The following is a 144179-nucleotide window of genomic DNA, read 5'->3' as shown; positions in this document are numbered from 1 at the left end:
CTCTTTTTCTCTCGTTCAGATCCTTAGACACATAGTTATAGGTGTATGCTCCTGTAAAATATTCATGTCTGAACATTTGCTGTGTATACATATTTCCCTATTCATATGCACATTTCCTTAGCCGGATTCGACATGTTTTAGGTTAATCATTTCCATCAGAGCAGCCCTGACAACATCAAACATTTGGAGTACCCTATGCTAGCTAGGTTTTACACAAATTGTTTATCACTTTCACCACCTTGATACTACACCATTGAATTAACCACTTTAATATCACAAACAACACAGACACAGAGAATACTGGTCCAGCACTACTGGTCCATTTATGGGTGACTGTCATTAGGTGCTACCATTATGTGGGAAGGTTTCTGTTTTTGAGAAAGTGTGCTTATCCTTTGTTGTTATTGTTAATGGAGTATAATGATGATTAGAAACCTACATATAGGTGTGTATATTGTCTGGGTAACAGGTGATATTTTGATTTCTGTCTAAAAGTTGACCTGTGTTTTAGGTGAAACTTCAGACCACCCTGGACTAGTAAAGTGGTATGGTCCTGGGAGTGGAGGCTTGATTGAAGCCTGTATTTAACCAGTCTGTGCTCAGCCATGGCAGAGAGAGGTTGTGGGCACAATGCTGAACGCTCTGTCCCAACTACCAGTTTGTTGTTTTGAGCAAACCTAAAGCTGTCGGATTGATATATCGAGCTTGACTTGACAAAGTCTGATTAGATGTTTTTCTTTTCATTTTTGTATTGCATTATTCATTTTTGTACGCCCTCTTAGCATTTTCCATTTTTTGATTTTCCTCCTAAATAAACCGGTAAAGACTGATCATTCTGGTTTGTCATCGTTCCTGTTGCCTAGGCCAGTGGTTCTCAAACTTTTTTGCGTCAAGGACCCCTAAACTGACACAAATTACCCCCCATCTGATAAGATCTTTGCTTTTAGATGATTTATTACAGAAAGTGTATGAAACCCATGACCAAAATAGTCATACATTCTGTCATTGTGTTACTTATGGATGGAATTATAGTGAAAATAAATGATTCCCCTTTTTGCTGGGGACCCCCTGGAACCCCCTCAAGGACCCCTGGGGGTCCTCGGACCCCACTTTGAGAACCGCTGGCCTAGGCTCTCATCAAAGCCACCCATTTACACTCCCTGTGTGTCATATGGACTAATATATACAAGTCTTAGGCACCCTAGATTTTTTATAAAAATTTCTTAGGAGTCTTAGATGTTTATTTGTTTTCTGCATTAGTGTGTGAGTAGACTGCTGTTTATTGTAAATTTTTGATATTCAGAAACTCGTTTTGAAAGCATCTTCGCTTTATGGATTTCTTTGACATATGCCTAAGACTTTTGCGGGCGAGGGTAGAGTAGATGATGACAGAATTTCAGAATTTTCATTTTTGGGTGAACCGTTCCTTTAACGTCCGCGTCGCAAACTCTCAGATATCTGCCGCACGGTAAATATGAATATGTAGGTGTTTTTTTTTTTCCATAACCGGCGATGTCGTGCCGCGGCTTCACTTTCTCACCGTGATGTCAAAGCGATTATGCTGATTGGCTCTTTTCCGCCCGCTTTCAAGTCCGGCGAAAGGCCCTGAAAAGTTCACGTTTCTAATCTCCGTCACGAAGGAAGATCAAAGATAGTCGCACTTGACCCCCCCCCCCCCCCCCTCCCCCCTTCCCCCCCCGATCACGCAATTACATTTTGCTGCATTGCAATTTAGGAAGATCATTATCAGCACATTTAAAACAATTAATGTATGCATTCATCTCTGGGGCTTGTGCTGGAGGTTGGGTAATTACCATCTCTTCCACTCTTTGGTTGCTTTATGGGGAAGGAAAAAAAAAAGAAAAAAAAAAAAGCTATGACTCATAATTTCAAATGGCCAAAGAGTACTAACACTGCATTCTTCACCATTTGAGCTATTATGAACACTGTAGCTGGGGTGCTTCATGATATCATACTGATTATTGTTTTAAATATTCATTTTCATAAATATTTATTTGCTTATTCATCAAGAGGTAATATATTCGCTTGAAGATGCAGAGAAGCAAGAGCAGCACAAGAATTATTCTCAAATTTCATAACATAACAAAGACATTGCAACTACTGAATCCTATTGAAACACTGATTCCCCACTTCTGGGCTTTGCTCACATAGTGATTTATTGATTGAAGAATTTTTTTTTCCCAGTCAGTCAAAAATGAGTTTCCAGCGTACTGAAGCTGTAAAAAGTTTTGTCTTTTTTTTTTTTTTTTGGGTGAACGCTGGTGTTAAAAAGACCTCAAACTCTTCCACAAAACATGCGGGAACGGCTGAATAAAAAAAAAAAAAAATCCCGATTGCATCTCGACAAAATAAAAGCCACGGAATTGTCTCAGGGTTACAAAGCGATGACTGTGTGTTGATTCAGTCTATCGGCCCCGCTGACTGACAGCCGGAATGATAAACAACACATTACAACAGTGTTGCGAAATCTCCGAATCTCAAACACAAACGATACTTGACAGGCCTTCCTCAATTGTGACGGGAAACCTTGGCGTTTCGGGCGCCCCGGCGGTGTGAAATGCACAATAAGTCGACGCGCAGATTGCGGTTCAAAGGTTCAAAAGTTGCCTGCTCCTTTTGTTCGGTCGCCACGGCAACAGGCGCCGTTTCCTGCGAGCCATTTAACATGATTTGTGTCAAAGAGACGTCTCTCTGTAGCCAGACGTTAAGGATTGCGTTTTGAAGTATAATGTAACCCGGAATTTTGAAGTGTGGCCTCATCTTCCCTCCTCTTCCCAATATGGGGACAGTGTTTACTGGATGATCAAGACTGCAGCACAGAATGCCCCTGGGCTATTACCATTTCTAGGCCGTTTCCAATGGTATGAGTGTGCACACAGTCCCATCTTACTGCAGTAAAACATTATTTAATGATGCTATGATTAATATATTAAAGTGGTAATCTGCAAGGTCTTCTTTTTTTAAAATTTTGTCTCCTTCTTTGGTGCTAAAAGCTCATTGCTGTGGTGTTTGTTTTATTTCGTCCCTATCTTTGGTGCTAAGCGCTTGTTTCTGCACTGCACTTCCCGGAGATCACCTGTCAATCAAGCGGTGTGGGCGGAGCTTGGATTTTCTGTTGAAGTTTCTGTAGGTGGCGCTCTTTTCTTTGTCTGTTCAGCCATGGTGGCTATCACTGCTCATGCTCACTACCCAGTTCTTCTTCTTCGGTTTATTCCAAACAAACTGGAAAAGTGAAACGCATCACTTCCTGTTCGCCAGAGGATTTTTTTTTCAGGAAAGAGCTACCAGACACTGACTGTTTAAAACAGCAAATGGAAAAGCTTTCATGAACTGGATAAAGGTCGAATCACTGTTGTGTTATATCACTGTTGTGTTCAATCAGCGATAGAGAGTGGCAAAAAAACCCATTTATTTATATGAAAATGTCACAGATTGGTGAAAAATACACAAATTAAATTATGGTATTTCAATGCTTGGGAACATTTAGTCCTTGATGCATAACTCTAAAGTTTTTGTTGAAAGAGTTGGTGCTCCCAGCATGACATTTACATAAAAATGTCAAGGATTATTACTTGATAATACCATCACCATAATAATCACCATCACAGAAAGCGAATTCAATAGAAAGCGATTCAGTTTGAGCGCAGCTTTCATTTAGATACTGTAATCGAGTTCGAAGAAAAGCCTTGTGTTCTTTTCAAACGGGTTGCTGCAAGCCATCTCTCTAGCCACTTCAAAAACCGATGCTATAGCTGTGATAATACGTAATGTTACGGATTATTATCTAAGAAAACGAGAGATGTTTGTTTGTTTAGGCTAAAATGACTTTGTTAACTAATTAAGAGATGTGCCTATAGCGCACTATAGGGAGTGGGGTTAATGTGGGTGCATGCTTGGCACAGAGCAACCCCATGCAGTCTGGTTTGTCAGCTCGGATGAAGACATCACACTCACATGAAGCGGCTTTAAGATGCGCGCTCCCTTGCAAATTCAGCATCCACCCCCCCACCACCCCACCCCCCCCGCTCTGCCTCCCCCGCTGCCTCATAATTATACAGGCCCACACACTGTCAGCGGATATATAAGGGAGAGAGGGGAAAAAAAAGAGAAGATGATCAATCTGTGCATCTAATCCGGCTTTATACAGTGGCATTATATCCATAATTAAAAAGAAGATTAATGGCATCTTTAAAATATGACCTACACAGGGTACAGAATCCGGAGCTGTTTTGTAAACACAGGGCTGCCTGAAAGTTACAGTGTATTTAGCGCATGATAATGCAGAGGCCTTGTAATTAATGGGGAGCATTCCACTTACAGCTGACCTTGCCGTGGCATGATGTTAACTGGGGACATGCTTTCTCGGCGAGGGGTAAAATAACGCGCCGAGAGTCAGACACAGCCTCGTCTCTGTATTCACCGTCACACCTGCATGAATAATACACGTTGCAGATGAATATGCATCAGATGCGACATTGGCGCCGAGAGCTATGTGCGTATTGTGCATGCACACACAACAGTGCTGTCGTGATGTGCGCGCTACAGTAGATAGATAGATAGATAGATAGATAGATAGATAGATAGATAGATAGATAGAGTACTTTATTTATCCCCGAAGGGAAATTACAGTGTTGCAGCAGCAATTCACATAAATGACGAAAAATACACACAATGAAGTAGGTAAAAAGTCAGAACATGGAATTACAAAATATATACAGTACTGTGCAAAAGTCTTAGGCATATGTCAAAGATATCCATAAAGCGAAGTTGCTTTCAAAACTAATGAAATGAAACGTTTCTGAATATCAAAAATGTACAATAAACAACAGTCTACTGACACACTAATGCAGAAAACAAATAAACATCTAAGACTTCTAAGAAATTTATATGAAAAATCTTGGGTGCCTAAGACTTTTGCATAGTACTGTATATATATACACACAAAAACTACACTACAACTACTATAAACTACATCTACTATATACTATACAACTACTATGCTACACTACACTACAACTATACTAGATAAAAATAAATAGAATAGAATAAAGTAGAATTTTTAACTGTAAGGCAAGATATTGCTATTATGTGCAAATTAAATGTAAAAAGTGCATTGTGCATTGCCACTCAGAGGAGGAGTAGATGGCTATTGTCATTGTAGATGGCTATTGCGGTGGGCAGTATGTATACGTAGATACATATTTAGATGGACATTTTTAATGGCTTCCTTCATAATCATAACAAATATTAGCTCACTCACGACAGACATTTAAACTGACTGATTTGCTAACCTGGCATGGCATAAATCACGGCCTGATAGGGGATGGTGATTCACCCCCGCAGGTCAGCCATCCCGCTTCTGACCTCTGTCTGCCGATCGCTGTGATGGCTGACGCTTGCTTACAAATAAGATGGCACCCGCGGACAGCTGGAGCTCATCCACCATCACGCCGCCCTGTAGACAGCAGGCTGTGGCTGCTCTCGCCTCCACAGGCAGCGGGAGCCGGGCTTGAAATAGCGATCTCGCCTCACACGCGGCCATCTTTACATTAATCCGGGGTGTAAATCTATCAGTAAAATGCTGAGCCATTGGCTCAGAGGAAAAGAGAGACCTCACACTTAATATTCCGGCTCGTAAATAATCTCCCCGTTGCCACTTTTATGTGAGCTCAAGAGGCCAAGCTGGAGATGTGGCCCTGATGCAAGAAGGGGAGGAAATGATGGATCCGTGACTTTGGTTAAAACTAAGACACTCAACTCTAGTGTATCATGAATATATTTATTAGGCAGAGCTATTTTGGTCAAATATAGTCAACATGTCCAGGCAGAATAGACCACAGTGTGGCAGTTTTATATTTGCTGCATATACTATAATAGAATAAAGTATGCTGCATAGAAATTTGATATGAGAACAGTATGTTTCATTGCCATGATACTAATACATTTGTTACTTAACTTGTAGGCTTCTAGACTCATCTTGCTTAATGCTAGGTGTCTGACTTTCAAGAAACAAACCATACTTAGAATGCGTCCTTAGAATTGGTTAGAAGACTATTGATTGGTTAATTGATTGATTTAACTTAATTAGGCCTTATGTATTTATTTGTTAGTTTATTCATTTATCTATCCCCAATGTATCTTCCAGGAAAGAAGGCTACCATGACACAGTAAACTGTCTTGTCTTTAGCCCTAGTCTCTACTTCAAAACACTGAGTTTTTAGCTTGAGGAGAGTCAGCTCAGTTAACCTGAACACACTGTTAGCTAGCTAACTAGCCAGTAGGCTCCTTTAGCAAAGCAACCAATGTTAATGTTAACATGCAACTACTAGCCACTGCTAACGTTAGCTTCTACTAGATATGTTAGCTTATGTGCAAATTAGATGTGTTTACAACAAGACAGTGATGGTTAGCTGACCAGATACTACAGAACATAACTTAACAATGTCCATTTAATTCTGTTGAGACTAACAAGTCGTACATTTTCAAACACAACCAGCTGCTTGCAGCTACTGTTGCCCAAAAGCTGAGGGCCTCCAAAATGGCCACCAGGGTGTTACGTCCACTGAAAGATCTCTATAGTTATACTAAGGTTACCAGATTCTTTGGACATCCAAGTTATTTGTGGTTCAGCAGTCATTAATACGTAAGTTTTGGACGCGAGATTGTAAGATTGTGCAGTGCACAAGAGAAGCAATTTGAAATTTGATTGGTTTTGATTTGATTGGTATGTGACAGCAACTTAGCTACGTAAAGTGGTTCTTGAGTGGTTTCAAAACCCCTTTGAAGTAGAACAGTGGTTCTCAACGAGGGGTCCGAGGACCACCAGGGGTCCTTGAGGGGGTTCCAGGGGGTCCCCAGAAAATGTATCAATTGTTAAACTTCAGCATTATTTAACTTACAAGAAGTTTACAGAATTAGAGAATGTAGAAGAATGATTATTTTTATCAATATGGCATGGACTTCTGGACAAAATCATATCCAACAATAAAAATATTCTCAGATTTGGGTCTGAGAAACAAAATCTCATCAAATTGGGGTCTGTGGCTCTAATGTAGACTAAATTAGGGTCCTTGATATGAAAAAGGTTGAGAACTAGAAGGAGAAGTAGAATATACAGTATAAGCTTGAAACTGTTCTATTTAAAAAAAGAGGGCATAGAGGGAAATTAAGTGGGGACATTCGGGGACATCTGGTCACCCTAAGTTATACACTTCACTGGTTGGTCAAATTTAAGCAAGTACAAGTAGTTGGGCTTCCGATGGCCATAAGCCAGCACAAGCCATTACTGCACCTGTTCTGGCAGTCAGTGCTTGCTGCTCAAAACACCCAACTACGGCCAAACAACAACAGGCATGCCAAAGCTCTAATGGGCTCATGGTAAGGTTGCAATCATTGCTATCAGCCACAATACTCATCTGTAACATCCGCCTTGACTACACTGCACTATTACCTGGAGGTGATGCTGGAAGGAGCTAGAGCTGATTTGCCTATATGTGGGAGTGAGTGAGTTAGAAAGACAATTATATTTTGAGTAACTTGAGTCACCAATATGTACAATTATCTGACAGCAAACAAGTCATAATAACTCCATTTCCTGTCCCTCTCTCAACGCAACGTGACTACAATCTCCATGATGAGTTAATTTCCGTAATGAAATACTTTATGGTTCTGCAGGGAAAATGACAGCAGGCATTGTGGCCTTTGTCTTTGCACCAGAAAAACACGTCCTCTCATCCAAGTATTCTCCAGCTCCATTTTACTGTGAAGGCAATAAAAGCATGATTAACTTTGTAGGCTGAGATGGGTTAAGGACACACGGCAGGCAGTGCATTGGAGGACACCCGCTTCCCACATAGAGAAGGTAAAATGGTAACCTGACGTCACTCAGTTCAAACAGGAATTATATATAGTATACGCTTGGCATCCAACCATCAAGGTTATGCCTTTGAGGATGTTTGGTTCAGATGGAGCTGTCACACAAGTCCCACTTTTTCCTGCTGCACAGTTGCTCCACCCCTGAAAAGAATTATTTGTAAGTCAAATTTTGTTCACTTTTCAGTCAGGCTATGATGCAAGGAATTGCATCCAGTGTCAAAAAAAGCTGTTTTGCTTTAGAGTACACTGATTTCACTGTATAACATTCAAGAGAGAAATGTCTACAGCTGCCACTGAAGCACTAATGCACGACTATTGCAGGACTGGGGCAATCTTCCTAGGCTATACCATCGCAGATGAGTTTTCCATCCATTGCAGCACTTTTATTGCTTGGCAGATTGCAGATAGTGGAGAGAGAAGATGCAAAATCAAAACAACAGTAAGCATGACTGAGATATTTTGCTGCAAATTGTATGGTAATGCTATTTCCCCACAGGTTTACTTCAAGAACCAGTAAAGCGGGCCAACTCGACTCCATCTTAAACTAGCAGTTTGCAGACAAAAAAAAAAATGCAATAGCAAAATGCAGTTGTGCAGGCAATGAGAATAAATGCCAGCAGCTTTGCAGTTAACAGTGAATACTTAGTCCCTCTGCTCCTCATCTATCTCGCAAAATGTGCTGACCCTCCGCTTCTTAAATACAGGGTACAGGCTTTCTTCTGCAAAGAGAACCCTCCACTCCTCCATCCCTCCACTCCTCCATCCCTCCATCCTCGGGGAAATAAACTGGCGATAAAAAAGCAGGTTGAGCCAGGAAAGTGGCCAGGCCCGTCCAAACACTCATAAATAAATGACGGGCCCCGGTAAACAGTCACCGGTTTGACTGCCCAGCGCCGGGTCAGCGGGCTTGTTTGCGGTCTCCGGACAGTTATCCCAATCTGCATAGGAAATTCCGCTTCTCATTGCCTACTGCTCTCGCAAGTATCAGTGTTCTTGCCTCTTGTGTCGAGCCGCTTCGCTATGTTTGAAGTATCATGCGCTCCCCTGGGGATTACTCAGTTGTTTCTCCACAGAAATCTGCTCTAATGAGTCAGCGGAGCCACATGACCAGAGGTAAATGGCCGTGAAATAGAGCCATTAGCTGGAGGTAAAAGCGAGGAGAGGATGGTGTCGTCATGCCAGCCAGACATTTTGGCTACAACACATGCACCATGAGATGTTTTCAAAGATCTTGTCAAGCTTATTTATATTACGAGGGTAGAATCTGCCACACGGTCAGTTTTGTACAAATGGATGTCTTTCTTTTGTAGTTATTCCCCTTAAGGGATTCCATCGTTTTTTGATTATGTTTTTGTAACTTTTAGGTAGGGAATGATTTGATATTGTATTTGCTTCTTTTTGTGGATTCTTCATATTGACCTATATTGAACTGGTTTGTATCTTGTCTAAAGTCTAGTTAAAGCTGCACTAGGAAAGATTTCTATGCAAAAAGTTGGGCTGCAACAGAGAAGAGCGTCCAATCCCCACTTACTTGTCCTCTCAAGCGTGACATCATTTTTCCGCCCAAATAAGGGATTCCGGATAGGGGTGTTAATATGATTGCATTTTAACTATATCCAACACAGATAATGACTATTTTTGCTTTTTTAATGGCTCCTCTATTATGCATTTCTTTACTTGTTAAGGTGACTCTAATAGGTGTCAACGCAGCAATGAAAAAAGTAAAAAATTGCTAGCCATACTTACCTTAGCATTCCATGATGCTTGTTGGCAAAATATATATTTTTTTTAAGTTCAGTAACACATTCAAATATGTAATAACTTTGTCATTTGTCATTTCTACTTCCATTATTTCACTCTTTTTAAGAACAGAATGATTGGAGATGAGGATTCAAATCCCATTCATTTTTGCTATATGTGGGGGAAAAAAAGGATCCAGATAGAATCCGAAAGCAACGACAACATTTGAGAGGACGATTGAGAAGTGAGGACTCACAGCTTAAAGCATATGTTCGGTGATTTTGGAGGCACAGTATATAATTAGTCTCTTACATATCTGTAGTACTTGGACCTACAGAGAATATTGACTCCAGAGTCTGCTGTTGGTTGAAACGGCGAGCTCCATTGCTGCTAACAATGAGTCCAAATGGGCTCCACAGGGGAGTTGAGAGTAAACAGGACATAGTTCAAGATGATCCACAGAGTGGAAATGGTGCGGTGCTGCTGCTTTCCAGGCTGTGGATAGAAATACATATCGATTTTACAGACTAGTTTATTTTAGATATTTTGACAAACCCCTGTGGACTAATTGTTAGCAGCAAGAGGCAACGGAGCTCACTGTTTCAACCGAAAGCTGACTCTGGAGTCAGTATTCTCTGTGGGTCCAAGTACTACAGGTATGTAAGAGACAAATTATATATAGGTCCAAAATGGCCAAAGTTATCCTTTAAGAGTGAAATACAATAGTGTCTCCTAAACAGCAAGAAGCAAGCACTGATTGACCCAGTTACAGCTCAAAACAAGGTGACATATTTGTTACTGATTGGCCGAGACAGGGACTTCATCATTCCTGGGGGATGACATGTTTACTGCTGCCATGTTGCTCTGTGTAGTTGTCTACCTATGGACAGCAGTCCTCAGCCAAAGAACTCTAAATAACTATACTCAAGTAAGCTCTAGGCAGTTATCCTCTATCTATTTGAAGAAGTGCTGTACAGCTTGTAACCAGAACACTGATGACAGGCTGACAGGCTGAAATGTTTGCTTTAACTTTCTTCGTCTTTACTTTTCATTTTTTGCCCCATGTCAAATTAAAATAATCTTTTTTGTTTTACTATCTCAGCTGCTTAAAGTCGTTTTTTGGGGCTTGATGGCCTAGCTGGCTGATGTTCGTGCTCCTTTTCCCTTCTGGTTGTGTTTTTGTCCTGTGATATTCATAACACCCTCTCTTGCTTCTCTCCATCTAGGCCAGTGATTCTCAACCTTTTTCATATCACAGACCCTTAATTTAGTCCACATTAGGGCCACGGACCCCCATATGATGAGATTTTGTCTCTCTGAGAATATTTTTATTGTCAGATATGATTTTGTCCAGAATTCCATGACTATCTGTATTGTAGGTAGAGAGATAACAGTGAAACTATGATCAAAACAGTCATTCTTCTACATTCTCTAATTGTGTTAACTTCTTGTAAATTAAATAATGGTGAAGTTCAACAATTTATCAATTTGCTGGGGACCCCCTTGAGCCCTCTCAAGGACCCCTGGTGGTCCCTGGACCCCACGTTGAGAACCACTGGTCTAGGCCAGTAGCAGCTGATCTGTTACACTTGAGCCATTTGGTATTGCTGTCATCAGCCCATGAGATCTACTGACCATCCCTCAAATGGACCTGGTGACCTCTGACCTCCCTTTGGAGGGGGCACCAGTAAGTTCTAGGAGTTTTGAAAGACACTATCTGGGACCGAAAATGCTTCAAAATATGAAATTCAGCAAATGTTCATGACTCTCCACAGTCTAATTAGAAGTTGATTGCATTTAATTAGTTATGCTATAAATGTACAAATCTTTGTTTGTCTGATTTGATAAATGTAGCCTGTTGTATAATCAAAATTAGACTCAATCAGCGCCCTGCTGCATCTGAGGAATACAGATCTGAGGGATTCATACACACTTACAAACTTTAAAGGACTTTGTTTTAGAAATATTTTAGCTAAGTCACTAAGCTGAAGTGGATTCCACAGCGTTCCAGTGACTGTACACATTCACATGTAAAAACATGAAGTGCTCATTATGAGATCTTCACAGTGTTGCCATTGGTGGTGTAAGTCAGTGATTCTCAACCTTTTTATATCAAGGACCCCTAGTTTAGTCCACATTAGGGCCACAGACCCCCATTGGATCTTGTCTCTTGGACCTAAATCTGAGAATATTTGTTTTGTTAGATATGATTTTGTCCAGAATCCCATGACTTCCCGTTAACTTCTTGTAAATGAAATAATGGTGAAGTTTAACAATTCATCAATTTGCTGGGGACCCCCTGGAACCCCCTCAAGGACCCCTGGTGGTCCCCGGACCCCACGTTGAGAACCACTGGTGTAAGTAAAGCAGTGTTGTCAAAAAATAAGGTATTAACTGAGAGTCTTTTCTACTTGTTTACCTGCCTACTACGTGTTTTCTACTTACCAAGTGAAGTTACCAAAACGTCAGACATTTCTGAAAATGCAGAATGCTTTGATAGTATGTCTTTAGATAAATGAAACTTCCCCGGTTGAGATTGCTGGCCTTCAAAACTCACTTTCTGACCCCAAGACTCACCACCCATTGGAGTTTCGAGCCCCCTCCCCCCCCGCCACCTACTGGCATTTCCAACCGCTCGGCGATGGGGGACGTTCCGAGCGTCACGACACATTTCAGCCGCGGAGATTAAAAAGCCTCGCTCTCAAAAATCAATAATTCGTGATAAGCTGCGGGCGGCACGGCGCTTTGAGAAGGACCCGGACCGGCCAGGACGTTTGGAGGGGGGAATCCAGATAATAGGCGACAAAACGGTAGCGCTAAATTGACTCACTCGGGACTAGAACCTGTGATCTCTAGCAAACCTATGCTTTACAAACTGAACTAAACTCAAAGCGATGCAGTAATTAGGCCCATAGAGTGTTTATAGCTGTGTCCCACAATGGCATATGCGCAGTAAAGTTTTACATTTTTTGAAGCGGACCGACTGATAGAGTGACTTCACTACGCATCCCCCTTTAAGTTTCGAAAGTCGTGCCTCATCGGAACTGAAACCCGTTTTCAAACCAGTTTCCAGAATCAGATCCTAGGTGGTTTTGCGAGCCCTGGAAGCGTGGATGAGGTTCTAAGGACCTGCAATGCTTTTAAAGTGTATTTATGTGCAGGGGGGCCTAAGAGATCTAAGCAGGATTAAGGGTCAAAGGGTCACATCACAACTTCCAATGAATTCTTTTGTCTTTTCAAGCCAACGCGCTGATTGACAGATCCATCCTCTGGTCCTGATGGTGTTGCTCCTCTTTCAGCCCGCCGTCCGTTTGATGGGCTCGATTCAGTGAACTCTCCAGGCAAACAATGCTGCTTATAGTGGCTGCAGGCTGAATGATGTAGCCATTCAGGTGATTGCATCAATAGGTGGCAGGCCACAATTTTCAATCCTCGCTCCCGCAGCACAAAATGAAACCATTATTGCCACTGTTCGCCCTTTGTCCGGGGCTGAAATCAAAAGGACAGAATGTGCTGGTAATAATGGTCGCTTCTACAGCATTTTTCATGTGACCTAACCTCATTTAAGACTCAATAACTTAGATTATAATGAAAGGGGTTTTCATTATGGAGTGTCATAGTCTGTCATGTCTTCTCTAAGAGTGAACCAGTGGTGATTTTGGTGGTAACTCTTAACATCAAATTATCCTGGATGCCCTTCATTTATATGCATTTGAATCTATATAAAACATAGTAATTTTTTTAATCAAAGTACACAAGCATTACTAATATTTGATTTGTAGTGCTCCACATCTTCTTCTGCAGAAAAGACATGTGCTTAAACTAAAAATACAAAGAATAAAAGAGGGCCAAGAACTCATTTGTAAAGTGTTACACACTTGTGCCAAATCCAAATCCTACTCTTCCTTCATCTGGTGGGCCTTGCTGTCCTAACGTGACCCCCCCCCCCCCCCCCCTCCTCTCTGTGATATAATCAAGATCGATGGCAAGCTTCCAGGGGTCGGTCACTACACCACACACCAGAAGCCTGAAGAGACAAGTTGGATGGTCTAAATTTATCTTCAGGGTCGCGCAGTTGTCTTAATTTTTTGCCTTTGTGGCGGAGATGGACTGGAGACAGTTCAAGGTTTACAATAAATCACACAAGGTTTTTACATTTCTGTGGTTCGCTTGCCTGATTCAACGCAACATTGCATTTACTTTGACTTTCAATGGAGAGTTTTAGTGTCCCATGATGGTCTGAATGCTGTTTCAGAGGCTTTTCCACCCTGACAAGTATAAAACTCTGGGGGAAATATATATAACACTGAATATTTGTCATTTTTGGCATAAAAATGGTTAAAATTAAAGATGTTAGTCCTGAATATCGGTACAAAATATCGGCTAACAGCAGCTTCATTCCATAAAATATCGGTATCAGCCTTCAAAAATCCATATCGGTCGAACCCCTCTTCCTCAGCTGCATCCCTGCTTGTTCTTCACACATCACTCCATTCCCTGGGGCCATTACTTTAGAAATGAACACTTTATCCTTATAGCTGTATTTCAATGCGTCTATGAGCATTTTCAGCTTCATTTGGGCAGCTGCATAGAAAGTCTTGTAAAAGTTTATGGGAATAGATCGCCGTGTGTGTGTGTGAGTGTGTGTGTGTGTGTGTGTGTGTGTGTGTGTGTGTGTGTGTGGCAGCCCCTGCGGAGCCGACGGCATTTGAATTGTACAACATGATGAAATCTCGGTAGCGCAGGGTCAGGGCAGACAATTTCAAAAAGGTGAAGATGTGTCTGGCGGGTTTAGATAATGTGCCCTTGGTATGTTCCTCCACCTGATACCCATGTCTGGGAGGAGGATCCGTGTATTTGCTGAGAGGAGAGTCCAGGCTGAGCCGATGTTAAACAACACATAACCCAGGACCCCATTACCGCCGTCCGTCGGCCCGCACTATCTCTGACCAATGATCCGCGGCCGTCTTTTGTTCACAACACATTTACGGCGAATTGCTTGGTACGGGGCAATATACCCCCCCACCCACACACACACACGCTCTGCCTCCAGCTGTGTGCCTCTGTGTCGTCTTCCCCTCTCTCTGGTTGGCTTGCTTTCTTTTTGCTCTCCCCCACAGGCGTATATGCAGAGTTTCATTTCAAAATGAGATGTCCAGCACTGTCCCCTACACCAGTGATTCTCGACCTTTTTCATATCAAGGACCCTAATTTAGTCCACATTAGGGCCACTAGGGACCCCCATTTGATGAGATTTTGTCTCTCAGACCCAAATCTGAGAATATTTGTATTGTTCAATATGATTTTGTCCAGAATTCCATGACTATCTGTATTGTAGGTAGAGAGATAACAGTGAAACTATGATCAAAACGGTAACACTTTACAATAAGGGTCACTAAGTTAAGGGTTAGTTAATGCTTAATAAGGGTTAGTTTATGCTTAATAAGCATTAACTAACCCTTAATTAACGCTGAATGCTGAATGCTTAAGTTTAACAATTCATCGATTTGCTGGGGACCCCCTGGAACCCCCTCGAGGACCCCTGGTGGTCCCCGGACCCCACGTTGAGAACCACCGACCTACACTGACAGTTATTGCTGGCATGAAAGTAAAACAAACCGTTGGATATTACTGACATGAGCCACCCTTTGCTTACAAAATAGTAAAGAGGATGTAATTATCTGTTTTTCAAAACTGACCAATCAACTCAACAGCTAATTTCCCCCCATCAATATGGATATGTATTTTGCCTTTTATAATGAAACTGCAGACAGACACATTAGCTGTTTTTCCATCCAAGTGTTTTTATGCAAATTATGATGTGTCGAATCAGGAAAGCTTAATGGAAATGGAAAAATTGTATCCAATTTTGCCTCAGTTGTATGAATATAATGTGTATTTGTGTATGTATTTTTGTGTATGTATTTTTGTGTATGTATTGTGGATGTATTTTATGTCCTTTTTTTCTCTTCTTCTGTTTCTTATCTTTTCTTTTCTTTTTTCTATTTCAACTTATAAAAAAAAAAAGCCTCCTCCGGACAAGTGTTGTAAATTAGCGTTTCGCTACAAACACTAAACACAGTGCATCTGGTCCTTGTGCACAAATGTATGTTACAATTCTAATGCTACTGTGATGTCCATGTCAAATAAAATAAACTTAACTTAATATTATGAAGCCTAATACTCTTGCTACTAACTGTTAAATGCATTCTAGCCATACTAAGTTAGTTAGTTATTAGCAAGTTAGCCAAGCAGACCTTCCAAATTCAAACTAGCCATACTAGCTTAGCTATTTAGGTAAGCTAGTTAGCTAGCTTCTGACCTTCCAACATCATGAATGCCATGGTCATGAATGAAAAAGAAGTCATTCCCATTTGTATTTTTGTATTTATATTTTTCTATTCATAGTTTGGCCAGAGTTCCTTCTTTGCCATTCATTTTTGCCAGTTAGCTAACTCAAATTTGTTTGCTTCATCCCACCTGATGGAAGCACGCCTAATTCGCATTTTATTTTTCGAGACATTTCAAAGATTTGCGTGAAATTTGCTTGACAGTTGGGTGGAAACACAGCTATTGCGCCTAACCTTCTAAACGTAATGTAGCAGTTAAGGTTCACTGCCAAAAACAGTCAATATCAGCATGTGAAGTGTTCAGCTGACATCCTTTTAATCCTGTCCAGATCGCTGTTATAATTACCACAGACGCTGCGGAGTGCTTTCTCTCCTCTGAAGTGGACCGCTGTGACTGTTCCCCTGACGGCTGACAGACGATGTGTCACCGCAGATGAGTGGCAGGGTGTGTGAAAACGAAGCCCCGCCGCCGTGACAGTCGGCCATTACTGCCCTCCGTGTCACGTCGCGGCGGCGTGCCTTTCCTCCTTCGCTCAGAGCGGCCCGGTCTAAACGTCGAATCGTTTTCTCCTGCGGTGTGATGCGGAATGTGTTTAAAAACCAAGAACATGGTTATTGATTTTAGGAAGTCAGCACCCATCCCCAAACTCACAGTTATTGAGGGGAACTGAGATTGATTTGGTGGAGAACTACAAATATTCGGGTACTGTGTTTGATAGTAGGTTATGCTTTCAGGCTAATGCAGATGCCATTTCTAAGAAGGTACAACAACGTCTTTACTTCTTGAGAAAAATGAATTCTTACCTTACCTTACTCCTAGGAGGATGCACCTCATGAAAATTGTAGCTGATCCACCTTTTTCCACATGTTTTGGGAATGTCCGCCTGTAGCTCACTTTTGGGGGGAAGTAGCCACCCATCTATCTGATATGTTCTCTATGACCGTGCCTGTATCTGTACCCACTTTGATCTTGAATGACATTTCACAATTTGTGAATATCAGAAGCAAATTGTTTTTGCAGGCTTAACAGCGGCTAAAAAACTCATTGCAATGCGTTGGAAACAACACAAACAAACTTTCTGTTACTCACTGGATTCTCACATTTCTCGATGTTATCCACATGGAACAATCAACTGCCCGTATAAAAGGGGTTAAGGAAGACAACCTGAATCAATGAGATCTAGCTGCTGAGAAATTGAAGACTCTGGTATAGTCATTATTTTACAAATGAATCTCTAGGTCTTTCCATCATGATCCTGTAGGTCCAGAACTTTCCATCATGATCCTGTAGGTCCAGAACTTTTATTGAGTCGATGCTGTCTTTTTGTATTGTGCTGTGGTTTGGGAACCTGAATCTGGCCAATAAGAATAGGCTTGGTCGGCTTGTCAGAGTGGCCAGTAAAGTTATCGGGGTGAACCAAGCACAGCTCTCTGACCTTTACGATCGGCAGGTCGTAAGGAAGGCCCGTGCCATATTGGACTGTACTGACCCCCCCCTGCAGAGGGAGTTTGAGCTTCTACCTTCAGGTAGAAGATATAGAGTTCCAACTCAGAGGACTAAAAAATTCAAAGACTCTTTTGTTTGCACTGCAATTAGAAGGCTGAATTTGCACAAATGACTATACTAAGCACTTTCTGCACTCAGCAATTTGTTCGTCTTTTGTCTTCACATGAAGTGATCTTGCACTGTACTGTATTGTATTGTTGTCTCTGTGTTCTGTCTGGTATGTTGTCTTTCATGTTGTATTTTATGATGGATTGAATGTGTTTTTAATACCTGGCTACAACTAAATTTCCCTTAGTGGGATAATAATATATATATATTTTTTTTTTGTTCAAGGTCTTTTTATTGGTGTTTAAAGTCATACAAAATGCAATAAATCACAGATACAGTTGGACAAACGCAATATACCCCCCCTCCATGTTTCTGCTCCAACAGAGCCCCATCCCTATTGTACCATTTAGTAATCAAATGGAACAGATTTCACAATTACATACATAAATAAAGTCAATGTGACAAGAATCGTAGGTGAAATACAAAATATAAAATAAATAAAATTAAAAGATACAATAAACGATAAAATAAATTAATTAATTAATAATAATAAATAATGAGTGGTAAGAAAAGCATACAAAAAATAAAATAAAATGTAAAAGTTACAAATAATAAACAAGTAAGCTATATATAATATGGGGTCAGTATTACAAAACTACAATATCAGTGGCATCCATTTTTTCTATATAGGTCAAAAATGGTTGCCATATAGCATAAAACGTCTGAGCACACCCTCTTGTAGAAGAGCGAATTTTCTCCAACATCAAATGATGGGGATAATAAAATTTATAGACAGCCCTCAAGCCCTGCCAGGACCCCCCATGCTACAATAGCGGACACTTCTAAATATCAATTACAAACCATTTATTTATTTATTTATTCATTTACTTTTCATTCTTCCCTTGTTATTACCTATTTATTATTCATTCTTCAATATATGTATTATTATTATTATTTTATTTTTTTTCTCTTCTCTCCCATACACACACAATCATACACATAAACACGCATTCTATAATAGATCCTTCCCTAAATCACTAATTTAAATCGCAGTAACTGCATGATGTTACTATCATCATAATTATTATGACTATTTCATCTTTGCTTGTTTTGTTTTATTTTGTTTTGTTTTGTTTTATATATGTACCATGTCAAGTGCTGTATGTCACCCTGTTGTTGTTTATTCATTGTCTGCCCTTGCGTATTTTATCCCCGTTTCAATCATTGTTGTATCTGTAAAGTCACTACTGTTTTGTTTTCGCACCAATAAAAAAAAAGGGTTTGCCTGGGGAAACTGAAAGAGAAGATGAGAAAGAGATGAAACAGCATCATTACTTCCTTGATTTGATGTATTTCCTGTTGAAACAGGATGTTGGGGCGGGACATAAACGCAGGGAGGGATCATTCAAAAGTCTAAACCAATGGAATATCAGTTAGGGAGAGAAAGGCAGTTTGATTGGATGGGAGGAGCTGGGAGGCGGGACTATTAAAAAAATCTGTGAAGTTTTATTGGTTGGAATTTTTATTTACGCCTCCTGGTACACGGTGATGTCACCATGAGAGATACTCTGTTTACCGGGAAGTAAAAGTAATGGGAGTTCATTTCATGGGGACTTGAAGAAAGGGAAAAAAATAAATAAATAAAAATTTGACTTGACTTGATCTGCAGTGAAGTTCCAGTGGTTCTGTCTCAGCATCTGGGCATCAGCGGGGCGAGACTGATAAATCGTTTGTTCTCATTACAAACTGACAAGCTTATAAGGCGCCGGGTAGGTTTTCTATTTCGGTTCTCTATTACAACTTTGTAAGTGTGGAATGTCAATGAGGCCGCCTGCTTTGTGTAGGTGCGCCCCCCCCCCCATCCCCCCCCTTATCACAGCCCATGGAGGACCTGCAACCTTGAACAACCTTGTTGCCGGGACGCTCCCCCCTCCATTGATGAGGGTAAACAAGCCTACGCCGACAGAATCCAAACGCGTCGCCGCCGTAGCGATCTGTGAGCATCTCGCGCCGATAACGATGTTTACATAATTAATCATGTTGCAGGGTTAATCTCCCCCAGGTAACGGTGGAACACACTATCTCCGAACTTAATAAAGGAGAGATCCGCAAAACGGCCCGGTTTCGGTACGTTCGGACGCTCCGGATCTCTTCGCCTTTTCTCGCGGGCTCCCGTGTTTCCATCTTGATTTCGGGCTCCGCTGGGTCAGGCGATCATTAATCTTCATTTCGGCGCGCGCTTTGGGATTTGTTGTGACGGTCCCTGCTGATTTTTTTTTTTTTCCGCTCCCCTCATCCTCCTTTTTTTTTTTTTTTTCTAAAACGCAGCCCCGCAACACAAGCCAGCTGTAAACTTAATGGCAAATCAAAAAAAAAAGAAAAAAAAAAAAAAAAAAAAACCCTGGGCAAAGAGCGTGTAAAGGCATGGGAGATGAGAGGTGGGAATTCCAAAGGGGCTCCGACTCTTTGAATTAGAAAATGGATGAGACAAATATTCGCAACACTTAGACACTCATACTGCATGGAGGGTGTTTTCCCCGTGGATTCATGGATAATTACATGCCCACTGGAGATGTAAAAGCTTATATGAGAGGGAAAGTAATGAAGGAAGACATAAAGGAAGCCATCAAAAGGAATACTTAAAATCAGACCTGCAGGAATCAAAAGATTTGCTGGTTAAAATCAGCACAAGTCAGGCAGCTACTGTATCGTCCCTCAGGTTGCGGTCTAAGTCTTGCATGTTAAACTCCCACTGTATTATATATTTGGTGTGTGTGTGTGTGCTTGCTTGCTAATCAGCACAAAGTTTTCAGAATCTGTCTTATTGGCCAATAAGTTTGCGAATGCAAGACTTGTTAGGTTGCTGCCACATGAAAAAAACAAACAAACCCAGCAAACAAACAAAAACAGAAAATTAGAAAATCAATATCATTTCCTTACAATATACGCTTCGTCTCTGTTAGAGCCTGACTGACTGCACTAATAGGCAGCATCCAGATGTTAGTAATAGAAAAAAATCAACAGAAATATATATGTGCTTGTGTAGTGATTCTCAACCTTTTTCATATCAAAGACCCCTAATTTAATCCACATTAAGGACACAGACCCCCATCTGATGAGATTTTGCCTCTTAGACCAAAATCTAAGAATATTTTTATTGTTAGATATGATTTTGTCCAGAATCCTATGACTATCTGTATTGTAGGTAGAGAGATAACAGTGAAACTATTATCAGAATAGTCATTCTTCTACATTCTGTAATTGTGTTAACTTCTTGTAAATGAAATAATGGTGCAGTTTAATAATTCATCAATTTGCTGGGGACCCCCTGGAACCCCCTCAAGGACCCCTGGTCTACAGTATATGTGTGTGTGTGCATGGGCTTGCGTGCTCTCTATGCACATGACGTTCGGGACTGTCTCTGGTATTGACGTATCGAGCTGTGTGCCTTGACCTGGGCTGGGCCACCAAATTGAGTCATCATCAGTTTAAAGTATCTCTGAGGCCTCTCAAACGAGGGTGATCCTTTGAGACATCAATAATTTACGTGGCCGGCACAATGATTTTTGGGAACAAGCGGCGTATTGATAAACATGTCTCGTGAGTCGCGGTAAATGCCAAATGCATCGTCCTTGGAGCAGGAGCTGTCTCTGCTGGTGTTTTGGGAGATGAGGGAAAACAAGGAAGCCATCAGCGTGCTTCCCTATTAGACTTCTGTGTTCGCAGTGTGACAGTCTGACAGATCATTTGAAATTGTCTATCAATGAGAATGGCTGTGAGTACATGCACACTAACACTTTCATTGAAATATTCTAATTATGAGATGTCATGTCCATGCCGTGCGGCGTGTGCCCAGTGGTGGAAGAAGTACTGAGATCTTTTACTTCAGTAAAAGTAGCAATACAACAATGTAAAGATACTCCATTACAAGTAAATTCAAAATCTTACTTAAGTAAAAGTACATAAGTATTGGCAGTAAAATGTACTTAGAGTATCAAGTAAACGTACTCATTATGCAAACTGTCCCCATTTAGAGAGTTATATTTTTCATAAATTATTGGAATATTAATACTGATTTATTGACATACATGTACATGTAAGCAGCATTTTAAAGTTGTCAACGTGAAGCTAATCTTAACAATTTAGCTATAATTTTGGGTAGTCTAATCTATAACAATGCTATTTTATAGTTATTTTGTAAAGATGATGTTTTAAATATAAAATATCTAAAAGATCTGAAAAGTATCTAGTAACTATAGCTGTGAAGTACCTCAAAATTGTACTTAAGTACAGTACTTGAGTAAATGTACTTAGTTACTTTCCACCACTGCGTGTGCCACTTATGATCATCAGTGAATCCCTTACTGTAGATAGGAATTCTGAAAAACAAGACTGATATAAGCAATCTGTCAATACTGTGGAGGTACTTTCATTTTTGATTTGATTTGTTTGAAGGAAAGACGCAACATATAAAAAGTTGCAAACTAGATGACACTCAGAAGAGCGTATACCTCCGCCGACGCTATGCAATTGTCAAGATATGCCAGTTCCACATGTCGGATTTTCACCAAAAGTTACTTTCTTCCATGCTCCATTACCAACTTGGTTCACATTAGGAGATGCACACATTTTCATGACTGGACCTGAAATGGGAAATGAGATATGCCACACCACATGGCCAATCAGCTCTATATCTGTTCAGTGGCCATTAGTGCTGCCCTTCTACCACTGGACCAAGTTTTGGAACAAATAACAGGGTGGTTATATCTAAACTGTAAATGAGCTCTCCAGTTTCCCCATGGTGTTTGATTGGGCCAATAATCTGCTGACAGGCCACAACGTTTGATGGTGTTGCGTGAATTCGTTCATACGTTATAAGCCTTTTAGTGAGAAGCCACGACCACTGCCACGTCCCCCTTTGGCCAATTGGCCTGACAAATTCATCAGTTCTTCCTTGCCCCATGACCAACCATTCCACAAAGTTTTGTGCAAATCCATTCATAACTTTTTCAGATATGCTGCTTACAGTCAAGCAAACAGATGAAATGAAGCTTGGGTAAATAGATACACATTTTAATACATTTTAGACTGACACATTTATCAAGAACCATGTATGTATATATTCATGACATGACATGAATGCAGTATGACTGCAAGCATGATTAGCAAATAAGTATGGAGATTATGCAAACCTGAGGAAAGCCTTTTTAAAGCTGCACTAGGCAACTTTGCACGTTGGCGGCCCAAGATGGCAGCGAGAGGTAACTGTTTGAATTTGGAGGACTTCATTACCCAGAAATCCTGTAAGTTGAAGTGAGTAAACTAGATCTCATCTTAGTTTGTGGTGGGGGTCAGCCATTGTTGGTGCATCCAGCTTTCTCTGGACGGAGTGCTCGCTCAGGATGAATGAATGAATGAATGAATTAATTTATTTGATGATTAAAGAACACATACAACATTGAATATTTACGACACTGATTGACTTGATTGAAACCTATTCTTGAAACAACTAGAACCCGAAGCTTTCGACATGTAATTCCGCACATACGCATTGAATAAAATTGAATATGCTACATGGTATTTTTTAACCATTTCTTTAAGGCCACTTTAAACATGCTCTGTGAAACACTCAATTTCAGATTTGTAGGCAGATTATTCCACTGTACTGCTGCAGTGTAGAGCCACTTCAGAGTCACTTTGTACTTTGGATTGGTCACTTTCTGTGTGGAGAAGATTTCCCACCAGTGACCATACTGACAGCAGAATTTAATTTGGGCAAATAGAGCGAATCTACAGTGTCTCAATTAGTGGGGTCGGGACACTCTTCTCTGTTGCAGCACCACTTCATGATTTAGGCTGATGAGACGGGTGTATCCTTATATAAAAATCTCGCCTAGTGCAGCTTTAAGAGTATGAGGAAAAATGGACGTGCATGTGAGCAAATGGCAGGATGTAGAGGCTTTGTAAGGACAAAACCTCTCTCCGTAGATCTTCTCCTGCTCTTTCTATCCACTCACGGTCACTGTCTCAAAACATCTCCCTGCTGTACGTTCAACACCCCAGAGATCCCAGTGCAAACCCACTGCAGCAAGAGTCTATAGACAATCACAGCGGCATTTTAATTTGTCCCCCTCGATATCTTATTTGCCAAGGAGGGACCCTGGAGGGGGGCCTCGACCCAAAAGAGCCCATGGCGTTATTGAACCAGCCAAGGATCACATAAAGGGCTTAGTATCGATGCAGACAGGGCGAAAGGGGGTGACGGAGACGTAAAAAGGCTGGGGGAAGACGAGGAGGCGAAGGAGGGAGGGGAGGGGAGGGGGAAAGCGGGTTGTCGGAGGATCTGAAGTACAAGATGCGCTAAGGGGAAGGATGAGAGCGAGAGAGCCTCTGCGGGGAAACGAGGTTAGAGGCACGCAGCAGAAGGACAAGATGGAAAAGAACAATAGCCGCCTGGGTAAAAATACACTCAAAGAGTTAAAGCAATCAGAAAAAGTCTGGGAAAGAGCGGCGGCGTTACATTTAATGCACAATCCTTTGACTTCCCAATGTACAGACTTTGGTTCACATTCAATTGATACCTTTTAACGAATTTACCGTATCAGATGAATCATATACCTTTTGTACGCTGTTCATCTCCAGCAAAGTGAGCTGCCATATGTAGGCAGGATAAGCTAGTGTGACTTGCCCATGCAGAGGATTTTATCATCATTGAAATTCATTAAAAAGCCGCTGAGTGAATTGAGGAGGGAGGTTAGAAGTTATAATGCAATAGCCTTTCAGCTAAATGCCACAGAGACGTCTTTGAGGCGGATGCAGTGGGATGTGATCATCTCCCCGCAATAACTGCATACATTTAAGCGCTAGACATTTAAAACGCATTAATGCTAAAACTAGGAACTGAAACCTGACAATTCTTTGCGATATCAACCCCCTTCCTCTGCCACTGTGCCAGTCATCTTATTGAAAATTACCATAAAAACTCGATTGGACTTGCTAATTTGAAGACGGGGGTGGGGGGGGGGGGGTAAAGTCAGGGTCTAATCCCTTAGTTTAGCCATACACCATAGCTGAGAGCCATTAGGATGGACAGGTTGCTGACTCAATGCCCGCCTAAATCACCATACGTAAAGCCTTGGCCGTCTGTTTCATTTTATAGGACAGATACATCAGTTTAAGGAGGTAGGGGCAGATCAAATTACTGACAGGGGAGCCCAAGCAGCTAAAGCACTGACGGGAGTTTGACAGGAGGAGATACGTGATCATGAGCTGGCACGTCACCCCGAGATTTAATATTCCAGTCTCTCATATCGGCCTTGTAATATTTATCCTCCAACTTTTATCAGCAAAACTTGTTTATACAGATCAGTGGGCACAGTTTGGCAAGCATATAATAGCGCAATTTACTGTAGGATGATTCATCTCTTTGAAACATTGTTTTTTTTTTCATGTTAATTACCTCTTATTCACAGCGTACACAATAACATTGTGCCGCAACGGAGAATGAGGAACAGAAATATCACCTTTCAGATCCTGCAGTAACAAAAAATGTCGTGCATCAGCTTTTACAAATACAATTCTGAGCAATTTAATAATTCTAACTGCGCTTACTGTAGAATGGGATTTCACTTAATGATTTCAAGGGGTATTAAAATAAAAAGCCACCCTAAAACCCACTTGGGTTGTTTAGTTGTTTAGCGGTGTATTTCTCTTATTCCCATGGATAACATAGACAACGTGATGTCACATTGAGATATTTCCAGCACAGCTACAATGGAGGTTGATAGATATAATTTTCAGCAATCTAAAACATCAGCGGTAAAAGTCAGGTTCTGGCGCAAGGACTCCTTTCAAGAAGATTTTGCACCAATGTTCAACAATCATACAGGGAGAAATCCATCATAGAAGAGGCAGAGAGACCAATTTCCCCACTGTCTCAGCACGCCCCTTACTCAAAACACCATTTGTTGGCGTGACTTCTTGCTCTTACTATTGTTATTGCTGTCATTAGCACTCTTTCCACCATGTAAAAGCCAGAGGGAGAGTTCTCTGGGGGTCGTCGAAAGGCATTCTGGGAAATGCAGGAAGTCAATCACTGAAGTAGAACTGGACAAGGCAGAATGGGGCAAAGTGGGTATAACAAAAAGGTAAATTACAACACTTCACAAAATAACTCATAGAATGCATTGAACATCACAGATTGATGATCTGGATGATCTGGGCATTGGGAGTGTCTTGAAACTCCAAACCAGAGATCTCAGCACCTGGCCAAGTAATCCTTGAGTCGTTGGTATTCATCAACAACCCTATCAACTGTCACATTGGTATTATGATAATTCTGTTACGGGGCTGTAAAAATCGTACTCATTTCCCCTTTAATAACTTGGAAAATCACAAAGCACACAAGTAGTTTTGAAGGTAGTTGGGGCCGCAATTCATCTGGTCTGTACCAGAAACACTTCTAAGACTTCTAAGATTGTCCAGTCCAAGGTAAAATCGTACTCATTTCCCCTTTGATAACTTGGAAAATCACGAAGTACACAAGTAGTTTTGAAGGTAGTTGGGGCCGCAATTCATCTGGTCTGTACCAGAAACACTTCTAAGACTTCTAAGATTGTCCAGTCCAAGGCAAAATTGTACTCATTTCCCCTTTAATAACTTGGAAAATCACAAAGTACACAAGTAGTTTTGAAGGTAGTTGGGGCCGCAATTCATCTGGTCTGTACCAGAAACACTTCTAAGACTTCTAAGATTGTCCAGTCCAAGGCTTCGTATCTGTCAACCCTTTTCCAAGCAGACGTGTTCATCTCTAAAGTCCTCGCTGCACTTTCAAGATGAACAACTCTTGTACCAGTAAATCAGTCTGGACCTGTCTCTCCCTGAAAACACAGCTCGGAGACTTGCACGAAAAATCCCAAAGAGTAAAAACGGCCAGTTCCATCAGAAACTCTTCGGTCAGGGGGACGCCAGGGACCTAAGTGAGATGTAGCAACGTTACCCTCTGCAGAGACAAACCTCATTACTTTCTGCAGCTGCTGTTTATCATCTGAGCATGTGTGTGTTTTCTCTGGTGAAGCTATAGCAAAAAAGAAAGGCCCAGAGAACAATTTGGCCACGACTGGTCCGCTGGTCACAAGTGGTTCCAGGGATGTGCGATGAAACTGCTAAGCGAGGCCAAGTGCTACATAAAGATCGGCCGCTATTCACACACTGCAAAGCGCTCAAAGTAATTAGAAAGTGCTCTTTTCATACTTGGTCGACCTTGCACTGTGAGTGCACAATGCGGTTTCTTATGTCATCTCTCATACGGATGTGGAACATGGAAGAAAATTATCTCTTTTCCACCTGAGCGGTCGCTGTACTTTCCTCAACCGTATGGCACAGTGATTGACACTGATTGACTTGATTGAAACCTATTCTTGAAACAACTAGAACCCGAAGCTTTCGACATGTAATTCCGCAAGCATATAATTATTTTGCTTGTCTACTGAAGAAAGCAGTGGACATTTCTTAAAGCTTAACGCATTAAGAGGTAAAGGAATGTCACAAGGACACTTAAACTATTACTACGCTGCAACAAAATTACCAGTTGCTCTTTCTTTCCATTAGAGATCTGTAATTATTCACTCGGCGCCGGAGCAATCTCACACCTGTATGAAGATATTACATTTTAGTCTTAACAAGATGCATTCAGACTTCTATGCATTCCCTTCTCTCTAGGAGGAGGACACTAGTTTGAAATACTCATTGACAAAAGCGAATCAATATCTAATTACAAGCCGCACATTATGGCGCTTCAGCTGGGGGAATGGGGAGAGGCCTTCCTTTCCTCTTTAAACCAAGGGCTCAATAACACCTTGTAGATTATTTCTTCACCCGTCATTTGCATGCTGCCCCAGTAATGGCCCCCTCACTTTGAGAATCTATTACCATTTTTTGCCTTAAAGTCAGCACTTTTCAGAGGACGGAGATTTGTCTTGCTCCGGTCCATCACTCAGCCTAAGCTGCATTCGATTTACACCACAAAAAGGTAATAACGCCGCTACTGGAGGTATGTTTGTCTTGCAGAAATTTAAGTGCCATTCTCTGGCTCCAATTGTTTAAGAGAGGCCGGATTTGTAAGTATGAAGTGAATTGCACTCACCTATCTAACCCTCCACTCAAGTTATTTAATTCATACATAATATTCAAGTAACAGTGTTACTTCAAAACCAATAGGATGCTTCACTTCTACATTTAAAGTTCTAAAGAATAGAAACCGAAGAGGCATGGAGCACAAACTATTTCACATAGCTTCTGTAATTAGCGTATTTTATACAGTGAATGATTTCTAATGCCATGTCAGCCTATCTCCTAGTTAGCTTTTAATACGTGTGAAAAATCATTCGCTGAAGAAAGCCGGCTTCCTAAAACAAACTGTGCCTGAGGAGAGGAGCTCACGCCAAAGCCAGGAGAAATCAAACCTCCTCTAGATGGGCTTGACCAGACGGCGTTCAGCGTACTCCCATTGGGCAATAGCTGTCAGTCCATGGGGGATCACTATCACATCTGCTGTTCTAATTAAACAGTTGGGAAGGCAGTGACACCGGATTTAGCAGAGTTCACTAAGCACTTCTTAGCACTTGGACCAGCTGTGCAGAGTATTTTTTTTTTTTGTTGCCGACACCAGCCTGAGCACAGGACTGCTGCTACTCGGGTAAAGGGCAGACTTTCCTTGGAATGATGGACCTGTCTCCTCCAAATGATCCCCATGACATCTCTGAAAAAAGGAAAATCAGATCAGTGAAAATCTCTGTAAAGCTCAGTCTCTTTATGACCATCCTCTTGATCCACATAAATTGCATTAGGTTCTGTATTATATTGTCATATTGAGTCTCCCGTAAGTATTTTGACACTCCTGTTTCCCCGTTTTTAACATGACATGAGCTTGAAAGAGTTTAAAGCTGCGCTAACCAAGATATTTATGTAAAAATACACCCATCTTATCAGCATAAATCACAAATTGGGGCTGCAGCAGAGAAGAGCGTCCCACCTCCTTTAACTGAGAAGCTGTAGATTTGCCCTACTTGCCCAAATGAAATTCTGGTGTCGGTATGGTCGCTGGTGGGAAACTGTTTCCAAAAAAAAAGAAAAGAGTGAGCGCTCTGTCCAGAGAAAGCTGGACTCACCAGTAATGGCTGAACCTCTTCACCTCCTCCTGTACCACACACTAAGAAGAAGACATTTTCTTCCAATTATCTTTATTTGAGCAGTGTGACAAAAATGCATATATAATGATATAATGCTCTGTCATAATAGATAAACATAAAGGGTAACACTTTTCAATAAGGGTGCATTAATTAAGGGTTAGTTAATGCTTAATAAGCATTAACTAACCTTTAATTAACAGTTAACTAATGGGTCTGGTAATCATTTACTAATGGTGTTCATGTTCACAAAGGTATTAATTTATACATTATTTAATAGTCATCTTTATCAACTATTAAATAATGTATAAATGTATACCTTAGTTAACATGAACACCATTAGTAAATTACACATTAGTTAACTGTTAATTAAGGGTTAGTTAATGCTTATTAAGCATTAACTAACACTTAAGTTAGTGTACCCTTATTGTAAAGTGTTACCCCATAAAGGTACATTGGAAATACATTTTAAAGATATGTATGTATATATGAAAATAGAAATAAACATAAGTAAAAACAAACAAACAAGACAAACAAACAATAAATAAATAACTAAAACACATAGAACAATGGCATAAGAAGACATTTTCTGACCTGACCTTGCAGGTTTTCTGGGTAATGAAGTCCTTCAAACTCTCAAAAACTTCAAACAGTTATCTCTTGCAGCTGCTTGGAACAGCCAAAGTGCGAAGCCTCCTAGCTTTAATGGCTTGTACAATGTTCTAGAAAGCATCACCATAGCATAGCGCTGAAGTACGGAGCCCGGGAGTGGCCATCGGGAGAAAAATGATTTATGTTGTGGCCACGATTTACTGTAACGTGCGCACGATATGCAATTCGAGCTCTCGTTTTCTCTTTTTCGTGCCCTCGAAATAGTGATATGGTGCTCTCGATATATAATACATGCACTCTTCACGAGCTTATAAAGAGTCAGTGCACATATTGGTGATTATGTTTAAATGTGGCGCTGTCCTGGGTGTGTTGCAGCCACCCGATTGTGTTTACATGGCCTGAAGGTTAAGTGGCTAAATATGTTGCAATATTTGGGTGATTTGCCTATTCAGTGTAAACAGACAATGGATATTAACATGCCAAATCCTTACTAGGCCTATCTGCATACCTAAAAGGTTCCTTTTAAGTTGAAATTTTTCCTAAAATACACAGTTTAACGAAATCGAGGGAACGAATTGTATCTCATGCGCACGAGTGGACTAAAACATGCGCACGTTACAGTAAATCGTGGACTCAATATAACTTTTTTTCTCCCACAATGGCCACTCCCGGGCTCCGTACCGAAGCGTGACCGGGTTGTAAAATTCTCCCCCAGCTTTTTAGTTCATAAGTGTAGCGAGTGACAGGCTCACGCTCCGTACGCATCATGAAACGTGACTGACTGAGTGATGTCTGACACTGGAATAGGTCTGCAGACATATTGGCAAATCAATATTGTTTTACTGTGTGATCTTTAGACATGATCCAAGTTATCTTCCCAATGAATTTAATACATGCTTCATGCTAACATGCTTTCAAGAACACATAAAAAACAAATGATACAAATGCATTATGTATAAATCTTGAGAAAGCAAGTGACGTCCCAGGATCGTAAATCCTTTTGCGCCCGATTGAGGAACGGCCAAACGTCACTGCGAGCCCCTCCTGTGCAGCGTGAAGGTGTAGGAGACGGGGACAAAGACGTTCCCGACATTTCCAATAAGTCACCGCTGTCAATAGCGAAGGTATATAAAGTTTACACAGTCTTTGCCGAGGATTAAGCTGGGTACAGTCATGTTTGGACGGCTCCATCTATCAAGCACTAAAAGTGAACCAGATATGCATTGGGTCATCCCTCTCCTTGTCACACCATAAGAGTAGGCGAGCGTGTACATAAATCTTCACCCTGTTTGCCACAGAGAATTAGCTTGACACTTTGCAATGATCCCCGCGGCAACAGACGCGCCTCTTGATATTTATAAATCGATGATTATACATGCTACATCATCTGATTATGCATGTCAACTATTCCTCCGCACACATTGGCACAGCCCAAGCAAGAAAACAGTGTTTCGCTGTGGGAAAATGTCAAATTCCACGCATATGTATGCGATGTATTAGAAAGATCACACACTCCACATCGCTGAACTAGCTATTAGATAAGTGTCCTGCGACATAAGCCCACTTATGATTCTGTAATGATGACTGCAGTGCTGTAATATGGTGGCGGTGGCACTTTTGTATTAGTGCATCCCGGCATTTATCCTGAGAGGTAAATCTGGTGGAATAAACAATTTGGAGAGGTATTTCACTGCATGACCAAGATACTGCTAGTGTCCCTGGTTATATAGCCCACTGGTGACACTTAATACCACTAAATAATAACATCACCGGGTAAAAAAGTGGCACCGTCAACCAATCCCAGGTCGCTTTGACGTGATTTAGCTGTATTGAGTGTAACAAACACAATATTAGGGCCCTTTCACAGTGCGCTGCCCCCGGCGCGATGATTGACCTTGTTATCGCCGGCTCTCCTTGATTTCCCCCAGCAAGACCAAAGTATCCCCCTCCGGTCAACACTTCTCCCTCCTTCACCATCCATGCATATCTCCCTATAAGTAGGGGGGAAAAGGGACGGAAGTCGACTCGAGAGCGCTTTGAAATGTTTTTCTATTCTAATACCGCCCCCCCCCCCCCCTCCCCCCATCCCATCCCATCCCAACTCGCTTTCTTCAGCGGTTTGACTTTAAAGTGGAGAAACTGTTGATGATGCACCTCGCAACGCTGCTAAAGAGAAAAGAGAGAAAAAGAGAGAGAGAGAGAGAGAGAGAGCGAGAGAGACTCCGATTTCAGAATCCACAATAATCACAAAGCCTGGGGTGTGAATTTGCTAATTTGCAGCAATTAAGTCCAAATCTTTTAAACATGTCCAGATCTTCATGGTTTAATTCCCAAGCAGAGAATGTAATAATCTTTAAAGGGCCATTGGAAGGCTTGTGTGCTAAGATTAGGCTTTACAAATGATTGTTAAAACACTTAATTATGCTTAATGTGGAGTTGCTAAAATACTAATTTTCGGTGCGAGCCTCCCGCTTTGTTGTTTACCGAGGCTGTGCTCCACGCCTAAACAACTTTTTTAAAAAACATTGCGTCTGCGATTGAATTATTCATAGCTTTTGAAATGTCATTTAGGTGCAGCAGACGCTGAAGGAGAAATTCTAGCGACTGCGATGGGGGGCTCCTCTGTCGTTTTGGACGCGGTGACGCTCGGGAGTGAATGATGTGGAAATGATTAATGTGCATCAGTAGAAGGTGTAACAGTACCACCATGGGCGTTGATCACAGGGAGTGGGATGATTAACATGATAGAGACGCATCCGGGAGATTGTTCGCCGCAACAGCTCCTCCGACCCAAATTGGAAGTCTTCCGTGATGGATACTGTTAATTGACGCCCTACTTAAGGCAAACTGACAAACAGTTCTATCACCGTGACACCCTCTAAAAGGTCTCGCCGACTTCATGGGAAAATAAGCCGGGGCTGGCATTATCCAAATCGAGGCACGGTCAGGTAAATACTTGTCTGAGACTCTTTGGTATGCTCTCGGAATTCGCCGCTTTTGAAAAAGCTTTTGTTGCCGGCATAAAGCGGGACGCCGCCGCCGCCGCCGCTGCTGGAGGCGTCCGCACTCCATATGCAGAGGGGTCAGTCACAATCCGGGGAAAAAAAAAAAAAAAAGCTCTGTTCAATCTCTCCCACTAAATTACCTTGGCAGATATCAAACAGAGTCCTTCACTCCTGCTGAATGATAATTGTAGCTGGCTGCCAGGACCAATACTCTGGGGGTCATCTGTGGCAGAGAGGCTGGATGCCCGTGAAGGAATTACCATTCTCTCTCTCTCTCTCTCTCTCTCTCTCTTCTCTTTCTCTCTTTCGCTCCCGTTTTCTTCCCGCTCTCCGGTCCTAACAGAAATGCCTCTTGATGGTTTTGACAAAGGACATCTGAGCCATAAACGGTCCCGGGAACCCGGGCGAGAGGCGTCGGCCCGAGGCTTCTCCCGCAAGAATAACACGGCATCGCCCACTTTCCGTCCTTGTAATCCGTCTTGATTTGTATTCTGCTTGCGCGCAATCAGTTTTTAGATTTCACTTTCGCCCATATTTAGCCAACTTTAAGCCGAGCTGACAGAATGAAAAGGCACTCTCATTTCAACTATATAATAGGAAGAGACCCGGGCTAAATGGCAAAATGAATCCGCGATCGACCGGCCCCACATTAGTGCTCGCAAATTCAGTCCCGTAACCAAGCCTGAAACCAAACGTCCATACCTGTTACAGATGCAATTTATACACATCAGTTGTTCGCCCCAGTCGGTCAGTAGAGAGCTCAGGATCACCTTGTGACATGTAAATGAGGGTCCTTCGGTGCCAGAAGACAGGCCGGGCTATATGAGGCTTATGATTTTCCATCACTACCCACCTGAGTCTCATTGGGCCTCTGTAAACATCATGGGGCTCGGCTTGGTGAAAACTCATTATGCTCCCACTTATAGACCAGTCGTATTGACTTAAGATCTATAGGGTCGCGTCTGACTTATCTGTTTGTCAATGATGCAGTGTTGAACTCACCCTTTTTTCTGTTTGACAATGAGCTCCGCATGTGATTAATGTTATTGTCTATTGTCTGCCCCGGGACATGATATGGAAATAAGCAGAGCGTAGGAGGGGCACATCCCGATATGTGTAGGAAGACACTCACTGACAACTTTATTAGGAACACCATACTAATACTGGGTAGGTATCAGCTTTCAGCTCAGTGTCAACCAGCTACCAAAGTGACATCCGCCTCAAGGTTTGACGTGTTCATTCTAAGATGCTTTTCTGCTCACCACAGTTGTAAAGAGGTTATAGGGTTAGGGTTAGGGGAATAAGGATAATAACCACGATCAGTTCGTTGAGGATCAGTTATTCTTGAATAACTTTTTTTCTGAAGGTTGAACCAAGCTCCACCTGGGGGTTTTCGGGGACGCCCGATCCAACGGTGGTCTCCAACCACCCCCGACTCCCTACGACCACCGGAAGTGGTAGCTGCCATAGACTCCCATTGTAAAAACGTACCAAAATTTCACTAAGTGCCAAGTCCAAAATCGTTCCCAGTGTCTAGGAGCACGTTTCAGGCCATTTGGAGTCGATTGGACCCTATTTGTAGTGACTTTTTTTCAGAACTTTACTTCACCAATTTTGAAAATTTGACTTAGTGTAGTGACTTCAGGCACCAGTAAGGGAGTGGTTGAGGTTAGGGTTAGGGTCTGGGTCATGTATGGAGTTAGTTAGTCAGAAAACTGTAGGGTTAGGGTTTAGGGTTAATAGGAAAATAGGGAAAATAGAAGTACTATAGGAAAATATAAGAAAACACTAAGTATTATAGGAAAATCATAGAAAACTATAGAGTATTATAGAAAATCATAGGAAACTATAGGTGGGTTAGGGTTAGTTGCTGTCGCCTTTCTGTCACCTGCATGAATAAGCAGGTGTACAGGTGTTCCTAATAAAGTGCTCAGTGAGTGTATATCTTCATGGTTGCTCCAACAGTTTGAGGTTATCTAAGAATGAGGTATGTAATGAAAAAAACAACAGTCATTTCTTTTTTTTTAATATGGGGAAGATATTGGGACCGTCTCACCGCATAGGTGTAGTTCAACCTTTTCAACCTGGACTCTATTTTCTCATTATTTTCCATCATACCAATCGATTCTGACCAAAATGATTCAAAAATTCACTATAGAGCTACTTGCTTGCCTGGAAGCACGACTCTCCAATACATTCCTATAGGGCCAATGGCCACTAAAAATCAACCCGAAAAAAAGCACCCAAAGCATGTCTTTTTTCAACACATTCGCTCCGTAATGAGACATGTATATATTTAATTTTCAGTTCATCCCTGACCTGACAATTTTCACAATTTATTTTGCACTACCTGACACAGCAGCACATGTAGATGCACATGTTAGTGCTAAAGCAATGGCCAAAGTAGCGTCAAAACTGCAGGAGGAAGGCCTGACTTTCGCTCGTTTTCATTCACACCTTTTCACCAACATGTCTCATTACACAGCGAGCAATCGATGTTTTTTTAAGATGTTCTTTTGGGTGCTTTTGAGTGTCCCATTAGGCCTGCGTTGGAGAGCTGTTGCCAGGGAAGCAAGATGTAAGTAGCTCTATAGTGAAGCAGTTGACAAGATTACAGTTTGATATGGTGAAAAAAGATGGGAAAATAGGGTCCAGGTGAAAAATGGCTGGACTTATGCTTTAAAATTGACTCTAATAAAGCAGTAGTGACGGACAAAAAAGGAGTCCTGCTGCTAGTTTGTAAAAGGGCACAAATGGAGGGGCACTGTACCTATGCTTACAGAATTATATCCTTCTATCCTTCCTTCTACTGGAACTTCTATTTGAAATGAAAGCGTCCCAAAATGCAAAACACCCCCTGGAATGATGACAACTATCATGCACGACAAAGATTCTCCACCCGCAGCATTACAGAGTGAGAGATAGTTGTCATTATGTTGATGTTATGCAAGATGGGCTTGGAAAGCCTGGTTAAAAGCACTTGAAAACTCATCTCTTTTTTTTTTTTATTTCTCCAATGCATAGAATGGATGATACCCATGCAGATGATACTGTACATCTGTTTGGTGTTTGATGATAATGGGGTGATATGTAGAAACTAAGGCTGCAGAAATGTACAGTATATTATAGGAGTGATTCTCAACCTTTTTCATATCAAGGACCCCTAATTTAGTCCAAATTAGAGCCACAGACCCCAATTTGATGTGATTTTGTCTCTCGGACCCAAATCTGAGAATATTTTTATTATCAGATATGATTTTGTCCAGAATTCCACGACTATCTATATTGTAGGTAAAGAGATAACAGTGAAACTATGATCAAAATAGTCATTCTTCTACATTCTCTAATTGTGTTGTATAGTGATGGTGAAGTTTAACACTTCATCAATTTGCTGGGGACCCCTGGAACCCCCTCGAGGACCCCTGGTGGTCCCCGGACCCCACGTTGAGAATCACTGTATTATAGAATATGCAGAACTGTTGACATTGTTGACATTGTACAACGCAATTATCACACAAAGAGGTCCCATTAGCAGAAAACATACAGTATATATCTATATCTTTCTATATCTATATGTATAATGTGGTCACCTTTAGGGTGATCTTAGGTAAATCAATTTGTATGTGCTGTAAATATGTCTTGAGCATCATAATTAGGTTTAAGTGAGGTAAATAATGACCACACTAAATGGTACTGGTGTGTGTGTGGATCAATAAGCGGCTCAACAGTATGCTGACAAAATCATCACACCCGCTCTGCCACCAAAGTAATAATCCCCCCCAAAAATAAACATCCACTCGGAAAAAAAAGCAGATTTTTGATTTTTTTTTTTACACATGAAATGAAAAGGGAAGTGGATTAAGGCTTTCTGCGATTGGAGAGTGCCGAACAAACACCCGGTCAAACACTGTGTCCGTTCAGATTACACCAACCCGACGAGCACATCTGCTCCCGATCCAATCGATTTTGATTTCTAATTAAGTCTGAGAGGTGAAGATCTGGTGCGGGTAAACCCTCCCGACACCCGGCCAATATCGGGCGTCGCGAAACCCGAGACCAATCCAAACAAGGCGAGGAGATGCTTCGCCCCTCAGCGTTCCGTTTACAGTAGCGGTAGGATGTTCGGCATCACGGGTTCCCTTTGAGAAGACCGTATACTTCATCGTCAATAATACATATAGGCCATAATTTCGTCTTGACTAGGAGAACTGGGTTGGATGCGCCTCAATCCATACTCTTTTCTTGAATTGTGAATGATACACTTGCCTTAAAGACACAAAGGACACTCGAAGATCTTTTATTCAAAGGCGAAACACCCCCGAATCTCTTCAACAAGAATACTTTCTAAGGTGCCCTAGCATTCCCCTTGAAACCGCCTATTTGCCTTTCATCCATACTCCCCCCCCCCCCCCCTCCGCACTATTTCCCCTGGGCCCCCTCGCTCTCTTTCACACCTATAAAATATTGATCTTTAAATATTTATCCGGCAAACATATCCACAAGACCTGACCCGTATCCCCCCCGCCCCCCCACCTCTCGCATGTGTGAAATATTCACCTCGCGCTAAATAATTGATGGCGGGCATCCTTGTTTTTCGGCACCTACGCGAAACTCTCGGCGCGGTTCCCTTGCGGGTTTCCCCCGAGGCCGGATTGTGCATGTTTTATCGGGAGGATCGAGCGTCGGCGGGTCCCTCTCGGGCCGGGGACAAAGCGGAGGCTGGGTTTTAATTGGGGGCTCTCGGCTGGTGAGAAGGGGGGGGGCGGGGGTTGGGGGTTGAGATACTCGGCGATTTGAGTCGTACTCATCGACAGAGGTTAGCGCGTTGACCTCCGTGTTGCTGATGGGGTTCTTTTTTTTTTTTCCTTCGGTAGGTTAAGGCGGCTCGGTAATGACCACGAAAGGGGAGGGGGAAGGGAAGGGTCGGGGGGCTTACGGGACGCCTTGTGACACCCGTATCCTCTCCCCCCGACCCCCCCACCCTGGTGACGTCGCATCGATCCACCAAAGATATGCTAGTCAAGACGTTGGAAACCCCACCACCCTCCCCGCCTTCCTTCCAGCTTCCACAGTCACAGCAAATCCTGCACCCGTACACCGGTGAGCTGGAAGACCCGCAGGCTCCCCGGTGTCATTTCACTTCCTCACTTAACGGAGTGCAACAACAGCATTGTATTCCGTGAATTATTCACGCGATACCCAGCGCGCCCAGGGGCTGCAAAGAGGACTAGAATATCCTGCTCAAGTAGAAGCACTGCTAACGTTGCTGAGAGTTTACCTATAGGGGTGATACCTTCATTTACCTCTATCTTTGGTGCTCAGCGCTCATTGCTGTGGTGTTTCTGCACTGCGCCTCCCAGAGATCACCTGTCAATCAGACAGTGTGGGCGGGACGTCTTCTACCTTGGATTCTCTGTTGATGCAGTTCTCTTTTCTTTGCCTGTTCAGCCATGGTGGCTGTCACTGCTCATGCTAACCACCCAGTTCTTTAGTGATGTGTCTTTAAGTGAACGATGGCTCCCGTCTGAGAGCCGATTTCTTTCTTTGTTGATGTGTATGTGCGTGCGACCAATCATGCGTGATGACAGACAGAACAGCAGAAAACGAGATGAGTGACAGTCGCAAACAAAGTAGCATTTGGATGCATTATAATAACATAGACAACCTAAAGGCAGAATGTAGTGTTTGATGTTTTTACATTATTTAAGGTTTTTATACCAAACATAATGTAAAATTATGGTATTCTGGAAATTATAAGGTTTAGTATAATTACATTGAATAATTTAAGTGATATATGTGGGCACATACCAATAGGTCAAAACATTGCTAAATTTGGCTGAGTTCTAAAAGCCAGAAGTGGTACTAAATGAAGAGCCGTTTGGGAGCCGAAAGAGCCGGCTCTGACTGCTGAGCTGAGCCAAATGATCTGGCTCACTAAAAAGAGCCGGAATTCCCATCACTACAGTTCTTCTTCTTCTGTTTATTCCAAACAAACCAGAAAGGTAAAACGCATCACTTCCTGTGCGGCAGAGGATTTTTCCCAAGAAAGAGCAATCAGACTCCAGGTGATTAGAACAGACAGTGGAAAAGCTTTCATGAACTGGATATAGTTTGAATTACAACAACCGGTGATAGAGTAGCGAAACAGACATTTATTTATATGAAAATGTGGCAGTTAATTTGTTACTTTAAGAAGGTGTTCATTTAATATGCTCAAGAGTAAAGTTACTTTATGAGGAAAGAGAACATTGCTACACATAATCGTTCCCATGCAATGTAAAAACGATGAGCTACGTCATTACAGTAATGAGAGAAAATGGAGTTCCTTCCTCCCTTGCCAGCGCTAATCTAAGGTTGTTTGGATTCAAAATGGCAAGTTCAGTTTAGTATATTATTATTTGGCAGACAGCACATGAGCACTATCTGCATGGTGTCAACATCATGCGCACTTAATGACAATGTGTAATTTAGAGTAGAGTCAATTTTATTGTCCCAGAGGGGAAATTTGTCTTGGGCACAGTGCTACGATCCATTACTTCACATAAAAAAACATCACAAAACATGAGAAGCGTTTGACACGATGCTGGACAGTTGCTTCACATAAAAACATCTTAAAGACATAAAAAAGACATTTGACTATACATTTGACGTTGACAACACAACGGCTTAAAAAGAAACTGTACGAATTAAAGTGCAAAAGTGCTAAGTGCTAAAGTGCTTGTGTATTTATGGCACGTTGCTCTACTGCACTTTGATTTAGCATTAGAGTTCAGCAGCTTGATGGAGGCTGGAACAAACGATAGCTTGAAGTGGTTTGATTTGCACTTTGGCACACGGAGTCTTCTTCCTTTTGGACAATTTGGACAATGCTTCCATTGCTGTCGTCAGTACAATAATCAGATATGAGTGACAGTAAACATCTGCGCTTTCTATGCTGGCGAAAAGGGAAATCAGCTCAATTCAACTCATCAAACTCTCCATTAAAATAACTCATTGTCACTCTCAGGGGACATATGTATGTACCTGTATGTATGTGTGTGTGTTGAAATGGGTGTGTGGGGGGGGTTTACAGCAATGTTCTGTTACATATGCATGGATGGATTCATGGCAACTTTATGAACAGGTAAAATGAAATTGACTAACCTGAAGCAATTGCTGCAACATAACGGATCATCAGCCAATTTATGGCTGTAGAGGGGAGGCCAGGAGAGTGGGAACATGCATCATGTACAGTTTATTTTTACAATGGCAGATACAACCGCAAAGTTATATTGCAAATAATTGCTTGTTGTGTTGTGTCACAGTATATGCCGTCGCTAAAGGCAACTAGTTTTCAGTACTTTCAACATTTGGGCTTATACATGGAGGTTAGTTATTCCAGGAACACTTCAATCAACTTGAATCAACAATATTAGTTTTTTGAAAAAGCTGAATTGGAATACAAATTTTACCAAATGAGGGGTATCAAACGTAATCCAACTGACAACTCTAAAATGTCAAGAACATATTAACTAGAAATGTTTTAATTAAAATGTGAAGCGATATGAAAGACAGCATTATGAGGGTGTGCAATGTAACAGCAGCAGAACATAATGAGACAAAGGAAAAATGGATGAAAATTATGAAAATATAACAACAAATCAAGTATGACATAAGTGAAAAATTATTAAAAGAAATATCAAGAGAGATGCAATATGTACAAATGAGAGAGAATATGGCAATATGAAGAAATCAAATATGTAAATTCACAGCTCATATAGTACAGAATGTGCAAAAAAAAAGGGCAGATGTCGTTTGCTTGATTTATTTCCACTTTCCTGTGGTTACTTTGACTTTGAGGTGGTTCTTTCAAGTTCACAGGGCTTGAAAGTGAAGTCTTATCTGTGTACTGACTACCTCCCCAACTTACCGTACATGTATATTACTGCTTATTTATAGCCCCTCTTAAAGTCACTCGAGTGTGGACAAGGAATATATTCCATTATAAGGGCCTGTGCTTGGCCTCATACCACTTCTCTGTCATGTATACCCTCTCGTGTACTTCGCTTTGTTAATGTAAAAACCAGGGTAATAGGTAATGGAGGCGTAAGGTAAAATGGGATCAGATAAAACCTTGAACCTGCGGGCAAATTGGGTCGTTGCAGCAGCAAGTAGAAATAGGACACAGCAAAGGAAACAGAATAACAATAATGGGGGGAATTTAAACCCAATGCAACCGACAATTGCAACACTAGAATGTTAGGTAAAAATGTATGAAAGTGTGAAAAAATTATGATAAGTGGGTGTGCAAAACCGCAGCAGTAGAACTTACTGAAGCAAAGAAAAAAGCAAATGAAAAGTGTGTACGATATGAAAATAGTCAGTGAAAAATCATAAAAATGGCAATATATGTGCAATAATGAGAACAAAATGAGAATATGAAGAAAAGCGATATGTGAAATGAAATTATAGCATATATACAGGATGTGCAATATGTGCGTGTATTGATATTAGGTGTACAGAAGGCCATACATGCATGTAGATGTGGACTGAAAAAATAAGATTCCCCATATCAAATGATAATGTGGACAGAACATGCAGATTTGTATGTGTGCATTACTAGCTGTTCACCTTACCATACACATTGATATATAACATTATTAGAGGTGGGGACTCGAGTCACATGACTTGGACTTAAGTCAGACTCAAGTCACCATTGTAACTGCTTGAGACTTGATTTGATGCATGAGGAGAATACTTGAGACTTGACAAAAGATCTTATGGTTGTGTAAATGACTCAGATTGAAAGTGATGAGATTTGTTCCAGCAGATGACTGCATTTAAATTCTGTTTTATGAATTTGTATGGAATGATTGAATTTATTGAAGTCGAAACTGATTATAGAAATCAAACTCATGATGCTCTTACCAAGTTTTTATCCTATTGAAACCATATTGAATTGAAAAGTCCTAGATATTTAGTTTTCTTTAAGATATTAAATTGATACTGGACTCTTGATTTGTTCTGACTTGACTTGCTGTTCTACATTTAGACTTGAGACTTGACATGGACTTGACTTGAGACTTGTGCCTGAAGACTTGAGACTGACTTGGGACTTGAGTAAAGTTGACTTGGTCACACTTCTGAATATTATGGAAAGTATAAAGGGCCGTAAGGTGATGTGACACCGTCTGGCGGCCATATTGGAGGTCCTCAGCTATTGGTCAACAGAAGCTGATGGCATTTCTAAACATATGATTTGGACGTCTCAACAGAATTGCATAGACAGTGTCGTTTTTTGACAGGGAACTGATCATTTCATCACTGAAACATCTGATCCTTTTTGTCTTTATAATGTCAACTTGTTAGCTAACAGCTAACCATCACTGTCTTGTTGTAAACACATCTGGTTTGCTTAATAGCTAATGTATGTAATACAAGCTAGCATTAGCAGTGGCTAGTAGTTGCATGTTAATATCAGTTGTTGTGCTAAATTAGCCTGCTGACTAGTTAGCTAGCTAACAGTTTGCTCAGGTTAACTGAGCTGACTCCTCTCAAGACAAGACAGTTTACTGTGTCACAGTAACCTACATTTGGAAACAAATCCACCTTATCAGACCGTTCAATTTTACTCATAGCATTACTGAATAGATGTACGCACACACCACAACAATCGTTTTCGTCTTCGTTAAAAATTCTCTGATGGACCTACATGATGAAGCCAGACATGGTTGCTGGGAGATTTGTGACACAACTGCAAGCCTCTATTAAGCATTCAGACTGCTGGTTTTTAACGTTTATTTAACCTTACATGACAATGATGCAATGTAGCTTAACGACATTTATTTATTTATGGTTTATTTGATAGGGACAGATACAATATACATAGACAAACTGAGAACAGCTATCCGATGCAAGTAGCATAGTGTTTATAGCGGATGCTAATTTGCAACACCGTCCCTAGCTTTTGTGAGAATAAGAGATTAAAACAGTGAGGTAAAAAGAAGGTAAACCGAGTACAGCAAGATACAATAGAGCACAAGGTAAAAGAAAAAAAAAGGTAACTTGAGTACAACAACATACCACAAAACACATATGAGAAAAAAAAAGGTAAACTGAGTACAACAAGATACCATAAAAGACACATTTAGTAGTAACATAACTGCAGAAAACTAGACATGAGTACAATTTGTTGCTGAATGAACCAGGATTCGGTAACTCTCTTAAAAGTGGTGAAGTTTGCAGCAGATTTCAAGTGATCAGGTAGCGAGTTCCAGGACTTTGCTCCTTTCACAGAAAATGCTGTCTGAGCAAAAGATGTTTTGCAGAATGAGACTTTACAATTGCCACTTGAAGCTGCTCTGGCGGATCTGCTGCAGCTCTGTAGTCTCTTGATGTATTTACAGAAAGGCTGAAGTCCATTTAAACACAAGCTTTACATAATGATATGATATGATACGTATCTTGACATATGATACGGCAAGAACGTGCTGTCTTACCATCAAACACATCCTCTGTTCAGTTTTCATTTCCGAGTTGTACTACAAGGAACTGTCTGTGTAAGCAAGTTTACACTGCGGTGTTGTTTACACAAAGTTATGAGCTCAGTTTTCAATGCTGTGGTTATGCTCTACAGGGCTCAAACAAAATGAAGGTATGAGCCTAAAACCACAAGTCATTCTGGGTAGACAATACAGGTAGCGTCAGGTTTTAGCACATACATGCTATTTACTAACTGGACACACAAGCCCATATGAGGAATACATTCACCACACCCAGAGGTTTGATATTGAAGTTAGCATCAGTGTGACATTACCTGACACCAAAGATCAGCCAATAGAAGATGGCAATTTCAATAGCATGTTTTTTACCATTAGATGTCAGGCTTTACACAGATTTGGGCTTGGGGGTTTAGTTACTCTTTCATATTGAATATACGCAACCAATAAGCCCAAATCATTCATTAGAAGTCTGTATGGGGAAAAGTCCTGCTATAAGAAGTAATTATATAGCTTGTACATGCATATACTCTTATGTTCCCTTATGTGAGCAGAGCGCCTTCACTTAGCGGAAAACTGGAATTAGATAAAAGTCGCTTTCGGTGCATGAAAATATTGTGTACCGAGTGTCTGCGCTTAATGAGGAAAGCAGCACTCTGCACCTGATATCATTATTAAACATTGCATATTGGCCAATAAGTGTCATCCACCATATTTACTGTAGAACTGATCAATACACGTGTTGTCTATGGGAAGCCCTTAACCTAAATTGATTCTAATGCAACATTTTAATTGGATTCCACACAAGTGTTCATGAATGTCACATTATTAATAATAGTTTCAATGGAGTTTTAGTATCCAACGGAAGGCTGTTTCAGAGGCTTTGACCTTTTTTTGGCACATATTTAAAGCTATTGAATATCGGCACCACATACAATATAATATGTCAGTATTGCCCTTCAAACACCCATATCAGTCAAACCCCGACTATAAACCCATTTGATTTTGCACTTCAGGAAAGCTCAAACAACTGAAAGTGTTTTAACCGATAATGGGCCCATGCACTAACAGGCACATTATTGACAATTACACATTTTGAGCCCAAGTGGATGTTAGACCAACTCTCCCAAGTGAGTATGGCCCGCTACTTCTGTAAGCCTCCTTTTTACATCACACTGCATGTGTACCCTTTGGGTGCAATTTACCCAATGACAGTAGTGAGAGGCTGTTATATGCGATCCTTTGCATGCTCCTCTAAGCTTTTGGCATTGATTCGTCGCCTTTTTACCACCTTCCCCCAGGAGAAATATCTGATTTTTCATTCCCTTGGTTCTATTTCTGTTCAGACTTCCTCCTCTCTCTCTCTCTTTGTTTGATGAATCATTCATCTTTTCTTTTCTTTTTAAAGAGGACTTATGGGTTTATCCTGCGAAGCAACCCACAGTCTCATTTAGGTATCGGAATTAATCAACTTTTTTTTTTTGCTGTAAATTAAGAGGTGCGGCGTAATCACTAGGCATATTTTAATCTACGCAATCCCATTTATGCTGTACCAATATAGAGCACGCGTCACTGTGGGAGTTTAATTTCATGCAGATCTATATGGTATATGAATTTTTCAATGTCTACCTTCAGGTGGCAATCATCTCTGCGGCCCAACATTGGAATTAGACTTTCAAGGCAGAAGTAGGCACCAGTCCTCAGTCCTATTGTTTCAAATAATCAATGGAAAAATTCCTGTCTAAAATGGCACCAAAAATGCTTCAATGAAACGCGACAAAGAGGTATCTCTCTCTCTCTCTTACTGACCAGGACACTGTGTGACCACTGAGCCTTCAGGACGGGGGGGGGATTACCCTGTATACGAATTTCCCTTCAAATATTGCTACTTCACAGCATCCCTCCAAGGAATTCATTTATAGCCCCTTACAACAAATGGATATTCCGAGGGACCTAACAAGTGATTACTGTACATCGGCCAGGTTCATGAATAATTTCCCCGAAATGAGCTCTCAGAAGAATAGAGGAGGGAGAGAGAGAGAGAGAGAGAGGGGAGGTAGGTAGGAGAAAAGAGAACGCGTCTCTTTCCCATGGTCCTCCGCATGCCCGAGGGGCGGGTGGGGGGGGGGTGACGGCCGAGACAGAAATGGCATCCTCATGGAGAGCCAAAGGCGGGCGGCGGCATCCTTTGCATGGTAATTTGAGTGGAAACAAGGGCCCTGTCATTAGAGCATGTCATTTCACCCACTCAGGAGGAAGGGAGCCCGGACTGTCTGATGAGATCACATGGTGAGGTGCTTGCCGGATGAGAGACAAGGACCGCCCCCAAGGTAGCGGGGGTGGGGTGGGGGGTGGGGGGGGTGTTGGAGGACCCACCCAATTAAAGAGCGCACATGTGGAAGGACGGGCGGTGGGGGCAGAACCCGAGAACCGTCCCCAACGCAAAAAACTCCAATCGCGCACCGGCCGCTATTTTTTACCCCGAGGATTCCCGTTTTTCGTCCGATCGGTCCCATCATCCACTACCGCTAGCCGCCGCTGCCGGTAGCGTTACAGTAATGGCGACACAGATGTCGCGCCCGCCGGGAAGTCAAGGACGGGATCCCGAATCACCGGGAGCCATTCGAATTAATGAGCGGGTGAGTCGAGGAGAGCTGCTCGGTCTGACAGTTACCACATCTGACACTTCTGGGGTGAAGGGAGGACGGTGTGGGGTGGGGTTGGGGAGGGGGGGGGTACTGGGACTTGATGGCGAGGTGAAGTCGGGGTGGCTGCGGTTTTTTTTGGGGGGTGGCGGGGGGGGAGAACGAGGCGACTCGGTGCCGAGGGGGAGGCCATCCCGCGGAAAGGTCAAGGGAGATGATGAAAAAGACGGGCGATGAAATGAGGAAGGGCTCCTTGCCAGCGAGTGACAAGAGATAAAGACGAGGAGGAGTAGGAGGTCGAACTCCCCGGCGCCGCCACCCCGCCCTTTCATCCATCCTTCCATCACGCACACACACACACACACACACACACACACACTCAACACGCTCGCTGCTCCCCCCTTCGACAATTGCCAATTATCAGATATGCTGACTTGGTGCCGTTCACTTAAAGCTGTCAGTCACAGCAGATAGATGGTTAACGGGCCGATTTATCCGCCGTTGTCAGTCCTGTGGGTGAGAGAGAACACCCTATGGGGCTGTCTTTATCGCCGAGCCATCTCTCTCCATCACTTCCACGGGCCTTCAAGGTGTGGCACTCTCCATACCTTAACCTAAGTGAGTCTTAAGTTTTATCTTGTAGCTTTTATCATCGTAATGGAGAGCAAAGATCACGTAAAAATGGCTGCAAGTCTATTTGGAAGCCATATCTAAAAACATCACATCAGGGGGTGCATTCAGGATCAATGTTCCCTCTAAGCTACGTCTAATGCCTATGTCTAATAATTTATCACACTGACCAAATAATAATATCTTGTCAGTCATCAGTTCTTGCACCACTTGTTCCCAGAAATTAGTCAATATAAGTGGGAGTTTGGGTGGTAAATGATGTTAAACGCAGGTACTTTGCCATACTGTTGGTTTTAGCTCCACTGAAGTCCACTTCAATGCAAAATATAGACAACTGGCATCATGCTGTATCTATATTACAACACTCCAAAAAAGTAAGGTTTGCAGAAATTGCATTTTTTCCATTTTCTGGCCCACCTACATGGTTCTGCACCCAAATAGAATGATAATTTGTGCTCTCCATCATATTACTCTTTCCCAACGTAACCTATGACACATAGGTGACACATAGAAGAGAGCAGACTAACTCTGTCTGCATTACTGGAGTACAAGCAGATGAGTGCAAGCAGAGGAGAAATACTGTGCAGATGGATTCGTGCCCGAATCTCTGTTGCAACAAATAGGTCAGTAAACAACATGGGAATCGGGAAAATATCAACGGCCCACAGAGATGGACCTGGCCTAGAAGCTCCCCGGTAAAATACCTGTGCAAGTAGATAAGTCATGGAATGTTTGAGAAATGAGCACAATGTCTTAAAATGCAAATGCACGCTCCTCGCATGAAAAGCGAGAGAAATATGTTTTCCCCATGCAGGAAGGGATTATGTGAAGGAGGCACGACTAGAAACAGGACATTGAAATAGCGCGGTGGAAAGAAACAGGACATTGAAATAGTGCAGTGGAAAGTAAGTCGTGTGGTGGGTTTAGGGTTAGGGTTAGCCCTAACCTAACCCTACCTAACCTAATCCTAACCCTAACCCTAGGGTGGGGGAATGGGCGGATACATTTACCTTAAACTCGCTTAACCCAAACTTTAACCAAAGTTTTAGTTGCCTAACTTTAACCTTTACCTTAACCAAAGTTGTTATACTTGCCTAAAATTCATGTTATTGTCACATAATCCGATTCATCTCGGAGGAATGTAATCGTCACATAATTCCTGGCCACAACACGTAATTTGCATTTCAGAGTTTGTGACCATTTCACAAAATTTTGACACCCATTTGCTACACAAATGGCACTCAAATGCATCTCTGCCATTGCTAGTTCAGTGTCTTGAGACATATATTTAAGAGTCCATTTACAATCTTCTTCTCATAGAATCCTGTTTGGTTTGAAACTCCATCAAATATCCCCCCTGACAGACGTCTTCAAACCCATAATCCATCATTTGCTGGTGTCTAGAAAAATAGCGTCCTTGTTATTTTCAGGCAATCACTGTGGTAACTTACAGCGAGTTCCGGGTCAAGCAGTGTTTGGATTGCAAATTGCACAGAGGCGACAATATAGTTTGTGCTGAGATTGTTAGATGTAAACTTTTCTACGCTTAATCGTTTCTCCTCGTGGTTCCTGACGTCCAGCCCGCGACACTGCTGCTGCCCTCGCCCCGAAGCATCACAACAAATGCAAATCATCCAAAAACTGGAATACACAAGTACTTCCCTTTGACTCCTTTAAGTCAGTGCAATCCAAGTTCTATCAATGAGTGTCAGTGTTTATGATAAATGGGTATTACATTTAAAGGAAAAATCCACACTCAGATACTCTTACACTGTTAGGTATCATCAACCCGAAATGTTAAGTGCAGGCCAGCAGTTATTTTATGAAGTGTTGTACACAAATTACACCATAGCCATTCCTATTTCACATCAGTGGTATTGCTAATGCTAGTGTTTCTCAAAATTAACATCATTTCCCATGAACCCTGTCTCTTCCTACCCTCACACCTGAAAGCTTTAGCTCTGTTTGCACTGGAGGAACAGCACTCTCTTCCTGTTTTGTGCCGTAAAGCAATCTCCCTTTGTGCCTTAAAGCAATACATCAGATTTCCTGCCAAATCTGACTTGGTGGCACATAATGTAAAATGCAGTGTAGAGGCTGGTGGAAGCTGCCAATCCTCTTGACGATGGTCTGGTTAGCTCAAGGTAATTATACTAATGTTTCAAAATTAATGTGGTAATGGTTTATTGATGTTAAAATGCTACATGTAGCACCTTCAATGAGAGGCAGTTAGAGTTAGGCGGAGAGTTACAAAGAGATGTGCTGAGAAAAAGGAGGTAACAAGAGTGTAAAAAGCTGTTGTGACAGCTGAGATATTCTAGGGCTACAGCCTGGTGCGTGATCAGAAATAGCATAGTGAAGGAATACAATACACTGCAGTGTAGCTGAGAAAGATGCATGCTATTTTGCAGAATTAGTTTTAATATAAAGGTAGTTATTTATATTGTAAGTGCTCACTCGCAATACAACTGTTTGCCGATCCTTTAACACAATGGTTCTCAACGCGGGGTCCAGGGACCACCAGGGGTCCTTGAGGGAGTTCCAGGGGGTCCCCCAGCAAATTGATGAAGTTAAACTAAACCATTATTTCATTTACAAGAAGTTAACACAATTAGAGAATGTACAAGAATGACTGTTTTGATCATAGTCTCTCTGTTATCTCTCTACCTACTCTACAGATAGCCATGGAATTCTGGACAAAATCATATCTGACAATAAAAATACTCGCAGATTTGGATTCAAGAGACAAAATTTTATGGTCCAAATGTGGACTCAATCATGAAAAAGGTTGAGAATCGCTGCTTTAACATACTGTTAACAGATATACAGTAGACACCCCCCTTTACAGATGTGGGGTGACAGGTTTGATTAAGAGCTTTGTAAATGTCATATCTCATTTTGGCTTATTGGCAACACTAAAGACGACACTGCTAAAGACAAATATAGCCAATATTTCATTTGAAGAAGTCCCCTTCTCTCAATGTCAGTCATGTTTCATCACTCTGCGCCTGCCAACAAATGACAAATTATCACTGAACGCATTTGTTAGCGAACGCCTATATATAGAAGAAATAATATCATCACAGATCATCTGCCATGTCGCAGACTCAAGTGCGGCGCTGTTGTCAGGGGCAACACACTAAGTGAGAATTTGCATACAAAATACTTCATACACTTGTTTATGTATGTAGACAGAGGCACCGAGGCAGAAAGGCATGGGTGGCCTCTCGACGCAGCATCCACACTATGTTCCAGCATGCAATAACAGACGCAAACACACAAGCACATGCACTCCTCAAATATTGTTTGCTGTCGAGTAGATTATATTAGCCACCTGTTGTACTCTGGCATTTTGACAGTCTCTGACAATGAAATTGCTTCTCGTATAAAGCATCCAGTCAGGTACACGTGTCGGCGGCACCTGGCGCAGTGCGAGAAATGCGAATTAAGAAGATTATTTCAAGAGATCAATCACACGCAGTCTGTCGCTGTTTTCTCACAACTCCCCCCCCCTTCCTTTTAAACACTTTTTAACGTCACTCTTGAGCTTCTTCATACAACAGCGTCTTGATCGCAGTTCAAACAGCCTATGCTTGGGAACATTAATTGCGGCTGGTGTATTGACAGTGACACCGAGCCGCGATGACGATCACCTCTAAAAAACAGAGACGGATATTCCACGCGCCTTGAACGCCTTGCGCCGGAATAGATGACGCCGCCACCCCGAACACGGTCGTTATTTATTTGCTCTCGCCCCAGACCTCGTAATTATGTACTCTAACATCTACACACACATTAAATATTCATATTCTGCATACGTGGCAAAGGCTATTAGACACACAAGTCTTTCAGGGGGGATGACAGGCGGAGTAATTGCGGCGACTGCGCTTCAGATGGGTTCCTGGCAGTGCCGAGGGACGGCCGCATTAGGAGTCTTGACTGTAGGCTTATTATTCCTGCTGGGCAAATGCGCAACCCACTCCGAGGGCCTCCCAGTGGGACTAATTTACCACTGCGTCATTTACAAGCTCGGCTCCCCCGGATGGCCCTAACCAGCGCGGCGGCGGCGGCGGAGGCGGCGGCGGCGGCGGCGTCTACGCGCTCCGCCGCCGAGTCGAGCCGGGGCGGCGGCGTAGATCGATGATTGATTGGCGGGTTGATTGATTATGATTCATGCGTTTGCCCGCCGCGTTCAGGCAGAGTGTCTCTTCCGTGGCTGGCAGCTCATTTGTTAGCATTAGAGCCGGCGTCAGGGTAAAGTAAGTTTGCATCTTAAGCGGACAGCAGTCGCCGGCTCATATCAACTGTGGCTGAGACACTGGAGTTGGTACTTGGGTGTTATGTCACCGCGTTTTCAGGTCGCTGCCTCGCTATTGTAGGACTGTTAAGGGGGGAGTGGGTGCTCAAATTTTGCACAGATTGTCAACATCTAAACGTATTTGTTTCTGTTCTTTAAGCTAATCGGGTTTATGATTTACTATATTGTGTAGCTATACAGTACTGTGCAAAAGTCTTAGGCATATGTCAAAGAAATCCATAAAGCGAAGATGCTTTCAAAACTAATGAAATGAAAAGTTTCTGAATATCAAAAATTTACAATAAACAGCAGTCTATTGACACACTAACGCAGAAAACAAATAAACATCTAAGACTTCTAAGAAATTTCTATAAAAAATCTAAGGTGCCTAAGACTTTTGCACAGTACTGTACATCAATTAAAGTAATAATCTACTACATTGTCATATAAATAAATACCAGTCAGATTGCTATAACACAATAGTGATTCAACCTATATTCAGTTCATGAAAGCTTCTACATTTACTGTTCTAAACACCCGGTGGTAACACTACAATAAGGGTCACTAAGTTAAGGGTTAGTTAATGCTTAATAAGCATTAACTAACCCTTAATTAACAGTTAACTAATGTGTCTGGTAATCATTTACTAATGGTGTTCATGTTAACTAAGGCAGTGGTTCTCAAAGTGGGGTCTGGGGACCCCCAGGGGTCCTTGAGGGGGTTCCAGGGAGTCCCCAGCAAAAAGGGGAATAATTTATTTGGGTTAATTTGGGTTTCATACACTTTCTGTTATAAAACATCTAAAAGCAAAAATCTTATCAGATAGGGGACCCTGGGACAAAATCTTATCAAATGGGGGTCTGTGGTCTAATTTGTGTCAGTTTAGGGGTCCTTGACGTGAAAAAGTTTGAGAACCACTGAACTAAGGTATTCATTTATACATTATTAATAGTCATCTTTATAAACTATTAAATGATGTATAAATTAATACCTTAGTTAACCTGAACACCATTAGTAAATTACACATTAGTTAACTGTTAATGCTTATTAAGCATTAACTAACCCTTAACTTAGTGACCCTTTATTGTAAAGTGTTACCCACCCGCTGTCTGGTAGCTCTTTCCTGGGAAAAAATCCTCTGGCGCACAGGAAGTGATGCGTCTTCTGCTTTGTTTTGGAATCAATAGAAGAAGAACCGGGTCGTTAGCATGAGCAGTGATAACGGACAAAGAAAAGAGAAACTCAAACTGCATCGACAGAAAATCCGAGGAAAAAAGACGTCACAGTCCCCGCCCACACTGTTTGATTGACAGGTGGGGCAAAATAAAGGAAAAACCAGGATCTCGAGGATTACCAGTTTAAGCTAAATCTTAAATGAGGTTGTGTACTCATCGCGTGGTACATGATAACAGTACAGGTGGCCAAGACTTGTATTGGGGCTGGTAGTTGCACAGTCTTATTAGGCTACAGCTATGGAAACAGGGTGAATTAACCAGGTTGAGAAGCTGCTAGAGGAAAAAGCCGTACACTCGTTTCCCTTCATAGGGTTGTTGCAGGCGGGGATAATGTCAGGCCTCCACGTCTCTCCGGGCCATCGACTCTGACAGCCCCGGTGCCCTGATATCTGACCTTTCATGTCCTCTGCATCACCTCCTCTTTAATTGTCGGTGTGAACTTTGTCTGAACAGATTCATTATTCCGCCGCCTCGCCCCGTTGCTGCAACATATCCTCTCTCGGATGATGTATTACCCTGTTTCTTTTTTAAGCCGTTTCCCCCCAGAAGGGCCCCGGCAAACATTTTGTAGACTATTAGCTGCGTATAAGATGTCTGACCTGGATGTTAAAACATTGGCCCAAACAGCTGTTTAAATGAAATATTTTCTGACGTTTTTGTGTTTTCGACAATATTCTTCAGTTATATACTTCAGTTGCAGGGCAATAGTTGCTGCTGCTGTTGAAATGTTTTTTTTTTGTGCTGTTGGCTTTTTGCTTGAAACGAAAAAACCTCCTGATCCCAAACACTTATCACAAAGCTCCAACAGTAATATATGTATTTCTCTCAATTTGCCTCTGTGTTGGTCAGGCTACGGCAAGTTATGAACACAAAACTGACTTCAGAGGTTATGAAAGAGTCAGAAATTATTATTTTTTTTATTCTATTTTATTGAACAGCAGGAATTCCACCTAATTCCAGTGCTGCAGCTTTACTGCCAGCACAAGATCAAAGGGTATGTCTGCGATGACGAGACATCCAACTGAGAAACATTAAGAATTGTGGTTAAAGTATGTTTAGCGTCAATGGAGATTAGCGAACATTAGTGGCTGACTGTGATTTAATAATGCCTTGGGAGAAACATGCATGCATATAAACTTCAGAATATGTTTACAGTTATGTTTCAAAATGAAAAAAAAAAAAATGAAAAAAATGGATTTGTAGATGACATTCCTTAAGACTGTGATTCTCAACCTTTTTCACATCAAGGACCCCTAGTTTAGTCCACTTCAGGGCCACAAACCCCCATTTGATGAGATTTTGTCTCTCGGACCCAAATCTGAGAATATTTTTATTGTTAGATATGATTTTATCCAGAATTCCATGACTATCTGTATTGTAGGTAGAGAACTAGTCATTCTTCTACATTCTCTAATTGTGTTCACTTCTTGTAAATAAAATAATGGTGAAATCTAACAATTAATCAATTTGCTGGGGACCCCCTGGAACCCCCTCAAGGACCCCTGGTGGTCCCCAGACCCCAAATTGAGAACCACTGCCTTAAGATACAACATTACATATGAAGAATGTATTTCTGTCATTTTTGTAGATTTAAAAATTATATCTCTATGCATATTCTGAAGTTTATATGAAAATACAGTATATGTACTGTAGGTGAAATCACACAAACATACAAAAGCACCAGCCTGCACACTTACAGTACCCATAAACATTGAATTTTCAATCATGCCCATGCCTATAAATACATTTCACAATACCTAGGGGAGGGGAGGGGTGTGTGTATTTACTCCATACTGGGATCAACAATTCCATTCACCCTGACTCTTTCACTTCCCATTGGGGTTTTCCAACAGCCTGCTGATAGATGCTAAGTTGACACGGTGCATAAGATGCCATTTCTATTGATTTTAGCCCCCTGTTCTTTTCAACATTTATGTCCTCTGTCTTTGGTTTCCCGTGTTTTTCCCTGCCTCTTTACATTGCCCCTGTGGACATTTTGTAAGCGCTGAGCACAGGTCCCCCCCCCCCACCCCGACACACACACACACACACCGTAAACGGAGCATCAAGGTCATTGTTAGCTCTGGGAAACGTGTACTAATAAACCTCCTCCGACTGAACTAGCATGATGCATGAGCGTTTTCGCAGTGTTCCTCCGCTTGTAAAAGCCAAGCGCCAGAAGGAAACTGCTGCCTTTTTTCTTTTTTCTTTTTTTTCTTTTTTTTTGGTCAATAACGCGAGCATGAGCAACATTTCATTGGGCGAATGAGAAATCACTCTCCGTTTTTCCGAGTCTTGACCTGGACCTGTTTGGAATGGACAGCGCTCCAGATTTGTAGTATAATTAACTATAATGATCCAGATGTAAATAATGAACTAGCATAAACTGAATCTGTGAAGAAAAAATGTTTAAAAAAACTTTTAAAATGCAATTCTTTAAAATTTTATTGCATTTAATCTAAAGGTAAATAACATCACATCCATGTTTTCACTGGAAGAAAACAGATCAAAATTTGCCTGTTTTCTACAGATTTGTGTTTATTCCTGATGGATGCTAGATGCTCAAAAGCCCGTAAAGAAAGAACAACTTAAATGGAGGGGATGAGTGCCTTGTTCAAGGATCCAACAACCTGTTGTCCCTGAGAACTCAAGCTGACAACCTTGCATGCTGACCTCAAGGATGCTGCAGCACTCGTACCGAATAAACTATGAACCATCGTGTATTATGATTTCATCGTGCCTAGAGGTTTAAAACAATCACCTCCCACTCTTTTGATCAGCTATAATATCCAGCAGAGGAACGAGCTCAGTCAATAGACATATCAAAAAGGGCAACTGTATTGCCATAGGCTTTTAGTTTTTATTAACAATGAACCACGTGAAATCGGTGAAAAGAATCATTATTTCAACCCTTTATGAAGAAATAACTGTGACCTCAAATCAATCCAATTCGACTCCTAATGAAAGAAAACAGTCCTCAATTGAATTGAGGGTAGTAGTTCAGTCCCTTTGAATAACAAACTAGAATAAACAAAGTCAGAGTTCTCTCAATTATCCGGGGTCCTGAAATTGTTTAGTCTCATAGCTTCAGTCTCATTTTCAAATTTACTTGCTGTTGTGGTTCCATGTTGCATAACCTCTAAAAAAAAAAACTAAAAAAAAACAAAACACAGAAACCGTAGAGGGAGAATACATAATGAATGAAGCTCCGCTTTTCTGTTGCCACGGAGGGGTTTAATGTCCGGCAACCTACACAGGGCAGCGCCAGAACCCCCCCCCCCCTCACACACACACACACACACACACACACACACCTCACCCACCTCTGCTACATCGAACATCAGTGAGAATAACTAAAGGCTATAGCAACAAAAAAAAGACAAAAACAACCTAAAGGCTGATCAAGTGTAAAGCAATTTTTTTTTTTCCATCTTGCTTTCCCACCGCCCAACCCACATCTCCCTGTTTAAAGGGATGTTTCTGTTCCAGTGACCAATCAATTCAGAATCAAACAAAGCAGATTCAACCATGCATAGGTCATTACTGATAATAATAATACAGAGCATACTAATGAGTGGAATCTGATCAAAATGTCACATTCAATCAATCAATCAATCAATCAATTCAGCTTAGAGCCTTCCCATAGACAATGTAGTATTGATCAATTCTACAATAAATATGTAATCAATCAACCTGTATCATATCCACCATATCAGAGGTGAATGGCACTGACTGGCTGCTATCGCATTTTTAATAAAAGGCCAATATCGGATTAATATGATTGACAAACCAATATATAATTCTAACCCTATTCAAGACTAAGCAACTCAGAAATGTCAGTCAAAGGTTACAAGCATTCAAGCATTAAAGGTTGGAAATACATGATGCAGGCCACTAGTTCTTAGACTAATGCTAATGAAAATAGCTAGCTAATTTGTACCTCAGTAAATGTTGCAAACGCACACTAAAATCCACCTTGTTTCAAAATGGACACAATAAATGCCAGCATACAGTGGGGTAAAGATGTATTTCTCTACTCTACTCAATCTGGCGATTCAAATGATTCATTGTTATCAAACGACATCTTTTTCAATGTGGATAAATTAGAGCAGATCCATCGATTTATGCTGCGTAAATAATGTGTAAATCATTTGAGGTGATTCTTCTCCTTTAAGTATGGCACCCTCTCACCCCGGTGTCATCCTGGAGTCTGAAGTGATTTCCCTTTGAGCTAAAGTGGGATTAGATTCGTCAGGGAGCATTTGCATTTTCCTTGAGAGACCCAGATGTCATGCTCTTCTAGACTTGCCTCGGGTCTGCGATAACAACAGAGATGGGTCTTCATGGAGGACATATTAAGACCAGCTAGAGGTTGGGGACACGTTAGTTGTCTGTTCCTTCTTGGCGGTGAGAGAGAGATGCCATCCCAGGGGGGCCCTTTACTCACTTTGAGTTCCATGGGCTTGAATGACTCCAGCAGCTCCAGCTGAACCCAGGGAGATGCCCAAGATAGTTTTCTCAAGGATCCTTGTTGGAATGTAATCGTGCCTGTGCAAGCATACTTTTTCATGAGGCATGTTATCATGTACTGGGATGTCAGTTAAACTCACACCTTTAATAGAAACACTATCCTTTGCCTTATTTATACAGTTTTTCTGCCCAAGTAACATTAGACTGAAGCCCAGTGAAAAATGCCAGAGGTAAGATAGGAGGAAGCTAATATTATGAAGCCTGGAGGTACTAACTGAAAAAATACAATCTAATCCAAGTTATCTAGGTTAGCTAGTTAGCCTAGCTGACCCTCCAAGTTCAAATTAGCCATAGCCTATAGCTATCTAGATAAGCTAGTTAGCTAGCCTGCTGACCTTCTGTGGTGATGAATGAATGAAAAGGAAGTCATCGCCATTCATATTTTTTATTCATAATTTGACCAGAGTTCCTTGTGTGCCATTCAATTTTGCCAGTTAGCTAATTTGCACTTGAAAAACACTGTGGGTCTTTGGCTCATTGACATTTCTCTCTCCAGAGCCGCTCTGCCACTGAGAAATGTTTGTATAGCCTAATCAAAACCCCAACTTCTCTAATATATGGCTGTGCTTTGGAATTCTTTTGTCAACATGCACAAAATACAGGTGTTGTCAATATAACAATAGGTAGGTAGGTAGATACTTTATTAATCCCCAAGGGGAAATTAGCTTGTCTCACAGCAACACACAGTAGACATGAAGGACAGACTTAAGTAAATAAAGAACATATCACTGCATTGATTAAAGAATTACATAAAAATTAGAGATTAGAGAAAAAGCGACTGTTTACCTGACATTACCTTCTGTGTTAGTAAGGCCCTTCTACCTTACGAGAGAATTCCACCAAATATTCATAACTGTGGTTTACATTCATCCCAAAGCTGACGTTAAGTCTTTTGCTGATGCGTCACAGAGACTTCAGACTATCTCCCCTGATGCCCCTGAGTTTTATTTTAACCACTGCAACTGTAAGAAAATACTGAATCAGTTTTTAGCAATATATTTCTCGTCCTCCTCGTGGTGAAAGGACCTTGGATCTCTGCTATGGCTCCGTTAACGGAGCTTACAGATCCATGGCAGGTCCTCTGCTTGGATTCACGCCCCACAACACAACACAGTGCACCTGCTTCCTGTATACAGGACTGTGCTGAAGAGGGGGAATAAGGCACCGAAGCGTCAAGTCGGTGTTTGGACCGATGACAGTTCTCTTGCTCTGCAGGGGGGCTTCGACTGTGCAGATTGGTCATTTCAGGACTCTTCAGGCTGTATTGTCGAACTAACTGACGTGGTCTGCAGTTCCTCCTAAAGATGTGAAACCATGGGTCTCTAGACAACTGAAAATTGGTGATGCAAATGCTTTTAAGGAAGGTAGAAGAGAGGTCAGAGCAGAGATCAGCAAAGCCGAACTTGGGTATGAGAATAAGATTAAGTCTAAACTGGGAAGCAATAATATGAAGGTTGAATTCTATGACAGGCTAATATGATAGGGGATATAGCAAAATCTCTCTTGATGGTTTTACATCTAATAAACAGATGGCTGATAATCTGAATAGTTTTTACCTGAGATTGAGTTACTTGAGATACCTGAGATGCTTGAGATACCTGAGATACTTGGTCGAGTTCTTAGGACCTGTGCTGAACAGCTCAGTGGCATTTTCTAATTTATTTTCATGCAATCCCTCCAATTGCAAATAGTGCCAAAGGTCTAGAAGCATGCCTCTATTATAAAAAAAAAAGAAAAATACAAAAGCTCTTGATGATTTCGGACCAGTAGCTCTAACTTCATTAGTGATGAAAGCTTTTAGACAACTGGTCACAAGAGACGTCTTGAGGCAGGTGGAAGGTCAACTGGATCCTTTACAGTCTGCTGGAGTTCTGGAGGCCAGAGGGAGTCACGCAATGCTCTTATTCGTTGACTTTGTTCCGCGTTTAACACATCCAAGCACATGTACTTGCTGAGAAACTCCTCTCTAATTTTAAATTAGACCTAACCGTCATTGGTCGGATAATGAATTTCCTGACAAACAGGACACAGTGTGCAAGGGTTAACGGTGTCCTTTCCACCAAGCGTTATTCCTCCATTGGATCTCTTCAGGGGCGCGTTCTCTCTGGTCCCTTCCCTACATTTTATATACAAACGATTGCCAGAGTAATTATGTTAACAGGCATATTATTAAATTGGCAGATGATTCTGTCATTGTTAGCCTCCTACATGAAGATGAGTCAGAACACAGACCTGTGGTAGACGACTTTGTGTCTCAGTGTAAGGTATCTAAGGACAAATGTTTGCAGAACCAAAGTCATGGTTACAGATTTTAGGTTCAGCAACGCATGGTCTTTTTAAGAAAATGAAATCTTAATCTTAAATTTTAATGACTCTCAATTTTAGTCTTTTAAAAAACACTGCGTACCAGAGATTCTTTTGTGCCAGTGGTCATTAACTAAATCTTCTAATGAAATGAGTAGCTGTACTATCAAGGTATTGCATTTCGATGGTGTTGTACATTGTTTTGGACGTTTGTTCTGCCTGTTTGCACATTAATGCTCACTTGCGCTGTAGCATTTTATTATGGTAGGTGTGTAATCCTAAATCTTTGTGGCTTCATTTATTGGTTCTTACTATTGTTCGTATTATATGTGGTCGTTATGTATTTTTCTGTCTGCGAACCAAATTTCCCTCAGGACAATAAAGTTGAAGTTGAATAAATATAATAAATAAATACATAATAAGTATATAATAAAAACAAAAGAAAATAATTGTTAGTTTGTCTGTATGTCTGTCAGCAGGATAGCTCAAAAACATATGAACGGATTTCCATGAAATTTGATGGACCGATATGCATTGGGCCTAGGAACAATTGATTAGATTTTGGTGGTGATCTCGGATTTCCCCAATTAGACAATGCAACTAGAGACTAGAGAGACTTGATTCCAAATCCTAAGGGTATGTCTGCAGGGTCAAGAAATAAATTTAACTACTGTACATTTAAGTGATAGGAATGATGTGTTTGGATGTAACAGCAAGCTGTAGGATTGTTCAGCATTGGCAGCGGTTTGCCTTCTAGTTCACAATAGGACATTCAAAAAGTAAGTGCAAAGTTGTCTCTGTTGGCAAGGCAAAAGACAGAGATATTGCTTAGCCTATATCTTTACATGTAGAAATAGTAGAATTCAATGGGTATAAATTGTGTAAGATCTTCCAGTGTACAGTAATGTCTCTTATTTGGAATGCATCTTAGATTTCTTCCAGTTGAACTCAAAAGATCAGGACATTCCAATGAATCCCCAAGGGAAGCACATAATCTTTCCTTGCATGAATGACATCTAAATTGTGCGTCTGTATGGGTGATAAAACAAATACTAGCTCCCGTTTCGACACAATAACGGAAACACTACGGAAAGACTGTGCTTGACTGCCACATTAATACCACCCCATCTGCCTGTGAGGAGAAAGATGTGAGACAGTAATGTTGATTGATGGCCACTGTCATTGTCAGACAGACCTTAAAGAAACAAATATACAATACTGGCTTCTGCCTGATACATTCAGGGGGCTGCATTACACTGGTTGCTAACACACTGCTAGTGTGAACGCCCGAGCCAGTCAGCTTACAGTGTGGGCGTTAAAGTGGTAATCCAAAATGTCCTTGTTTTCGTTTTTATTTTGTGGCCACCTTTGTTGCTACGCGCTCACTGCTGTGGTTTTTTCTTATTTTGTCTCCATCTTTGGTGCTCAGCGCTCATTGCTGTGGTGTTTTTTGCACTGCACTTCCCAGAGATCACCTGTCAATCAAACAGTGTGGGCGGAGCTTGGATTTTCTGTTGATGCATGCAAGTTCAGACATGGTGATTATCACTCCTCATGCTAACTACCCAGTTCTTCTTCTGTTTATTCCAAACAAATCGGAAACATAAAACGCATCACTTCCTGTGCGGCAGAGGATTTTTCCCAGGAAAGAGCTACCAGACACCAGGTGTTTAGAACAGCAAATGGAAAAGCTTTCATGAACTGGTTATAGGTTGAATCACTATTGCTATCACACTCAGTTGGCAATAGAGAGTAGCAAAACATACAACTTATTTTTACTGAAAGAGTATCTAAACCATAATTGTAAAAACTTTGGATGGTTTGTAAAATGCAATCTAATCCTCGAAAAATGTATTTACTTGGTAACACTTTACAATAAGGGTCACTAAGTTAAGGGTTAGTTAAAGCTTAATAAGGGTTAGTTAATGCCTAATAAGCATTAACTAACCCTTAATTAACAGTTAACTAATGTGTAATTTACTAATGGTGTTCATGTTAACTAAGGTATTCATTTATACGTTGTTTAATAGTTTATAAAGATGACTATTAAATAATGTATAAATTAATACCTTAGTTAACATGAACACCATTAGTAAATGATTACCAGACACATTAGTTAACTGTTAATTAGTGACTCTTATTGTAAAGTGTTACCATTTATTTTTATATATATATTTATTTAATAAGTTCTGACAACTGTACCAATTCTGACTTAATTTACAGTAGGCCCACCTGCAAGTTATACTAAGCACTTTACCAAACAGTAGCTAACCTACAGGTTCATTCATTGCAGGTCAGGGAATGCAGGGCTGCAGGAAGTACAAGTCCGGTTTTCCACCAATAGCCACAGGAGCAGGGTTTAGTTGTGAAATGAAACAGACAAGGTGACCAGAAGGACTCGTCTTGCTGCGTTCGCTGTCAGTGTGTTTGCTTCATGGAAACTGCTGGCTGCGATTTACTTTTTTGCGCCGTTCTGCTGCACATTAGGAACCGTTGCGACTGCCTAGACATGACAAATAGAAAAGCGCGGGTGTGTTGGCTCGGTCACTCTGACAGGCGAGGCGTTGATTAGGACACACATTGTGCCACTGTGTAGCAATTAGCACGTGCTCCAAATTGTTAATTAGTCTGCTTTGGACCCCTTCTGAGCTACATTCCACTGTCTCTGTTAATTGTCCAAGGTATGCGGGGTACTGAGCGTTTTCACTGAAAGGCTGAATTCCCAGTTGTCGACAAAAGGCAAAGCCTGCCTGTGAGTTGAGAAGGAAAAAAAAGGGGCAATCAATAAACTCCCAATACATTCAGTGCACCGGTCCCGCTGCAGAGGCAGACATGTATTGTTAGATGCCCTTCATGCACTCTGTAAAGCAGTGCAGTCAGAATGGAAACTTAGCAATGATATACAGTTTGGAAACTATTGAGCAAATATTCGAGGCGGTGGTGGTGGAGCATCATAAATTGATGTACTGTATCACATCTCATTCTTTATACAGTAGCTTCATCTTGCTTTCAATTGATTTGAATACAATACAGGTGCTGCATCTAAAACATGTCCTTGGATGACAGAATATGGGAGATTACAGTGTTACAATAGAATAATGTATCCATGTGCACAGCTGCTGCAAGTCTAACTCCTGTGTTAAGAAGGGAAGAGAGTAAAACTCACTGAAAGGCTCTTTACCCATGTTGTATGGTTCCAATAAAAGCCTTAATTTGTTGGAGCGCTGTGGAAATGCCATTGGAAATTACTTAAAAAACTGCCCTTTTTTTATTGAATGGCAAATGGGCATTTATTAAACCATTTATTGATTTATTTCAGACCAGCTTACCCTGATGAAAACCTCCCCAAGTGAGCAAATGGAAGTCAACATTTAAGTATTCTTCAGCTTTTCATAGCTTGTTTTTGCGGCATTAAAGTCGCTGCTAGACTTTGAAATTGGATTACCATGGTATTTGCATGACTATAACTAGAGCCAGCATAATAGTGGCAGAAAGGAAGTCGTCTTATAGGATCAACAACTTAGTGAATTTCACAGCAAATGAAAAAAAATACCACCAGTGCGGCTTTTTGTGCGATAAGGCGGCCTCTTTTACATTCTTTGGGGCTCCGGCAAAAACTGACAGAAACATAAGAGCTTGGTTTACTGCAGGGTCTTTAATGAAGTCAAATACCATGTAGGCAGTCACTGAAATCAGTAATATCTGAATATGTTTCCCAAGGGCTCCGTCTTTGATATTTACTCAAAAATCAATACTCGCCAAAATCCACCTTAGTAATTAAGAAGTTTGAGGGAGGTGGACTTGGATGAGGTTCAGCATGTGAATGGATCAGGTATAATGGCTGAGAAGTGTTATGCATGCCAAGGGTGAGTACCAAGGCAACTTTACAAAACTCAATCCATAGACTGAAGTAGTATGGGAAGAAAAATAGAAACCGGGCTTATTTCCATTCCACGGGTATTTTCCACAATTGATTTCTACAACTCATGAGGGTATATCCAAAGGTTCCAAAGTAAAGGTAAACACAATACTGGGATTGAATCAATATGGGTTTTTGAAGGCCGATACTGATACTTTTGGACTGAAGCAGAAAACAGCGGGATATTTTGTGCCAATATTTCTTTTTCATATACCATTTTCATGCCAATGACTCAGTGTTTCCACACAGTATTTTATTCTTGTCAGGATGGAAAAGCCTCTGAAACAGCATTTAGACCATCATGAGATGAAAGCCATACTAATGAAAATCTTTTAGGTGGGTTAGCAAGCAGGGTTAGTATGGCCCGTTGGTCACCTTACCCAATATTTGAGGATTGGCACCAAAATCATCTCTGTGCCTCAGGTAGATGAGTGAGTGAGCATGCTAACGCTTTAGCATATAGTATGCTCAGTAACTGTAGGCGATTAGCATTGTCCTAAAAGTGAGAAAATGAGAACTTGTAGCAGCTCTAAGACTGTATGGCTAGTTAATTTTAATGTAAACCTGTCAGGTTTAGAGGATTGCTAAAATAGACATAAAATTCAACAAAAAGAATGTCCTTCCAATGGCAGAAGATCTCTCTTCCTGCGAGACTCTGAGCGTAACTGTTGTTTACATAGGAAGTGAGTGAAGTTAGCCAGATAGCTAAAGTTTTTTGCGCTGTATAAAAAGGTTTATCCTTATACTTGGTTAATGCTAACACACTGTATGCTAAAGCGTTAGCATGCGCACTCGACAGAGTGTATCTCTACCAGTGACAGAGATGATTTTGTTGCCAAGGTGCAGAGGTTTCATTGCAGGTTTTACAGACTAACACCTCAGAAACTGTTGAGTGAAAAAAAGAGAGCAACCTCCATTATATCTGTGGTGGACAACATTGACCATATATCTGTCTACTTCACCACACGCTATACTGTACGCTCTTTCCTCGACTGAGTTAGCTTAAAATCAACTTACTGGTGCTTTCAACACACACTATCTCTTAAGGACACATTGGGCCTCATGCAGCAACATTCTCTTAAATTTCTCTCATATTTTATCTTAATTTTCTGTTAAGAGAAAAAATAAGAGAAGTCAACTCCAGTCAACTCTTTTTTTGTGTTCCTCCAATTTAAAACGTATGTCCTTGCGTTGGACAAACAATTTGTGGACTGTGAAAACGAGATGGTTTTTTCTTATCTTGGTAAGAGTGCTCTCGACCACTCGTAAAATTGTCTCTTACCTAAGAGAAGAGCAAAAATAAGAAAACATTGGTGAATCCCAGAAATCAATGGGTACTAACAAAATAAGAACAAATCATGGATACGAACAAAAACAAGAGAAAATTTGTTCGTATATCGCCTCCTGCATGAGGCCCATTGTTCAGGTAAGTAAATTCAAATGATTCATAAATAGCTGTAATACAGTTTTGAACGGAACTCTTCATATGTTGTCGGCCTTATTAAGTTACTTTTTCTAAGCCTAGTACTGATAAATTAAAACATGTTTCTATGATCGTGGAGGGGGAGGAGAGATGAGTGACTTCTGTTAAGCCATCTGTTTTGCTTCATACTAAACTACCTGTTTGCCACAGCAAAGGCGTAATATTCAACAGACTTTTGGCAGCATTTTGAATGTATTAGAGTATTTTTATTACCCTAATGCTAATATGAGTCTCAATTATACAGCCATAGTGGAAAAGAAGTGCATTTCACTTTGCTTGCATTTATAGTACAGTATGAATGTAGCCTACACTTGACTATGATTGCACTATTACTATTGTAATATTATTCACACCTAGCATGAGCAATAAATGCATCCCACTGTGACAATTTGGAGACGCTAGACATACTCATGGAACCCCTATAGAGAGAGCGAGGCATCTTAAGCGACGCATGGCATTTTGGAGATAAGTAGAGGGAAGTCACAGATTGCGGATGATTGCTCTGTGTCAAAGCATGTGATTTTCCAAAAACGCATTTAATCACACAGCGTTTTGATTCCTGTTGGGTAAGCACTTTTGCTCGGTGGATACGCCTAAGGAAAGGCCACGCGCCATCATTGCTGCCATTTTCCTCCCTGATGCATAATACAGCGCCTTTGTGTACATTAACGGCGTTGTGGAGGTGGCGAGCCCGAAAAAAATCAATGCAATCTCTTCCCGGTGTCGCGGCGAAGCATCTTCTTCCTGCTTGACAGATGAGCAACGCTCTCATCCTCGGTCTTTACGCGCCGCTGATTAGATCCCATGGCGTCCTGTGGGATCAAGCGCCTGCATGATGATGCCGTCTATTTTAAGTCAAGTTGAGGGAAGAAGGAGTACTCGGTTTTGTCCTCGTTTTAAAGGTGAATCTCGCTCTCTTTTTCCCTTTTTAGAGATGCGCAGAAGGGCAGAATGTGGCATCGTTACCTCGGTAATTACAGGTAACCCCATTAACACCATCCTGGCTTCTCACCCATTATGCAGTTTTGCGAGCAGTTCAAGATGATGATGTCCTTTCATATTTTCTTTTTATATACCCATAAACCTTTCAGGCTCAAAGTGTCGTTAGTGAGGGAAGAAGCAGAAAAATCCATGCTAATGCTTGTTTTTGAAAAAGCACTGTATCTTTTTTCCCTCCCTATTTTCTCACAGGTCAACTCTAATGATTGTGATCAGATTCTTTAAAAGTATATACAGTACTGTGCAAAAGTCTTAGGCACATGTAAAAGAAAAAAAGTAAAGCGAAGATGCTTTCAAAAATAATTAAATGAAAAGTTTCTAAATATCAAAACATGTAGTATAAAAAGCAGTCTACTGACACACTAATGCAGAAAAAAATTAATAAACATCTAAGACACAATTTATATAAAAACTCTTGGGTGCCTAAGACTTTTGCACGTACTGTATATTCATGTCATATCTAATATACGCCATAAAAATATAGAAAACTTGGCTCCCAAAAGTGGCTCCCAACCTCAAAGCTTCTCCACTGGCATAAAAGAGCATGATTTTTTTTTCTGCAAAGTTCTTTCTAGTTGAATACAACAGATGTTTCATGGGGGAATAGCAGCTTCTATAACAGCTTTGGCCGGACCTTTCGCTGACACAGCGCTAAAACAAAGTGAAACAAAGTGCTGGAAAGGGCATGACTGTGTGAGACCAGTTAAATATTAATGTCTAGCATGCAAGACATCCATGGGTGGAAAGTAACGAAGTACATTTACTCAAGTACTGTACTTAAGTACAATTTTGAGGTACTTGTACTTTACTTGAGTATTTCCATTTGATGCTACTTTATACTTATACTCCACTACATTTTAGAGGGAAATATTGTACTTTTTACTCCATTACATTTATTTCACAGCTATAGTTACTAGTTACTTTTCAGATCAATATTTTATATTTAAAACATTTGATCATCTTTATAAAATAACTATAAAATAGCATTGTTATAGATTAGACTACCCAAAAGTAGAGCTAAATTGTTAAGATTAGCTTCATGTTGACAACTTTAAAATGCTGCTTACATGTACATGTATGTCAATAAATCAGTATTAATATTCCAATAATTTATGACATTTATGATCACAGCTTTCATGTGTCTTGGCATGCTCTCCACCAGTCTTTCACATTGCTGTTGGGTGACTTTATGCCACTCCTGGCAGCTCGGCTTTGTTTGATGGCTTGTGACCATCCATCCTCCTCTTGATCACATTCCAGAGGTTTTCAATGGGATTCAGGTCTGGAGATTGGGCTGGCCATGACAGGGTCTTGATCTGGTGGTCCTCCATCCACATCTTGATTGACCTGGCTGTGTGACATGGAGCATTGTCCTGCTGGAAAAACTGATCCTCAGAGTTGGGGAACATTGTCAGAGCAGAAGGAAGCAAGTTTTCTTCCAGGACAACCTTGTACGTGGCTTGAGTCCTGCGTCCTTCACAAAGACAAATCTGCCCGATTCCAGCTTTGCTGAAGCAGCCCCAGATCATCACCGATCCTCCACCAGATTTCACAGTGGGTGCGACACACTGTGGCTTGTAGGCCTCTCCAGGTCTCCGTCTAACCATTAGATGACCAGGTGTTGGGCAAAGCTGAAAATTGGACTCATCAGAGAAGATGACCTTGCTCCAGTCCTCTACGGTCCAATCCTTATGGTCTTTTGCAAACCTCAGCCTGGCTCTTCTTTGCTTCTGAACTCTAAGTTAAAACATTAGTATTGTGTTGTTTAAAAATGAATATGAACTTGTTTTCTTTGCATTATTCGAGGTCTGAAAACACTGCATCTTTTTTGTTATTTTGACCAGTTGTCTGCAGTTGTCTGTTCCGCAAATAAATGCTCTAAATGACAATATTTTTATTTGGAATTTGGGAGAAATGTTGTCAGTAGTTTATAGAATAAAACAAAAATGTTAATTTTACTCATTTTACTCAAACACATACCTATAAATAGTAAAACCAGAGAAACTGATCATTTTGCAGTGGTCTCTTAATTTTTTCCAGAGCTGTATGTATATATTTAGCATCTTTTCTTGTAAATATCACCCCTATTGTATTTGCAGTGGTTAGACTCAGGGCATTTATATACTGGGGGGTATTCAGCTGTCGGGTTGGCTGGTTGTGAGTAGAGAGGAACCCTTGTCCCTCTGTATTGCTGTTTTGTTTTGTAACTATGGCCATGTAAAAAGTGCAGTAAAAGACAGAGTTTTGATGAACTTGACCTCTGAGTGGATGCTGTGCTTCTTCCTCCTCGTTGTACATCTCAGTAGCTGCTGCTATCCTGCAGTATGTAAGGGGGACTCCACCACCGAAACCTTACAACAACATTAAGAAATCGTATGGTATGTCTGTAGGACATTGCGTCAAACAATCATACTTGAATCCATTTATGCGACACAATTTCTGAACAACTGCACCACCTAAGATGATAGCTATAATCCACCCACTGGACCGCCATTAATCTAAATGAAGCATTATTTCTGTAAACACGTTCAGGCCTAATGCAGGAGAGCGGCTTTATGTTCTCTCATTTTCTACCGCTGATGCTGATTAGCAGTGAACAGAGCGGCGTCCCCGAGCGCCGAGGTGTAAATTAAGCAAATATTAAAGGCACCGCCATTCTAGAGTGCGGAGGAGAGGGAGAGAACAGCCTCAGAGGGCCGCAGCCAGTCCACGGCTAATATACACATGTTTTCTATGGAATAATCAATTCAGACCGGGAAGCTGTGCTGCCTCTGTGTGAATACACTCTTCCCCACTAATAAACTCTGGTCTCGCGGAGGGCTGTAACAGTGTCTGGGTGTGCTTATATTGAGCACAAAATAAGGGTAGCACTTACTCATAAGGCATTATAGGCCGCATTATACTCAAAGTGGGGTCCGGGGGGTCCTTGAGGGGGTTCCAGGGGGTCCCCAGCAAAAAGGGGAATCATTTATTTTCACTGTAATTCCATCCATAAATAACACAATGACAGAATGTATGACTATTTTGGTCATGGGTTTCATACACTTTCTGTAACAAAACATCTAAAAGCAAAAATCTTATCAGATGCGGGAGCCTGGGACGAAATCTTATCAAATGGGGGGTCCGTGGTCTAATTTGTGTCAGTTTAGGGGTCCTTGACATGAAAAGAATTGAGAACCACTACTGTGCCATAATGCAGTGGTTCTCAACGTGGGGTCCAGGGACCACCAGGGGTCCTTGAGGGGGTTCCAGGGGGTCCCCAGCAAATTGATGAACTGTTAAACTTCACCATCATTTCATTTACAAGAAGTTAACACAGTTAGAGAATGTAGAAGAATGACTGTTTAAATCATAGTTTCACTGTTATCTCTGCCTACAATACAGATAGTCATGGAATTCTGGACAAAATCATATCTAACAATAGAAATATTCTCAGATTTGGGTCCGAGAGATAAAATCTCAACAAATGGGGGTCCGTGGCCTTAATTTGTACTAAATTAGGGGTTCTTGATATGAAAAAGGTTGAGAATCACTGCCATAATGTACATAATGGGAGGCATGTCGTAATGCATTACATTGCAGGTAAATGTCTGATTACAGTAAGAATACTTAAAATGTAATAGTGAAGTACAAGTAAAGGGCTACCAAAATAACCTGCAGTTTTAAGACTGTAAGGCTTTAATTAGTAACTCAGTGTTGTGTCATAATAAAATGATCATTAACCTGTCCAGAAAATAGAAATAAAACCAAGAATCGTCCACATACACTGCAGAGCCACCTTGACAACACCTCCTCTCCGTCCCCCATAAAGAGGCAGAGAGAGATGGCCTCCTCGTTCTGGACGGAGATCTCTGGTAATCCGGCGGTATTAAAATGACCCGGAGGGAAGGAAGGCCCTGATTGAATTTGTTAGGCGGAGACAGACCCTTTACATTTCGCGAGTAACCCAATTTCGCCCGTGTCTGCCGGGGCCGGGGCCACTCGCTCGCCGTCCCCCCCTGCGCTCCCGCCATCCGGTGCTCCGCCATAAATCATCCGCCGCCGGTTTCATCTGGCGACGGAGCGCGGCGGGGCGAAATATCATCCGCCGCTGACCCCGTCGTCCTACATGCTGTGGCTCCCATCAGAGCGAGAACCGGTCTCCTTCCGTCTGTTGTTCTAGCCACTGTTCTATATGAGGACCCGGGTCTAACAGGATTTGCAAGTAATTCTTAATGGTTCCCAGGAAGCATTCGATGGGCAATGATGTGCCTCGGAAACTGCTTTGACCTGATATCAGAAAGATATTTAGCTTCTGATTTCACAAAATGATGCAGGCAGCAGCTACCAAGATGTCTCTACTTCCATTTCAAAGCTATATTTACATGGGTTTTCCACCTCTTCGGAGTGCTTAACGGTGCATTACCGTAAGACTTTAATTTGGTGCGTTCTGCACAATCGCAGTTGCTGTACTTTCAGGTAGTGTAGAGCATTTACTCACCGAATGATTTGAATTGATTGTAAAAGTCTGTAGCCTGCTCAACAAACTGAAATATAGATCCTCTGGAAGCTTAAATGAAATCTCACTCAGCTGGTTGACAAGCCTTTAAAGATTTTGTTAATATCTAGCCTCAGGTTTGGCTCCAAGCCGAAAGATTTTTTTTTAAATTAATATCCAGCTGCAATTAAGCGCTTCCACTTAATTAAGAAGATTGAGGTGAAAATCCCACATCATAGTTTCTTCAGTCATTTCTTCGGTCTCGACAGACCCTTGTCTTCAACATATGGTAACGGGACAGCTTTGTGCTCAATGACCATATTTGAAAGAAACTGCAAGATGTCCCGCGGCGTTTAAAACACCGTAACACTGAGAGGAGAGGGCTATAATTCCTTGGACCAGAGGAAAAAAACGCCGAACAATAATTGCACAGTTGTGCCAAACCGATTCCCACATGTCTGTCATCAGAAACGGGGATGTGAAGTTGGATGAGATCCATTGCAAAACAGCTTAGCACACAAGATGGCAGTACATCTGCTCAGTAGTCAGACAGGCACTTTCACCGGCATAATTACACTTCATCCCTCCCCCCAACCAAAAAGATACTTTTTTTTTTGTTCTTTTTTTTGCCCCCCCTTGCTCGCCCAATTTGCATTTGGCAATTGTATAGGTTTTAATTGAGTGGCATTAGTTAGATGTTGTTGTGACGAGACGATGAGAAAGTGAAACATTAAGAGAAACGAGCACATTAGAGAAGCCCAGCTGCTTCCCCCAGATGCCCGCAGCTTACAGCATTAGTCCATCTCGGGATCACTGGGGTCCAGCTGGCCAGTCCATTACAGAGAAATGAAGCCCATAGAATGGACAGTGGAAGTCAATGGGAGTGGGGGAGATCAAAGTCCAATATCGGCGCACCAAATTGCAGGCAACATATTTGTCCAATTGAAGTCAACGCAAATGAATGGATGGAACAGGCCGGCCGCCATCTTTGGTGTTCCTTTTGCAACACTGATTCTGTGAGTCTTATTCCTACAGTATGTCTCCAAACCAGTCAGTCTATAGAGGCTTTGCAGTTGCGTGACATATCTCCTAATAACCAGGTCTGACACCATCATGGTCCACTGGAGAATTGGCTGTGCATAAATAATGACTAAACCAGGCTAGATAAAGAGAGATACATGAAAAAGATTGTTGCGGTGTGGGTGTAGGTTAATTGTTCTAAGTTAACACTCTGACAAGGTATATTTGTTCACTGTTTGTGTAGGTCAACCTCAACCTGGGGGTCGGGACCCCCCAGGGGGTCGCAAGATCATTTTGTGGGGTCGTGAGATGTTTTATGGGATAGAGAAAAAAACGTAGTTTGACTATACAAATTTATTATCATGTCTGTTTTTCAGATTTCTCTCACATTTTTTCTTTTTCACTGTGAAATACTGAATAGTTTTCAGCCTCTCCGCCTCCACTGATATCAAATGAAACAACCTGAAAAGGGAAAATCATTCTTTGGTTGAACTCTTCACCTCTCTGCATGCAGCCTGCGATGGGGGTCGCGAATTGGCATCGCTTCATTTTGAGGGGTCACAAGCCAAAAAGGTTGAGAACCACTGGTTTAGGTTACTGTGACACAGTAAACTGTCTTGTCTTTAGCTCTAGTCTCTACTCCAAAACACTCTGAGTTGTAGCTTGAGAAGAGTCAGCTCAGTTAACCTGAACAAACTGTTTGCTAGCTAACTAGCTAGCAAGATTACTAGCCACTACAAACACTAGCTTTGTTAGCTCATGTGCAAACCAGGTGTATTTACAAGAAGACAGTGACGGTAAGCTGACTAGATACTATAGACCTTTTTTGTGTTTGTAAACAGCGATGACGTATTTTGTGGGCGGAGCCGAACTGGTGGCAGAAAGTGAGAGTTAGCGGTATCAGGTGTCAATTTACAACATAGGAATATGGATCATCCGGACGCCTTTTCCAATTATTTTAATGGTTTGCCAGTAGAAGACAGGTTGTCTTACACTAATAAGCTAACCTTTAGCAATGGGGTTTCCTGACCCGTAGCCTACTCACTGTCGGATCAATGGGTCAAGGATCCAACTAAATGGCCAAAGTTACAGTGGCCGGACATCTTCGTATACCTTGTGGAAAAACCCAGCGTCTATACGAAAGAAAACTCAAGGCATACAAATCTCTTGACGCATACAATTTTGTACTTTGCGGTCATGTCCAGGACCTTGAATACCGAGATTTATCGAATGATTTCTGTGTGTTACGGACCGACGTACTGCCTAGCCAGCGGCAAGGACATAAAATGCAGCTATACAAGACGTGGGCTATTATAAAGTCAAACAACTATATACTGACGGCAGATCAGTCTCATATTTCCGATTCTGTGCCGTATAAGACAACGTTAAAAACTCCGCTGTAGACTGTTAAAATATACATAATAATAGTCCATACATCCATACTGATCTCCGTTCCAGCGTTGTCCTCTCCAGATTTTACTTTTCAAGCTTCAGTTTATCACATGCATGATAATGGTCAGCCTGCTTACTGAGACACGAGCTACCTCCCGATCTCAGCGGAGTCAAAACATTTGACAAGTAATTTTTTTCACCACAAGATGACACTATGACTCTTTAAATCTCCATTACATTGGGCTGGGCTTTTGATGTAAATAGATGACATTAGGTGTGTTGTTATATAGATCTGTTGCACCAGTTTTTCCCTTATTCCGGGGATCTCGCCCGTTTCCCTCTACTTGTTTCCTCTGTTTTTCTGCCACCACTAGAGGCAGACGTGCTGTGACGTCCACTCCAAATTGGTCTATAGTTAGCTAGCTAACAAGCTGTAAACACAAAATCAGTATGAGCAATGAAATGATCAGTTCCCAGTCAAAGACACCACAGAAATTAACCATGACTAATAAATTCTGTTTAGATGGCTCAGTTGTACACTTTGAAACACAATCAGCTGTTCAGTCACTCTTGCCCAAGAGATGGACCTCCAATATGGCCACCAGATGGGTGCGTTACATCACCTGAAAGCCCTCTATACAGCTGAATGGTGGATAAATTATAAGGTATTTCAATATCTTTGGATATAACAAATTAGATAAGGGTTCTGGTAGCAGATATCTGTGTTGCTGCATCCCAGAGACGTATACAAAGATCCGAACATACATACATACACACACACTTTCTCTGACTCATTAATAGCAGGCAGCCAGGTTTAGTCATTTTGTGGAGGCGCGTTCTTGGTGTGTAGAAGCCATATCGCCGGGGGATCTAGAAATTCAGCTGCCGTGTGTCCCATGATCCTCTGCTGCCGCCACCTCTGAGTCACTCATATACATGGACAACAACTGATGTAGAAACCTCCTGCGGGTCAGGCGCCTTTCTGCCGCAACCGACGAGGAAAGTATTGACGAGTCGAGGACAGCGGTTTGTCCGAGTAAAAAATGCGGAGGGGATTTCTGGAGGCCATTATCGGCACCTCGGCCGGTCTGCAGAGGGGAGCGTTCCTCGCCACTTAAACCGCATATATATATATATATTGGCTCGGAAGATTTCATATTCATCTATTAGGGCCGCCCGCTACCCAGGGAGGGAATGCAATCAACTGGCTCCGCTGCTGAGGTATTTACCTGCATTTTAATTCCTGTTCGGGGAATGCGCCGGCGAAGGCTTTCTCGCCTTGTCCGGGGCCGCAGTGGCGTCTCGAAAACTCCTTACCACCACCCCACCACACACACACCCCCACCCTTCACACACACACACACACACACACACACGCATACCCATCATCCCTGCCCGCTCCCATTTGGTGCGCTACCTTGTCACCGAGGCGATCGATACGCCTCGGTAATGGCTGCCTGGAGAGTGGTACACTTGAATGACAGTTCTGAGGCCGCGGTTGAGTGATGGAGCGCTGTTGCCAGCTTAATTAACTTCCAGCCGAGTCTCCAGTATTCGCAATTCAGCCGCCCTCCCCCCCCCTTCCCCCTGCAACACACCCCCCACCCCCCCAACCACCCCATTACCCTAAGCATAAACAACATGCCAATTAAAAGGGGGCCCGCGCGTTCGTGCTGCTTTTGTTTGCACACAAGTTCCGAAATAAATATTCATTTCGACATCTATCAGGCTCGCTCGGTGGATAATATATTATGGATCAAACAATTTTGCTAATGAAAGAAAGTTTTCCCCCCGTCTCATAAGAGCCATTTTGCGCATCAGCCTCTACTTATGGAAAGGTTCGCAAATGTCACAGGAGATTGTATGGAGACATCCACTGCGCCTCAGTAACTGCAGATTACTATTAAAGATTTCAATTTTCCCCCTGTCACTTCGGTTTTAAGTCAAAAGCTAATTTGCTTGGCTTGTTCCAAAAGGGATCAATACATTGAATGGTGAGGAGGGAGGTAGGTGGGAGGGGGGGATTTCAAGGCAATTTTACTGAATACAGGACACTTGGAGTCTGTATGCAAATATCAGGGGAGGCCTTGTAACCACCGCGGCAACACACTTTGCTATTCAGCTCAGAGGAGCCGCTTGTTTTCCCTTACTGAGCACAACAGCAATTCACAAAGCCTGAAAGAGTCACCGAATTTAGCTTAGCTGGCAGGCCAAACTGTTTGCAAATGCAATTCAATGTTTTAAAAGTTTCAAGTGCTAGATTGCCAGTATTGATTAACTCTAACTCGATAACTCCATTCGGCGCATTGTGAAACACCATACATCTGAATCTACACAAATGAAGGCACTGCAACTCCATGAGTCAATCTGCTATGTATGAAAATGGGTTTTTGTATTGTAGTGCGAACAAAGCGATACTCTGCTGAAGTGTGATTTAATTCAATCTGAGCAAGATCCTACACAATACACAGAAATGTTTGCTGGTTCCGTATGATCCAACTCAAACACGCATACACAGTCATTTCACACTCGCACATACTGTAATGCTGTACATGCAGCCATACAATCAAACCCAATGATGCCTACCGTTTTTTTTTCTTTCTTTTTTTTTTTTTTTTTTTTTTTTTTTTTAGAAAATACTGTGATATTTTTATTAAAAATGTTGCAGAAAAAGTTTATACAGGTGTCCAGCCAGAAATATCTCTATCACTTAAGGCAAAACCGCAAACAAATATAAGACAAACTAAGGATTTTCAAACTCTACGTTAAAACCCTTTGTTATCTTGACTGGTTTAGGGACCAATGGCAAGAATATATCTTTTATAGAATTTACAAATGTAGCTTAAAATCTTTTTGATGTATTTCCTTTTGTATTTTTTTTTTCGTTGTAATAGGATGCAGAACTGAAAAGAGGGTTAATGGTTACTTTTGTTGTACTTTTTATAATAATTAATATCATTAATATTTACACTCATTCACTTGCTTTTGTAACCCAAAATATCACAAGCCTGGCACAATACTTTACATATTGCTAGCATATGACAATTTGAAATATCTAACATATACTTCTTTACAAACATATCCAACTAATATTGATACCAAAAATTCACTGCCTTTTTATTTCTAAATAATACATTGCTGGTCACATTGTAAGCTCAGGCAGTGTTGAGATTGCAAGACATAAAAAGCCCACAAAGAAAACTACTGAAAGCATAACAAGATGATAGCGGGTGATGGGAATGGATCCAGTCAGTCCGCATTCTCAGACAAAGCAAATGTCTGAAAATGGAGAGTAAAGCGCTTCTCGGACATGCAATGTCCCAAGAGTGGACACAAAGGAACACACAAGACAGTATGTAATGGTTCGCCTATAGAGAATGGGATTGTGTTCGCATTTTGGTCATTTGGTGAAAAAAATAATGAAACACAGGTTGTAATCGGAAAAGAATGAATCATGTACTGGTACTGATATATTTACACGCACCTTAACAGAAAGCACAAGCTGGAAGAAAAAAAAAAAAAAAAAAAAAAAAAGTTCCAACCAAAATGAAAACAATAATAGAAGAAGCTCTTTTAATATCTTGTTTTTTTTTTTTGTTTTTTTGAAATTTCCACTCACAACTGTATAGCTTTTTTTTTCTTATTTTTTTTTACAAAGTTTTCATAAATACATTTCAGGCTGGGGGAGTTTGAAATTCTGTGCCCAAGTCAGGTGTATAACACGTGGAGGATCATGAAAGGATGGTGTGTCGCCGCTCAGACGTTGAATCGTTGCTTTTGAGCAACTGTTGCCACTGTTCTCCTACTATGTATTTATGGCACAAAAGCCTCTGAAAAGGCTTCTTTGTCAACACTGAAACCGTTCATATTGCATTCTAAGGATAATAACAGTCATCCCCTGGTTGCCTGTTCTTTTGGTAAAACTCCTTTGAAACCTTCCGCGAAGCTTAGCTCCAAATACAGTATTACTATAGTAACATTCACTTTTAATATTTTCATGAGAAGTTCATATTCAATTTATATATATTTTTCAAGAAGGCATGGTAGCAAAATAACATCTCATCCGCTGAGACTTTTGAGTCTGCGCTTCACACAGTCAGTCACGCGTATTTTCCATGGTAGGTTAGTGCCGCGCCCCGACCGATCCGGGAGGGCTCGGTGGCGCCGGCGTCCCCGGTCCCAGCGGAGCTATACCCGAGTGGTGGAGTGGCCATGGGGCAGGTTGGTACTGTTCTGGCTGCCGCCGAAGGTATTGAAGTTGTGCAGAGGCTGCATGCCAGCCAGGGAGTTGGGGATCATGGTGATAGTGCTGGGCGTCATCAGGGGGATGTCGTCGGGCGACCGGCGCAGGGTGAGCGTGTAGTCGGGCGGGCAGGTGAGGCGCAGCGTGTCGTGGGCCTGCAGCGACTCGCACTCGTGGTGGTGCTCGTGCTCCAGCTGCTGCTGCTTCATCTGCAGCGACATCAGCTCCTCGCTCTGCAGGTGCGCCACGTCGTTGGCGGCCGACGGCGCGTTGGCCGGCGTGGAGTTGCGCTGCGGGGTCGGGACGCGCCGGTTGGACTCGTGCCGCCGCTTGTCCTTCTTGTAGTAGAGCGCGGCGAAGGCCAGGATGTTCAGGAAGAGGAGCGAGGCGCCCACGGCGATGGTGACGCTCAGCTCGGTGGAGTAGTCCCGCTTGGTCTCGATCACCACGGCCGACTCGTCCGTCAGGTCGCCGCTCTTGCGCTGGTCGGTGGTCTGCTTGGTGTTGGCGGGGGGCACCCCGGGGTGGCGGGTGGTCGAGGGCCAGTTGTTCTTCCCGGGGAAACGCTTGGTGTACGGGTAGGGCGTGGTGTCCTGCGGCGGGATCTTGGTGGTGGTGGATACATACTGGAATAACTCGTTGATGTTGTGGAGATGCGGAACCAGCTCCAGCCAGAAGGCAACCTTGGTGGCGCGGTAGTGGTCTCGGACTCGAGGCTTCAGGCCAATGTGAAGGTAAAGCTGGTCCTTGGGGTTGTACTTGGTCCAGGCCACCTCTTCAAAGCGGTTGGGCTTGGTGTGGATGAACTTTGTATCCTGCGGAACTGGCTGGTTTGGGTCCCTAGAGAAGAGAAGAGATAAGAGAAAGCAGTATAAAAAACCAGGGTGCCGATCTGTCTATATTTATGCCGCCTGTTATAGGGTTGGACATTCACTCCAAATCTATGATCATAAAATAATTATACTTTTATGGAAACATAAAATACCCGAAAAATGCTAGATTGCAGAATCTTCCATTCATCTTAATTGTGAGCCCTAATGACCACATTTCAAAAGTAGTCCTTTGTGTGAATCTTTAAATGGGCTTTTCATTCAAATCATTTTAAGGCAGCATGGTAATACAATTCAACAATGTAACTGTCCATTAGATTCACTTAGCACTAATTTGCGACACTTGCAGATGAGTCATTACTCCAAAAAAAGTCAAAGCCTTTTCTATTTTCCACTCTCTCTGTTCATAGCTAATGCGTTCCGAGGTGACTCAGAATTTGAATGCACGAGCTGACAAAATGTTCAGTGTCCTTTAGATCCCGATGACAAGTTTCCAGGTCCGTTGTCACAATTTCTCAATATTCAACGTTGCGTGGTGTTTTTTCTTGAGTGTGGAATTGAGCCGGCTCTCCGGCGACTTTGTGGCAGCGATTTCATTAACTTTGGAGAGGTGAGGGGGAGTGAAGGCTAGACAACAACCTTGTAGCCGACTCACTGGGGTGGGTGGGTGGGTGGGCGAGGGGAAGGGGGGTGCGGGGGGGGGTCTCTATCTGAATACTGAATAGCGAGGACTCATCTTGAGTCACGCACTGCAGTCGGGGGCCACCGAGGGACACTGATGGCCTCCGTGTGAGAGGCGAAAAAATCAGTGAGTGTGTGTGCTTGAGTGAGAAGGCTGTATGTGTTTATGTGTATGTGTGTGTGTGTGAATGCGTATGTTTGTGTGAAAAGGCTGCATGTGCTGATTTGTATCCATGTGTGTGTGTATGAATGCATAGATGTGTGTATTTATATGTCTGTATGGATGTGTGTATGTGTATGTTTGAGTAAGAAGGCTGTGTGTAAGTTTATGTGGGCGGTATGTGTGTGTGTAAGCATGAGCATGCCTAAGCATGTTTGTGTGTATGTGTGTGTGTGTGTGTGTGTGTGTGTGTCAGCACCGCTCTGTCCATCAAGTGGACTGCAGTGTTGCTCTCACTCTGCTGGTTAAACCTCTGTGTCATCTTAGCATGCAGTCATCATATACATTTCTCTCTACTCTCTCACTGTAGCATACACTATGTTGAGTGACAGTAGGCTCCATGCAAACACTTTAGCATACACTATCCTGAGTGCTATTGCCTCAAAAGTGGGAAAATGAGAACCAGTAGCAGCTGTAAAGCTAAATGGTAAGTTATCTTAAATGATATACAGCCAAGTCTGGTAGTTTTGTGTAGGAGGTTGGTAAAATTTACATGAAATATGATATAAAAATAACAGACTGTTTTGAACTAGCAGGGACTACTTTCCCTGTTTCCATAGGAAGTGAAGGTGGTGGGAGACTGTGTACAGTTAAAAATCACTGTGCAGCAGATGAATACATGGTTGCTCACTTGAAATAGTTCCTAAAATAAACCTGGTTACATCAGCTATATTGAATTAATGCTTGTTCATTTTTAAAATGTATGAATGCAAAAAACAAAAACAACTTTTTATTACTAAAAGGTTAGTCTTCTTACTAGTGGTCTACTATCACTCAACATAGTGTATGCTTAAGTGTTAGCATGGAGTCTACTATCACTCAACATAGTGTATGCTAAAGTGTTAGCATGGAGCCTACTATCACTCAACATAGTGTATGCTAAAGTGTTAGCATGAGGCACCAGAGCCAATCATCTACCAGGGACACAAGGATGATTTGAGTGTTTTCATCACTTAACAGGTGAGTTTACCAAAGGGAGAAAACCCCCCAAAACTTGGTATATTCCTTTAAGTCATTCCTAATATATAGGACCACCCCCAACAGGGATCAGTTACAGTGATATTCATATTTTGATATGCAGTGTATATCATAGCGTTCTGTCAGCTCCAACACCACAGCAATTATAACATCAGGTAAGGCAAACACACACAAAAACACCTGACATTTGTGCAAAATCTGCACAATCAACACCGCCTCAAATGATCTGCATTAGCCTAATGTGGTTATGGCATTTTAGCCTCATTAAAAATGTCAGCCTCTGCCATAATGCAAGGTCTGCCCTCCAACTGGTGGCTACATATTGCGCGACACATAAGGCATGGTAACATGTGGTGGAGTTTCACTTAAGGCCTGTCATCTCAGCGCAAACATATGCTGGAACAATATGCCGCTCCTCTGCCACTGAATTTGCTTAAAAAGACGATGCTGAAGGCTCCCCATGCTTATTGAACTGCTAAATACATACTTTGCTTGCATATGTTTGCATTAGGCGTGCGATCTGTTGATAATGACAGTGATAGGTGCCATACGATGAGGTAGCACATCGACGCCTCTGTCAGTCTTACAGGTGTATGAAAACAGAAGATTCGCTGTCACTAGGAATACATTTCTGTGATATACATGTCAGCAGAGAGCGGTGACACAGATGCTTTCATGTGCTCGGTTGAGCTGTAATGTATTCAGCGCGATCTTACGCCGTCTGACACAAGAACAGTTTTGCATGTCTGTGAAAACAGCTGCTTTCATAGACTGCTGAGTGATTCCTATCCTTGATACATGTACAGTTTAGAGTGCAATCCACAGAGCGATAGGATAGCAGCAATATATAAACACAACCGCACAGGCTTGTATTCTGTACACACCCAAACTGTCCATTGTACCGAGATCAGGAAAAGTTTCAAAACATCAATCTGCCGTGATTCACGACGGGGAGACTTTGCGAAGAGTGGGAGAGACTTGTTGAAAAATGGGCACACTCCCAGTGATGAATTTGCTTTCAGCTGCTGCTTTATTGGAAGCACACTGAAAAGGCACCGAGAGAAAAGAGCCTTCCCGAAATGTCTATGAGGCAGCCAATCCCCCGCTGATCTGGCATCAACTGGATGTGAGCCAGCCGGGGAGCAAGGGAGCGAACGCTACAGCCTATGAAGCTGATCAAGACTTTATTTATTCACCTTAAAGTGAATTTTCAGTATGACTGGGCCGCAAACACCCTGATACCTAATCTCAAGGCGCACGGAACAAAAACGTGATCCAAATATAAACGCCGAGCAAATCCTCTCATCAAATCCACCACTGCTGCAGTACCAAGGGAGGCTTTGACTTGTTTTTTTTATTAACCTACACTTGATCTTGGTGACTCATAAGTTAATCATTGAAACACTAATCATTATAAAACTTTTGTTGCTGAGTGAACTAATTATGTAGTCCTGTCCTTGTTTCAGTTCTAAGCAACACGAAGCCAAAGACATTGAGCATCTCACACAGGAATAGCTCCTGTGTGAGATGCTCAATGTCTTCGGTTTCAGTCTGCCTTGATTGATGAAGGTTTACAATAAATAAAAATGCAGGCAAATCCAAAGAAAGGTAAGGAGAACCCACCCTGTTTTGGCAAAGTTCGTCCAGTAGGTCATGACGACGGCGCTCAGCATGACGTCGTTCTTGGAGAAGTTGCAGTTGAAGAGGTCCGTGGGGCCGATCATGGGGATCCCGAACACGTACGGTACCTCGTCGCCGTGGGCCGAGTCGGCCCAACTGGGCTTCATGTCGCTCTGACAGTGGTGGTAGAAAGCGTAGAAGTAGGTGGGCGACCCGTACTGGGCGTGCAGGTCGGCCGTGGCCACCGCCGGCGCCACCCACTGGTGGTCGGTGAACAGGGCCACCAGGGTCTTGCGACGGGTCTCCGGGTTCTCCTTGTCCGCCCAGTCCGTGTACATGAACTTGATGGTCTCGCGCAGCGTGTCCTTGCCCTCCGGGTAGCCGTAGAGATGGTCCACAAAGTCCGACACGGCGAAGTCGAAGTCGTTGGCCGACACGCCGTCCTCGCTGTCCACGATGCCGTCCACGAACTTGAAGCCCTCGCCCTGGTTCACCCCCAGCATGATGTCGTAGTTGAGGAACTCGCCCTGCTCCATGAGGATCTGCGGGTCGTCGGGGATGACGTCGCCGTCGATCACGGGGCCGAAGGCGATGTGGTACTTGGCGGGCGTGATGTACTGCTCGATCAGCTCCTTGTAGTTCTTGTTCTGCAGGCACTCCACCAGGTCGATGGTGTCCAGCATGTTGCAGCCCACCTTCTCCGCCAGCGCTCGCGTGTACTTGGCAGGCTGGTAGTTAACCGCCCAGCTGGACAGCGCCGTGCCACTCTGGATGATGGCTTTCTGGAACAGATCTGAGATTGGAGCTGGTATTAGTGACACACACACACACAGACATGCTGGCAGCAAAGCATTCAGGCGTCACATTAGGTGAAAAGCGACAACCATGCGCTTTGGTTAAAAGCATAGAAATGGGCTTAAATCTGCTCCTGGGACAAAAGCACTGCGCGGTAGTAATTGTTGGTACTTTCTGGGGATTTTATTGGGAGGAACATCAAAAGACACACGCTTTTGATGCGTAATGAATGTCAGACGTCAATCTACAAATCAAACATGCCATTCTCTAACTCCATCTCTTTCCATCCAAGTGTAAAAATATTTGAAGCTGGAAAAAAAGGATGATTCACAATATCGACGTCACATCTTCCCGTGCCCCTAATGAATGAAGCTGAACACAAAAGCTATTCATTGTTTATATTGCAACAATGCCGCAGGCAATTTCTGCATCCTGGAATATTGGTAGCGCGGCTTCATGAACTGCCACTCAACAAATAGGCCACAATACACTAGGAACACTAGAGTATGTGTATTTTTTTATTTTTATTTTCCACAGAGTGCTATTTATACTCTTGCAAACACACAGTGGTGACTCAACCAGGGCGACTTGAAAAGTATGTTTTGAGCACACAGCAGACATATCCCGCAAGGCCTAGTTAGCAGCAGAGGAGCTTTTACTTCTCTTACTGTTAGAGGAGTATCGGTTAAACCTTGAGTCAGATGTTAACGTAAATACTCTGCATACATGGTGTGTCAGTGATTTTTATGACCTTTGCCCGTTCGCTGAAGCATGGCCGCGGAGCCAAAGAAGCAAGCGGGTGAGTTTACAACAACATCCACACAAAGCTTCAATTTACAAATGCAAAAGAAGAGTATTTCCAGGCTACACGGCATATACCGACACCAACAAAGGGAAGCAGGGCAAAGGGTGTTTTGCTGAATCTCGCCGGCATGATTTCTGCCCATCACAAGCATCGACTTTTATCTAAATGTAAAGTAAGCCGTTTCCAGTCCCCGAAGTACAGGACGAAAGATGAAACGGGACCTAATAAATGCACCACAAGACGAAAAAAAGGCAAAGTAGAAAGCCTCCCTCTGATTGCTTACACGGTAAACCAGATGGACTTCTACCAACAAGATAGAGGGGGTTGATTTCGTGGGGAAGGTGCATTTTTCCAAAATGGCTGTATTTGTCCCGCGTGGATAGGAAATTACCACGGGAGCCGCGGGATGCACTATTTGAGATCGAAGCCTCTTTACTGGCAGATCGGGTCAGGGCTATTTTCCTCGCAGGTCGGATAAATTTCCTCCGACGAGACTCCGGCTGCACATAACTATTCATTTGTCGGCACGCATCTGCGCCGGGGGCCGTGGGGAAATCCAAGAAGAACGGTTATTTTACCAGAATGACCTTCTGGTTGAGCTATCTAGAACGCCCATTTCCATTAATGACAAAAAATAAAGATGTAAATACAGTAGGATGGTGCCGTATCTGTGCCAATTTCGCCCACCTCTTTCCTCGCGGATGGCCACACAAATATCTAGCGACCGAGGCAGAAGTTCTTCCACTCGAGCGAACCCCGGCGACACGAGCCGTTATCCCGCTACATGTGGCGATCAAATGTGATGCCGCGCGTAATCTCATGAAAAGTAATAAAGGTGAAAGCAGGCTATTTGAATAACCGATACTCCCGCTACTACAGAGCTGTCAGCTTCTGTTCAATCCTATGTGTTCTCCGAGCTACCGAATCAGAGCAATAACAACGCCCCCGCTGTGGTTTCTTTTTTGGGGGATTCTGGCAAGTGTTTGCTTGCTTTTTTGGGTGTGTAATCCAAATTTAGTAATACTCGCAGCACTGTGCCCAAACACTGTGGATGGAAATAGAGAAAACTCATTAAAAAGCTGCACTAGGCAAGATTTCTTAGTAAAAACCCACCCCTCTTATCAGCCTAGATCACAGAAGAGCATCCCATCCTCACTAATAGAGACACCACAGATTCAGGTGCTAGGCTTTCCAAGCATAACCGCTCTGGTGCCACCTGAGTTCAAATGGCATTGTTCTCACCTGCCCAAATAAATCACGCTAAAGCTCCAGAGCTCGGTGTGAGCGTGCCCTTAATGTGAAGCTCGTGCTGTATCTAAGTACGAGGTTAGGCAGGAATACAGCACAAATGAGAAAGTGACAAAAAAGTGTGTTTGTACATCTGCATGCTTGTGTTCAGGCATACCTTCTGAGTAATGGGAGAGCGTGAGCAAGCTGACGCACGACGCCCCGGCGCCCGAGCCGAAGATGGTCACTCTCTTCGGGTCTCCTTTGAAGGCCTGGATGTTTTCTTTAATCCACCTGAGGGCCTGAATCTGATCCAGCAGTCCATAGTTCCCCTTGGCTGCCTGGTCTCCTGTGCTTAGAAACCCTGGATTGGCAAAGACACAGACAAGAAAAAATCCATTAATCTCAATATTTCTACGAAGTAAAACAGAAGTTGTTGCTTTTTTGCCATTGATGTGATGCAGAATGAGTATACAAAGTATTAGAAACACCTTCCGATGAGTAATTTGCACCTCCTTTGGCACAATCCATGCCTGTATTGTATCGTCTCAAGGCCTAAAATCCCATTTTAACCTGCCTCCTTCATGATTTAAGTGAGTTTAATTGCTGAAATCAATAAGGGATCATAGCTCTCGCTGAATTCATCTGGCTTATCTACGGTGTTTAATGGAAACAGCAGGTTGTACTAAGTGTATGAATAGCTTCATTATAGCTTTGGGGTTATACTTGAGGTCAATATGAATACAAATTGTTCCTTTAAACGGCTGATTTTACATTGGGCTTTGTACGCAGGGTTCGACCAATGTGGATTTTTGAAGGCCACTGTATTTTTTAGATTGAAGCTGCCGGGAGACATATTGTGTGGATATTCATTGTCTTTAGATTTGACCATTTCCATGCCAAAATAATCCAAAACATTACACAGGGTTCAGGGTTGATCATTTCCAGGTCTTGAATAGTTGAAAAATGTCTGGAAAAGTATGGAAAATGTTGTGGTTCAGGTCAGATACACACATAATTCTAGCTTTTATGTTGTTGTAGAGCCACTTTGAGTCCACAGTTTTTGTTGATGTGAAGAATAATGTTCAGATAGAGGGACGCTCTTATTACCCAGCCGCTGTCAGCATGCATTATATCAAATACCCACCAAAATCAAATCCAGTCAAGAACATAGGGTCTGGGAAAAATATCTCACATCATCTCACATATTCTGATATTTGTCACTGTGAAGAACAGTCTTCATCTATACAGTGATATGACCTAGTTAGCAGGGGCAAGATGTCTATCTGCGTAAATCATATTGAACACCAGACAAAATCTTCAGAACAAATCAAGGTCTGGAAAAAGTATGGAATTTTTTAATTGAAAATGTGTAGGAACCCTGACTACAAGTATTCAGTCTTTCGCCCAGAATTCTACTCTTGTCCAGGTGGAGCCTCTGAAACAGCTATTAGACCACGAGACGCCAAACCTCTCCACCGCCAGGATAATGAGAATAATCAGTCGAAATATCAGTCTAACCCTACTTGTAAAGCCATTCAGCGTTGAATTATGGTGCTTCAGGCTCCGATACACAAATAGTGGAGCGTGTGAAGGGCCTTTGATTTTGATTTTCAACCGTGGCTCAAGAATCGGTGCTCCAACAGCTATCCCTCCCAGTCAAGTGCCGGTCCAACCGGCTTGGCAGCGCACTCCAAATTTAGAAACTTGTTGACAAATTAGCACATGTGCCTAAACCCATTAAGTGGCCTCCTAAATACTGCCACTAGGGTAACTGGTCGTCCTCCTTTGCCAGGCTTGCCGCGGAGCTCTGCGGCCAAGCACTTGGCACCGGCGGCATCTCCCCTCCCCCCCCGCAAGACGACCAAGACGGAGTCAGTGAAAAATGACAAATGGGATGAGGACCGGTGGGGAAAGAAAGACGGGAGGAAAAGAGGAAAGGTAGCCTGTGGCTCTTTGATAGAGAGCAGATCCAGTTTGTCATGGTGAGGTGGAGGGGATGATAGAGGAGAGGTAGTGGGGAGGAAGGAGGGGGGGGTTGGATTACAAGGCCCCTGGCAGCCTCATACAACCCCGTAGGATGACCGCGGGCCCTGGTGCTCCTCTCCACCTTTCCCCTCCCTTCCCTTCCCTTCCACCTCTCATCTCTCACCGTTGAAGAGAGAGAGAAGCAATGCCTACCAGGCGCTCCCCGGGACGTGCGAAGATTAGTCAGAGCTTCTATTTCAAAGCGCCCGTGTCCTGAAAATAGGCTGCATACATTACTAAGCCTACCGCCTAGATGTGGTGCGGACAAGCGTCTCAAAAAAAAGAAAAAAAAAAAAAAAAAGAGGGGGACTTATCTCACTTGTGTGAAACCGAAGAGACCGAGAGAGCACTTGAAATGTAAAATAATACACTGCAAAAAACATCCACGTTAACAAGTCACTTAGTCTCATATTCAGCCTTCAAATCTTATTTTTCATAGGTGAGGTGAGATAAAAATGAGTGTCAGTATCTTGAAACCAGTCAGAATAAGGCAGTACTATCAAGAAAATGACACTTGATTCTACAAAATTCTTGAAACAAGTTGATTTGCATTGGAAACAGTTGAAATTATCTAACTCTTTTGGCAGATTTTTTCACTTATTATGAGAAAACTATAATTTTAGGACTCAGTAATAGACTAAATGACTTGTTACGATGGATATAAATTATATCCATTCAACTTTTCATATTGAGGAGATGAATGACAGAAGAGGGCATTTCAGGCAGACTCTTCCCACTCTATTTCTGTGCTCATAATTGCCAGTTATCATACTGGTACATTCTCTGTCAAATGCCCTTTATAAATATCATAAATAGCGATCAAATAGATATCAGACTTGTTTTTCTTGAAAGATAAGATGTAAACCATGACAGATCTTGGTTGTTTTTGAGGGTCAGACATGAGAAAACATGATTAAATTACTGTGATGAAAAGAAAGCCATATGAATTACTGAAAGTCCTTGTTTGCACCATGAGAAATGCAGCGAGAGTGACATGGAAAGAAAGGGTTTGCGAACACAGCATGACCCGTTTCTGACGGCCATTCATTCTGTTGACAAGTTCATGATGTAAAATATTGACGGTACTTTAAATGTAAGGGTGGAACATAATGAAATATCGCTTTAATTTAGGTGGCCGACATGGAAATCCATTGGATACTTTGCCCCTGCTGTGTCTATCAAAGAGTCACTACTGAAATCGCAGCCGGCGGAGTGCTGTCAATACCGAAAATGGAAAAACACTCTAATGGTACACACTTAATAAAAACAGAGGAGTTTCTCTGCAAAATGAAATATCTACCATTAGTAGAAAATTGACACCTACTCTTACAAAAAGGATTGCAAGCACAACATTTGAACAAATGATGGCAATTTTTGCAGGGCTGCAGGTTGAAACACTGGATGACGAACAAATATAAATGGATTGTTTTGGACGTAAACCTCTCAGTACGCTCAAGAAATATTTAAAGCGGTAATCCTCGAGATCGACGAAATATATAAAACTTCCCAGAGATCACTCGTCAATCAATCGCTCGTCTTTTTCCCTCGGATTTTCTGTTGATGCAGTTTGAGTCTCTCTTTTCTTTGTCTGTTCAGCCATGGTGGCTATCACTGCTCGTGCCAACTACCCAGTTCTTCTTCTTCTGTTGGTTCCAAACAAACCGGAAATGTAAAACGCATCACTTCCTGTGTGCCAGAGGACTTTTCCCAGGAAAGAGCTACCAGACACCGGCTGTTTAGGACAGCAAATGGAAAAGCTTTCATGAACTGGATATAGGTTGAATCACTGTTGTGTCATTTCAATCAGAGATAGACATTGGTAACACTTTACAATAAGGGTACATTAATTAAAAGGGTTAGTTAATGCTTAATAAGCATTAACTAACCCTTAATTAACGGTTAACTAATGTGTCTGGTAATCATTTACTAATGGTGTTCATGTTAACTAAGGTATTCATTTATACATTATTTAATAGTCATCTTTATAAGCTATTAAATAATGTATAAATGAATACCTTAGTTAACATGAACACCATTAGTAAATTACATATTAGTTAACTGTTAATTAAGGGTTAGTTAATGCTTAATAAGCATTAACTAACCCTTATTAAGCATTAACTAACCCTTATTAAGCATTAACTAACCCTTAATTAACAGTTAACTAATGTGTCTGGTAATCATTTACTAATGATGTTCATGTTAACTAAGGTATTAATTTATACATTATTTAATAGTCATCTTTATAAACTATTAAATAATGTATAAATTAATACCTTAGTTAAGGTTAATTAAGGGTTAATTAAGGGTTAGTTAATGCTTATTAAGCATTAACTAACCCTTATTAAGCATTAACTAACCCTTAACTTAGTGACCCTTATTGTAAAGTTTTACCTAGACATTTGTTTATATGAAAATGTCACAGACAATTACTTTAATAACCTTTAAAGTCAATTCCGTGTTCGTAACTTTTGATAATGTGACCCTTCTCAAACACAAATATTGTTACTAAATGTCTCATTGTTTTTTGTTGTTTTTTTTTCAAAGCAAAAAAAATTGCAGAGAAAAACCTACAATACACAAAAGCATTTCAACAACAGTTGGGGTGATTGCCCTGCAACAGAAGGCCATTTGAACAGAAAACACAAGCGTCAGAAAACTTTCATTTCAACAGCTGTTAGGGCCAAAGTCTCTCAACACACAGACTGCTCATAGTCTACAAAGAAACAGCAAATGTAAAAGCTTTCACAAACTGGGTGTAGGTTGAATGACTACTACGTTATATAAGTCAGTGATAAAGAGTAGCAAAATGGGTAGGCCTATTTATTTATATGAAAATGTCACGGATTATTATTTCAGCCTGTAACATCGGGGCTTTAACCACAAGGGACTTCATCAGATTTAAAAAAGCTTAAGACACAAGATGCAGTACAATACGTGAGAGAGAGAATCCCATTGTTTTGAGATAAGGTTTTTTTTCTTTTTTTTTTTTTTTTGCGGTGCTGTCAGTGACATTGTGATGTCTCATTGGGCCCCGGAGGTAGACCTTCATCATCAGCGCAGCATTCCCATTGCTCAGAGAGGGATGCATTAATCCCCCCCCCACCACCACCCCGTCCATTTGTATTAATGCTGCCTTGACATGGGCTGGGAGCTTAATGTAGGTCACTCGCCACAAAGCACAGACTGGACACAGCCCAGGTTGGAATGGCAGAGGGACGAGAGGTCTCACGGCTGACCGCACTTTTGTCTTTTTAGAGCCATTCGGAAAGTGTGTGTGTGTGGGGGGGGTGTGACGGTAAACAAGTTTAATTTTCTCTAACCTGTAAAGTTCACAGTGTGCGTTCATTTGATGACATTTGTCATCCTTTGGCGAAAACCTCCAGTTTCGGTAATTTTCATGTTTTCACTTCAACTGGAGAATTACACGCTCCTCTATGCGTTGAGAAAATACTGTAACCCTTGGGTTTATGAAATGCTTTCAAACTTCACTGGATAAACTCAAAAATACATGGTGGTCAACAGGGGCGGACTTAGTGATTTGGGGGCCCTATGGGCAAAGGCAAGCATGGGGCCCCCCTGAATCCCAACCTTTTCCCTTTTTAATCCATCCTTTCTATACATTACCTTCAAGCTGGGGCTGAGCAAAGCATGCATGCAAGGGCACTTTTTGTTTGTTTTTCCGCCCCACATGAAGAAGTGGAATAGCCCCCTGTAGCCTGACTGAGTAGAGGGGTGGCCATGACTCAAGATTGAATTTATTTATTGTAACAAAAAGTGTTTTGAAAGTGAAAGAAAAAGTGAAAGTACATTTCTTTTAAATTGATTAAAAATACGTTTATTCTTGTCTTTTGTGGGACCCTCTGGCTGCCGGGGCCCAAGGCAGTCCCCTACCTTTACCTAATGGTAAGATCACTCTTAGTGGTCAAGCTAAAAACAAGGCTGCTTTTCTGAGTTCTTCTTCTGAAAAAGTTGACATTTCGGAGATATGAGTTTTTTACCCAACAACAGTGATATGTTTATAGCGGCAAATGATGGCACAGTCGCACAGTTCCTCAGTTCCGGACCGGTTGAATTGATTTAATCTCAATGAAGCATCTGAATTGAAATTTAAATGCATTTTTTTTTTTTTACCCAGTCCTGAAATACCATCAGCGTGCTATCTAAATGCCACAGCGTGTTACTGTACACATCGCAATTTAATGTTAAAAACCAACCTCATCGGATGACAGCAAACCAGCATGAGTGACACAAATAACACAAAATGGCACTGCGAGGCTTCGGACAAACAGTGTCCTGGCATAACGCCAAGGGCCTGAGCTTTGAGCACGACATGTTCACAGGCCAGAGTGCTTTACGAGTCGGTGAACGCTTTTACTTTCATTATGCACACACTGTCTTGGAGATTTTTTTGGACATTAAGTTGCAGGAAGCTAAACGAGATGTGGGTTTTGTTGCGTTCTTGATGTAACTCGGAAGAACTGTCCTCTTGATATAATGACAGCCACCATGCTGAAAGTGCAAATGAGAAATGACTGCATGAGATTTGGGGGAATATTAACAAAATGTCTGCTTTCCTTTTGCTTGCGCTTTCTCGAATAGTTTCCAAACAGAATCTGTAATCATATGATCTAGAATCTATAATAGTACTCACTTGGACACTTAAATCTAGATTTGCGGACACAAACAGGTCCCTCCCAAAGCCAGAGGCTAAACCCAAGAAAGGAAAACCAGGAGACGCTCCGCCGAAACCCAAAGGCAGCCTGACTTGTTTGCACCCGGAGAGAAAGTTGGGTAATTTTATGGGGTTACGGCCACAATTTTCTGGTTCATAACATTCACCGCTAAAATGAGAGATCATCATTTGGGCATTAAAGCTCAAACAAACACACTGTGAGTCCACACAGTCGCTCGCTAAATTAATTGCTAATGGAGCAGCTCCATGCCTCGCAGATTAGAGCCTGGGTCCTCCGGCCTCCAGCTTCGGGAGACGGTCATAAATATCGATTTAGGCGGAATCATAGGAATAACATGCAAAGGATGGGTTTTGGCTTTATCGACGCTCTCCATACAGCGTGAAGAAACCAAAAGGGCGGCGAGAGGGTAAGTCCTTTATCACGCTATCCGACGGGGGGGGAAAAGAGGCAGAGCACGGTGACAACGTGACAGTAATAGCGGTTAATTGTGCTTTTTCCGTCCGGAAGATAATCTCTCCTGCGGCTCCCAGATGAAACGGTAATTATCAAAAGGGAACGATGGGATGGGAACGGTTCGGGATAAGCTCAGCAAGGTCAGCCCCGAGACTCGCGAAAAAACGAGATACGAAATCGTCCGAACCCCGGGATCGCGGGGAAAAACGACGTAAAAAGGCGTAAACGCGGCCGAAAAGGAAAAACAATCGAAGGGATCGGAGGTTTTCGGGTGCGGCTGGGGGTCTGTGTGTAATTAGGGCAAAGCATCGGAGCACATCTGGGGGGGCCACGCGGTCGCCTGGTGTCGGACGTAATACCCCGTGATTGACAGTTAAACCGGGGGAACAAACACGCCACAGCTGTCAGAGTGCATCAACCCCGGGGGGGGGGGGGGGGGGGGGGGGGGGGTCGCGCTCATGATGGCATTATGATTATTATGACTGGAAAAGGCAAATGTGGACACACCTCTCTTTTTTTTTTTTACACTTAATCTGCAGATTAGCTGTGGTTGGCTAGGCTACGCTCTTTGCACAGACCAGGGATTTTCGAGGCTATGTTAAAGGATAACACTGGTTTAGTTCGATGTATTTGCAACCATCAGAAGCTACTACTGCCTGTTCCACTGCAGGTTTGACTCACAGGTTCCCATTGTTTTCAAGGGTCCATTAAAAACAGCTTAGAGACAAACTGCTGCCTTGACTAATGTACTAACAACTTGAACTCTTGACCTTTGACTCTTGACGATTGCACAGGGATACTATGTACCTCAGGAATATATCCATGGAACTATCTGAATTGCATATATTTGCACTATCTCTATTGTCTCTATTGTTGTACATTATGTTCATTACCTTTATTCTATGTTAGTAGCTATTTCCTTTATATCTTTATTGCCTGTACTTGACATACTTTACTTCTTCGGTATTGTGCGTCAATTGCTGCTATGAACCTGAATTTCCCCAAGGGGATCAGTGCTATTTTATCTTATCTTATATAATATATCATTTTAAACAACATGTGTATTGTATTTTTTTCCTAAAATGACTTTATCACATGGGGACTATTTTTTTTCCACTTTTTTCATTACTGTGTACTGTTACGTACTTCTGGTGGCAGTGAAGAGGCAAAAACGAAACTGGAACGCGCAATGACAGACGGGAACTACTTCAGATACGACTGCATCTGCATTGATTGTGACATTATAAAGTCATGGCAGGAAAAAATAACAATGACTTCCATTAGGTAAGACAAACCTGAAGAACAAACAGTAGCAGCTTCTGACTGTGGCAAATACATCAGTGGGTTTAGACTTTTCATAGATATTAATGGCGATGGGAAAAAACTATAACTATAAAAAAGCTAACTATAAATTGAAACCTACCCAGGATCTTCTTTGATGGGAGGTTGAATTGACTCATCAAGACAGCGCATCCATCCTGTGAATTATACTCTCTTAATGGTTCACACAGCACCAGGTGCACAGATGTTGCTCTGCTTAATTATTTGGGGACTATTTGATCTAGGTAAACAATATGCATCTGGTGTCTTGGTTTTTCTCTCTTTTTTTTTTTTCTTTTTTTCAATTTTTTTTTAGCAAGGCACCTTTTGATGCAATCTGACTTCTCTCCCAACGAGAAGGCAAGAAGGCAAATGTCTCCGTCGTGTTGTTTACTTTGACGATGAAAAGATGTCTGATTCGCGGCATCAAAGGGGAACAACAATGGGCGAGTTCATTTTCGTTTGCTTATCCGGGACGAGCGGGCTTTGAGCACAAATGCACAAAGAAACCTACTGGGATTGAAACTTGTGTGTGTGTGCAATGTGTGTGTAACAGTGTTGCAGTCCGGTTGGCTAAGGTTAACATTGTGTCTAGATCTGATGTAGCCGGATTACATTAACACCTGACATTAAAATGCATCTCTGATATACACTCTTTTCTCTTTGTGGATTGATGACACCTCACATCCTCTGGTAATATTTACGTCCTTTAAAACTGACAGTAAACGTCTCGTCTCGCTTGTTCCCCATCCACCAGTATCCTGCCAATCCATTTTTGACAAGTATGCTACTATCTGAGCTGCATGCTACCTGTTTGATTTGATTTCCTTGCTAGATCTGAATACTAAAGTTCCATTTCTGTCTTTGCTATATGGGGGTTTTAGCAGGGGCGGATTTAGTGATTTGGGGGCCCTAGCCAAAGGCAAGCATGGGCCCCCCTGAATCCCAACCCTCTCCCTTTTTTAATCCATCCTTTCTACATATTACCATCAAGTTGGGGCTGAGAAAACTATGCATGCAAGCAGGGGCGGACTTAGTGATTTGGGGGCCCTAGGCAAAGGCAAGCATGGGCCCCCCTGAATCCCAACCCTCTTCCTTTTTTAATCCATCCTTTCTACATATTACTATCAAGTTGGGGCTAAGAAAACTATGCATGCAAGCAGGGGCGGACTTAGTGATTTGGGGGCCCGAGGCAAAGGCAAGCATGGGCCCCCCCTGAATCCCAACTCTCTCCGTTTTTAATCCATCCTTTCTACATATTACCATCAAGTTGGGGCTGAGAAAACTATGCATGCAAGGGCACTTTTTGTTATTTTTCTGCTGTATTTGTGTAGCTTGCTTGTTTTTTTTTTCTCTCTCAGCTACTGATGCCAGTACCAAAGTACCAAAATAGTAACAAAAAAGTAGAATAGTAGTAGTAGTAAAATTGCACTAGAAGTGGAATAACCCACTATAGCCTGACTGATTAGGGTGGGTGACCATGACTGAAGATTGAAATAAATTATTGTAACAAAAAGTACATTTATTGTAAGACTCATTGCGTTTACACTTTGACCACTTTTCCGACGGGCACCAACGTGTCCTGGGGGATCGGACTGTAATCAACTTGCAGCCAGGTGTAAATGAACTCAAGATGCATCGAAGATCCAATCATGCCAAACCAGAAGGTGGTCCGAGACGCATGTGGCCTCATTAACAACAAAGGGGGAATGCCATGCGTCTCCAATCCAGCGAAATAAAATGGAAATAAACATTCGTATACAAATTTAACCAGGCAAAACTGGTGGGGAACAAGGGAGACAAGGTGTTTACTGTCAATTTTAGAGGATGTAAATATTACTAGAAGAAGTGATGTGTGAAAGAGAAACTGGATTTCAGTGAGGTGCATTTTAATGGCAGGTGGATATATAATCCAGCTACATCAGATCTAAGAAGGTGGTTTGGGTGATTGGATCTTTACAACTTTTTGCTCTGATTACAATCCGATCACCCAGGACACGTTAAAGGAATAGTTCACCCAAAAATGAAAATTCTGTCATCATCTCCTCCCCCTCATGCCAGTTGAAACACAGGTGAAGTTTGTCCATATAACACACAGGGAGGCTGCCAGCACAACTCCATAGCAGCCTTCTCCAAAACAACTGAAGTCAGTAGGGACCAGTTCTTCAGAGTTCCAAAAAGACCTACAGTATATTTACACCATCATTTAGTGCAAATCTTAACTACAGCTGATTTGCAACAAACAATGGCGTATAGGTCTTTCTATGTTTTGGAACTCTAAAGAACAGGTCCCCATTGACTTCTGTTGTTTTGGAGAAGGCTGCTACAACCTCCCTGTGTGTTATATGGACTAACAAATTTCACCTGCGTTTCATTTGGCATGAGGGTGAGTAGATGATGACAGAATTTTCATTTTTGGGTGAACTCTTCCTTTAATACAGGTGGAGAGGTGGCATCCATGTCCACTGCACTGTGACATTGGATTGCACAATTAAACCTGAATCGATGTAAATATCGCGCCAAAATTTTAAGTTCGAGACATCTGTAGTCGTTTTGTGAAACCCGGACCTAAACGTCTCTCTGATATCAGTTCAGAACACTTTCCGAAAGCTGTTTTTGAATGTTCCGTTTCTCAACCGTGGCGTTATATCACAGCGACAAATTTCGCGCTCGCTCCGAAAACGCTCGCCGGGACGCGTGTGAGCGAAAGCCAAAGACGTGCGAGAGAGAAAGAAAGAAAGATAGCGTGGGCGGGAGTGTAGCCCCCTCTCTCTCTCTCTCTCTCTCTCTCCGAACTGTGGAAAGCGCGATTGGTTACGCATCCGTTCAGCCGGGGCGCTACCCCAGTGATCCACCGGCGTATGTTCATTAAATTCTGCCGAGCTAATTAGAATCTATTTGACGTCCGCTGGGAGACGTTTGCACAGCTTGCAGAACTGCACAAACAATTCACGAGCACAAGCAGCCGTGCACGAGTCCCCCCCCTTCCCCCCCACCCACACTGCAGGCATTCGAAATGGGGGGGGGGGGGGGAAGATGCCATTACAGCACACAAGGCATTGTAAGGTAAAGCAAATAAAGTGAGTTTTCCTATACTCCAAATGCTCTCATTACCCATAGCCACGCGTGTAATAAAAGCATTTTTTTTTTGATTATTACCCCTCCCCGAACAATAGAAGCAGGCCCCGGACAGCCGATATTTATCTTTTTTTTTTTTTTTTTCATTTGCATGCTCGTGACTTGCTGACTTCGCCTCCTCGACGCTATACCAACAGAATTCCCCCCCCCCCCCCCCGACCTATGACTTTTTGAATTTTTTTTTTGCAGGGTTCGTTCGCTCGGATATTCATTTCACGCTCTCCCCTCCCGCTCGCTTTGCGGAAATTGACATTCAAAAAAGGGGGACGACAAGCAGCCGGGGCCAATTAAGCTCTCTAATAGCAGAGTAGGATTTGAAGGTTTTTATTCCGAGTGGCAATGTGTCAGTTTTTCTTTGCGAGGGGAACATGTTAAGCACAGTTAATAATCAGTGTTACAAAAAAATACAGAAGATTCTCCTGAGTAATATTACTGTTTTCATGCGGAGACGTTAACTGAAAACATCTACGGCATTTTTTTTTTTTCCATCGGTGGATATCTCATTTCAGAATGAAAACTCTTCAGATTAATTTGATTAATCAGGTGATTAATTTTCTAATTGAATGAGAAAATGGCGGGCTTGGACTAGAAGGAGTGAAATGAAAGTGGCGAACCCGAGAGTAGTTCATATTACCCAGGCAAAGAGTGCGCATGGTGATGGCAGAAGGGGGGAGAACATGAGTCAATCAAATTGTATTCCAGGTTGGTGGGCTTTCATATTGTGTTGGGTTAATATACCTCTGCTCAGAGAGAGCAATAACTCGAGATTCAATCACGCGACACCATTTAAAATCCGTAGAGACATGATGGTGAGCTCAAAGCTGGGAGGAATCACCTTAGCGAGATGCTGTACCACCAAAGTACCAATACAGCAATGTAAAGATACTCCATTACAAGTAAAAGTCCTGCATGAAAACTTCTACTTAAGTAAAAGTACATAAGTATTAGCAGCAAAATGTAGTTAAAGTATTAAAATAAAAGTAGTGGTTTGGTCCCTCTGACTGATATTTTATTATATATGACATCATTAGATTATTAATACTGAAGCATCAGTGTGTAAGCAGCATGTTTGAACTACTTTATATACAGTTAGCTAGTTTAGTCCAGTGGTTCCCAACCTAGGGGTCGGGCCCCTCCAAAGGGTCACCAGCTAAATCTGAGGGGTCTTGAGATGATTAATGGGAGAGGAAATAAGAAAAAACAAAGTTCTGATACACAAATCTGTTTTCATTTTTGGACTTTTTCTCTAATCTTTGATTTTTGCTGAAATATTGGATCATTTGAACATTTATTGAAATGAAACCATGTGAGGTTTAGAGGGAAAAATCACTATTTGGTGGAGCTGTTAACAACTCATAGACATCTGAAATGTGACCCGACTACACACTGCTTTTTGTAAGACGTCAAAAGCCAAAAAGGTTGGAAACCACTGGTTTCATCTTTAACAATGTGTTGTATTTTAAAAGCTTGTTATATTATCCATTGTGTCAAATCTCCATCTGAAAAGTAACTAAAGCTGTCAAATAAATGTAGTGGAGTAGAAAGTACAATATTTCCCTCTGAAATGTAGTGGAGTGGAAGTATAAAGTAGCATCAAATGGAAATACTCAGTAAAGTACAAGTATCTCAAAATTGTACTTAAGTACAGTACTTGAGTAAATGTACTTAGTTACTTTCCACCACTGCTGACAGGCTTGATGTGGAGTCTCTTGATAAACCTCCTAAACAGCTGGCCAAGAGGAAACCTGCCTGCCTGCCTGGTGCGAAAAAAGGCCTCCTCTCCCAAAATATTCCCTCTCTTCGCCTTTGCTCCCTACCTCACCTCCCCTTTTTCCCCTTCGTCCAGCTGAGTCGAGCGGGAATGTCAGCCCCCCCCCCACCCCACCCCTCTCGGTTTCCCAAATTGCTCCCGAAACCCGGCCAGCCGTGGCGTCATCCGCACTCGGCAGAGGACGGAACGAGGGCACGCGGGGGAGGAAGAAGTTTTTTTTTCCCGAAATGAAAAAAGTGTAGATGTTTCCCCCGCCGTCTCAACCCCGGGGGGGTGAAGGAGTCACTTAGTCATATCGATGGAGGAAAACCCCCCCCGACCTTCAGGACAAGGACAAGGAGGCGATTTAGGGGTGATTTGATTAATACCGCGCTAATATCTGTGAGTATTTCTTTTTTTCTGTGAAACTGAGCCTATCCCCTGATAGAGTGTTAATGAGGATGCAAGTTAATTCGCCTCCGTGGGTAATAAATTAATAACAAACATTAGAATTCAAATCATTTTCGGAGCCGGCAGTGCAGACGCGACGGGAATGCCGAGGCGGGGGGTGGGTGGGGGTGGGGGGGGGTGTTCTGCGGAAAGAAAAGAAGAAGAAAAAAAATAAGGGAACACGAGGCTGTGGAAGTGACGGCCGGCCCGCAAGGGTGGCTAACAAGCTTCCTCCTCCGACCCCAGCTGCACACACACACACACACACACACACACACACACAGCCGATGGAGTGCATATTGCAGGGGGGGGGGGGGGGGGGGGGGGGGGGGGGGTGTATGATGTGTGACAGGGCTGTCACAGGTATCAAGCCTGTGTGTGTGTGCAGACTGTAGCGAAGAGTGGGGGAGGACAGGCGGGACGGAGGGAGGGAAGTAAATGGGGGGAGGGTGGGTGGGTGGGCGAAGGGGACGAGAGGGGCGGAAGGGGGCCTCTCCGTCGGAATGACAGCTCGTCCAGGTGTGTGTGTGGGGGGGGGGGGGGACAGCCGGGTGACAGTGATGGAGGGGGAGTAAGCTCCAACACACACACACACACACACACACACACACTTGTCAACGGTTTCCAGTATACCGCTTGGAAAAAAAAACACAGGAGGCGGAAAAGGGATTTTGTGTGATAAAAGCTGATAATGCAGGGATGTAAACTTACTGTACAGACGGATGGGGGAAGTATAGGGGGTACAGCTGAAGTACACACACACACACACACACACACACACACACACACACACATGCACTGAAACACTGGGCACACATCACTGCTTAGGGTGGATCTGGGTCACAAGGCATTAAATCCCCTTGTTCGTCAGCTGCCCTTACGTGCGTGCCCGTACACACACACACACACACACACACACACACTACACAGCCCACTACCGTCACCTCAGCACATGCCATCTGTCCTCCAAATGCTGGGCTATCAAATCCATCAGGGTCTCGCAGGTCACCCTCCACAGGGCTGCCAGACGCACGTGAACCAGCCATCTGACAATACCCAGCTCTCTGTCAACTCTGCAGCACACAGCCAGCCAGCCAGCCAGCCAGGGCCTTATTAGGACAGAGCCACGGTCCTCAAGAGCCAGTTCAGCCGGGGCAAAAAGATATGAGACACTACACTCTCTCTGTGTCTATGAAATGTGAAAGTCACAGTGTACAACTCGACTTTCTTCTTTATTAAATTAAAGGAAGAGTTCACCCAAAAATGAAAAATCTGTCATCATCTACTCCCCCTCATGCCAGTTGAAACACAGGTGAAGTTTGTCCATATAAGTAAATAAAAAAAAAAATCAAGTTAAGATTTGCACTAAATGATGGTGTAAATATACTGTAGGTCTTTTTGGAACTCTAAAGAACAGGTCCCCATTGACTTCAGTTGTTTTGGAGAAGGCTGCTACCAAGTTGTGCTGGCAACCTCCCTGTGTGTTATATGGACTAACAAATTTCACCTGTGTTTCATTTGGCATGAGGGTGAGTAGATGATGACAGAATTTTCATTTTGGGGCGAACTGTTCCTTTAATAAAACAAAGTGAAAGTAGTATCAGTGTTAAAATCTAGCTTTACCTAGAAGTCTTCGGTTCAGTCTCTCATAATCGTGTTCGCATGGAGATGAGTTTCGAAGACGTAAGGATGGGAGGATGAACTCAGATCATATTTAATGATCTTAACGGGGACATTTTATATCCACAAAAGTATATTCTCAAAAGTGAAAGCCAGATTTCAAGCCTTTCATGATGACTTTGCCTCTTCACTAGAATCACTAAATTTGCTATAATGACTTACTATTCGATGTGGTGTAATTACATTATATCACTGCCATCTGTCTTTTTTTTAATGATTGTTTTACTATTATTTTGTATATATGTATGGTGATGTTCAAAAATTGATGGCTTAACTTTGAACTTTGTGTGTTCAAACATTGACACCGCCTAGCAGTTGTACTTTGTTTTTTGTTCAATAAAAAAAAGGGTTCTTTCCCTATAAGTTTACATGGACTGCTATAGTGATGTATGGCCACATTTTTTTGATGGGAAGACAACACATACTCTGACATTTTATAATAAATCACACTGCTGTATGTAGCCTACGGCGGTGGTTCTCAACGTGGGGTCCGGGGACCACCAGGGGTCCTTGAGGGTGTTCCAGGGGGTCCTCAGCAAATTGGTGAATTGTTAAACTTCACCATTCTTTCATTTACAAGAAGTTAACACAATTAGAGAATGTAGAAGAAAAGATTTTGATCATAGTTTCTCTGTTATCTCTCTACCTAAAATACAGATATTCATAGAATTCTGGACAAAATAATATCTAGCAATAAAAATATTCTCAGATTTGGGTCTAAGAGACAAAATCTCAACAAATGGGGGTCCGTGACCTTATTGTGGACTAAACTAGGGGTCCTTGATATGGAAAAGGTTGAGACTCTCTGTCCTACGGTAAATAATACGCTATAAGCTAGGTTTGCTAACAGTTCAGCTGCCAACATTAGCTAGCTAGCCAAGTAGCCAAAAGTTACTGCATTCTCCACTGAAGAGATATCTATGTCAGAATCTGTACTTGTTGAATAAAAAAATTAATTTCAGCAGTCCCACTCTTAAGAGAGTATAAACCAACCTCGTAATACATTATGCTGTTGTCTGAGTCTCTTCAGGTGGATGTAAAGAAGACAGCTGAGGTTCAGATATAGCATTTATGGCAGCTAACTGAGCAGCCATCTTGTTTCCAAAGCCAAACCCATTACTTGGTAACATGTTACAGTAACATTACTTACACAGCAAAGAATAATGTAACACAATTATTATTTCAATTTCTGCAATAATATTACAGTTACCAATCAAACCTTTAAATACCAGACTGAATTAGAAGTAATCAAAAACTATATCCCACCACCATCCTCCAGTTTCTTTTGTGTTAGTGGTCGATTTTTTGAATTTTGGGGATGCAATGGAAAATTAATATAGAAAGTAGAGTCACAAAATACTTGCTTCCAGGGAGTAACAAGTAAAGGGGAGTCATAAGTAAAGTGATAACAGTGAGTAATAACTCATATATCGCTTTTTTTTTTTTTTTTAAGTAACAAGCCCAGCACTGTGCCTAATACAGTCCAGGTACATCAAACATTCAGAGTGAAATAATCAATCCCAGATAAAAATAAATAAATAAATGCCATATTGATTTGGGTTATTGTTCCATGGAGGAGTGATACAGGAAGTAAAGGACCTTGAAGACAGTGGCATACAGTACATACAGCATACACTACATACAGTATATATAGTAAAGTTATACTATACTATACTATACTTTACTATACTATACTACACTATACTATACTAAGGTTTGTATTTGCCACACTCAGAGCCCCTTCAACCATGAATATGTAAAGTTATTTGAGGCATTTGACTTGCAATGCATTCGACCTGTTGTTAGTTAGAGGTGCTGTGTGTAGCATTTTCCCATCAATGACTCATTACCACATTCATTTTGAGACATTAGTATAATTACCATTACCAAACGAGACCATCGCTGAGATGATTGACAGCCTCTGGCCTCTGATTTGGAGGTTCATAAGCATCCTGACAATCGGTGTTTAAAAATGCTACGCACAGCAGCACCAGTCAAAAATACAGAGGGTATATTTTGTTTTCCAAATGTTTTATAGAAATATTCAATCAAACGTGTTTAATGAAGATATTGTTAAAATTTGAATTTGTTTAAGTGGTTAAATTTAAAGTTATTGCATTGTCAAAACAGCAGTTTCAGACTAACTCTTACTAAAGAATTACTGAAATCCATCCAATCAGGCCAGTTTGCACCGGAAAGCCTCCACTCAGCAGGTTTACCTCATTTGAATTAGAGCAGCTGCTGTCATCAACCAATCAGGGGTATTGTGAGGACTTTGTTATCAAATTCAACCGATTTAACTAATTAAGTTCAACTTTTAATGGAACTACATTTATTTGCAAAACACCATGAGCAACATTATTCTTATCCTGAGCCATGGTAGATTTGAAAACATAAATCATGAAATCTGAATAATATGGGACCTTTAATGCATAGTGTGACCATGGAAGTACACCTACAGTACAAAGCACAACCTTACTGTGCTTGGTCAGGCTGGACGAGAGGAACTGTGTGCTCCTGCCTTCAGAACATGGAGCTGACCACAAAAAGGGTCTTGGGGAAACAAGACAAGGTAGGAAATAGCCCTTGCTGTAGAATAAAAACATGGAAGCTGTCTGGTGGGCAAGAGCAGATCAAGGCAGAGATCAAAAGCAAGACAAAAAACATAGCCATGCTAGTTGAAGTTTCATCCAAAAAAACAAGCATCACTCTGTTCCCATTCTCCGCACAGCTGCTGTTTTTCCAGACAGTATCCACTGTCAAACTCAAACATAAAATGCTTCACTTGTTATGATGTTCATTGCAACTTCAGAAAATCAATCAAGGGAGATGAGAAAATTGACCTCCACCATAAAGCAGGGAATAAGAGTGCCGGCAGAAATTCTATTCAACCAAGCATTAGCCCGCGTTTATTGGTTATGTCAAGCCAGAACGCCGATCCATTAACACTACCTGAGTAGTTCCTCGAAAAACAGAGTTTTACGCCCTAATCAAACGCAGCCATGTACAGTTTGGGCTTCAAGCTGCGATGAACTCATGTGGAGCGGCAGGGGAGGAAATGCGGCGTGATCTAATAGACGATCAATCAGCGCGATTGCTGATGATGGAGTCAAATTGCCGCCATGGGCCACGGATGAAAGAGTGTCGGTGTGACTTGATGGCGTAGCGTCTGCCCTGCCTTTTCCGCTGGTTGTGGGGCGGTTTTCCGTCACGTCAGCGCTCATGCCAAGTCGACAGAAGTGAAAACATTACGCGAGGAATCGATACTAAGCAAACACATAACCACGTCGAGGCGGCTGCTAAACCTCTTTGTCAAGTGCCACGGGTCTTCCAGGCACCGACTCCTACTTGACAGGTTTGTAAATGGCTTGATGCACAGTTCACCCCTCCCAACCCCCCCCCAAAAAAAACCAAAGTGCGAAATCAATGTGCCATAGTACTCTATAATTGGGATATGCAAAACATGTCGAAGTAATTGCTACAGTGGCACCGGCATTATTTACTGAGCTAGTCCTTGGTTTTGCCTCGAGAGACTTGCCGCAAGTGATTTGCCCTTCAATAATGGATCCCTAATTGGCAGGACGGCATGCCCTGCTCTTTTTAATGCAATGAAGTTGTCATGGTTACCGCTATGGGAGGGGATGTACGTATATCTTTTCTCCAACGCCTCATTCTGTCCCTCGCGGCGTTCAGTTCAGGGTTGATTGTGGTGCATTCTCACCAAGTTTTTAACGGCTGCTTTTGTGATTATCACGGATGAACGCGGTGAATTCCTGTGCTCTGACAGGTGATATCTTCCGGGCGCTCAGGTATAACGGCACATCATTAATCTGAGGCAGCGGTTCTCAACCGTCAGTCTGCAGGTTTTCATTCCGCCCAAACACTACAGCAGCTGACTTCACTATTCGGTTTGAAATCGGCAGCCGTAGCGATTGGTTGGCATGGAAGAAAAAGCGCGTACTCTCGAGCCTCGATGGGCCAATGGTCGAGAACCACTCGTCTAAAGCGAGAATTGTCCCAAAATTCACTTTTCACTGCTGGCACCAACGCAAAATAAGTCAGTGCACCTGGTTTATACGCAGATTTGAGGCAAATAAGACAGAATTCTTTGTAAAAACAGGGCTATCATATGACATGCATGCAGAACCCCGGCGAATGTGGAGTCGAGGAGCGCCATGGGAGAGCATATGCACATTCATTATGATTCAGACGGGTTAATTAGGGAGAGAACAAACAGCCGACGCCTCCACGCTTGTGTCTTCAGAACATCAAAGCACCGTCGGCCCGCTTGGTGGTCGGCCATCTCTCTCTTCTCTCTCTCTCTCTCTGCCCTCAAGTTGTTGAGCGACATCACTCTTTAATCAGCTTTGCATCTGGGGAACGCGCTACCCCACAGATATAATGCAAATGAGCCCCGGTTCTTCGGTCGGTCTACGCTCCGGCTCCGGGGGTTTTTTTTGGCAGTGGCTCGCCGCGTCCTGGTGGTCCGGTAATCCGCGGGGTTGACACTCGGGATACTCCGGCGTTACGTAAGCGTCGGGATTCGACCTCCTCTGGCCCTAAACCGAGGCGGCTCTGCTTTGCCGGCAGCTCTCGGCGGAACATAAAGTTTACCTTTTCACCCTCGATTCAGCTCTGGCAACAATATAGTTGTTTGTGTGGGCTTCCAGATGGATGAAGCCGGAGAGTGATCTTTTGTGTTGGCTCACGAGGTGTCTGTGGGTGTACACCTGGGTCACTGAACACGCTGGCTCCGGCTTCATTCACCGTCGCTTTCTTCAATAGATATTTGGCTCCGGCTGGTAATAGTGAATCCCAGCTGACCAGCGAAGGGCTGTGACCCCTGTTGGTGATGCCTGGAGAAATGGCATCCGAGCCAGTCGGTGGTACTGTGGGATTAGAACTTTAAAAGACCAATGCGCGGTTCAGCATGGATGTTAAAAAAAACACAGCAGCCATGGGATGGTTCATTGACTGCAGTGTTGCTGTGATGTTAGTGGTGAGGATTAAAGGGGAAATACAGCTCAGTCTAAGAATTTTTGGTAATACTTGGAAGTCCATTGTGCTTCAGTGAAAGTGGACTGTATTAGAAGCATACATTAACTTTTCTTACAATATAATCAGTAGAAAAACATCAATATTATATATAGAGCTGCAACGATTAATCAATTAATCGACTAGTTGTCAACTGTTAAATGAATCGCCAACTATTTTGATAATCGATGAATCGGTTTGAGTAATTTTTTAAGAAAAATAAGTCAAAATTCTCTGATTCCAGCTTCTTAAATATGAATATTTTCTGGTTTCTTTCCTCCTCTATGACAGTAAACTGAATATCTTTGGGTTGTGGACAAAACAAGACATTTGAGGACGTCATCTTGGGCTTTGGGAAACACTGATAGACATTTTTCACAATTTTCTGACATTTTATAGACCAAACAACTAATTGATTAGTCGAGAAAATAATCAACAGATTAATCGACAATGAAAATAATCGTTAGTTGCAGCCCTAATTATACAGTTGAATCATAAGGTATTCAACCCCTCAGTTTATCCACATTGTGTTTATTATGTCATGCTCTGATTTTAACAATTAGAATTTAACAAAGATGCACTTATGATGCCTTATAATAATTATAAAGTGTTACCAATTTTTTGTTATTCCCACAGTCCAATCAATATTTAAAACTTAAACCTGTATTGGCATCAAAATGTCAAACCTGGAGCTGCTCCTGGAGAATGAATTTAATAAGATAAAGGCGGCTATAAGAGCAACCAGGGGAATTTACTATGGATACATAGTATCTATGAACTAGATTAATACAGAATGATTCTCATTTGCGGGTAAACACTCAAACAAACAGTCTGCTGCCAAAAATCAGCCCCCGCAAAATCTGGAGCTGCTCCACAGAAAAGCAACGAGTTTACATCTTGATGACACCAGTGCCTGGAGTTTCTAGCCTTGGGAGAGAGCGGTTTGTGTTCTGTGATTGATTGGCCTCCCCTAGCCCATAGGAATAACATATATAAGTTGTTAATTTGAGTGGTACTCCCCTTTAAGACACTGATGAGAATGAGGCAGTGGAGGAGCGAGAGGAGGAGGAGGAGGAGGGACATAATGGATGTTGGATGATGGACGCTTTTGTTTTTGTCACCTCAGATAACTTTAACCGCAATATGACGACTCCATTTTCAAAACTAATTTCACACTTTATTTCCAATAAATTCATTTGTCATGATTAGAAACTAAAGACGTCAAAATGAGCAACCATGAGGAAAATAGGGGGAAATGGCATAACTTCATGATAAAAAAGAAATTGAAGTATCTATTTTCTGTTGCTTGCTTCGCTCTCACTTACGCCGAATGTCGATCATTGAACTGAAATTGAATTGCTTTGTGTTGCCACTGGAAGAAACAAGAGAAAAACATATTTTTTTAAGAGAGGCCAGGGTTTGCTATGGGAGAATAAGAACGAACTAAATCCTTTGTTACCTCGAAAGCACACATTTTAAATGAACACCTGTCACTAATGTATTAAGCAGATTTCATGAAAATGCCTCCAGATTATTTTTTATTTAGCCAAAACTAAAATCCCATGTTGATGTCTGTGTCTAAGTCCTGTAACCTTTAACAAAATTGACAAGGCTTTGAAATGTCATAGCAGCCCCCATGACCTCATTCGAATTATGCATTATATCATTCGTTAAGGTAGCTAAAGGAGACTTAAACTGTAGATCAATATTTCTGAAATGTCGAGTCATGCATCGGAGGAAAACCCTGGCCCGATCAGATACGAGCTCATGTAATTTGAAACAGGCTTCCAAAGGCCCATGCCTTAATTAGTGTTACGATATCAGCTGTCCTTTACTTGTCTGGGAGCAGAGTATCTCAGCAGTGTACAAGAAGCCTTTTAAGGGAGAAATCGACCCTTGGATACAATGTCAGATATCAGCAGCCTGTGATGTTCAATGCATTCCAAGCAAGTTATTTTGTGATGAAGTGTTGTAATTTACTTTTTTTGGCGCAGCCGCTTTCCCTCAACCTGCCTCGTCTACTTCTACTTCAGCTACTGATTGCCTACATTTCCCAGAATGCCGTTCAACAGCCCCGAGAGAACAGGCGTGAACGTGCCTTCCGGTCGACACAATTTCTACTATCAAACTCCATTGTAGCTTTACCTACTTTTGGCCTGGAATTTATACAAAAATGGGCCCAAAAATGAAAGGTACATGACTAATACCTGTTTTTTAGGATGGATTTTTCCTTTGAATACAGGTGGATATAGTGTTGTCACAATTCAAATGTCCTTGCTACCTTGCGTGCATCGCGCCATTGTACAAGTACATGCACAGTTCAGTGGCTGATCATATAATCCCTGAGCAATGGGCTATGAGAAGCAATGTCCATCCTCATCTTCTTTCTTTATAACTCGCTCATTTCCATACCACTTCCATCCTAATGCAGGAATGACAGCATGCAGATAAGAGAACTTCAGTAATATCCTCTGACGGGAGCTTATGCCTTTCTGCGAGTGTAAGGAACCGCTGTCTTTGATGTAGTAACTGTCTGCAGGAGCTGAATGAGATACTGAGCTTTTGTGCAGGCATCCGGCTCTTGAGCCATACCAGAGAGCGAATACGATTTTAATATTCACACTGGCAAATACTATAGTATATTCACGGACATCTTTTGAGTCGACCGTAACAAAGCTGTCAAACCGCGGATCTCTTCTCAATGCTGTTTACTGTTTGATGTTATCACTTTTAGCCGAGTTACCATTCAGATCCCAGGGCCGGGGTGTGGTGACATCTTAAACTGTGCAGATGAATATGCTTTGAAAATGAAACGCTAATGCGGCACATCAGCTCTGATGTGTAGATAATGGGTGACACAAAAAAAAAAAAAAGAAATTGAAGATAAAGGTCGACCACAGGGAAAAAAAAGCCCTCTCTCCTTCTATTTCAGTGAAATCAAAACTGTGCTGAGCTGCATAGCGTTACATTCGCATGGTACAAGCTACTCTTTATCGATCAATATTCTTAAGTGTCGGCTACACTGTGTGTTTGTATAGTATATTGAATAGTGCTGTCTATGGTTTACATTTGACGGTATAAAGAAGTTGTGTATGGATTATAGCTCAAGGATGTCGTAACCAAGCAGTTTGCACCCGCTGTGTTGTTCAATAGGACAGCTTTGCAAAGAGAAAAAGACACACAAAGATAAAAAAGCAAGCAAATCAAGCTACAAGAAAATTCAATCAGACATCGCTAAACTGCATGTTTTTCATTTGTGTTTTTTTTTTTGTAATGGGCTTTTGATAGATGTAGGTCAGAATTGTCGAAAGCAGTCTAGTGCGGATTCATTTGAAGTCCTGTGTGAATCATTGGTTAGAGCAAGGCACTAACACTGCCAGGGTTAGGGGTTCAATTCCCTAGAGCAAGGCACAAACACTGCCAGGTTTAGGGGTTCTATTCCCTAGAGCAAGGCACAAACACTGCCAGGTTTAGGGGTTCTATTCCCTAGAGCAAGGCACTGACACTGTCAGGTTTAGGAGTTCAATTCTCTAGAGAAGGGCACTAACACATCCAGGCTTAGGGGTTCTATTCCCTATAACAAGGTACTAACACTGCCAGGGTTAGGGGTTCAATTCCCTAGAGAAAAGCACTGACACTGCCAAGGTTAGGGGTTCTATTCCCTAGAGCAAGGTACTAACACTGCTAGGTTTAGGGGTTCAATTCCCTAGAGCAAGACACTAACACTGCCAAGGATAGGGGTTCCATTCCGTAGAGCAAGGTACTAACACTGCCAGGGTGAGGGGTTCAATTCCCTAGAGCAAGGCACTAACACTGCCTGTGTTGGGGATTCAGTTCCATAGAGCAAGGCAGTAACACTTCTAAGGTTAGGGGTTCAATTCCCTAGAGCAAAGCACTAACACTGCCAGTGTTAGAAGTTCAATTCCCTAGAGTAAAGCACTAACACTGCCAGGGTTAGAGGTTCAATTCCCTAGAGCAAGGCACTGACACTGTCAGGGTTAGGGGTTCTATTCTCTAGAGCAAGGCTCTGCCAGGATTATGGGTTCAATTTCCTAGAGCAAGGCACTTACACTGTCAAGGTTAGGGGTTCAATTTCCTAGAGCAACGCACTAAAACTGCCAGGATTAGGGGTTCAATTTTCTAGATCAATAAACTTACACTGCCAGGGTTAGGGGTTCAATTCCCTAGAGAAAGGCACTGACACTGCCAATGTTAGGGGTTCTATTCCCTAGAGCAAGGTACTAACACTGCTAGGTTTAGGGGTTCAATTCCCTAGAGCAAGGCACTAACACTGCCAAGGATAGGGGTTCCATTCCCTAGAGCAAGGTACTAACACTGCTAGGTATAGGGGTTCAATTCCCTAGAGCAAGGCACTAACACTGCCAGGGTGAGGGGTTCAATTCCCTAGAGCAAGGCACTAACACTGCCAGGGTGAGGGGTTCAATTCCCTAGAGCAAGGCACTAACGCTGCCTGTGTTGGGGATTCAGTTCCATAGAGCAAGGCAGTAACACTGCTAAGGTTAGGGGTTCAATTCCCTAGAGCAAAGCACTAACACTGCCAGTGTTAGAGGTTCAATTCCCTAGAGCAAGGCACTAACACTGTCAGGGTTAGGGGTTCCATTCTCTAGAGCAAGGCTCTGCCAGGATTAGGGGTTCAATTTCCTAGAGCAAGGCACTAAGACTGCCAGCATTAGGGGTTCAATTCCCTAGATCAAGAAACTTACACTGCCAGAGTTAGGGGTTCAATTCTATAGAGCAAGACACTAACACTGCCAGGGTTAGGGGTTCAATTCCCTAAAGCAAGGCACTAACACTGCCTCGGTTAGGGATAAAGTTCTGTCGAGCAAGGCACTAACACTGCCAAGGATACAGGTTCCATTCCATAGAGCAAGGCACTGACACTGCCAAGGTTAGAGGTTCCATTCCATAGAGCAAGGCAGTAACATTGCTAAGGTTAGGGGTTCAATTCCCTAAAGCAAAGCACTAACACTGCCAAGGATAGAGGTTCCATTCCAAAGAGCAAGGCACTGACACTGCCAAGGTTAGAGGTTCCATTCCATAGAGCAAGGCAGTAACACTGCTAAGGTTAGGGGTTCCATTCCCTAAAGCAAAGCACTAACACTGCCAGGGTTAGGAACACACAGCCATCGGACGCAACGCAATGCGGACGCAACCCGAGCAGTGGAGCATCTTTCAGTGCTGGTAAAGGAATCATTCCTTCGATGGCTGACGGCTGATGGCTGTAGTGGAGCAGGGCCGTAACACTGCCAGGATTAGGGGGATTGTGTCTTACTGGAGCCACCCATGCTACAAATGCATATACTCACAGTACTGTAAGGCACTCCGGATAAAAGCATCCACCAAATTACATGTTACTGGTGTGAAAAAGCCACAGTGTCTACAAAATATGTGGCACATGATGTTAAAAAATGAGTGGCATGCCATTTTGAGTAAATTGTACATGTGCCTCTGTATGAACCAGAGAAATGTCATATTTGCTGTTGCCATTTGATGGCAATGATTAAACTCGAATGTGCAAGGGTCAGGGGAGGTGACACATGCAATCCCAGGAGTCAGTGGGGGAAATGGGCCGTGTTGATTTTCTATGAGTGACTGTAACTGTTCAGCTGAGGGCTGGAGCCCCAATAAAGACACCAGTTCAGTAAGCTCCAAAATAGCAAATCAGCACTCTGGCACATTGCCGTCAGAGATTAAAAGCAAATGCCACTATCTTTGCCACTATGCTGCTCCACTTAGCCATCTCTGATTTAGATGTTTTGGCTTTTTTTTTTTTTTTTTTTGGTTTGTTTTGTCAAAGTGTCCATTTGGCTCGGCGATTTGCTATTCTCTTTCATTATCCACCAGACCTGCTGGGCTGCTTTTCAATTCAAGCGAAATGAGCAGCCATCTCAACCAATTGTAATTGCTGAAAAATTCAATGCAGCGTACAATTATGTTCACTATCCATTGCTTTATTGCGGCATTTACTCAAAGCAAAGTATATCACCAGCAACGCATTAGCTGAGAAAACAGAAGGAGGGGAGGGAGGGGGGGAGGGGGGGAGGGGGAGGGAGGGAGAGGGTTGATGCAGCCGTCATCTGTCACTGGAAGCCTGGGGAGATTTAAAAACATAGCCTCGGATCACGGAGATTTACTCAGCCACTGACCAAAAAAAAACATTTTAAACACTATCCCACTTTCGGCCATTTTATCAGCCGTTATTAGCTCCGTGTGCAGGTTGAGGCCGGCAGTGACGTCCAGTCTACTCCCGGGGAAAAAAAAAACCAGCTGGGCTTTTTCAACCCTCTCAAATCCACCCCCCCACCCCCACCCCCCCAGTGCATCTGTTGCGTTCTTTAGCTTCTGCTGTAGCTAACAGACTCGGCATTAAGAGCGGCTCAAAAGCTAATAAACGCTGGAAATGTAACGTTTTTCTCAGCCGACAATGACTCTTTTTTTTTTAAGCATTTTTTCTATCGCTTCCAATTCACTCAAACAGTAGAGGGGGGGGTGAGAGAATACATGATTTCAACATGAATATCAATACATTTCAGTTTTTTTGCTCCAGAATTACAATGAAAGCTGACCAAAGGGCTATGACAGCAGTGACCTTTAAAAAGCAAAGGTTTGGCTGGAAAACACGGAGGCTTCGGTGGGTTACATAACCGAAAAAAAAAAAAAAACTTTTCCAAGAAGTTCTAAATAAAAAAAAAATGGAAGTGAGTGAGAGATAGCTCTGCAGGAAAAAAAAAACAAAAAAACAAACAACACCGATCGCCGCCCTTGCAATGCAATAGGTGTCAGCGATTTCACCGGAGTGCCATTTTAACTCGATAACCTGAATCAGAGCTGTAAAGGCCGCCGCATGGAGGAGGAGGAGGAGGAGGAGGAGGAGGAAGAGGAGGAGGAGGAGGAGGAGGGCTGATGTAATGGAGGCCCGGGCGAACGCCGCTGATTAGTCGGTGCCATGGAAAGTGGCACACATTGTCAAAAGCACACAGAGAGCACCATTTGTCATGTTAATGACTGTTTTGCCAAAGCGACAGATGACTCCATTCACCCTCCTCCCCCCCCCCCCCCCCCCCCCGCCCCCCTCGCCCCGTGCGCCCCGGCCAAGAAGAGGAAACGCAATGTTGTTGCGGCGGGGGTTTTTTTTTTTTTTTTTTTTTTTTTTTTCACCGGCGGGATCGGAGACCGCAGCTGCAAGCCGTCGTGTCAGGAGGCGTCACCTCGCCACTCCCGACGTTTCACGGAGGAGGAGGAGGAGGAGGAGGAGGAGGGATTTAGAGCGGCCGGTGACCTCCTCCCAGCCACGAGCGTCCTCACGGAGCGGGGAGGAGTCATGGAGGAGGAAGAGGAGGAGGAGGAGGAGGCTGGGAGGCTGAATACCTGCCCTCAGGCTGCTATAGAGGCCTCTGATACAGTAGAGTAGAACACAATAAAGAAGAGCAGAGCGGAATAGGATAGAATAGAGGAGGGGAGAAAAGAGGAGAGGAGGGGAGGGGAGAAAAGAGGAGAGCAGAATAGAGGAGAGAGGAGAGGAGAAAGGAGGAGAGGAGGGGAGGGGAGAGGAGAAAAGAGGAGAGGAGGGGAGAGGAGAAAAGAGGGGAGCAGAATAGAGGAGAGAGGAGAGGAGGAAAAAGGAGGAGAGGAGAGAGGAGGGGAGATGAGAAAAGAGGAGAGGAGAGGAGAAAAGAGGAGAGAGGGGTGGAGATGAGAAAAGAGGAGAGGAGAGTAGAAAAGAGGAGAGGGGTGGAGATGATAAAAGAGGAGAGGAGAGGAGAAAAGAGGAGAGGAGAGGAGGGTAGAGGAGCAAAGAGGAGAGGAGAAGAGAATAAAGAAGAGCAGAGCAGAATCGAATAGAGGAGAGGAGAATAAAGAGCAGTAGAGCAGAATATAATAGGACAGAGGAGGGGAGAAAAGAGGAGAGGAGGGGAGATGAGAAAAGAGGTGAGCCGAACAGAGGAGAGAGGAGAGGAGAAAAGAGGAGCGAGGTGGAGATGAGAAAAGAAGAGAGCAGAATAGAGGAGAGGAGGGTAGGGGGGAAAAGAGGAGAGGAGAAGAGAATAGAGAAGAGCAGAGCTGAATCGAATAGAGGAGAGGAGAATAAAGAGCAGTAGAGCAGAATATAATACGACAGAGTAGAGTAGAATAGTGGAGTAAAATGGAGTAAAATAGAATACAATAGAATGAATAGATTAGAATAGAATAGAAAAGGTAATTACTCATAATAGAATAGAATAGAGGAGAGTAGAATAGAATGGAATAGAGTGGAGTAGAGTAGAAAAGAGTAGAATAGAGTGCAGTAAAATAGAATATAATAGAATGAATAGAATAGAATAGATCATCATTTTTCATACTAGAATAGAACAGAGGACAGTGGAACAGACAGAGCAACATGGGAAAGGGAGAGTAGTGGAAGATAAATGCATTGCCTATAAATATAAATGGAGTGCTGTTATACAGTAGAGTATATACAGTAGCATCAGCCTCATGTTACACACACTGTGAAACCACTAAGGGAAACAATCTATTTTTCTATACTGTGGCTGTTTAAAAAGAAAAACATTCACTTTCATAATGTGGAAATGAAAGACTGTGCTTTGCTCTCTGAAGAATAACTGGCAAAAACATTGATATTTCTTAATAATGCCACTAACTGAACTCTATTGAGAGAAGGCTATTGATAAAAAATGCATATATCTATTTTTTTCTTTCATACAGGTTAATGATGATAACAAGAACGTAATTATAGCTATGCCTTGTTTTGCCACATACATAAATTCAGGCATTTACCAGGCTGCTAATGCACTATAGCAGTGGTTCTCAACGTGGGGTCCGGGGACCACCAGGGGTCCTTGAGGGGGTTCCAGGGGGTCCCCAGCAAATTGATGAATTGTTCAACTTACATCACACTCCTCCTTCCAAGCGTTATGGAAAAAGATGATTGCACTGACATTTATGAGTTGAATATAAAAAAAAAACAAAAAATAACTCTGTGGTGGTGTTATTTTCATGGCACAATAACGGCTTGGTTAGTATGAGTCAATGACCCTGAGAAGAAAAATCTCTCGCAAAATGAGACGCGATGATGCTGCGTCAGAGGGGGGGTGGGGGGGGGTTGTTTTTATCAATCAACTGGAATAAATGTAAACCCAGGGATTATGAAAAGCAAAAAAAAAAAAAAAATAGGAGGAAACAAGTGCATCTGCTTGAAAACAGCCGGATCATAATTACGCTGTGGCATTAGCGGGGCACCCTGAGAAGGCATTTAGCTGAGTCTGATTGAGGGGAATGATGGGAAAATAGTGGGGGGGGGGGGGGAGTCAATCAGTAGTGAAAGTAAAACTGGTAAAAACTATGAGATCGAGGCAGTAATCAACATAAGGCAAGTGGTGGAAAAAGTACTCAAATCCTTTACTTAAGCAAAACTAGCAACACCGTAATGGAAAAAATGCATTCAAAATTTGACATAAGTAAAATTATAGAAGTATTAGTGGTAAAATGTACTGCTCATTCTGTCAGAGAGTTAAATTATTGAAGCATTAACCTTTAAGAAGTATTTTAATGTTGTCGGTCTAACTGCTCCATATACTGTTGGGGGGTTTAAACTCTAACAATGCAACATATTTTATGAGCTTATCGTATGTTTTGCGTGTAAAATTACAGCCGGCAGATGTAATATAAATGTATATTAGATAAATGTAGTGGAGGAAAAAGAACAAGATTTCCCTCTGAAACGTAGTGGAGGAAAAGTAGAAATACTCAAGAGCCAGTACTTCAACATTGTACTTAAGTACTTGAGGAAATGTACTTAGTTACTTTCCACCTCTTGACATAAGGCAAACAGCAACTAATGCTAACTAGAAACTGTATTTGTGAATAGCATTAATTCATATATGACCCTTCTAACTTGATATGCATTAGAAACCCATTAGAAGCATACACTATAAAATCATCAGACAAACATCGGAAAATTAATTTCAGTTTGATATCATGTTATTAACTTCACCGTTGCTGCATAAAGTGCTGAACCTCTGTTTTTTTTTTCATATTATGTTCATTATATCACGTTATGATTATGATGATTATCATGCACTCGCTATGTGCTTCTAACGCCTTCTGAAAACCGCTTCAAGTTAAGTGTTTGCAGATACTATAATTACAGCATGATATAATAAACACAGTCTGCAAAATTTGTATTGAGGGTTGAATTAGGGTTAGACTGATTTATCAGTTTGCCAATATTGGCCTTTAATTAAATAGCCTATTGGATATGAGCCAGTCAGGGTCGTTCACCTCTTATATGATGGAGGTTCCTCCCTGACCACAGCTTCATTAAAACAGTCCCGCATTCACGTTTTATTTCCTTGCGGGTTTTATGTATTCATTTAATTGTTCAATTATGTTTTTGCAAATTAAGTCCTCATTTAACCTTAAAAGAATTTCATTAGCCTGGGTTTCAATGGATGAGGGTCTAAATGCTGTTTTCAGAGGCTTTTCCACTCTGACAAGAATACAAATCTGTGGCGAAACAATAACTTTTTTTGACATGAAAATGGCAAAATTTAAGATACTGAATGTCGGCACAAAATATCAGGGAGTGGCAGCTTCATAACAAATATCGGTATAGGTATGAGCTTCAAAACCATATCAGTCAAACGCTAGGTTGAATACTTTATGGGGTAACTGTTAATGACATGATGTTAAATTGAATGTAATTTTCTGATGTTTGCCTGTTAGAAAGGTTTGTCTGTGCTTCTAATGGGCTTCTAATCTGTTTATAATATATCCCAATGCACTTCAAGTAAAGTAGGGAAACACTACACTGAGTATACAAAATATTAGGGGCATCTTCCTGATATTGAGTTACAGCTCTTTTTACACAATCCACATCTCAAATGTCTCAAAGCCCAAAAATCCTTCTCTAACTCGTCTGCTTCTCTTTATCTCCATCTCCTCCTTTGTGACTGGTACAGATTTAATAAGGGAAATCAATAAGGGATACTGGCTTTTACCTGGATTCACCTCATATTTTGTGCATTCAGTGTATATGAGAAATAAAAAGGTGGGCAGACTGGACTGAGGCTGGTTTTCCCCCCCTGGTTTGGAGCGAAGGAGTCGGCGAATCAGCAGTCGCCTCACGTCCGGCCATAATAGGCGGGGGGGGGGGGGCTAGAGAGGGAGAAAATGGAGAGCGCCATGTGCCTCTGACAGATCCCAGCGCAGCGTAATGAAGCCCGCCGTCAACCCCCCCCCCCCCCCCCCCCGCCCCCCCGGCCCACGTGACGGCGGCTCTCTGAAGGCAGATGGCACTCTGCGCGTTCTGAAAGGCAGAGTCCGCGGAAGCCCCGGCCAGGCCCCGGGCCGCCGGGCCCCCGGTCCTGGCACTCGGGTCCCGTCCTCTCCGCCGCGGTCCCCGCTGCCAGAACGGAGGTCTGTGCGCGCCGGCGACCCGCCGCACTCGATTCTGTTACAGTCCGGCGGACGCTGGGCTCGTGTTGGCTTGCGGACAGCGGGTGTAGTGGAGGGTGAAAGCCGCTAGAACTCGGTTCACCCTACCTTTTCCTATGCAGGATAGAGTTTGGCACCTTTTTTTAGGCTGGCATGGAATCTTAAAGCAGTATTCCACTTAGTTTTAACATGGGGGGTTATTTTGGCACTTGACCGCTATGAAAACCACAATATAAACGAATCACCAAGATCAGATGCAGCTGAATGAGTTTGTAGCATTCAGATTTTTTACTTCCCATTCATTTGAATGAGGCCACGAAAATAGACTCACTGACTGGCTGGAGATCATAGTTTTACCCTCCATTTTATTTACCACTACATCACTGCATTCATGTTGCATTCAAAACAGAAAATTGGGGGAATAAAAAATACATATATCTCGCAGACTACCCCTTTAATTTCTATTTTTTTTTCCCTTAAAAGACACTATAACTTACATCACTTTCAAGCTACTTACTATGCTGTTAATTATGAATTTTCGGGAAATCCTCAAGATCCTGTTTTTTCTTTTTACCGCATTAAATAAACGAGAAACAGATTCAACATCAGATCCTGCTGCTGTGATTTTTAATTGACTGCGGGTCCAACGTTTTAGAACAGAATTTCACCAAATAGCATTATTGATAGAAGAGAACATAGCGGAGGGATACCATTTAGGAGAGATAGTTCCTGATTGGGAGACCGGATCTACTTTCATTTTTAAATACAAATTTTAGCGTAAACCAAGAATAGAAATGCAAAGTGACGACCGGCAAGTTACTGCTTTATTGTCATAAAAGCGGGATATGTTGTTGAATCTGTTCACCAACGTGTTAAATGTCAGTTTCTCATTTATTTAATGCGGTAAAAAAAACTTTTTTCCCCAAAATTCATAATTCACAGCATAGTAAGTAGCTTGAAACTGATGTAAGTTATAGTGTCTTTTAAGGAACAAAAAAAGAAAGAAATTAAAGGGGTAGTCTGCGAGATCTATGTATTTTTTATTCCCCCAATTTTCTGTTTTGAATGCAACATGAATGCAGTGATGTAGTGGTAAATAAAATGGAGGGTAAACTATGATCTCCAGCCAGTGATCATCATGAGGCAAACAACCACCAACAGAAAGAAAAATCTATTATGTCTCTACAAAAGCATTCATTTCTGTTTTGACCCTATCCTCAGGTACTTACATCACTTTGATGGCGCTTACTAAGCTTCATATCATGAATTTATGTTATAAAGATGGATATCAGCTCTAAAAAAGGTGGTAAACTCGATTCCGCAAATAAAAAGCGAGGTAGTCCTACATCTTTAAATCAACTGAGGGAAAGCGTGTGAGGAGGCGAGCGATATGGCGACTGACAGATGTCCAACAGAGTGTGTGTGAGTGGTGCAGGGTGATGAGTGTCTGATGACTTCTCTCACTTCATTCACACACTCTAGCCTTATCGTGGGCCCAGCGGCGAAAGCAGCATCGCGAGCTGCAGAGCTTGTCATCTGTTAACACGAGATGTCTGTTTCAGCTCAGCAGCATGCTGTACTAAAGACTGGCTGTGGGGAAAAGCTGCACTAGGCGACTTTGCACATTGGCGCCTCCTAATGGCTGCGAGATGTAACTGCATGAATCATTTGAATTTACTTGTTGTTTTGCCGCTACGGGAAATTATCATGGGGGAGATGCACTTCATAAACGACAAGTAGAGTAAGTTATAACCTGACAACTTCAATTTAGAATCAATGGACATGTGTGATTTGTACGGTGGCCCTGAGGGGCAAAACACAACGACATTTCACAAAACACAACAACATTTCACAAAACACATTTCACAAAACACAACATTTCACAAAACACAACAACATTTCACAAAACACAACAACATTTCACAAAACACAACATTTGAGAAAACACGACATTTCACAAAACACAACATTTCACATATTTTCTGTAATGTTGTGTTTTGTGAAATGTTGTGTTTTCTCAAATGTCGTTGTGTTTTGTGAAATGTCGTTGTGTTATGTGAAATGTCGTGTTTTGTGAAATGTCGTTGTGTTTTCTGAAATGTCATGTTTTCTGAAATGTGTTTTGTGAAATGTTTTGTGAAATGTTGTTGTGTTTTCTGAAATGTTGTGTTTTCTGAAATGTCGTTGTGTTTTGTGAAATGTTATGTTTTGTGAAATGTTGTTGCGTTTTGTGAAATGTTGCGTTTTGTGAAATGTTGTTGTGTTTTGCCCCTCAGGGCCACCGTAGCTTTGACATAATAAGATCGCTGCAATTTTCTCTGCTAATGGGGATCTTTAAATAAACAAATAAACAAGCAAACAAGCGTGATCGCCACTCATTACGAGGCAGCTAGGTACGCTACTTTCATTCTTTGTAATCCGATGAAATGTTTAACAAATGTTTCACTGTTTGAAAAGCAGATGCAATGGAAAACAATCCACAAAACTTTAAATGATGCTATTTTCTTCCCAGATGTGAAATCGAGGCGAAGACACCACCAGAGGGAACGCATTCTTATGGGAAACAAAGGATGCCAAAGGGAAGAGAGAGGGAAAAAGAGCTGTCTGTTTTAGGAGACAGTCTGTATTTTAATCTTAAATTTGGATTCTTCCATACCATACCTGACACCAGAATTTAATTTGGGCAAATAGGGTGAATCTACAGCGTCTCAATTAGTGCGGATGGGACGCTCTTCTCTGTTGCTCTTTGTGATTTAGGCTGATAAGACGGCTGGATTCTTACATCAAAATCTCGCCTATTGTAGCTTGAACGCCTAACAAGATCTCCATTCCTACATTTTCACTCTGGTTCTCTCCTCCCTCTCTCCCTCTGTTCTTTTTTATCTGACTCTATTTGCACTCAGCGTTCTCTGTTGTCTCTATCTGTATTCTCATCTGCATTCTCTCCCTCCCCTCCTCTCTCTCGCTCTCTCTCTCTCTCTCTCTCTCTCCCCTCATTTCTTTTTTCCTTTCCGCAGTGCACACTTTTCCAGAACACCTTTTCCCCCCGGCTCTCAGGCAACTAAATATAGTGACTGGTGCAGACAGCTCGGCCTTATAACAAATGGTAAGCAGAGCAGAGCAGCGGCGGTAGTAGCATGTGAATAAGAATGTACTGTGGCTTCACTTCACTGGTAAGAGACCATGTCTTGCATGCAAACAGCATCTAAACCGCATGGCAGATGCCTCAAATTCATAGCGGCACACACTGAAGGCTGGATGAAAAATAACATCTCATACCAGCCCAAGTGTAATGTGGCTATTGATACAGTATAAGAACTAAACCCAAACTAATTCCATACAAGTGCATTTGCCTTGGAATGGGATCCTGCAAGTGTGTTTCAAGTGGTAGTGAGAGGCGTCACTTTTCTTTGTGCGAACATGAGGGCCGGTTGCCATGGTAGCTAGCCAGAGCAAAATATGTATTTTTTCCATGGCTAGACAAAGAATTTTTTTTTTTTTCTTTCCCATTAAATGACATTGAAACTGGCAGCAAAGACACAAAATTTCAAGTTTACCATGAGTTGGAAAAACAGGACAAGGATGTCATATGTTGTGTAAGGTTTTAGAACGGTTACTGGAGAGAAAAGTGAAGTATGAAAAAAAAAGATAACGTTTATGAATAGAAATATCCAAGCTAGCTAAATGGCCATGGAGGAAGCAAATCAAACAAATGTGCTCAAGTGAAAAATGTGAAAAGACGTGAAAAGAAGTGATATAAACCATTTTTTCAGTGATCTCAGCATATGGACTGTCTTAATGAGCCCATTTTGCCCTGACTACATGGTGCATGAGTTGCTTTACCCTCAAATATCATTCAGTTAGCTTGGACAATTATATTCATAAATGTTATTATCTTTTTTGTCAATGTTCATTATTCTCTCCAGTAATTCTTATAAAAGCACAACATAAAGTACATGATATGCAAGTCAAGATATGGTAAGCATGGTCATCATCATCATCACCACCAATGCCATCTCAACCATCATCATCATCATCATCATCATTTTAATATTCATGACCAGACATAATTGAATAGTAAGGCCAAATATCAAGCATCTCTGTAAATCTGTGTAAAGCCTGACATCTAATGATAAAAAACATGCTACTGAAATTACCATCTGCTATTGGCTGAACAGGTGGTGACATCACCTGGCACCATAGATCAGCCAATAGCAGATGGCAATTTCAGCAGCATGCTTTTTACCACTAGATGTCAGGCTTTACACAGATTTGGGTTTGGGGTTTAGTTACTCTAAAGTCTTTTACAAGGGTGAACACTACCTCAAACATCTGTTCTCTGGCCTATTTAGAGGTCACAAACAATATTAAACAATATCCGAGGAAGATGGCAAAGCATCTCCTTTCCATTACAACACTCGCCAGCCACCATTTCCACAGTACATGCTGGTGCAACTCGTCAGAAAATGGCCACGGCCAAGCTCCCTCCAAAAGGCATTTCGATATAGAGCGGCTGAAACTTCAATACCCTTTCACTCAAAATGTTTCGATGTTATCAACCTCCTCTCAGACTCTCAGATTTTCTCAGGCAACAGAAAACCCAGACCTCAAACCTTTATGTCAAAGACAAGATAAACTAGTCCCATGTGTGCTAGGAACTACTTTAATCTTACAGATGCAACAAAATAAAACGCACTGAACGATGTCGAACGACTGATCGGGTCGATTTTGGCCGCTTGACGTTTGATGCCACAGAATGATTAAAGCAAAATAAAAATGAAACGGCTGCAAATGTAATAGCCTTCATTCAATTTGCATTTGCTTATCTCTTCGACGCCGCATTTGAATACGACCATTCTAAAGAAGGAGAATCCCAGAAAAATGCAAACTACCACCTACCACCTACCGTCGCAGACCGATTGGCGCTGGAAAGACATAATGTATGAGAGCTGGAGGCGAAAAAAAGCGTGAAATGTTTAAAACATCTCTGCATGCATATGTGCATTTGAATAGATTAACCTTTTTTGATTTGCTTCAGCGTATTTGCTCTGTAAGGATGACATGATGAAACGCACTTGCGGAACATACAGACCGTGAGTAAGCCCGTCTTAATTAAAAGCGCGAGGCGATCCGTCAACGCGCGGTGAGAAAGGTCTATCGGTGTTATTATTATGCTGTCATGCTGGGATTCAAAAATGTAATCAAAAAGAGCTTAAGAAGATTTTCACTGTCTACCTCCTTGGATGTACACCTTGTTGCTCAAATAGTGAAGACACACGGAAAGTAAGTGTACTTTGTCTCCAAGAGAGCTTTTACGGACATGAAAAATCAACCAGCCGATTAGTCATTCGATCAATCATTAAATCAATAACTCGCTCACTTTCTGACTCAATCGTTCCATCAATCGACTTTTTCCCAAACGGAATAAAGCCCCAAATCAGTCGACTCACCCAGAACTCCCAGTCGGTAGTTGATTGTGATGACGATGACGTTCCCATAGCTGGCCAGGATGCTGCCGTCGATCATGTTGCCGGTTCCCTCCATGTAGGACCCTCCGTGGATGTAAACCATGACTGGCTTGAGCCCGTTCTCATCATGGATGTCTGCAAAGAGGGGGCACACACACGTGAGACGCCGACAGCAGTAGCAGCCATTGCTGTCTCAAAGCAAAAGAACAGAAAAAAACAAGAGCAGCTACATAGAACTTTGTTGTTATTTGATGCATTTGATGGACGGCGACGTGCAGGAGGTGGCCAAGTTCAACGTCAGCTCAACTGAAATTTTCATGATATGGTATTATGGCAAAAATACACATTAAAACAGCTTTGGAGGCTGTTTTGAACTGATATCAGAAAGATACTTGGGTTCTGATTTCACAAAAAGATGCTACGGACGACTACAGATGTCTCAACTTTCATTTTGGTGCTATATCTACATGGGTTTTCTATCTTTTCCACTAGGGCTGAACAATTAATCGAAATTTTATCGAAATCGCAATATGGCCTACTGCAATTTTCAAATCGCAGGAGGCGCAGTATTTGTTAAAGGTGAAATGTCTGTCAAAATACCATTTTAAATGAAATATTGTTGTGCTGCAGAGATGTCCTGGCCTACACATCATATTCTACAGACTTAAGAAAACATCTTTGTTTGGTACAGATCCCTGCAAAAATCACACCATAATCATTTTAATACGTTTTTCAATGAAAATGAGAATAATGATTTAAAAATGATCATTCCCTCTAGTATCGCAAATCATATCGCAATTGCAATATCAGTCAAAATAATCGCAATTAGATATTTTTTCAAAATCGTTCAGCCCTATTTTCCACGTCTACATGTTTAATGGCTAGGCTTTATATCTGGCTTCAGGTAGAACTCAATTACTGTAAATCAGGTGTTAAACTGAAGCTACAGCCCTAGACAGAACAAATCCGCTGTCCAAAACAAACACCAGAAACAGCTTGGAGCAACATTGTGATTAGTATCTGGGGAACACGGGCTATATCATGGTCCTCTACATTCATCCACGTGCCACTGATGACATTTTAATAATCAGGCAAATGTAAAACACTTACAGTATCAATGTCTGCACAACGGGAGAATTAGATTGACCTTTTTGGTTGTCTCACCTCACAACAAATCAATTTGCTCGTGATTTGCATCCCCTGATGGATCAGCAAATCACAATTACGCCTTGGGGCCTGTACACAGCATGAATCAACTCATTTCAATGCGATCATTTACACAATGCAGTACCTATGGAAGGATGCAGGGTGGAAACACACTCTGTAGATATGGTTTAGCATTCCCCTGATGAGAATTTCCATGGCTTCAACCCTGCAATCTCCGCATCTATCTCCCCTCTTGCCTGCATCATTTGTTCTTTGTGAAATATGCGGGGAATGCTGCAATTAGGCCAGATGAATACCTTGTTTACGAGCCTCTCCAGTTGTGATTAAGCTGGGTGATTAGTACATGTGTAGGTGGTGATTATAAATTAAAGAGTGGGGGCCTTAGCATGAAAGAAGATGGAATGGGAAGATATAATTCCCCCCAACAAGCAGCAGGAACAATACATCAGCTCGTTGCATCTTCATCATCGGGATCTCTCCATTGACTTTTGAGGGTCTGGAGAAAGCAAAGCTCAGCATCCACCATTCCGCCTCAGGACTCAAAAACAGGCAGTCTGACTCCGGATCGATGCTGCTGGACGTATTTTTCCACTCGTTTTTACTCCTTTGAAACCCCAGAAAGAAAAAGGAAGAAAAAAAAAAAAAAAAAGGCCTCCGAAAGTATCATATCGCTGTCCTCGCGCGGCCCGGCCGGCATCTCTCAGATCTCCTGCACTACAGTAGCTTCGGCTGCCTGGAATGAACAGCTGAACGAACCCATTATCCACAGCCCAGCCGACCGGGCTCCTTGGAAGTCTCTCAAATGTCATTCAGGATGAGAGCATCCGCTGAGAAAAATACCGACTTGAGACGGGGAGCCGGCCAGCTTGTGTGCTGTTTGTGTGCCGAGATTCAAAGCCGCGGTGCTGCGCCTATGCACAGGAGCGTGTGAATGTTATTCAGAGTCACCCAATCAGGCATTTCAAACGCCGCTCATTCTGCCGAGGCATGGGCGCGCTGGCATGGGAGCGGCGGGGGGGGGGGGAAAACCAGCGACACAGCTCCTATCTGTCCTGTGTAATTGGTTTTAAGTGGAGGCCTGCTCTGCACACACTGATTATTGGTTTGCCTTGCGTTTGCCTTTTGGCTGTGGCAAGATGGGCAACGCAACGGCGGGCGAACGGAAGGCCGACTCTTTCCGCGCAGTCTCGGCAGGCTTGGCGGAAAGCGGCTCAGCTGGGCCAGGCAGGCAGGCAGGGAGGGAGGGAGGGAGGGAGGCTGCACTAGCGCTAGGCGAGGGGAGTGTATCATTCTCCTCCACAAAAGAAAACAGTGAGAAAAGAAGGAGTAGAAAGCAACCCACAGTGACAGGTTATTAATCTCCGCTGTGCTCCGAGTGGGTGCCTAGCGCTCGCTAATGTGTCTGCATCTATTTCGCGACTCCTCACCTGCGACCGAGCCGGCACTGTAAACAGCCAAGCCGGTGCGGCGAAGGGACGGGGCCCGAGGATGGAGCCGAGGGGTCGACGCCGCGAACCCCCGGACAGATCCGTCTCGGTTTAAATACGAGCGGCTAATTACAGAGGCGGGAAACGTGATTGTGTCAGTAAGTTCCCGTTGATCGTTCGGTTCCTCATTTGGCGTAGGGGCCCGGTGGAACGTCGTGGGCGGTGGAAACAACCTTGAAGTGGGGCGACAACTCCAGATGCACATAAAACAGAGCGGGGCCATAAAGTTGTCAGGGTCTCAAACTGATACCCATCCGCCGGGGCTCTCGGACGTTCTGAGACAAAACTATCCTGGCTGGCTCTCCATCACACAAACAGGCAAATCGACTCGTTGCTAACCCATCTCTTTTTTTGGTGTTGCGCTGCAAGTCGTTGGGAGTTGGAAATGGGGCGGGCGGGGGGGGAGGGAGGACGGGGGGAGTGGCGGGTCACTCAGGGCGCTTTGATCCAGCGGAAAAGATCCCCTGCAGATTTAGAGGCATGTTTTATGGCGAGGCAAGAAGAGGGTGGTCTCGGGGCACAGTGTCCCCATCCTGTCAGCGTGGAGTGCACTTAAAACTAAAGAAATCAAACTGCTTCAAGTGCTCTTCTCTCTCTCTCTCTCTTTCCCTCTCTCTCTCTCTCTCTCTCTCTCTCTTGGGCCTCTGGAGCTGCCTGGGTGACTCTGCAGTGAGTTCGTCCCGGACATTCATCACTGCCACCCCGGCCGGGGGGATAATATATTCCTCTACTGGCTGCGCAGCGTTGCGCACATTACTCATCTTTATATGGGTGGGGGTGGTGGGTGGTGGGGGAGGATGGGGGGGGGGGGCCAGCGGTGTGGGGGGGGAGGGGAGGGGGGGGGTTGGTTAGCGAGTGCGTTTGAAGGGGGTCCGTCTGAATTTTCCATTGCTTTCAGCATTTCCGACTGTCAGTGGGCCGAATGGAAATGGCAGCTAATGGAGGTGCAGGGCGCTGTAATGTGTGCCCCCCCCGCCCCGCTTCCGCCCACCTCCCCCCCGCCGCCATCAACACAACACAACCCCCCCCCCCCCTTTCCCACAGACAGGAGTCTACTTCCTCTTCAATACAGTTCTCTGACATGCCAACTAGAGCCAGCCACTCTCTCCCGAGGCGCAAAAAAGTCTTTACTTGGGCCACAGCCAAACACAAACCTGTCAGGAACAGCTAAATAACTGCTCTAAAACAGTATGTTCAGTATATTGTCAAACTATTCTGCAAAAAAAAAAAAAAAACCCTCTATGCAGCTCCTCTGCTTTGAACAAGCCACGATGTACTTAGCCACGGGTAGCCACGGTGTCTCTTTGCAAAAGAGAAAAGTAATTACAGGGAAATCTTAAAAAGCAATTCAAGTAATATCCTCAAAAAGTCCTTATTCTAGAGACGTAATTGAATAATTAAAATTGGGGGGGATGTTTGATTCAAATAGCGTTCTTCAGGCAAGCACTTGCCTGACAAAAGCTCATTTTATACTGAAAAAAAAACCTTGCACAAAAACTATTTTGGCCGGGAGAGCGCTTTGGAGTGAACAGCACATAAGGTTGGAGAAAGGTTGTCTGCAGTGCTGTGAGGTGGCTCTGCAGCAGGCACTGAGGTATAGGTGGAACCACAGGGGAGCCAGGGGAGTAATTCATTGCCACTGCAGATGTTCAAACAGTCAGAGTGCATCGATCGTGCGCGCTCTCCTGAAAACATCGGCAAGCCTTGGTGGAGCCTGAAGACACGGTTTACCCAGGCATTTCACGAACGTACCACTGTGTCTCCGGTATGCAAACCTATTCTTCAAGTGTGCAAACCATTGGCCTTTTTGCTGCCGTCCTATATGGTACCACAGGGTCCATAATCGAAAGCTGACACTCAGTTCTTTTGCTCATATATCTTTAAACACACTAAGACTGAGATAACAATGTCCCAAAATGGGTACTTGTGCTTGTAGGTGAGAGCGTACTCAAAGGCATAGGGTTTCCTCTTGTACCTCTAAAGCGCATATTGGCTTTTCCTGCAACAGCTGTGGGCAGATGGTGAGTTTTTGTAATCTATTTTAACAACAGAGTACTATCTCCAGCTATCCGGCCCTGCTCATTTGAAGCAAACTATGCTACATCTGTTAGGAAGCAAATCCAATACGTGAAGGTGTTTCCTAACCGCCGTTGTGAAACCCCAGAGGAAATTTAGAATATCCGTTGTGTCACTACAGCACATGACTAAAACCCAGTGTAATGGCTACAATAATTATTTCTCTGCAAATGGCAAAATGGTTACAGTTTCCTTGAGAAAATAAGAGGTATCTTTTCATATGGTCAACGTAGGGATCCTTCCCCTGTGGAGATAAAAGTTCAGGTTAGACATTGCGGTCTTTAAAGGTGCTACGTGTAGGATTTTTAAATGTCAACATATATCATTGTCAAATTAATTGTGACGCCTTGGTATAATTACCATAGGCAAATGAGACCATGGTGGAGACGATTGGTAGCCTCTATCTTACACCAGTTAGTGCTAGTGTTTCTCAAAATTAAGACCACATTTCCCAAAAACCCTGTTGCTTCCTGTCCCCCTTCCTCCCCCTTGGCATCTTTGTCTTTACTGAAGAGGATAAACATGTTGGAAGTGATTTTTCCATCGGCTTTTCACTCCTTCCACAATCTGCATTAGCATTAGCTCCGTTTGCTCCGGAAGAGCAGCGCCCTCTTCCTGTTTTGTGCCGTAAAGCAATCCAGCAGATTTCCCGCCAAATCTGACCCATTGGCACACAATGTAAAATGCAGAGTAGAGGCTGGTAGACACTGCCAATTTTCTCAGTGATGGTTTTGTTTACTGTAATTATACTAATGTCTCAAAATGAATGTGGTAATTATTTATTGATGTTAAAATGCAACACGTAGCACCTTTAAAAATCTCAGTTTGTTCAAAAAGGCAAAATTGACAGCATAGAAACAATTGTTTCCTCTACATCCTTTTCATCAGCATCAAAGGTTGGAACCCGGTCTGCACTCAACGTCGAAATGCCTGAATTAAGCATGTAAGGATTATGTAAAATATCACTAGTGGGGCATCCTTCAAAGCTGAACAACTGCCCACAATAACGTGATTCAGAAATGTCAGTGCTTTTTCTGGCACTTGCCTGTCTTTCCCCAGAAGACAAATGGTGCCCTTTTACTGAAACGACTCCTATGGCTTCCTCACCCCAAGTCCCTGCTATCTGCCATCCCCACGGATTACCCAACACAGTAAAAAAAAAGAAAGAAAAAAAGAAAAACACCACTTGGTTATTACCATGCACAAGAGCGAGGTGTTAATATTAGAAAAAAGAAATATGTGGCAGTGATTTTCACAGAGCCACCAATGAACAAATTTCCACTGTCAAAACAACATGGGTTAGTGCTCATGCTTCACCGAGCAATGGAGGAAGAAAAAAAGGAAAATGTAGAAAGGGGGAGAGGGACATGATTTTTTGTAAAAATTTAATTTTTCGGAGGAGGAGGCGAAATCGCATGCAGAGTTTAATTTGAAATTACATTTGACTTGCCAAAAACAGGGCAGAAAAAGGAGCATTTCTGGTAAGTGGTGATTATTGGAACGTCCACCTCAGTCCTATTTAGAGGTGCCCTTTCGCCTCAGACGGGACGCTCTGATTTGTGACTAAATGATCTAGATCTCCAAAGAGGAAAGAGGTTGATCCAAAAATGAAGAGCTGATAGGTGTGCATTGATATGCACTTCATCTGGGATAAAAAAGAGAGGGAGAGGTAGGAGGGGGTCAAAACAAATCAATTAAAAAAAGAGGTCGAATAGGTTCTCTGTCATGCACAAGTGTCAGGCTTTTTTGGCAAAAAGGGAAAAAAAGACAGAAAAATACCTGCATCATCGCCACCATCATTACTGTTGAAATCTGCGCCTTGTCTGTTTGAGTTGGCCCCTAGTGTCAACAACAGGAGAAAAGTAGAGGGGATAAGGGGAAACAGATAAAAAAAAAAAAGAGTAAAAAAAAAACAGCAGCTTTCACCCAAAAAAAAGACTTAAAAATTCATTAAAAAACTTTGGGGCGCTGTGAGTGCAGGCTGAGAAAAACAAGTGGAAACATATTCATTGTAAGCTGAATAGTACAACCAAGCTGTGGTATGATTAACTGTCTTTTGGTGCATCGAGTAACAAGGACTACGGCAGCAGTCTGGCGGGGACAAAACAGCAATTTGTGACCAAACAGTTCCATCAACTGAAACAAATCTCCCACACTAGTGTGATGCAAAGTCTAATTAACTCTACAGTAACTGTGCGGCATCAAAGGAAGCATATCAGTTCGGCATGAAGAGCTTATATTTCTCAGAAGACACGAGAAGCACTGAATTCAACATTTAGTTCCATTTTGATGATCGCCTAAAAAAAAAATTCTGGAAGAGTCAAAGGACATAGGAGAAACAATGTAACTGTGGATGGTGAGTGCACTTTATAACATAAACATCAATTCTGTTACACAAGTCTCATTGTATACCTTCTCAATCAGGTCTCATAATTAAAATTAGGCGTCATAAGCATTGGGTTTACCACGCTTGGCTGGTCTGCTGCTGAGTCTAAAAGTACTTCATAGTTGATTGTGAGAGGCAGAGCTCAAACAATCAGAAAAAAAAATAGTGACCTTTTGGACCACAGTCACAACTATTACAGTCAGAATGTAATCTTAAAATTATATTCATGGGTATTCCTGTACAACCCCTCTGGGGATTTATAATGAATTCTCCAAAAGGGCTTTCAAACTCATGGTAAGTATGTTTTAGTCAATTTTATGAAGTGTAACTCAAAATTCCAAAAGTGCTCTCTGAGCCTTGGTGCTAGATGTAGCATGTTTAAAAAAAATCAACATATCTTCTTCAAATTAATTGTGATACCTTAGTATAATTACCATTAACTAATGAGCTCATGGCGGAGACGATTGGTCGCCTCTACCTCACGCCAGTGGTATTGTTAGTGCTAGTGTTTCTCACATTTAAGACCACATTTCCCATAAACCATTGTTCCCCCTCCCCCTTCCTGAAGAGAATCAACATGTTGGAAGTAATTTTTCCATCAAATTTACACTCCTTCCACCATCTGCTGTTGCCAGAAACTCTGCAATCTTCACCTCCGTTTGTGCTGGAAGAACAGCGCCCTCTTCCAGATTTCCCGCCAAAACTGACCTGATGGCTCACAATGTAAAATGCAGTGTAGAGGCTGGTAGAGGCTAACAATCTTCTCAGTAATGGTCTTGTTTGTTTACGGTAATTATACTAATGTCTAAAAATGAATGTGGTAATGATTTATTGATATGAAAATGCCACATATAGCACCTTTAAATGACAAAAAAAGACATGGGCTTATTACTATCAAAGCTACTTCTCTGCACTGAATTGAAGCAGCCATGATGCAAATGTGACAGTCTTGAAGCCCATTACCTATGTCTCTACTCGTTGACATCTTTTACCATTCAAAATGTATCATCTTCTCATCTCATTGTGCTCCACTTCTACCTTCACAATGTGTGCTGTAGCATTCGCTGAGCAGTAAATAGTGGAGAATAGGTCTCCGCAGGCACATAATGCGGCAGGATAGTGAGGATGGTGGAATGTTTACACTATATAGTCGCTCGGTGAAGGACCTAAAGCTGTACAAACAAGGGGCAAGTGGCATGTCAGTTTAACTCGGCAAAGCGTGAACTTCCACATTTGCCCTAGCTGGTCACACACAAACACACACACAAACTGACATACACACACATAAATGCACACAGCATATATGCAAGCCTCCAAGCACTTAAATCAGAATGCACGGAAGAACAAGCACACACACACACGTCTGCGCACCCTCAGCCTCGCTAAATCAATATTTCACAATGGCCTTATAACATAAACCACGCTGGTTTATAAAACCAGTTGGGGCCTTCAAAACACACAAAACGAAAACCTGTCCAGACTGTTTCCATGTTGATCTGTATCATTTACTGGCATTCAGCATCCTGTTTTTTTTGTTTTTTTTCCAAGGCTACCTTTGAGACAGTCTGACGGAAAGCAAACACTGCATGCCACAAGATCGCAGACTCCAAATGTCATTTTCTGACTGTTGTTTTATCTCTTTGCCTTTGATGCGGCGGAAAGGAGACCGAGAGACGGGTAGTTTACGACGTCTATTGCATTTTCTCTCTCTTTGCCCTGCCGTGACCTGGCCTGGAGTCATTTCCTTCCGCCTCTCCGTGTGTATGACTGGCTGTCAGAAACACCCGGGTGAATAAGGAGAATGGCAGCTCCTTGCATAAGCACTCTGGGCTACTGGAAGGCCACTTAGTGCTCGAGAGAGGGCCAGAAGATCACAGCTCTAGCATTAGCGAAAACACTGCCTTGAAAAAAACATCTCAGAAAGGTCTTATAGTCTTAAGGGAGTCAGTCTCTCAAAATGTGGCAGCATGTTTGCTGTAGCTCGAGCGGCCTCGAAATATTCTCAAAAACGCAATTCATTTTTATTTACTTGCATCTTGAGTCACTGTCACATGACGTGAAGTGACGAAGACGGAATCCGATGTGATGCCTTCCTCCTTGAGCAGACAAGGAGAGAACATGGTTGATAGAAATGCAAATCTGTCTCCCGCACTTTTTTCTAATGCAAGTCCAACAGCAGCAGCTCTAGTGGCAATAAGCGTTCTCTCACCTACCAGCCTAAAACATTTGCGTATGCCAGATACTCAACTTCAGGTGTTAAAGAGCTAACATCAGGGCATCCAATTCCAGACAGCATATGACCAAAAAATCACAATCATATACCGATATATTTCATCCTGTACTGTTTTCGCTGAAGTTTCTCATAAATTAACAATCCTCCATCTGTCTTTTTTAAAGTTCAATATCGCTTTTATCTTAACTTGTAATTGATTTTCTTCCAGTCCCTGCAAGATGATAGCACACCTATTTTTGAGATTCAAAATTCGTATCCAATTCCGGACACTTACTTTCCTCCGTCGGTGTATTCATATACTCGATATTAACCCTTTATTAACCCTTCCTGTACCTTCACAATGTTACAGATACTTGTAAGAAGTGCAGGCTATGTACTCAAGGCTCTTATTTTTCCATTTATCAGCCAATACCGATTCTCTACATGAAGTAACTGTCGCCCAAAGTGGAATTTAAGGCTTCCCGCTTATTGTTCGTGACTAAGTTCGTAACGTAGTGTTTCATATGCTTAAATGTGTATAGATATTTATGAAATTTGATACTTAGCTTCTGAAATGTGTATGAATTTACATCACTTCTCCGTATAAAAATGTCGGTAAACACCGGAAATTACCGAGTGAGTGACCGAGTGGCCGGAATCGGATACAATTCCGGACACTTGTTCAGCCGTTCAAATGTTCAGCAAGCCAGCAAAAATGCAGCGGATAAATTGATTATTAACTCAAATCATTAAATGTAAGTTGACTTGTACTATATTTGGTTTGATAGTTAAGTTATGTTTTAAAATAGATTAGCCTTGTCTACAGTCGCCTAGCTAGCTAAATACCTTAACGTACTAGCTTCAAATGCTAGTCCAAATTCCGACTCTGTTCGGCACTATTTTTTCTCCCTGCCAATAGAAAGTGCAGGAAGCAGAGCAGGGGTTAGTAGGACATGGACAGGAAATAGTTAAAAATTCTGCCTGATATTAGCCATTATTACTGTAGCTAGCTACAGTTAGCTTGGCTTCATAGAGTTAGCTGGCTGGCTCAGGTGAGGAGTAGTTGGCCAATAGCTAGATGAGATGACACTGAAGTTTATATTCTGCTTGATATTTAGCTTGTTACAGATAGGCTTTATACAATTAGCTCGTTGATAATTATCCTACGGTATTATTTATTACAATTTTAGGGATGCTCTTTGAAATTTTTCCAATGCTTTTCACTTTCTTACTGTCAACAGAAAGAGCAGGGAAACAGAGCAGGAGCTAAATATTCAGCTTTTTGCTACCTAGAGTTAGGCTTCATACAGTTAGCTGGTTTACAGTCCAGGTATTTATCACAATTATAGGGATACCTTTCTCAATTTTTACTCTAGATTTCACCATTGCTTTGCAGTTACAGTTTTTTCTCCTGCACTGTTAATAGGAGAAGCAGGGAGCAGCCTGTTAGAGCAGGCCTACATGTTATGTTGAAGAGGCCTATGATATCTTATTATTTGAATCTTGTTGTAGGATGAATTTAAAAATCAAATAGGACAGGGTCATTCCACATAGCTGTCCTTAAGCATATTTAAAACGGATAGATGTGAAAGGGTTCAATTTTGTTGTTAAATCCATTTTGAACATCTCAGAAACAGGAGACAGAGAATGATATGTTGATCAAACAAACCCAATAAATAGCTTTCTATGATAAAGCATTCTGACTTTGCATATTAGGATTCGTATATTTGATCCATATATCACTCATATTTTGAAGTTTGATCTTGGTGTGCTAGGTGCCAAATGGAAGCCTTGGATGTGGCATTTCCATTTCTAAGACATTCAGAGTTGATTTTATAAACAAAATTGAACATTTGAGAGTCTATTTTTCACATCTATCTGTTTTGTATGTACTCAAGGAGGAGGCCATTGTATCAGACCCCATCTTCAACCAACCGCTTCATGGTATGTGGTCAAGATTTGGTGTTAAATTCAAAATCTCTATGGAAAATATGAATGGACATAAAAAGAAAATGCGGGCTGTGTTGAATGAATACCCATGAGATACATGATGCCCTCATGTTTTTTTCCAGGGCTTAAAATAAACCCACTAGCATCACCTTTGCAAATTTTGTTCTTTTAGTTACTTTTAATGTTGATTTTTGCTAACAAAATGCTAATCATCAGGGAAAGTGGACTACAATAGCTAACAATAAATTGCTGTAACGCTGAGGTCAAGAGCGACTTCCTATACCTCTCATCCTGTGTCATACATTCAAATTATTAAGATTGATGCATTGAGAAGTTATTATGGTTGTTATTGATTAGCGTGGTTAGCTAATCACGTCAAACCGCTAGCTGACAGTTGTAGTCCTCCTTCCCGAAAGATTAGCATTTTACTAGCAACAGTGGTGGAAAGTAATTAAGTACATTTACTCAAGTACTGTACTTAAATACAATTTTGAGGTACTTGTACTTTACTTGAGTATTTCCATTTGATGCTACTTTGTACACAGCTATAGTTACTAGTTACTTTTCAGATCAATATTTTATATTTAAAACATTTGATCATCTTTATAAAATAACTAAAATAGCATTGTCATAGAGTAGACTACCCAAAAGTATAGCTAAATTGTTAAGATTAGCTTCACATTGACAACTTTAAAATGCTGCTTACATGTACATGTATGTCAATAAATCAGCATTAATATTCCAATAATTTATGAAAAATATAACTCTCTAAATGGGGACAGTTTGCATAATGAGTACATTTACTTTGATACTCTAAGTACATTTTGCTGCCAATACTTATGTACTTTTAGTAAGTAAGATTTTGAATGCAGGACTTTTACTTGTAATGGAGTATCTTTAGATTGTTGTATTGCTACTTTTATTTAAGTAAAAGATCTCAGTACTTCTTCCACCACTGACTAGCAACAATCGATATGAAAAGTAATGGGACGAACATTCACAAAGGTGATGTTAGTTGATGTATTTTATTCCATGGAACACAATGTAGTATAGCTAGTACACCTCTGTGTAGCACAGACTTCACTTTTGGCGTTTCTTGCAAATCCCATTCATATTTTCCATAGGGATTTTGAACTACACACCAAATGGCAGAAATGCAAACTTAACAGCCTACAGAATTATGGGTTGCATTCGAACTCAAGATGCAAGGAAATAAAAATGAATTGCAGTGACATCTTCAGGCCATTTTTTCTCTTAATATTTACCTCAGCTTATACACTTCATCTTCACTCTACCAAGTGCTGGAAAGGGAATCTATTTGACGGTGACAGCCCGCAAGTTCCTGAGCTGCATTTTAATTTAAGGAACAGCTTGCTCAAACTTTGCAAAAAAAAACCCCCCAAAAAAAGCAGCGCTAATGTCATTTGGTTTCCAAGTATCAAATAAATCAGGCTATTCATATTGCCTCTGGAAGGGCATGTGAAGGTAACAGGCGGCATTACAGTGGGCTGGGTCTTACATTTCAGCACAGTGTCGAGCAGTAAAACAGAACTAATGCGGGAGATGTCGACAATTAAAAAATGGAGACGAGGCGGCTGTGGTATTGTCTCCCTCACGGAGAAAACCCCCCGAGGAAACATCTTCTCTCTGATTAATTCACAATACAGCTGCATGCCACCTCCCCAGTCAGTCTGCAGCTACTGCAGAGGCTGATAAAGCCAGCTTTACTGCCCTAACACCACACACACACACACACACACACACACCAATTTCTCCCTCGCTCTATTTCTACACGCACACACCACACTGCATCGACATACATGTCCTCTCTCTCTCGCTTTCTGTCTGTCTCCCTCTCTCTTTCTATTTTTTTCCCCTCTCTCACACACACACACACACATACACCTAACACACTGCAGCTCTTTGTCTACAGACACACACACACACACACACCTCAAATGAAAAGAGCTTTTGGCCATTTCCTAACCTCCAGACAGCCAGCACCTTGTCTGCTTGGCCAAAGGATTCAGCGCAAAATCCAAAAGGCTATGACAATGCAGCCGTTTGAGCGCGCTCCGTGCGGGGCCATAGTGGATTTCCTTTTTTTCGACTTACAATCAGATGACAAAGAATAGGCGTCGCTTAATCTGTCAACCCACTTGAGGTGCGGTGAAACTATAAATCCCTCCGTGATCCTCGGCTGGCAGGATATTTTGACATTACACCGGATTTCTGAAAAGGCCAACTCGGAGGATATAAAGATGATGGGCAGCGCGGGGAGCTCTAACTGGGATAGACATGTCACTCCCCACTGAGCTCAGGGTGTGGAGACAGATTATTATTGCTCCTCCCCCACCCCCCCACCCCCCATCTGTGTTCACGCTTTTGTTTTTCTATACCGCAATAATAGGAAATAATGAAAAATGGAATGTAACAGCTTATCTGCATGTGTAAAAGCACTGTTGAGTAGATTTACTAAGCTGGGCAAGCCTCGCATCTGTGTAGCATATCGTCGTCAGGGGGGGGAAAACCACGTGACTCCAATGTTGCTGATTTTCATGTTTGGACTTTAATTGAAGGATTACATGCTCCTCTGTGGATTGAGAAAATTCTACTTCCCTCGGGTCCATGAAACCCTTTCAAAACCCCATTGGATAAACTGAAAACTGCATGGTCATCAAGCTAAAAACAAAGCTGTTTGTCTTAGTTCCTGAATGGTTGATATTTTGGAGATACAAGGTTTTCACCAGACAACAGTAAGCATTAAAAAGTAGAATTTAACAGGCGAATTTCAATTGGTGTTGCAGGAATGTTTGGAAAGCAAGACATCTGAAGAGCTCATACAGCATATTGTATATCCTCATGATTTACTGGCTGCTGTTTTGGCTGTAAAAGAAAAAAAAATGCAGATTAAAACAGGCGAGAAAGCATAGCCTGCTGTACATTGTGTCCCTGGCTGAGAACAATAACTTTTGTTTCCCGGAGATATTGAAACATTTCAGAATAGCGCCCGTCTGTGCATCCGACCCCGGGATTGCGAGATTATCCCTATCCTGCGCTCTTTAATCTACCATGTACTCAAGAGCTCAGACTAAATTTAGCATGGAGCTGTCAAAGATCTCAGCCAGGCGCACATTAACGTTGTTCGCTATCCTTCCAGTGGGCGCTGCTGCCCCGCTTCCTAAAACAGCCCGGACGAGCCTGCTTACCCTGACCTCAAACCGCATTAGGTTAAGTTGAACACGCTGTGCTTTTACCTAACACACTCCCCCCCCCCCCCCTGTACATGGCGTCTGTTGCAAGACCTGGATGGGTAAAGTGCTCAACTGGTATGAGTGTCACACCCACTCCAAGTCCAGAAGTGCTCACTCAAATAGGGCAGTGTGGAAAACAAACACACAGTGGATGGGCCTTCAAACTGAGAGCAATAGAGAACCTCGCATTCTCAGGGTTTTTTTTTTTTTTTTTAAATCTGACATCAGCAAACAGCACTCTAACTGCTATAGTACAAACCAGCATGAGCTCTCAGCAGTTAGATGAGAGGCTCTGTGATTTTCCTCTCTGTTGGACAAAATAGTCAATGTCTACTCTGAGGCTGAACCATTAGCAAAATCATCAATTTTGCAAACTGGGTCCAGAGACCCGAAGAATCTTTGTGAGGTCCCAGGGAACCTGCACAATAAAAGTAATTTCACTGTTATGTCATTCACTAGAGGTTGTAATGCACAAGACATAGTAAGAAAGCATACATAGGCTGCTGTACATTGTGTCCCTAGTTGTGTATAATACATTTTGCTTGCAGAAGATACTGAACATTTCAGAATATTATTATTTTATCCAGTAGCAACTAGTGTGATACATTTTTTCTGTAATTTTAAGTAATAATATTACAGGTACCAATCAAAATCTTTTGTCACCACCCCCTCTAAATATCAGATTGATGTTAAATTATCCAAAACCTATGATTTTCCCCATAGAGATTCCTTTTCAGCATTATTAGTCATCTCCATCTCTCAACTGATGTGGAAAAGGCCTGAGCTAAACAAACCTATGAGCCAACCAAGATGAAAAAATGGTGGTACAGTAAACTTTGATTTTATCCAGCAAAAGGATGACAAGCAAGAACATTGGACATGGAATGCTCACAAAGTCCTGCACAAGAGAGGAAACAGACTTGATTTCTGTAGGTAAGAGATGATGTAATTGGCAATTTTGGGGGGTGTAATGGAAGAATAATAGCAATAAAGTTGGGTAATAAGTTAAGTAATTATGTTTTTTTTTTTAAATTAGTCAGGAATAACAAGTCATATCGTACTTCTTTTGAGTAACGACCCCAACTGGTTTGTGCAATGAGAGAACATATAAGATCTATGTATCTATGTAATTCTTAACATATCTAACAACAAATAACCTCTCAGGTAGTAGGACTGTGGGACAGTTTTTACCAAATGGGGATTCATGGCCAAACACAAATCTGTTTGGGGGTGTTTGACATGAAAAGACATTGGGAATCCTCGGGTTAATGACATGTCATTTCGTGAACTACCTCAAAGTTCAAGGTAGACCTGCATAGGGAAGTGAGCCATACGAAAAGTAAACAAAGACAATAAAAGACATTGGGAATCCTCGGGTTAATGACATGTCATTTCGCGAACTACCTCAAAGGTCAAGGTAGACCTGCATAGGGAAGTGAGCCATACGAAAAGAAAACAAAGACAATATAAGACATTGGGAATCCTAGGGTTAATGACATGTCATTTCGCGAACTACCTCAAAGGTCAAGGTAGACCTGCATAGAGAAGTGAGACATACGAAAAGAAAACAAAGACAAGAAGGAAAAGGTAGAGGACAGAAGAAAAGACAAGAGACAAAGTGAAAGGACCTACCATCCTCTGTGGGGACATAGATGTTTAGGTAAAGGCAGTCCTCGTTTTGCTCCTGCACATAGGTAACCACTGTATCCAAGTTGGCGGTGAACCACACGGGGAGCATATCATTGAGTAAAAAGCGGTCCTCCAAGAACTGAGGACAAACCGGGGCAAACTGAGTAGCATTCCTGATGCCCGGCCAGGACATGGGCGGCTCCGGCGGCTGGAACCTCCTCTCCCCCGTCGGGGCCAAAGCGTACGGGATCCCCAAATACTGCTCCACCGGTCCCAGGATTTCATTGGGCAACGTCACCTTAACCCCCCGCAATTTCCCGTAATTGGTGGTGACCACGGGGTGCTGCTGGGCCTGAGCGGCGGCCAGACAGATGGACACGAGCCCCATCCAGAGCAGCAGGTCGGCCTTGGCCGCGGCGCCAGACATCCACGAAGGGCCTCCCGGCGCTGACATGCTCCCGCTGTGCTTGAGCCCGAGCCCGGCGGGTCGCGGTTACGGTCCGCCCTCAGGGGGGTTCTCCACCGGCCGCCCTCCTCCTCCTCCTCCTCCTCCTCCCCCCCCCAGCAGCCCTCCCCGGTACGCCGCCTCCCGCTCCCTCCTCAGGCGGCGAGCTGAGAAACGGAGCCCCGGCCAAACAAAGCGGCTTTCTCAGAGCTCCCCATCCCGAGAGCCTGCGTGAAGATCGGTGGCTGCGGTGCAACTCCCCCCGTCCTCCCAGGGAGCAGGAGAGAGAGCCTAAGATGGTCTTTGGTTACCTGGGGAAAGCTCCAGCTTGATGGGATATCCTGGAAGAAAAACGAAAAAAACAACAGTGATAAAACCATGAGTTGATCCACTATAGCATCATTGGTAATTATGTTAATCCATTTATCCGTATGGCAGACGAGCTGCAGTGATTTATTGCCAGATTGAGCGCCAGTGTACTGTTTGTTGTTGCTTCTCACTTCAGCAGCGATTAAAGGGTGAAATCCACCAGCACAGAAACCGTACAGTGAATGAGATCTTGGAATGTGTTGAAGCGTGCAGAAAAGATCTTTGAAATACTGCCCGGTCCCGTCAATCCGTCTTAAAAGTTGCATGCTCAAACCACACAATCGCAGGCCAATTACATCTTCATTTTCAATATTCATTGTGAAACGTACGCTCATAAGACCTGTCAACCTGGACTACTAAAAGTGAGAAATTTCATCTATTTTTTCCGAAAGAATCATTATTTCAAATACGCGGGGAGGCGTACTCGGCTCTTTAGGTTGGCTGAAATAATTTGATGCCATTTATCTCTCAGGGTCCTCTGCTGCTGGGGAGCTTATGGAAAGCCCCATGAATTAGAAATCTGCTCCGTGTGTTTGGAGGCTTCTCATGGACATTTGTGTCAAAACCAGATGGCATGCAAGCCGTTAATTCAATTTCCTGTCGGAGCTCTTGCCTCATTCCACTGCCCTCAGGTCTTGAGACGTTTTTTTAAGTGGTCTGGTCGGAGGAAATCTCATGCCTGGCTGCGCCAATCCAAAATGTTGATTAATTACCCTCTCACTCAAATAACACTGTCTGCCACTCAAAGTCAGGCTAAATCAATTATTAAATCTCATGCTGACCATCACTGACTTCTTTCTGATATCAAATATAAATGAATGAGTAACATGAATAAATGAGTGGAATTCCGCTAATAGAGTCAAAGTACACGCCAATCTTTGCAAGTGCAAGGTTTTTAAACTGACCAGTTTTCCCGCATAATTTACTCAAACAGAACAGAAATGAGTTAAGCTGCTGGCCATGGACCAAGACTGCATGGATCTGTGGCATGTGGGCTTGTCTGGTTGGGAACAGATCAGCAAGCACCATGCCATGCTTTTTTTTTTTTTTTTTTTTTTGAATGCTGGTGAAAATCTACCCTAACACAGTGTGTTATGTTATGTTACGTGTTATTCCTATGGTCTCTCAGCAAGCATATAAGGAATGGCGACGTGCAGGTAGTGGCCAAGTTCAACGTCAACCCAAGCAAGCGCAAAAATTTCACAGCATGATATTATGGCAGGTAGGGCTGAACAATTAATCAAAATCTTATCGAAATCGCAATATGGCCTACTGCAATTTTCAAATCGCAGGAGGCGCAATATTTGTTAAAGGTGAAATGTGTCAAAATAGCATTTTAAATGAAATATTGTGGTGCTGCAGAGATGTCCTGGCCTACACATCATACTCTACAGACTTAAGAAAACATCTTTGTTTGGTACAGATCCCCGCAAAAATCACACCATAATCATTTTAATACGTTTTTCAATGAAAATGAGAATAATGATGTAAAAATGATCATTCCCTCTAATATCACAAATCATATCGCAATTGCAATCAGTCAGAATAATCGCAATTAGATATTTTTTCAAAATCGTTAAGCCCTAATGGCAGGGTAAAAATTCACATTAAAACAGCTTTGGGAAGTGTTGCGAACTGATATCAGAACGATATCCAGGTTCTGATTTCACAAAGACTACAGACGTCGTCTCAACTTTCATTTTGCTTCTATATTTACAAGGGTTTTTCGACGTTGGTGCAAGCTGTCGTATCAACACACACACACACACATTCTCACTGACAGTGTGTCAATGCATTTCACACACACAAGCTCTGGCCTCACATCTTCAAATCGTTGCATCCTTTGTAGCTCTACAAGCCTGTTTCGTAAAAAGTACTTCATTAATAAATCTGACTTAACTTTGTTTGTGCACACGGACAAATCTTTAAAACGAGCGCGAAGACTAATCTGTGATGTCACCAGGTGGCTCTTGCTGAAATGTCAAGGGGAGTGGCTTTGCGGACACGGTGACAGCTATTTCACAGGGATATATATATATATATATATATACGGCTAAGTACATCTCCAGGTTCACAAGTGTTACTATGAGTAAAGGCCATTGAGCTGCAGAAACTCAAGCAAACATGGTATGAGTCCACCGAGTCACGCTCCAATACATTGTTAATGGAGCGGCTCCAGAACCTGTCAGTAGCACTGGGAGAGAGTTGTTCATGTATTGATTAAACTGCCTGGGAAGTAACATCACAGCGCTTAATTTTTCAATTGACACACATGCATTGTTGACATTTTAAAAGGTATTTTCAACCGTTCGGCTCGGGCCTCGCGTGACACCATGCTGTCTGTGCTCGCTGTCAGCTGCAGTGGATCCGCCATACACTCACACTGACAATGTGTCAATTCACTCGCATTATGTCCCTCCACTGTGGTACATGGCATGGACATTATGTTGTCATGATGCCATCTGTGTGACACACTGTTATGAACACAATAACCCGGGAACAATACATGCTAGGAAATTCATAATTACACCACAGGTTCCAGCTATATGAGTAAATGATCTGATTAGATTTTGGGGCACCGTGCTGCATAATTATGCATATTAATGAGGGGAAACTGATTTTCTCGAAGCTGCTATAACTCGGGAATGCTTTAAGATACAGAGTTTATATTAATACCGCCTAGGGCTGGGCGATATGGTTGAAATCAATATCATGATAATCGTAAGGATTTTTCTCGATATCAGTATATATCACGATATGGTTCATGTATGCAAAATCACGTTAAATAATCAAATTAATGTTCATCTCATTGGAATGGTAATATTAGGTGTGATGTCAAACAAAGCAGAAATATTCAAATAATATTCCTACCATACCTCATTTTATGAGTTTTTAAGTCAAATTTGCTTGTCATCATCAATTCAGACAGCAGAAATGTGTCACGATATCAAAATATCTTCATATCATCATGATATGATTCCACTGAAAGACGATAAACGATAATATTGGATTACCGCCCAGCCCTAATACCACCCATGTGTTATGTGAAGACAAGTGTGTTGACATAGAAAAATTTGCTAATTCATATATGAATAAGCCTAATTAATGACCTTATTAGCATACATGGTGCTTATGGCAAGATATTAGACCTCTTGTTGGTGGGTTTTTCCTTTTACTGTACGGCAATGCAAGTGTATTTTTCGTTGTATTTATTCACATAATGGTGCATACATATCCTGGGATGTGTATGGGATAAACATTTGCCACAAGCACAGCTTATTGTTTGTGGCTGGTGTTCAAGTACGACCACGAGTTATTCATCATTGTTTGTTTGCCTACAAAGGTGGTTACACAGCGATGTAATGGATTACTGTATAGAATACCAGAGGCTGACTCATATGGCAGCTGGAAGTATCACTGAGCTGATGCTGTGGCACAAAGCATCAAATAGTGAAAAGGGGGGTGAACGCAGCCACGCTTTTGCAAATGTTAAACAAGTGCAATTTCTGCTAATTGTTAAATGGGGTTACAGGCTGGTAATTGTCGCTGTGATAAATTAACATATTGTACAGTGTTTGCGATAATGTGATGTTTCATGATAAACTGTCCTTCAGACGGCCCGAGACCGAATGCAGAGCATGTACGGTGGCTCTCCTTGGCAGTGGCACACGGGAGATTGCGAACATTGTTCTCACTCTTAATGATTACGGGGGATAAGTCTCATGAATACCAATGAAGGCTGTCGCTGTCATTTGCATTTCAATTATTATGAAATGATCCCGTTGCAGGCACGCTGTTCTCCTAAGTATGAAATGTCACAGACACTTTGAACCATTGCTAGTAATAATGTGTTACATATATATATATTTTGAGTGTGTGTGTGTGTGTGTGTGTGAGGGCCCGTGCATGTGGTTGCATGTGTGTTTCAGTGTTTTCCCCAGAATTCTATTCTAGTTAGGGTGGAAAAGCCTCTGAAACAGCATTTAGACCATCATGGGACACTAAAACTCTCCACTGAAACCCAGACTAATGAAATCCTTTTTGGTTTGTTAGCAGATCCTTAACCAGGCTGGGTGACCCACCACACCTATTCAGTGGCAGGAGAAGCTCTGGTGTGTGTGTGTGTGTGTGTGTTATACTACACCAAACATGCAGACTCATGTTCCAATCTACCTTGTAACACATGACAACACTTTCATGAAAATAGAACCATAAACATAAGCAGCCTTGTACAGTATCTCAAGGAAAGGTTGCTGTACTAGTATAATGGTGACTTAAGGGGCCATCCAAACAACACAATGATGCCAAGGACTGTATACAAGTACACAACTATCCTCGTGAATCATCATGCACTTCACCACCGTCAACAGCAGGCTATAACAGACACTGTAGCAATGCTAAGCTGTACAGTTTAAAGCTGCACTTGGCAATCATCACACGTTGGCAGTCCCAGATGGCAGTGAGAGGCGACTGTTTCAATTTTGAGGACTTCACTACCCAGAAATCCCTGTAAGGTGACGTCAGTGAACTGCACACGGCACGCTCACCGCTCACCAGCCCGGCCCGGTCTGTGATGCTTTATAGCAAAGATACCACAGAGATGAAAGAGGATAAGATCTAATGATGGTGAGTCCAGCTTTCTCTGGACGGACGGCTGCTCACTGCTGTTTAGGACAGTGATTCTCAATCTTTTTCATATCAAGGACCCCTAATTTAGTTCACATTAGGGACACGGACCCCCATTTGATGAGATTTTGTGTCTCAAACCCAAATCTGAGAATATCTTTACTGTTAGATATGATTTTGTCCAGAATCCCATGACTTTGTATTGTAGGTAGAGAGATACTATGATCAAAACAGTGATTCTTCTACATTCTCTGATTGTGTTCACTTCTTGTAAATGAAATAATACTGAAGTTTAACAACTCATCAATTTGCTGGGGACCCCCTGGAACCCCCCTCAAGGACCCCTGATGGTCCCCGGACCCCACGTTGAGAACCACCCGAGTTTAGGACACACTTCGGATTTCACGGCGAAGTTTTCGATTTGTCGTCGCCATTTCTCACCCGCTCCCATCCTGACACCAGAATTTCATTTTGGATAAACACGGGGAGAACCTACAGCCTGGGATGGGGCCGCTCTCTTCTCTGCTGCAGCCCCACTTTGTGACTCGGGCTGAGAAAACGACTGGAATTCGACAATAAAAAAAAAAAAAAAAAAAAAAAACCTCGCACGGTGCGGCTTAAAGGGTTCCTGCGGTTCCATTTGTCTCTGGGACTAGTGCGGCACACTTGTGTCACGGAGAAAGAAATAACCTTCGGCGAAGGGGGCAAGCGATGACTACACGAGCGGAGGTGATGAAAAGTCTGAAGCCGCCACTCAGATTGTAGAAGGCAATCAAAGCAAGTCAAAGCAAAAGGCCTTGCATCAAAGCTAATGCTACCAAGGCCGTTTTCACATGCCACTCTGCTGATCTTAGTGATAAAATGAAAAATATATGATGTTTTTTTTAGCAAAAATAGGTTTGAAGCGATGCTGTGTGCGGCTCAAACCCCCTTATGCAACGCAAATATGCAAAGCCAAGGATTAAGTTAAGTTTAGTTAAGTCAGGTTGTTAGTTAACTGATTTATTATTGAGCATGTCTTCTACTCTTTTGGTCTCATTGCGGGAAAAAGAATACTGTACACATGACAGAGGAATGATGGAGTAATGAGTGTGTGTGTGGGATCGACACACAACAGGACGCCTTACTGTGCGCTAATCCCTTCCTCGGAGCTCCAGAGGCTTTCGCTTCACACAAAATGAATTATCAATAGCAGATAGCCCCGGTAAACACACCATGTTAGACACTATGGGAGGTTCTGGCTGTCTACCTGTTAGTCATTTGTCTTAGTGCATATGGTTTGGACAGATGCATCAACAAACAGCTGCCTACTTAGTATCCTTATGCTAACAGTGACCCTGTGTTGATGTACCGTATGAGGGTAAAAATTGCACTGCTCAATAACAATGAGTAAGAGCCATGTGGGATGAGGGCCATAATGACCTCATAAGAACAGATATCAAAGTAATTCACAAACAATTTTCAATTCAATTGAATCCTGGAACTACATGATTTTGGCCAGATTTAGCTCCAGTTTGGCTTTTTTCGACACAAGGTATAAATCCCTTCGCTTTGTGCTTTCTGAAAGGCAGTAGGGGAGGCCGGGGTCACCGTGCACATCCGCTGACTCATGAAAAGAGTCGTGGCGGAAGTGCGTCGGCGTATTCTGAAGCCAAACGCAGAGATCGTTTCGAGATATGAACGCGAAATCGATTTCCTCGCTTTTGTTGTTTCCGGGAATCTTTGATGTTGTTTTGATCGCCTAGGACTTGGCTATCAACTGATGTGATTTACATGTTTTAGTGGGGTTTTTTTCCCCCACTTTGAATTCGCATTGACTTTCATTCTGAATGACAGTGGCACTAAGAAACAACCTTATGAACTTATGACCAGTTTCCCCATGTCAATCTGAGTCGAAGAAAAATCAAAATTGAAAAAAAAATTACTACCCTGTTTATACAGGCATGAGTTGGGAGGA

At 42.3% G+C, this 144179-nt stretch overlaps 1 protein-coding gene across 5 annotated transcripts; it reads right to left on the bottom strand.

Moving 5' to 3' along the window:
• Positions 1 to 75941: 75941 nt before the first annotated feature.
• Positions 75942 to 137236, bottom strand: nlgn4xa (neuroligin 4 X-linked a). 5 transcript variants are annotated; one of them, XM_071526755.1, is made up of 7 exons: positions 136786 to 137236; positions 127143 to 127190; positions 125332 to 125334; positions 120604 to 120756; positions 83331 to 83516; positions 80329 to 81118; positions 75942 to 76836 (listed from the first exon to the last, which is right to left on the bottom strand). In XM_071526755.1, exons 1-7 carry the CDS (start codon positions 137234 to 137236, stop codon positions 75942 to 75944), a joined length of 2526 nt encoding a protein of 841 aa, XP_071382856.1. The 5 variants fall into 5 exon arrangements, with proteins under 5 accessions (XP_071382856.1, XP_071382860.1, XP_071382861.1 ...); XM_071526759.1 differs by lacking the exon at positions 125332 to 125334 and adding an exon at positions 135244 to 135246 and having other exon boundaries at positions 127131 to 127190; positions 136786 to 137128; XM_071526760.1 differs by lacking the exons at positions 125332 to 125334; positions 127143 to 127190 and adding an exon at positions 125072 to 125085 and having other exon boundaries at positions 136782 to 137149.
• Between the last annotated feature and the right edge of the window lie 6943 nt (positions 137237 to 144179).

The sequence above is a fragment of the Centroberyx affinis genome, unplaced genomic scaffold, assembly GCF_046629955.1.
Source record: "Centroberyx affinis isolate AG114_WGS23_722 - 3 ecotype Tasmania unplaced genomic scaffold, CSIRO-AGI_Caff_v1 ptg001453l_1, whole genome shotgun sequence".
Taxonomy (NCBI): domain Eukaryota; kingdom Metazoa; phylum Chordata; class Actinopteri; order Beryciformes; family Berycidae; genus Centroberyx; species Centroberyx affinis.
This window is presented reverse-complemented; position numbering and strand designations above follow the sequence as displayed.

Coding starts and splice junctions, on each gene's coding strand:
- nlgn4xa (XM_071526755.1), bottom strand. CDS start 137,236: ATGTCAGCGCCGGGAGGCCCTTCGTGGATGTCTGGCGCCGCGGCCAAG. Junction 127,191..136,785: donor CTATGTCCCCACAGAGGATG/GTAGGTCCTTTC, acceptor TGTTGACACTAG/GGGCCAACTCAAACAGACAA. Junction 76,837..80,328: donor ACGAACTTTGCCAAAACAGG/GTGGGTTCTCCT, acceptor TCTCTTCTCTAG/GGACCCAAACCAGCCAGTTC.